This window comes from Indicator indicator, chromosome Z (genome assembly GCF_027791375.1).
Source record: "Indicator indicator isolate 239-I01 chromosome Z, UM_Iind_1.1, whole genome shotgun sequence".
NCBI classification, from domain to species: domain Eukaryota; kingdom Metazoa; phylum Chordata; class Aves; order Piciformes; family Indicatoridae; genus Indicator; species Indicator indicator.
This window is the reverse complement of record NC_072053.1, coordinates 66,860,771-67,004,949: the sequence shown is the minus strand read 5'-3', so window position 1 is coordinate 67,004,949 and position 144,179 is coordinate 66,860,771.

Below are 144,179 nucleotides of genomic sequence, written 5' to 3'. Positions count from 1 at the left end.
GGATGGATCTAGATTTGTCATAAGATTCATACAAACCATCCCAGCAAAATCTTCACACCCATGGCCATGGATTGGCAAATGCTAGTCTGACTAGCGTAGTGTAGCACATCCAACTACAAACACCAGCACATGATGGTCTGGTGTCCTCGGGGAAACAAACTTACGAACTATTAAGTCATACATTTCCCAGTAAGTCAGCCACAAAAGGCTGTGAACACTACAGACCTTTTGGCAGAGGCTAAATCTTGCAACTGCTGTCCTGTGTTTAACCCTCACCAAGAATTTCAAGTATTCTGCCTTTATTTTTTTCACTTGCTGCTCAGCCACAAAGTCTTAATCATCACCAACCCCGCAAGGCTGCCACTGCGTTCAACCATTTCCGTCAAGCTCTATGTTATTTGACAGGTATTTTGGTCAATAATTTATATGGTTAGTCATCCTGTAAGTTCTGGGCCAGAATGGTAATTTTGAATAAGAAGTGAGGGCCACTACAGCCTCAATTAACTACAGTCTAGATTCTCCAAATACACATGAATTCCATGTTCGTTTTCAGTGAGATTTTGCTATTACATAAATGTGAAAGGAAGAAGTTATTGGTCAGAAGAAACTAAAAAAGTAAAACTTCCTTTTAATGAAAAGCTCACTTTCACTCAATAACATATACTGTAAAATAGTTTTAGAACAGATGAACTTCAGGGATTATATACAGCTCAAAGTCAAGGTAAGTAAGTTTTCTTTCTGTCACACAAAAGTTGATGGTATAGAAAATCTAGCTTTCATACGCTAATTTTAAGTCCCCTCACTGTTACAGAAAACCTTCCATTGTACTGTCATTCCTTTAACAGGGAGAGAACAAAACACAAAGGGAGCAAGTCATTTACTTGGAATGGCATAGAAAATCAGAACCGGTTAAGGTGACTCCTTTCCACTCTCTTTTCCCCATACTCATAGCTATTCAGTTCATAGCACCTTCAAAATACTGCTAAATCTAGGAAAGTGGAACGTTCCCGTGACCATGAAGGAATAGCTTTCACCCATAAGGACTGAGACAATTGGATTGAGATCAAAATTTGCATAATTTGGTTGAAGCTAACAACCGTCCATTCCTTTATGCTCCCACCTGTGTCCATCACCTGTTTTGACCACTGGAGAAGACAATTATTTCTCCTGGAGAAGATTCCAGGCCAAATCACTGGGCTAAAGGCAGGGTATTCTGCAGCCTGGCACCTGTTGCCTACTTCTGATTTCAGGACAATGAGTCTCTCCCACCCCTGTACCAAGAAGCAAGTAAGGAAATCTCTGCGGAACTGGTTCATTTCTCCCTCAAGCTATCACATTATCTGAACATCAGAATAAAGAGTGCCATGGCAAAAGATTTGGTCTCAGCTCCAGAATTAGGTGGGACACTACATAGAAACTAGTGAAAGCCTCTACCTGTCAAGAGCACATCAGTCCATTTACATCTTACATTCTAATGACATGACACATTTAATCATGCTGGAGCACTCTCTATGTGATTTTCATGCAATCACAGAATCATTTTCGTTGGAAAATATCTCTAAGATCAAGTCCAATTGTCAACTTAACATTACCATTGCCCTTAAACCATGGCCATAAACCATGTCCCGAAGTGTCATGTCTACATATTTTTTGAACACCTCCAGGGATGATAACTCTTCCACCTCCCTTGACAGCCTATTCCGGTGCCTGAGAACTCTTTCACTAATGAAAATTTTCCTAATATCCAATCTAAACCTCTGCTGGTGATATTTATGAAAGAGCATAAGCTAAAAGGACATACTTAACATGTTTTTAAATGCCCCAGAACAGGGGATTTAGGGTTTTTTTCCTGTTTACTTGTAACACCACCAATAATGAGCACACAGTAATGATGTAACTTCATTAGAGGTCTCCACAAGTTTTTTTCCTCAAGTATAGAAGCCTTTGAACACTGTCACTTTGTGAACAGAGATAATCTGGTATTCTTTAACATGTGACTTCTGTTATTTTTCCTTGTCTTTTAGACTGTAAAGACTGTAGTACCCAAGAACACAGTTTAGGCTCAAAGCAGGGGAGGTGTTCTATTTATAGGGTCTTTCAGTATCTAAATCTGAGTTTTGTTTCTATTGTTTCACAATATTTCAATTAATGTACCGGACACAGCTGAATCTTTGTTAGTTTGCAATCCCTTTTCAGCTCCACTTTAACAGTAGCAGGACATTTCCTCTGGAAGAGCTGAGCTGCTTATACATGGTTGGTTATCTGACTAAGGCCAGTTTTAAGATTTTATTTTAAAATATTTTACTTTGCTTTTTTATTTGGCTAAGGTGGTTTTGAGGGATTGAATTCACATCTGTGCTTACTCAAACCTATCCTGTAATTTTGTAGTAGTCTGATGAATCTTCTGAAACACTCCCTTGTCCTTTCTACCAGCATTTTGTGAAATCCAGGCAAGAGAAATAGGCCAGCTAGTCAATTTCTATTTGGGAACTGAGGACAGCTCCAGACACTCAGGAAGTCCTCATGAGTCATATGGACAACCTGATTGCTCAGGACCTCATCTCACACCTCATCTTTGGGGACAAGCTGCCCCAGGGGATGTAAAATTTGCTCATTACAGTGCCTCAGTTATTTTGTTGGCAACTATTTCCTCTTGAGTAATGTATAGATATAAGAAGAGTATGCCTTGACATTCTAATGCATTTCTAAAAGTTGTTCAGATTACCTACAATGAGAGGACACACATCACAGTCTTTGGAGTGTTGCTCAGCCTTTCTGCAAAACTTACTGTACAAGTGGAGGTTTTCAGAGGAATGGGGAAAGACCACACTATTTAACAAGTCTGTAAACCACTAAATGAACCCAGAGTACACCCTTTGAAATACTTGCCTGCCACAAAAGTCCTGGCTGATGGGATCACACAGTGCCAGAGCTCTCATCTGAAAGTCAGTGAATTGGGATAGAGAAACCTCGGTGCCAGTGGGTAGCAGTCAACTTAATCAAAAACTTTCTATCAAAACATTATCCTCTGGTAGAAAATTATGAACTAAGCATAAATTTTCAAGGGATATTTTCTCTAACTTGGTATTTTTTTCAGCTGCAAATAAAAAGTTTCAATTGTTCGTGTTGTGTTTTGTGGATTTTTTTTTTGTTTGTTTGTTTTGGTTGTTATTTTTTTTTTAATTAACATGGAGAGTTAAAAAATGTAATTTTTTCAAAATATCAGTATTTTGCGACATAAAATTTCCTAGGAAAATACCTCCTTTTCTGGATTGCTCTGCTTGCATATGCTCTTACCTCCTCCACCATTCCCTCTGCTTCAGAATTTTTAGTTTCTTAATTCTTGTCAAAACTCCAAGAATTCATTCCACAATCACAAGCCTGAGCATGCTGAGCTCTTTTGAAGACAAGGTTCTTAATTTGAATGGTTGTCGGTGGAAACAGAGCTCTCCTGAAATCTGATCCCTCTCTGATTTCCAATCCGCTGCCAGTGTGATCCATGGAACCCACATCTCCATCATCTTTCCTGCTGTGAAGCCTTCTCCACATGCTCTAGGTCTACTTGACACACTATCACCTCAGAAGGATGAAATCACGGATAAACAGACTTGTTTACTAGAGCAGGACATTTTTTTTTTCAAAAGATACAAACATTGAAAATATCTCCAGTATCTCGTATTTTCAATGTCAGAGTGATTTTTCTTCTGAGATAAAGTTGATTCACATGCAACATCCTGAACAAAATCCCCTTAGCATGATTGTGTGTGAAGATGGTGCCAATGTTCCACAGTCATAGAAGCTTGCCAATCCACATCTGTTAGCTAGAAAAGAGAGAAAAAAATAAATCTAGGGATAAAAAAACCCACCAGCACTCTAAACACAATGCAAAAACTAAAACAAGGATTGTATTTAATTATCCATTACCAATAGGCAATCTCTTTTAAAATTGTTGAATAATCCTCTCTCTCAGGATTCTTCAGTAGCTCTGGATTTTTCACACATAAATTTATTCAATCAGCCTGCTTAATTGATTATATGCCCTGCAAGGCAGTAAAACAAAAGTGAGCAGGAGAGTGATTCTCAACATCCAGTTACAGGTCACAGGTGGTTTCCATTTAGGATAATGATCCTTCCCCAGTGAATGAATACTCCCTGAAGCCTTAATAGTGAGTGGAAAATTGAGATGAAGTGTCAAGGAGGAACGCAAATAAGGAGGGCTCAAGTCTGCCCAGTGGCAATACCCTTAATAAAGTATTCAAATCACTTTTGTTCCATAGTAGCCATTCACTGACCACTAATTTAGGATTTTGTTTTCCCTTTAGGTTCATCTATGGATCAATAGCAAGGGAATAGGTTTCTGCCACAGTGTACGTAATTGCTCCTAGCCAGAACAAGTTCCACCTATTTTCCTGTCCAAAAGCATCTAGGAAAATTTGGACTAACAAAACTCCACTTGAATTTCACTTCCAGCAAAATGTCAGATGCAGCTTTGCTATGGTAAAGAAGAAGCTTTCCAGTGCCTTATGACATCACTGCCTTTATTGTTCCCTGCAGTCTGGCGCTGTTAGGACTCCATCAGCATTCGAGATTGCTGCCGCTCCAGGCATCTTGGCACATTCACAATGGAGAAGATCAGCTGGTCATCCCAGTGCTGTCACTGGTGCAGACACACCTGAGAGATCTGAGTGTCACACTGGGGAGCTCAGTTCTATATTACCCTATGTTAGATGCTCCCAAACTGCTTGGTCAGCTTACCTGTGGAAGATCTTAAACGTGCTGAGGGCTGGTGATAAAGACATTTCATTTGTTCATATATCACCTGTGACTTTTTATGCCCATAGAAGCACTGAAAATCCCTTCTAGTACATGGAGGTTATTGTAAAATGGAAATGCACACATATTGTTTTGTTAAATATGGGCCACAGCTGGTGTGAAATACAGATGTAAAATGCTTAGGACTTTTGTTTGTGAGCACCTTACATTTGTTTGTTTAGGTTTAATACCTTTTCCCAGCCCTAAAGCACACAGGACTGTGCAAACAAACATCTCCCTTTCTCTCTGCTGAATTGAACTACTCCTGCCATTTGGGGCCAGGGTAAGCAAATACACCTGGAACAGCAAAGGGATCTGTGGAATAATCTCTTTATTGTGCATGTTGATACACTTGGGCTTTTGTTTTGTTTTGGTTTGTTTTTTTCCTACATATGTGTTTGTGTTGTTTGTCTGTTTGTTTGTTTATGGCTGATGAAACAGATTTTTCCCAGATAGAACATGGATCACGTTTGAAATCTGTCTCTATGAAACACCAGGAGGCTTTACAACAATTTCTAAACATGGCAATCAAGGGAACAAAGGGATCACTGCTAGTGTTGAATGACAAGAGTAATTGTTACTTGCAAATAATTATTTTCATGAAAGGTCTCTTCTTCAGACTGAAGACACTTATCTAGAAATTACCTAGAATTATGTCTGTGAACTGAAGAAGGAAAGCAAAAGGGCTATTTTTAGTTAGACTTAATGATATTTTTGGTGATGATATTTTCCTAGTAGCTTCATCACTAGAAATTAATCTTCACCAAAGACACTGGGAGGGGCAAAGCCACACCTTTAAGTATGGATTATATGAACAAAGGTAATGATTAAAAAGAATTATAATTAAGAAGATTTTTTAATCTTAAACTCAGGACAGATGAACTTCTTGTTTTCTTCCATGAAGTGGAAAGTTTGATTGCAAGAAGAGAAATTGAACTCTACCAGTTTCACTTGGCTTGTGTTTATAGACGATTGTGAGTTTCATCTCTAGGTATTTCTTTTAAAATCTATTGTCTTGGATAATAACAAAGCTTAAATATAGACATTGCTATTTAAGAAGTGTTGATTGTGCCATTTTCAATTGAATAAATGTATTAAAATCAGAGGGATTGTGTAGATGCTATGTGGATTAAATTGCATTTGACATTTATGTAGTGTTATTTTACATAGTGGAAATATTTCAAATGATTAATGAGTAAGCATCTTTATCTATTTTAATGAGTTATAGTAGAAAAGGGAACAGAAGTTTCTGTAACTTTAATCTTTGTTTAAGCCTTATTCGGTACATCTGCTGGTTCTTGTCTAAAAGACATCCCTGCTCGTTTCCAGTGCAAAGAGGCAGGAGATAAGTGATACTTTCAAAAGGAGAGGAGTTTATAAGGAATTGCATGTACTCTTCCAGTGACGTCTGAGTTCAAGAGGATGTCGGGTGAACTCCTTTGTGATGCTAGGGGCACAAGTCTGCTCCCGCTTTTTTCTCAATGGCATTGGTAGGTGCTGAGAGAACATGGTGGAGAGCTGTTTTACAAACAGCTGGCAAGCATCTCAGATGTCAGCTCTTCAACACCATGCATGACTGCAGCTTGCTTTTGTCTCAAGTTGCTCCAGTCAAGGCCCAAACATTTTTTTTCAAGGGGCAAATGTCATTGAGATAAAAATAATTAATACAGAGGAAGCAAAAGCAGAAATAAAATAAAGCCACAACAGTTCACCAGTATCGGACCAAATCTTGTTTCAGTTGCTGCAGTACCACAACTGTCTTGCTTTTTTGCAAATTTAAGTGTCTTCTATAAAAAAATAAAATCATAAGCTTAGTGCTTATAGCAGATGATAAAACATCACCGAAGTATTTACAGCTGCACTGAGAGAACAGAAGGTTCCTGAAATAAGTACACTGTTTATTTTTGTAGCTGTTGAATGTTCTTAAGCTCTTTCAAAAAAACGCTCAGCTTGCTTAGCCAGCACGCTATACCAGATGCTCAAGTGACTACAAAGGAGAGAGAAGAGGAAGCTGCCTTTTCTTTCAAGGTGAAGAGGACTGACATCTCTGAACACTTGGATTTAAACATGATAATACTGAAGCATTTATCAACATTTTTTGTCTGAATTTCAGAAAGGTCCAGACCAAGAGGAAGGCCACCATACAAATCATGGCAATGTTCATTACATGGAACTCAAATAGGCATTCTTATTACCCGTATTGCAATTGTCATAACTGCACATGATATATTTCTCATTCATAATGAAAAATATTTTCACCTCTCTTTATAAAGAGTTGAAGGCAAGAAATTATGTTGAATTTCACAACAGACTGCATGTTTGGAAATGGCCATTGACCCAGACAGCTCGGTAGAAACTTTAGATGGATTGTAGCTTTACTATGTCTTGTATGACACGTGACAGTGGACAACTGTGGTTTGATCACACACTGATCATTTAGTAGTCTGCAAACCTCACAGGCATATTTTAGAGGATTTTAGAAGAATTTATACAGCGTCTTAAAAGCTGTCTGACATTTTCTTAAGCATCTGTCAGTAAGGATAGTGAGTGGTGTTACTGTTTGGACCAACACCGAATTCCTGTAACAGGAAGGAGCCTCCACACCCCAAATATTCCAAACAATGTGTGGACTTTATACTTGATAATGTGGTTTTAACTTAACCAAGCAGCAGAATGTGCCATACTGATAGCCTTTTTGCATCTATCGGTCAGCAATAGGGCAGGTGCATCTTTAGACTAGGCTCTTGTCTCCATCTCATTGTAATGGAAAAAAGCAATAACCCTTTGCATTTTGTACCAAGTGTGAGCTATTTCCGTGATAAATTCCCTGTAAGAAGAACACTTAAAAGACAACTCTAAATTGAAAACAAAAATATTGAATTTTTGTTATTCAAACCATGGAGGGTGAGAGAAGCTTCCCTCCACTTTTACAAAATGCTTATTTGGAAATGCTAGAGGCCTGCCAGCATGTTCTTAACAAAGGAACTGTGGCTTCCTGTGAGATGACTCAGACAGTAGTTAGGAAGACCTACATTTTGCACAGCAGTGGGAGGATGTATACTCTTGAATTCTTGAGGCTTCTGGAAGTATAAAAGCCATCCAACTGCAAGGATGTGGAAGAAAGGAGTTCTTGCAAATGCTTTTGATATTCAGAGCAAAAGGGGCATTGTACAGGACCTCTGTCATCCACAGGACAGAACAACTCATCTCATGGCAGTCACTGCTCAGGGGCAGTCTTTTTGTTTCCCTAGCTTGGTTGCCTGTCTAGCCTAACTTAAATTGATCCCTAAATTGTGGGATGTTCAGAGCCAAATGTAAGCCCACCTGTTTCGTATTTGCTTTTAGATTTTCAAGAGCAATTAGAAGGCTTACTTGCAAAGAGTTCATAGTGTTTTCTAGTCAGTGCAGCTTCCTGGCTTTCTGAGCAGAAGTTATTGTGAAATGCTAACTGGCCAGTTTTGTTGGTGTTCATTTATAGACACCTGCCCTTATGATTTATTTTCTATCACTGATAACAGTGCTAGCTGTCAACTCGGCTACCTGGCCATTACGTCTGTGCATAAGGTGAGGACTCTGAGTTTGGAATGAAATTCCATGGCTCAGATGGTTTTCCACTTGAGTGTTAACGTTCACTTGTGCAGTTCAAAAGGAGTAGGTTGCAGAGGACTGTATTTCTTGTTCTCAGATGTAATTTACAGTCCACCATCACTGAGAATTTCTGATAGTCACATAAACTTCAGAAGAACGGTAACATAAGCTTCTTCCTTCCCACAAAGCTACTAGCAAGAAACAGGCACGTGCTTCTTTCCCTAGGGTTCAGGAGCATTGCTCTGCTGACTCTAAGACACACGGACATAGCATTTTGTGTCAGGAGCTTTTCATATTTTATTTCATAGAATGGCTTGGGTTGGAACAGACTTTAGAGATGATCTAATCCAACCTCCCTGCCATGGGCAAGGACACCTCTCAGCTAGACTTGGCTGCTCAAGGCCTCATCCAGCCTGGCTGTGAGTGTACACCCCCATGTAGGCAGCATCCACAGCTTCCTTGGGTAAGCTGTTCCAGACTCTCACCACCTTTGTACAGAAGACTTTTTTCCTAAGATCCAGTATAAACCTACTCTCCCTCAGCTTAAAACCATTCCCCCTTGTCCTTTCCTGGCACAATTTTTTAAAATACCCATATTTTAAGATGTTCTGTAACTGGTACCTTAGGAGCTCAAGTTGTGTTCTCCTCTATCCTTCTAACATCAGCGATGGATGAGGGAATATATAGGAAGAGCCAACAGGTCAGTTCCAGGGCTGATGCAATCAACAGGGGTTTGGATTCTACAATCACAGCTCAGTTTACAAGGCACCAGGGCTGCAAACAACTAATGGGATACACTTGCCCCAGTGCATCCTGGAGCAGAAATTGGCAGGAATTATTGATAGGGCTTTAAACTAGATTTGAAGGGGAAAGGGGTTAATAGTCTCCTCCTGGCCAGTGACAGACAGAGGGGCAGCTCACCAGAGGCAAACAGAGAGATAGAGAGCTAGTGAGGGCTCTCAACTTGCTGCCCTGAGGCAAGCCACAAATGATGCACCAGGGCACTCTGAAGAAATCAAGGGGAACTGGCACAAGAGGAGGACAGACCTAGCCCAGCTGAAGTGCCTCTATGCAAATGCATGCAGCTTGGGCAACAAACAGGATGAATTAAGGGCCACTGTGCTGCTGGGATGCCATGACAGAGTGGCTATTACTGAAACTTGGTGGGATGATATCCATGACTGGAATGTAGGGATAGATGGATACAAGCTCCTTAGGAGGCAGGGAAGGAGAGGAGGAGGTGTTGCTCTCTATATCAGTGACCAGCCGGAATCTGTGGTGCTCCACCTGGGGAAGGATGATGAGCTGGTTGAGAGTGTATGGGTTAAAATTAAAGACAGGGGAGGGTGATGTTACTGTAGGGGTCTGCTACAGGCCACCTGTCCAGCAGAACCAAGCAGAGGAGGCCCTCGACAGGCAAATAGAAGCAGCTTCTGTGTCACAAGCCCTGGTCCTCATGGGGGATTTCAACCACCCTGACATCTGCTGGAGGGACAACACAGCAAAGCACCAGCAATCCAGGATGTTCCTTGATTGCATAGATGACAACTTCCTCCTCCAAATGGTAGACAAAAGGTGCTATGCTAGACCTTGTTCTCACCAACAGGGAAAGGCTGGTGACCAATGAGAGGCTCAGAGAGAGCCTTGGCTGCAGTGGCCATGAAGCAGTTGAATTTAAGATCCTCAGGGCAACCAGGAGGACGTATTCTAAGCTTACGACCCTGGACTTCAGGTGTCCAGACTTTGATTGCTTCACGGATCTGCTGGCCAAAGTGTCATGGGACAAAACCCTAGAGGGAAGAGAAGCCCAGGACAGCTGGTCAGTATTCAAGGACCACCTCCTCTGTGTCCAGGAGCAATGTATAGCAACAAAGAGAAAAGCAGGGAAGAATGCTAGGAGGCCTGTCTGGATGAGCAAGGAAATGCTGGACACATTATCACGCAAAAGGAAACTCTACAAGGAGTGGAGGAAAGGACAGCTGGAATGGGGGTATATAAGGAAGCTGCCTGAGCAGCAAGAGACCTGGTTAGGAAAGCCAAAGCGCAGTTTGAATTGAATCTAGCCAGGGAGGTCAAAGGGAACACTAAGAATTTCTACAGGTATATTAATGGTAAAAAGAAGACTAGGGAAGGTGTGGGCCCCCTCAGAAAGGAAACAGGTGAAATGGTCACAAGTGACCTGGAAAAGGCTGAGGTTCTCAATGACTTCTTCACCTCAGTCTTCACTGCAAGGGCCTCCAGCCACACTCCTGGAGTCGTGGAAGCTAATGGCAGGGACCGGGAGGAAGAACTGCCCATCATAAGTGAAGATCAGGTTCGTGATCACCTGAAGAACCTGAAAGTGTTCAAGTCCATTGGACCCGACAGGATACACCCACAGGTACTGAGAGAACTGGCAGATATTATATTCCAAAAGTCCTGGCAGTCTGGGGAAGTCCCCACTGACTGGAAAAGGGGAAACATTACTCCCATTTTCAAAAAGGGTGAGGAGGAAGAACCAGGGAACTACAGGCCAGTCAGTCTTACCTCTGTGCCTGGTAAGATCATGGAGCAGATTCTCCTGGAGGCACTACTAAGACAGAAGAATAGTGAAGAGGTGATTGGGTACAGTCAGCATGGCTTCACCAAGGGCAAATCCTGCCTGACAAACCTGGTGGCCTTCTATGAACAGGTGACAACATTAATAGATGAGGGGAGAGCAACTGATGTCATTTACCTGGACCTGAGCAAAGCCTTCGACACTGTCCCACAACACATCCTGGTCTCCAAACTGGTGACACATTGATTTGATGGGTGGACCACGAGATGGATAAAGAATTGGCTTGATGGCTGCACCCAAAGAGTGGCTGTCAGTGGCTCCATGTCCAAGTGGAGGCCAGACACAACTGAAGTCCCTCAGGGCTCAGTCCTGGGACCAGTCTTGTTCAACACCTTTACTGGTGACATGGACAGTGGCATTGAGTGCACCCTCAGCAAGTTTGCTGATGACATCAAGCTGTGTGGTGCAGCAGACACACTGGAGGGAAGGGATGGCATCCAGAGGGACCATGACAGGCTGGAGAGGTGGGCACAAGCCAACCTCATGACGTTCAACAAGGCCAAATGCAAGGTCCTGCATCTGGGTCGAGGCAATCCTAAGCACAATCCAGGCTGGGCAGTGACTGGCTGGAAAGCAGCCCTGAGGAGAGGGACTTGGGGGTGCTGGTGGATGAGAAGCTCAACATGAGCTGTCAGTGTGCACTTGCATCCCAGAAAGCCAACCAGATCCTGGGCTGCATCAAGAGAAGTGTGGCCAGCAGGTCGAGGGAGGTGATTCTCCTCCTCTACTCAGCTCTGGTGAGACCCCACCTGGAGTACTGTGTCCAGTTTTGGAGCCCCTATTACAAGAGGGATATGGACATGCTGGAAGGTGTCCAGAGAAGGGCCACGAGGATGATCAGTGGTCTGGAGCACCTCTGCTATGAGGACAGACTGAAAGAGTTGGGGCTGTTCAGTCTGGAGAAGAGAAGGCTCTGAGGTGACCTTATTGTGGCCTTCTAGTATCTCAAGGGGGCCTACAGAAAAGCTGGGGAGGGACTTTTTAGGCTATCAGGTAGTGACAGGACTAGGGGGAATGGAATAAAGCTGGAAGTGGGGAGATTCAGACTGGACATAAGGAAGAAGTTCCTCCCCATGAGAGTGGTGAGAGCCTGGAATGGGTTGTGCAGGGAGGTGGTTGAGGCCCCATCCCTGGAGGTGTTTAAGGCCAGGCAGGATGAGGCTCTGGCCAGCCTGATGTAGTGTGAGGTGTCCCTGCCCATGGCAGGGGGGTTGGAACTAGATGATCCTTGAGGTCTCTTCCAACCCTGACTGATTCTATGGTTCTATGATACCTTGGAATCTATCAACCTCTCTCATGTAGCAAAGCTAAAAGTTGCTATATTCTTCATTCATATCATGGGTTTTCTGCCAAGAAAGGGCCCTGTTATGTGATTTGGGTAACCTGTGTTGTGAATTACATGTTCTTTGCTGGCCTGAAAGACAACTTTCTATTTTCGTTTGCTCCTCCTCTGGACAGTATATGCTGCTGTTGTGAAAGACATTCAGCTTTTAATTCCTAGATGTAGTTACTCCTAGATCACATGTAATCAGGGAGTTTCAGCTGTAGTTTCTTGACAGTTTCATGCTTACTATAGTAGGCTGGAAAAAAAAATCACATGCATTGCTGAAGTGCAAATCTACAAAAATACTATCCCCTCCCTCTGCCCTTTAATAGGAAAAGCAATGAAAAAGTGTTTAGCAGTCTCTTTGGTGCACAACAAAAAGAAGAACATCTTTACCCCTTCTGCCTATTAAAATAGGAGATGGAAAAACTGTGCAGATGGAAAACTTTCCACATCTTCCCTTTCTCACTGGTACAGGAAGTGAGTCTCCAAATGCCAGCCCACAAAGAAATGTCTTCTTCACAAAGAAGAAGAAAACAGTGTTGTCTCTGAGGCAACAGGCAAGGCACAATTTTGCTTAGTGTTAGAAAAAACCTCCTTACCCCCTTTTTTAATGGTGAAACAATGCATACACATGTATGTAAATGAAAAATGTGGCAAGGGAACAAAACCTAAAATCTCTCAGCCTTTCCTTTAACGCTTCTAGCAAGCAATATCACAATCATAGATCTTTTGTCAAAAAGATGTAATTTTTGACAATGTTTGATTCCTTGTGTATGCAGGAAATAACACAGTCAACTTTACTCAGCCTGAGAACTTGAACAGAGAATACAGAACTCCACTGAACAGAGAATACAGAACTCCACCCACCAGCAGAGAGGAATCTTTCTAAATATGTGCTTCTTTGAAGACAAAAAAAGGGAAAAATCCCAGGCCCAGAAAAAGCAAGACATGTTTTCGGTTGCTGTTTAAAGGAGATGAGAGTTAACAGTAAAATCTGAGATTTGTCTGAAATTTCAAGTCTGAATGAAAATGCATTATGTTAATATATTAGATCATCTTAAGGCAGAGAAAAGTGGTGAATGCACACACCAAAAATGGCTTGGCTTCATCATATGCAGATAACTACCAGAAGATAACTTAATGTTTTCCTTCTTTTCTCCCTAAACATTCACTTCCACTTTGTTAGGACAGAAAAAATATGGAGGAAGAAAATAACAAAACAGAAACTGAGATTGCCTATAAAAGTTAAGACATCTGGGAAGCTTGCTAGAAAATGTATGTGCTTGTCACATCTCAAGTTACATGCATTTTTTTGCTTGGGAACAGGCTTCAATGTTCCCTTTCATGTTTTATTTTCATCTGTATCCACTGTTTATAGGGTATTTACTGCTGTGACATCAGAATCCCATCACTGAACAGATGTCATTGTGTCTGTCTCCTGAGTAAACACTCTTTTACAATCCTGACTTCTCCTAAATAGATCAAAATTTGATTTGTAGTCAGAAGGATTAGGATGTAGAAACATCTTTTGAAAAATGTTTGTAAGTTCCCAGGGTGAAAACATATCTAAGAACACTGAGAACCTGCAAGTCTTCTTTGAAAATGACTTCACAAAGCAAAGCCCAGGTAAAAAATAAAAAGAGGCATTTTTATTTGCATTGTAAAAGTGAAAACAGCTCTTTGTATAAGATTGCTTGCCTGAAACACCTTCTCTGACCACTGCTAGACTCAAGAGAACGTGAAACTTGCAGCAATGGTACTTTATGTGTCCTGCTGTAAAAACATTTAAAAATGGAGGTTATCAGCTATAAAAACATATTTTTAAAAAGTTGCTGAACAGGTAATGAATACAAAAGCCTTTGATGCTTGTTTATTTATTTTAAATAAATGTCATCTCTCTTGTTTTTTTTTTCCCCTACTCACAGTCTTGCATTCCTGTTGTCAAAACTCTGAATGGTGGCATCTAAGATGCTTTCTCATGCTTGACAATACAATGCAGAGGATTGTGGAGAATCAGGCCCTGCACAGGTGGCATCAAGTCCATTGCTCAATTGCAGAGCTTTTTCAGCAAGCACAATACAAAACCAGCAAACGCGATTCAAACATCTGGCTCACAAGTATGTCCTTCAACACCATATTTCCTGCATATATTTTTAGTCTGTCCCCAATGAAATGTCATGGCCAGCAGATGCCTGATAGCTGAGCTCAGCTTGGTGTAAAATTTTACAGTGCCAGTTCATCAGCTTTGCAGCAAAAAATACATGACTGTACTAGCTGGTCCAATTAGTTTCAATGGTGGTGGGACTACCATTCATCATTTAGGCAGACAATCTCTTTTTCTTAATAGCCAAGGCTAGATCTGGAAGAGTAGGAAGAAAGCCTGGGCAGCAGCATGGGTACCTTTCCCTGGCAATTTTCCAACAACCTGTTGCATGAGCGGGTGTTGGGCATTGTCTCTCCCCAGGTGCAGCTCTTTGTGCTTCCCCTTGTTAAACTTCTTGGGGCTCCTGCCTTGGCAGAATATAGCCTGAGGGTGATGCAGAGAGCTGCACCAAGTCATGACTCTGTGCATAAGAAGGGGATTTTGTTGATTTTGAGAAACATACCATAAAAAATGATAGTGTTTCATAGTACCAGCAATTCGACTGAAAATCATTCATTGAAAGCTAAATTCTTCTCAGTTAATTTTACCGTGTATGACTTACTGGGCACTTTCATTGCCAACAGCACTGAAAAATTTATGGACTCTAAGCTAGACTTTTACTTTGGCATCTGCTGGCATGTTTGACTAAGTACCAAATAGTGTTTGTGAGATAGATTTCTGTCTTTCAGACATAGGAAGCTGCCCAAAAGATACTGAGACCCTAAAGAGGAAGATCCCAGGCAAGCTGAAAGTGCCAGGTCCTTCTGTTTGTATAATAAGCAGTTAAGAGATATTGAGTGCTGGATGCAGTTTGTAGGACTGCAAAGATAATAACTACTTTCTTGCAAGGATCTGTAATACCAAGAGTGAGAAAACGTTATTGCTGATCTGGAGCAGGTGATGGAATGCACTTTCAAGTTTGCACAGGACACAAAAGAGGAAGGAATCAGTTGTACAGGCACAGGTGGTACTGCTATCCAGAGGGACAGGGACAATGGAGTTGGACCTTATGCAATCTAGGCAGGATGAACAGGTAGTCCTTTCCTGGGCTGGCAGACCCCAATGGAGCTGCTGACAGGATGGGGGACTAAGTCTTGACAGGAAGGCACTGTATATGAGGTCCCATGGTGGTATGAGCAGGGCATGGCGCTGAGTGGCAGAGGATGGGAAAATGATCTCCTCTGCCCAGCATCTGTTAGGCCTTACCTGGGACATTTCATCCCATTTGTGGCTCCATAGAGGAAACACGTCAGCAGACTGGGGGGAAGAGAGGGGGGGGGAGGCAAGGAAGGCCAGTGGGTTAGTGGGACAAAAGCAATGTATTGGGAAAAGGTGCTTGCTGCTTTATGGGGTGTAAATGTCTTTGTCTTTGTGCTGCTTTTCATAGAATCATAGAGCTGTTTAGTTTGGAAGACAACTCTGACATCTAGTCCAACCGCTTACCTAGCGATTGCAGTCCCACCACCACTGCTAAACTTCTATCACAAAATCAGGTCTCTCAGTACCACATCATGCATTTTTTAAATATCTCCAGGGGCAGCCTGTTCCAATGCCTGCCAACCCTTTCTGTGAAGAAATTTTTCCTAATATCCATCCTGAACCTCCTTTGGCACAACTTGATCCCATTTCCTCTTGTCCTGTTGTCATGTGAGAAGAGACTGACACCCACATCTCTTTAAACTCCTTTGAGGCACTCATAGAGGGTGATGAGGTCTCCCCTCAGCCTTCTCTTCTGAAGACTAAACAGCTCCAGTTCTGTTAGCCATTCCACATAAGACTTATGTTCAAAGCCCTTCACAAATTTGGTTGTTCTCCTTTGGTCATAATCTACCACTTCAACATATTTCTTGTAGCGAGGGGCCCAAAACTGAACGCAGTATTCAAGGTGTGACCTCACCAGTGCTGAGTACAGGGGCACGATCACTTCCCTACTCCTGTTGGCTATGCTATTCTTGATACACACCAGGGTGCTCTTGGCTTTCTTGACCACCTGAGCACACTGCTGGCTCATAATCAGCAAGCCATCAATCAAAACCCCTTCTCACTTGAGCGTCTCTCCAGCCACTCTTCCCCTAGGCTGCATACTGCCTGCACACTGCACAGGGTTGTTGTGGCCCGAGTGCAGCATTCAACACTTGACCTTATTGAATCTCATATCATTGGCTTCAGACCTATCTATCCAGTCTCTCTGCAGAGCATTCTTGCCCTCCAGCAGATAGACACACCCATCCAGCTTGTGTTGTCTGCAAACTTACTGTGGGTACACTTGATCCCCTCATCCAAAACATTGATAAAGGTGTTAAACAGAACTGGCTGCCGTGCTGTAACTAACCACCAACTGGATGTCACTCAATTCACTACCACTCTCTGGGCCTGGCCATTCAGCCAGTTTTTTACCCAACACAACATGTGCCTGTCTAAACCATGAGCAGTCAGTTTCTCCAGAATGCTGCTGTGGCAGACAGTGTCAAAGGCTTTACTAAAGACAAGGTATGTAAGACCAACAGCCCTTCCCTTCTCCACCAGGTGGATCACCTTGTCATAGAAGGAGATCATCTTAGTCAAACAAAACTTGCCCTACATAAACCTGTGTTGACTGAGCCAAATCATCTTATTGTCCCATGTGTGACTCATCATGTTGATTATCTGCTCCATGATATTCCCTGATTCCAAGGTCTGACAAACAGGCCTGTAGTTTCCCAGATTCTCCTTAGGGCCCTTTTTGTAGATAGGTGTCACATTCACTAACTTTGTTCTACCAGGAGCTCACTGTTAGCCAGGACTACTGGAAAATGAGGAGTGGCCTGGACAGATCTTCTGCCAGCTCCTTTTGCACCTTTTGGTGAATCTCATTCAGTCCCATAGACTTGTGTGCATCTAAATGGTGGAGCAGCTCACAAACCATTTCTCCTTGCAGCATTGAGACCGCATTCCCTTCCCCTTCTCTGTCTTGCAGCTGAGGGGGGTGGGTACTGCAAGAACCACTCTTGCTACTAGAAACTGAGGCAAAGAAGGTATTGAGTGCCTCAGCTTCTTTTTCATCCTTTGTCACTGTTTCTTCCCATATCCATTAAAATAGGGAGACTCTCCTTAGTCCTAATTCTACTGTTGACGTATTTATAGAAACATTTTTTATTATCCTTCTCAGCAGTAACCAGATTAAGGTCAAGCTGGGCTTTGGCCCTTCTAATTTGCTCCCTACAGTGTCTCAGCACATCTTTATAGTCCACCTGAGTGGCCTGCTACCTCTTCTGAAGGCCATGAACTCTTCTCTGGGTTTATTTCTGATCTCCAGCTAAAGCTATTCAACCATGCCAGAGAATTTGAACGCCCTCATAGCATATGAGTAAACACTCTTGCTGCTGTTGGAAAATGTCTCATCCCTTTCTCACTGAACTGCATCTTGTGAGACAGGATGAGATTGTACCATAATCAGAATCCACACTGCCAGACTGACCACAACAGCTACAGCCTTTGTGCTGGTACTACTGCTGCACACCCTGCTTGCTTGGTCAAAAAGGCAAAATCTTATCAGAACATCATCAAACAAGAGCTGAGTGTGATACCTCAGATATGATCTAATTTTGGTTCCAAGTTCCAGTTAGGCTGCCTTCTACTTGAAATGGGTTATTGCTCCTGGGGGCTTTAGCAGAACTTGTTATTTATTTCTTAAGGAAAATCTGAAGAGGAGAAAAGGCAGAAGGGAAGACAGTAATAACCATAGATTAGTGTCAATGAGGCTGAAGGCCTTTTCAGTCTGTTTGGATAAGGTCTGATCTGAGATGTTGTAATGGTTTAAAGAAACTCCATCACTTCCATTCCTACCAGACATTGCTAAAATATACAATATGCAAACCATGCGTTAGTGACAGAGTGCTTTCCTCAATTACTGCATTTTCTTTACATGAGAGTACTAAATGCAGAGAAACTTTCTCTACATTAGTATCAACAAACAGACAACTGCTCTAGTTTGGTATCATTGCCTTCATGTGGAGTCAGCTACTGCCACAAGGTAAGTTATGATTCTCATACCAAAACCTAGTCTGACAGAGCTATTGTACCAAAGAGTGAAGGGAAAACATAAACCAGACATTTCTGAAGGCTAAGCAATGGCATTTTTCGTGGCTTATTGTTAATCCTTTTGAAATTTTACAAGAACATATTCTAGAGAATTTATGATTTCATCCGCACAGTCTCCATAGCAACAAAAATTTAATGTAACAGTACTGTTAAAATTTGATGTATTTTATTTCCTCTCTGCCTTGGTGAAAGCTGTTAACTAGCAAGAGTCACTTTGGAATGGTAACTTCATTGCAAATCATTTCTTAACCAATGCTTTTGAATCTCTGTATTCACTCTTTTTTCAATCAATTTTATAAGGAATTTCACGTTGCAAAAAGGTGATAATGAAATGCGTGGTATATCTGTAAAAAATAACAAAAGAGGATTAGAAAATAAAAAATGCTTACAAAAGAATAAATTTTACAGCTGATATTTGACTTTAGAAAAAATAAATAAATTAAATAAAATAGTATGGCTGTGTTATAGTCAAGAGGCTCTGGGTTAGGATTTCCACGGTAGAATTTTTACTATGCCACTGAAATCAATCAGCTCTGATGAATTCCACTTGCCAACCATCTGTTGTTTTTCCTGTAAAGCTGCCTCTCTGAAATTTTACCATCTCTTCTCTTACATGTGAATATCAGAAAAGCCAGTTACTTTCTCTGTGTTTGCACAGCACTGTGCACAGAAAGGTGCAGATGTGGCTGACCACTAATTAAAAGGAATGTAAAGACATTAAATGTTTGTAATGGCAGTTCTAAAACCTTTGGAAAATGATAGAATTATAGAAATATTTCTGTTATACACAAATGCATTATGTGCTATCCACATATAAACTTGGTTACTTAAAACTGTCAGTCACAGCTGTCAGGAACCTGCAGACTGCCAAGCATAACTCCAGCTTTCAGGCTTCACTGCTTGCAGCTCACTCCTTTCCCTGCCTGCCTGTCACAAAGGCATGCAGCCTTGTTCTTCCTCTCTGATCAACTGGCTGCCACATTCACAGCTTGCTTTCATGAAACTGCAAAAATATGCTGTTGATTGGGACCTTGACCAAATACACAGCTGAAGAAGTGGCACAGCAGTTTGTTTTCCTTGCAGACCAAATTCTGATTGATATGAACCTGGATGAAGGAGAAACACAAGAAGACATAGAAGACCAGGGTAAGTTATCTCTATTTATGAGTTATGGTGAACAATGACAGAGAGAGTCAAGAGAACAGGGAGGATTTTCCTCTGCGCTTTTCAGATAATTTTAAGTGCTGTCCAAGTCAAAATTTTTATTCTGATAGTTTGTTGTTTGTATTGATACTTGACGTATCTTTCTTTCAGTTACTATTAGCACACACTCTGCAATGATTTATTCAACCTCATTTTTTCTAATGTATGCTGTCAATATGTATCTGTTACCTTTTGTGTTAATATAAGCATGTGTAATATGCAGATGTGTTTTGCAAACAATAAAGGTCAACACATGTAAGAAACCAAATCTTAAGGGTAACGCAACTGTGTAAATATATCCCTAATGCCAAAAAGCATTAGGGACATCTACCTTTAGTTATCACAGCTGATCTCTATATTTATTCTTCCCTTCTGCATAACTACCTCAGGCACACATAAAGTCCTAAAAAGACATACAGGGGACAAAAATATATATTTATATTTTTATATATATATATATATATAAAATTATATATAATAATAAATATATAATATATATTATATATAATATATATAATATACGTTATTTTTTTAATATATATATAAAATTATAAAGACAACGCAGAAATAGTACTTCATGGATTTGAATCCTTGGTTATCTAGAAGAAATGTTCTCTTTAATCCTTATCCTCAAAGGAAGATTTTTTGCCATCACTTTAAAGCACAGAGGTCTGCACTGCCTTTCTTACTGTTCCCTATACTATATTTTGTACCAGCTTAACAAGACAAAATGCATTGTAAAAAGGTGTACTCTTGAGAGCATTCTTTATGCATTGTTAGGGCATCGTATTTGGAGATGTGTTAAAGTCAAGGCAAATCAGAAGGCAACACTAAAACACATTCCCTAAGTATTTTTAAGACCATAGTTCTCCAAGCGTACATGAAAGTTACGGCTGCAGTCAGTGTGTCTGAAGGTGCACCTAGATTTTACAATGCTACCCGGAATTCATTGACATGGATTGCTGAATTTAATCTCACTTGTCATCTTTGCAGGATTGTGCTAATGTTCTCCCTCACAGTGTATGTGTTGACTTTTCAGAGTGATAGTCTCTGAATCCACTGACACTGAGATGTCTCTCCATGATCTCAGGTTAGAGTATTAAATCAGATGGGAAACACAGTTTCTGTTTATTCCCATGCTTGAACCAATTTCAACTTTCCCTTCCCAGAATACTCTTCTGACTCACAGAACTCAGCTTTCTGAGGGTTAGGCAGTGGAGATAAAAGGTGGTCTGAGAAACATTGGAGGAAACTTTGGAGGTTTTAGATTTTAGAAGATCAAACTTTAACATTCTTTAGGCTCAGTTGGAAGGGATTCTGTAGAAAGCTTCCTTGGAGGACAAAGGAATTAGTAAGTGCTGGAAGTTTTCAAGAACACTGTCCTAGACACACTAAACCAGTTTCTCCCCTCTAAAGGCAAGGGAAGTGAGCAGAACAAGAGACCCCCTTGGCTTAACTCTGAGCTTCTGGAATTTAGAACCAAAATGGAAATGTACCAGAGATAGAAAATTGGAACATTAACTATTGAATTTTAGAAGGGCATTATCAGGGAATGCAGAGATGCAGTTAGAAAAGCAAGAGCACAGCTTGAACTGGAATTGTTTAAAGATGTTGAAAACTTCAAAGGATTCTTCAGATATATCAACAACAAGGAGAAACAGAAAGAGACTATAGGCCAACTGTTAAACAGGAGAGGTGAACTATCACGACCAATGCTGAAGAGGCAGAGGTCCTCAACACCTTCTGAACCTCTGTCTTTACCAGTGCTACTGGGTCCCAGGCCACGGGAACAAAAATGTAGATTGATGCAGACCCACCTTCAGTGAGGGAGGGAGGAGCTGGTGTGTCAACTATTACAGGAGCTTGGTCTGTTGATGGGTCAAGTTGCCATCTGATGCCATCCACCCAAGGGTGCTAAGAGAGCTGGCTGATGTTGCGAAGCTGCTCTCTATAACCTATGAGAAGTCATGGAGATCAAGATACATTCCTGGACTGGAAGAAGGCTAATGTCACCTCCTTCTATAGGAACAGTTCCAAGGAGCATCCAGGTAATTATAGACCCATTAGCCGCAATTGAATCCCTGGGAAAGTTGTAGAACAAATCCTCCTGGGGACTGTCACAAATCAGCTGAAGCAAGTAACTGGGAAAAGGCAGCATGCATTCACAAGGGGCAAATTGCCTTCTACGCCAAAGTAACTCTCCTGGTTGATGCAGGGTGAGCAGCTGGCATTGTCTACCTGGAATTCTCCAAGGCTTTTGAAACCATCCCATACAACCTCCTCCCAGGGAATCTGACGCATAATGGCCTAGACAAGTCTGTGCAGTGAGTGGGGAACTGGCTGACAGGCCATACCCAGATGGTAGTAGAAAATAAATCTTTCTCATCCTGGCAGCCAGTCACAAGTGGGGTCCCCCAGGAACTGATATGGGGCCCAGCATTGTTTAGTATCTTCACAAGTGATCTGGATGTTGGGTTCAAGAGCACCCTGATGAAGTTTGCAGATGACACCAAACTGAGTGGGAAATTGGCACTCCAGAAGGGGAAGCCACCCCCTAGGAAGACCTGGACATGCTGAATGAGTGGCTAGCAAAAGCCTTATGAAGTTCACCATGGACAAATATAAGGTCTTGTACCTTGGAATGCATAACTCAGGAGTGCAGCTCAGACTGGGATCCACCTGGCTGGAGAGCATCCCTGTGGAATGGGACCTGGGGATCTTGGTGGATAACAAGCACAGCATGAGTGAACAGTGTGCTGCAGTGGCAAAGAAGGCCAACAGGATGATGGGCTGCATCAGCAAGGACACTACCAGCAGAGATAAAGAAGTCATTGTTCCACTTTACTAAGCATTTGTTAAACCACACCTGGAGAACTATCCTGAATAATACTTGCTGCCTAGTTGCTGTGAACAGATTAATTGTTTTCCTGCCAAAAACTTGCAAGGTGAATTATTATGTGTGGGAAATACAATCTACAATGATATTTTTAAATCAAGCTGGTTTAGATGAACACGGCAAAACTAACTGCAAAGGACTGATGTAGCTGAAGACTATGTCTATCATGAAATAATGTATTTTATGCCAGCTCCTAAGAAACAAACAAACAAAAAAACAACCCCAAACCAAAAAAACCCAACACTGCATGATCTTTAATTTCCAGCCAACCTGGCCAAATAATTTTCTTATTTATAATATAGATTTACTAGCTGACATTGATTTTTCAGGTTATTTCATTCAATAAATACACTTTAAAAGAGGTATAAAATATATTTCAATATCCATGACATCAGTCTTAACTGTTCAAAAATTGTCTACCCCTCTTATCTTTATAAAATCCACCATAAGAAATGCCAAAATTCAGCTAAAAATATTTGTATATTTTCTCTGCCTCATGTTTCTTTATACTGCACTTATGTAAGTATATGATAAAGAGAAGAACCTGCCCTGGGCATTGAACGTTGAGTCAGAGAACACAGGGTAGTTCCCTTTTGTTCTCCTTCACATTCTTACTAGCTTAGTCATTCAGGAATACTTGAAATTTCTGACATACATCCATCTAGACTGAAACAATCACAGCTGCCAAAAGACATAGTTTCTTACAGTCAGTTTCACATACTGCAATTCATTTGACCACAGGGATGTAACAGAATTATTCTCATCTTACTGTTGAGTATGAGACACTGAAATGTAGTTTTTAAATAAAATTTCCATTTCAACTGCACTGTCTTCAATGTAACTGTGTAAATCCACCAATTAGTAGATTAAATTGAAATCTTGAAAGACATCTCAGCAGATTTCAAAGCCAAGAAATCTCATCTCAGCTCAGAAGATATGTTTTTTTAACGTGTGCTATCTGTTGAGCTGCATGTAGAAAGCTATTTCTCTCACAAATCTGTTTGTCTAAATGCAGGTCTTTGAGAAACTCATTACCAGCAAAGAACTGTGTGATGCATAAGAATGTCTGGGGAGCTACTGTCAGCTCTGTACTAAAGCATAACTCTTTCATCAGGAGAAGACTGTGCCAACTACAGTCAGAAAGAGGAAGCAGTAGGCTGTTTTTCTACCTTTTTGCCCAAGTGGCTGGCAGCAGAGTTCATTGTTGTGCCTTCAGTTGCACTAACGGGGAATCATAGCAAAGGAGTGCAAAAGGCATCTTCAGGGCCTGCCATGTCTATGTCTCATTAAAGGCAGATGAATGCCACTGACTTACCATAGAATCACAGAATGATAGAGTGGTCTGGGCTGGAAGGAACCTCCAAAGGTCATCTGGTCCAACTGCTTCTGCAGTAAGCAGGGACATCCTCAGCTAGATCAGGTTGTTCAGAGCCCTGTCAAGCCTCACCTTGAATATCTCCAGGGATGAGGCCTCAACTACCAACCTGGGAAACTTGTTCCAGTGTTCCACTATGCTCACCTGTTCCTAACATCCAATCTAAATCTACTCTTCTCTAGTTTGAAACCATTGCCCCTCATCCTATCAGGACAGGTCTTAGTAAACAGTCTCTCTCCATCCTTCTTGTAGGCCCCCTTCAATGTACTGGAAGGTTGCTAATAGGTCTCCCTGGAGCCTTCTCTTCTCCAGGCTGAACAATCCCAGCTCCCTCAGCCTGTCCTTCTAGCAGAAGTGTTCTGGCACCCCCTGATAATTTTCGTGGCCCTCCTCTGGACCTGCTCCATCAGGTCCATGCCTTTCCTGTATTGAGGGCTCCAGACCTGGACACAATATTCCAGGTGAGGTCTCACTAGAGCAGAGCAAAGTGGAAAAATTTCCTCACTCAACCTGCTGGCCATGCTTCTTTTGATGCAGCCCAGGATGTGATTTGCCTTCTGGGCTACAAGCTCACACTGCCTGCTCACATCCAGCTTCTCATCCATCAGCACCCCCAAGTCCTTTTCAACAGGGCTCCTTTCTATCATCTCATTTCACAGTCTGTATTGAATATGCTAATTAAAAGTAGGCTTTATTTTCAATAGATCACACTAGAAAAGAAGACTTTGCATTTCAGAAGGCAACAATAACAGCAGGTGAAATGCAATAGCAATCACTTGTCATAAAGGAAAATGGATCATGTGGCAGTATAGCAGTACCTCTGCACCTTGAAGAAGTAGCATGCAAAGTGATCAGGTGCTTATTGCTACTTTATTCACTGCCCCATATTTCATGTTGTCTGACTCAGATGCCTGAGTGGTAGGTATTGATTCCAAAATGCACCCTTTTCTAGAATGTATGTGCATGACTTGGATGGATGTACCAATAGAAATAGATATTAAGAATAATAAATGCTGAAGCCTGAGTAAGTGTTTTGTGAGAAGGGGAAACCAAACTAAGTTTCACATTTTTTTATTATCATCTTATTTCTAAAATTTTATTAGAGTGCTCATGAGCATTAGTGATAATGTTCATGACTAAGAATTGGTATTCAAAAGAGAACAGTATTTGAAACAGGTCACAATCTTAAAACTTCCTTCATGTTTCCCTAAAATATAATTCCTTGATAAATGTAGAAGCAGTTGATTTGTGTTGCATTGCTAGTAAGGCTCTTTACATCTGATACATGAGCTAACGTAACAGGTAAGAAAGAAATACTGTTTCAGTGACATCTATGAGTGTACCAGGGAGAAGACTTTTAGTTAACTAAAATCAGTAATGATGTTCTTTACTGAATTATATCTTAGGCTGAGACACTGAAGTATATATACTGAAATATATATATATGCAGAAATACAGAAAACGCTGAAATACTGAAGTATTGGGGAATATTTGTTGTCTTGAATTAGATTTTACTGTCCAACAAAGGCAGTGATGAAAAGGGGGGATAGCTAAAAGCCTGTTGCTGAAGGAAGTAAGTAATAACACAAGTTTTAAATGGTAACAGTAATGTAAGAGTGAAATTATTGAAAAGTTTTTAATAGTAGTACATGTAATAAGATTATGAAGGAAAAAGAGTAAGATTAAGAAAAACAACATCAAACCAAATCCCAGATCTTGTTTGAGGTCATCTGATTATTTGTATCAAAACTTAGAGTTTTATTCTTGGAAAATTAGGCAAATGTATTTTGCAGTAAAGGGGAATACAAGTCCCAACAGCAGCTGTATCTGGATTCATGAGTCTGACGGATACCTTAGAGTGTTTTACTTTACAGTGTTGGAGCATGCCAGGGCTTTGTTGCAAAGCTAGGAAACAAACATAACCATAGCAGAGGTGCTAGGCATCCTTCTGTGAAAACCAGGTAGTCCTCAGGAGCCCCATTATTCAGGATTCTCAAGGCCAAAGCTTTTATTTTATCAAAAAAAATTCAGAAAGCCCAGAAGATCTTGTTTAGAGTCTCCCAGAACCACAGGCATCACATGCATACCTGGTCCATGAAATATATGCTCTTCTCTGTCTGCTCCAAAATTTGTGTGTAATTCTGTATCCTGAAGCAATGCTGACTGCTGGGACTTTTGCCCATTTGGGATCAGAAGAAATCTTAAAAAATGAACAATACCAAATGATACATTTTAGCAAGCTTTGGTTACAATTTACCAAACAACATCTGCTCCACCGAATGTTAAATCCTAAATCACATTCAAGCTGCGAGGTTTGGCCAAAACAAACACTACCAAGGAAAATCTGTGCTGCGTTCTTCACCTAAGTAGTACAAAAACCTACTAATGCTAGAGTGGCAAAAAAATGTTCTTCTGTTTAAATATGGGGTTTTGTAGAATCCCAAATATTTATTTAAATATATTAAACCATTTTATCAGTCAGCACAAAAACCTGCTAAAATCCACAAAGAGGCCTGGAAAACTTCCTCTGTGATACAGAACAGAACAAATTAAATTTAACACTTGAAAATTATCACAAAAGTTAAACCTTCATCTTCCACTCATCTCTATCCGTACCAGCATGGAGAAGAGAAAAATCTGACTCGTTTGTCTGTTGACTTATTTCATAGAATCATAGAATCAGCCAGGTTGGAAGAGACCTCCAAGATCATCAAGTCCAACTGATCACCCAACCCTAACTAATCAACTAGACCTCAGAGTTAAGTTCCTCATCCAGTCCTTTCTTAAATACCTCCAAGGATGTTGACCCCACCACCACCCTGGGCAGCTCATTCTAATGGGCAATCACTCCTTCTGTGAAGAACTTTCTAAGATCAAGCCTAAACTTCCCTCTACACAGCTTAAGACTGTGTCCTCTGATTCTGTCACTGGTTGCCTGGGAGAAGAGACCAACCCCCACCTGGCAATAAGGTCTCTTCTGAGCCTCCTCTTCTCCAGGCTAAACTTCCCCAGCTCCCTCACCCTCTCCTCACAGGGTTTGTGCTCCAGAGCCCTCACCAGCTTTGTTGCCCTTCTCTGAACACCTTCAAGCAGCTCAACATCTTGAACTGAGGAGCCCAGAACTGGACACAGTACTCAAGGTGTGGCCTAACCAGAGTTGAGTACTGGGGCACAATGACGTCCCTGCTCCTGCTGGCCACACTATTCCTGATACAGGCCAGGATGCCTTTGACCTTCTTGGCCACCTGGGCACACTGCTGCCTCATGTTCACGCTCCTGTCAACCAGTACCCCCACATCCCTCTCTGCCTGGCAGCTCCTCAGCCACTCTGTCCCCAGCCTGTAGTGCTGCTTGGGGTTGTTGTGGCCAATGTGTAGAACCAGGCACTCAGATATGTTAGATCTCATGCTGTTGGACTATGCCCACCTATCCAGCCTGCCAAGGTCCCTCTGCAGAGCCCTCCAACAAATCAACACCTGCCGCCAACTTGGTCTCATCTGCAAACTTACTGATGATGGACTCAATCCCCTTGTCCAGATCATCAGTAAAGATATTGAACACTGATCCCTGGGGGAAACCACTAGTGACTGCCTGCCAGCTGGCAGGGGCAGCATTCACCACCACTCTATGGGCCCAGCCCTCCAGCCACAGGCTGACAGCTTGGCCAGGAGTTTTCCATGGGGGACAGTGTCAAAGGCCTTGCTGAAGTCCAGGCAGACTACATCCACAGCCTTCCCCACATCCACCAGGCAGGTCTCCTGATCATAGGAGGAGATCAGGTTGGTCAGGCAGGACCTGCTCCTCCTAAATTCATGTTGGCTGGGCCTGATCCCTTGGCCATGCTGTAGGTGCTGTGTGATTGCACTCAAGATGACCTGTTCCATAACCTTGCCTGGCACTGAGGTCAGGCTGACAGGTCTGTGATTCCCTGGCTCCTCCTTCTGGGCCTTCTTGCGGATGTGCATCCCATCTGGTCCCATAGACTCGTGAGGATCCAAGTGGCTCAGCAGATGTCTAACTGCTTCCTCCTGGATCACAAGGGTACCATACTGCTCCCTGTTTCCATTTGCCAGCTCAGGAGGCCAGTTGTCTGGAATACAACCTCCCCTACTCTTGAAATTGAGGCAGAGAAGGTGTTAAGTACTCTACCTTTTTCTCTTCTTTTGTTACTATATTCCCCTCCATGTCCAATAAAGAATGGAGGTTGTCCTTGCCCCTCCTTTTTCCATTAATATATTTATAAAACCATTTTTATTGTCCTTCACAGTAGTGGCCAGTCTAACTTCTAAACAGGCTTTTGCCCTTCTAATTTTTTTCCTACATGAGCTAGCATCATCCTTAAACATTTCCTGGGTTACTTCCTTTTTTTTCCAAAGGTGATACACCCTCTTGTTTTCCCTTAATTCATTAAGGTCATTGCCCATCCAGGCCTGCCATTTATCTCATTGTCTCGTCTTCTGGCACGCTGTTATTAAGCTTTCAAGATTTCTTTCTTGAAGTAGGTCCATCCCTCCTGGACCCCTGTGTTTTTAAGGGCTGTTTCCCAAGGTACTTTCCAGGTTAGTTCCTTAAATAAGCCAAAGTCCACCCTCCAGAAGTCCAGAGTGGTTTTGTTGGTGCCCCTCTTAGTTTGACTGTATAACGAAAATTATTTCATGGCCATTGCACCCCAGGCAACCTCCCACCACCACATCTCCCACCAGCCCTTAATCGGTGAGCAGCGACAAAGAAATATTCAATTATAGCATGTAAAATTGCTATTAATCTTCTTGAATTAATAAAATAATTATAATATAACATAGATATTAAAAAAAAAAACTTATTCTAAATACTTACCAAGCATAGTTTACCTTTTGCTTCATTTATAATCTCAAAAAATTCCTATATGCTGCTGACAATTTTGAATCAGACTTCCTTTTAAAATCTCAGCCATATTAATACCTGGATGCTTTAAAAATCAGCATGAGATGCACACATCAGTATTGTTTCATTTTAGAGGAAAAAGATTTGATGTAACATAAAAGTGATGGCCAACTTAAACCCAGAAGGTTTCATTATAGGAGGAGAAAATCTTGTGTTGCACAAGGTCAGAGCTCTGCCTAACTGATCTCTTTCACAAAGAAACTTTTGGAGATTTCCCCTGAAAGTCAGTGTGGATGAACCAGTCCAGTTGTATAATCAGCAGATTATGCTTGTGTGCTGTCCCTTACATCAAGAATGCAGGAACAGCACACAAGAAGCTTAGATTTAAGGCCAATTGACCTTTCCTCTTAAGGAAGAATGGCCAAAAGAAGACTGACTTGTCATATTTCATCAGAGGGATTATTATCTTTTATAAATACATACTTTTTCAGTGGTGCTTCTAAAAGTATAAAACACTAAATTGTAGAGGCATGATTCTTCATATTTCATACAAAAATGTTTGCAGTATCTCTAAGCAAAATTCAGATTCCCTATCTGGATTTTCTGTACAGAATTTCCATACAGATCACATGAATATCTCTGTAATGTCTCAGGTTTAATACACTATTTAGTCACAAATTAGTTGAGGATGAAAAAAAAAATCTTCATTTCACTTACTGAGTTTGGCAGGAAAAAAAAAAGAAATCAAGATGTTTCCAAATTTGAAACTTCACAAGAATTAAAAATATCCACCTAATTCACATTTATTTCTACTGAACTGGAAGTTGCAGGAAACTGGCATTTTGCACTGAGATGCCATTGAGAGGTGGCATATCTTATGCTGTCTTTGCACAACTGGTCTTCTATGTGATGTACAGAGAAAGCAGCTGGGTAGAAGACCTCCCATGCATTTGTTTTAGCAACAATATAGGCATTTGTTTACCACAAAATATATGACTGGATACCTGTCTTTCATGGTGCTGGTGTAGGGTTCAAACTATTAGGGGCAATTAAAAAAGTGACTTTAAATGCAGCATTTTTCTTTCCTCCAAAGCCCACAGTGAAAATAAAATGTATTTCATGACTGAGAAATGATGAGTATCTGCAAAGTGATTGAATTATTAGTTAAATTAGAGGTATTGATATGGTTAAATATTCCTGACTTTTATTTTTGTCTGGCACAGAATATCAGGAAATGTATAAAAAGTCCTAACTTCCTTTCTCTGCCTGTGCCTGTTCACCTGAATCTTCAAGTGGGTTTATACAGCAAACTTTTTTCTGTAACCGCATCACAGAATTGTCAGGATTGGAAGGGATGAGAAAGATCATTCAGTTCCAAGCCTCCTGCCATAGGCAGGAACACCTCACACTAGATCAGGTTGCTCAGAGCCACATCCAACCTGGCCTTAAAAACTTCCAGGGTTATAGTTTCCACCACCTTCATGGGCAACCTATTCCAGTGTCTCACCACCCTCACGGGGAAGAACTTTTTCCATGCATCCAATCTGAATCTACTCATTTCTCGTTTTGCTCCATTTCCCCTAGTCCTATCACTACCCAACATCCTAAAAAGTCGCTCACCAGCTTTCTTGTAGGCCCCCTTCAGATACTGGAAGACCATAACAGGGTCTTCTCAGAGCCTTCTCCTTTCCAGACCAAACAAGCCCACTCTCTCAGCCTGTCCTCACAAGAGAGGTGTTCCAGCCCTCTGATCATCCTTGTGGCCCTTCTCTGGACATGTTCCAGCACATCCATATCATTTTTGTAATAAGGGCTCCAGAACTGGACACAGTGTGTGGAGTCTCACAAGAGTGATGTAGAGGAGGGAGATTCACCTCTCTTGACCTGCTGGCCACACTTCCCTTGATGCAGCCCAGGACATGCTGACGCCATCCCAATAAAACATAATTACTTTTTATGTATGTGGGGATCACAGGGGATCTCCAATCTACAGGGCTTCAGAAGACATGTGAAAGGAGGAGCAAAGACAGATTGAAATAATCAGCTAGATTATTGGACCAATCTAAAAGGCAGATAAACCTACTTCATGGGCTGGCAATTCATATCTAATTCTGTATCTGATTTCTTATGAACAGTAGAGTAACAACAAAAAACAATTTCTCATCCTTACTCATATTGAATGGATGCTCCTTGAAAATAGTATCTATGAGAAAAAATGCTGAGACTACAAGAAAATATATTTTTATTTTGGCAAATCTAGCAGGGTAAAGTCAAAACTGATTTTGTTTTTAAAATTTCCCCTTAAAACAAATTTTAACAGAAATATACTTTCACATAGACTTTTGATCAGTTCTAGCTTTCAGTAGAATGTTATATATCCGTTGCCCTACTGGAAATTATGTAAGGACTAATGAAAGCTTAGCAAGATATAACATTTTATACTGTATTAAAATGTGCAATTGTATTGAAAGTACACTGTGGAAAAAACAGTCTTTATAAAATTTCAGTTTGAGTCATAGCTGCAATTTTACAAAATGAGTTCACCTCTTGCTAGCTTCTAGGCTTTTTCTTTTTGGAAAAAAAAAAGAAATTACTTTTTAAAAGCATAGGTTTTCATTCTATCCATTGGATTATGGATGCATTTGAAATTTTAAAACAGTCTCAATAATGATAGAATGAAGTATTCTTTTTCATCATTTTCTAAAACATTTCTGTTTCCCTCTTCCAAACCCCTGTGTTCTTTAATTCTTCTCCTGGAGCTTATTCTTGGATATTGAGTTATTAGGAAAAAGTTCTTCAGAGAAAGGGTTATCAAGCATTGGAACAGGCTGCCAGGGAAGAGGTGGAGCACCATCCCCGGAGATCTTTAAAAGATGCATAGATCTGGTGCTTAAGGACACAGTGTAATGGTAGTGGCTTAACAATAGTGGTGGGATTGCAACTTATTGAAGAGCAGTTTGGCTTGATGATTTCAAAGGCCTCTTCCAACCTTAACAGTTCTATGATTCTGTTATTGGAAATATTAATGCAGCTTTTAAATTCTGCTTACAAATAACAAATATAAGAAGACTAAGACCAGGTGTCTGTGAAGCCCAAAACCTGACCTTTGTAAAAGCTTTCAGTTTTCACTTGAAAAGTTTTGGTTTAAACAGTTTCTGTTCTAGAAGTATGATGTGTTTATGTTTCCAGATTGAAAATGTTGTGATGACTTTCCAAACGTTTGTATTCAAAGATGCCTATGAAGAATTTTTTAATGTGACAAAAATTATTTAATTGGAAAGAAGGGGAGGGTTTGGCAGTAGAATAGGCTCAGAACAATAGGCAACAGTCTAAGCAAAGAAAAGGTTTAAATACTTAATATCAAGAACAGTCAGTTTAAATGTCAAGTTGCAAAACAATCTTCCTTTATCTCCTGCCTCCCCCCACTTTCTACCACAGCCATTTTGAACTCTGCATGGGTAGACTCATGCAAAGCAGCAGACCAACTTATTGTCCCTGTTTACTAGTGCTCTTAAGAAGGGTGGTCACAGATTACTTCCTTCTCTTGAATTGCCATTCTAACACTCCTTTACTGATTTTATCTTCCTTGTCCATCCCCCAAGGAGAATACATAGCTTTATTCTGACAGTAAGTGGAGAGAAAGGCGAAATGTCAGCTATGTTCTGTTTAGCACTGGAAACACTGCTCATAAAGTCACCCTTCAGTCCCTGGAAATGGAACAAAACAAGCTTTGGCAAGGTTATGCTGTCAGTGGAAACTACTTGCATTGAAGCATTCTTGTAAAAAAATACAGGCCTTCTGAACTCTACAAATTAACATTAAAAATTTTAGTAAGTAGTGTAGAACCATAATTTGATGGAACAAAGATTTTTACACTGTCTTGTTTGTCCTCATTAATTGATTTATTTTAATTAAATTTCTTTTTGACAATCATTTCAGCCAAGTACAATAAAAGAAACTAACTTTTTCAGGATAAATCCCAAAATGCAACGTCTAAAAAAGGAACATTGTTTCACAAAGTCAGAGAAAAACTGTACTGATTGTCATCTAGTCTGTTCAATAACTCTATTTTCTACCACCTGTTTAGTGATGATATTTAAGGTAAACGGTTTTCAACAGCAACAACAAAAGGAATATAAAGTGCCAAATGAAGTGGATTTTAGCTAAAATGAATGATCACATACTAAAGCATAGAAAATTTTGAAAAATGTCTTTTCAACACAGTAAACAAAGCTGCTACTACTTTGGGAATCTATTTCTCTAAGTCTTAGCTAGCTTTTAACTCACTTCTACTCCACTCTGGTGAGACCCCACCTGGAGTACTGTGTCCAGTTCTGAGCCCTTATTACACGAAAGACACGGATGTGCTGGAACACATCCAGAGAAGGACCACAAGGATGATCAGAGGGCTGGAGCACCTCTCTTGTGAGGACAGGCTGAGAGAGTGGGGTTGTTTGGTCTGGAAAGGAGAAGGCTCTGAGAAGACCTTGTTATGGTATATCTGAAGGGGGCCTACAAGAAAGCTGGTGAGGGGACTTTTTTAGGATGTTGGGTAGTGATAGGACTAGGGGAAATGGAGCAAAACAAAAAATGAGTAGATTCAGAATGGATGTATGGAAAAAGTTCTTCCCCGTGAGGGTGGTGAGACACTGGAACAGGTTGCCCATGGAGGTGGTGGAAACTGTATCCCTGGAAATTTTTAAGGCCAGGCTGGATGTGGCTCCGAGCAACCTGATCTAGTGTGAGGTGTTAGGCAGGAGGCTTGGAACTGGATGATCTTTCACATCCCTTCCGACCCTGACAATTCTGTGATTCCTTTCCATCTTCAAGAAAATATCAACTTCATGCCGTGCTGGAAATACATAGAGCGAACAAAAGGATGTGTTTTGAGACCCAGCTTGAAACATCAAACTCAAAAACGCAAAACTGAAGTTAAAAGAAAGGCAAATAAACAAATAAATAATCCCTTCTTTATAGAACTTTAAACTTAGTTATGACCTTTCAACACAGAAATTCTGGAAGTTGAGAGCATATACTAGATTTGATTCCCACTGAGGTAAAACAAAAGGCTGATATTAACTTCAGTAAGCTTTAGTATCTCTCAGAACATGTAACATCATAACAATATCAGTGGAAAAAATGAGAGTGGTATTTGGAAATAATGGCAAGTAGCTGAGTTGAACACTGATGATTTGACCACTGTTTCTAAAAGCAGCTCCAGATATTCCTGTCTGTGAAATTAAAGGGGAACATTGGTCTCAGTGCAGTAAAATGAAGAATCTATAAACCCTGTTTTTCTATGGCTGTTTTATGCAGTCAAATCCTTCTAATAAATTCAAATTCACTGAAATTTTTGTGCGTTTCTTTTATAAACTTCAACATTTTTCTAAATCTTGAAGTTAACCAAAGTTAAAATACACAAAGTTCTATCCTATTGTTATTGCTTTAACACTTTGTAACATTCTCAGTAACGCTATGGTCATATACCTTAGAGTTTTTCTTCTGAGAAATAGGAAAAGCTTTCTTAAATATAAACAGTCTTCTTAACTTTCTTTTTAATGTAATATTTTTAGAGAAGATACATAGGGTGTAATTAGAACAATAATTGTCAAAATGGCTAAAATTTACATACCTTTAAAACACCCTTAAAATTTGAAATAAATTCTAGAGTCTATTTTCCCTTTTACTTTAGTGTGAATATTTTCTTGTAAAGACACATAAGGTGAAATTTGTATCTGCAGAAGCTGATCAGTTGATATTTTTACTTCCCAGCTCTCTTCATCACCAACAATAACACAGAATTGAGAAAGCATGGTCAATTCTATGTTTAAATTCATCAAGTTGTATCTTCACTCAACTATTGTACTTTATACCTATTATCTGCTCAGGGCACTGTGGATCTTGAGTCAGGTTACTGTAACACTGTGTAGATGTTTATCCAGTTTTGGTTATGAATAGAAATGTTCCCAAGAAAAAGTGGTCATTTTCTCAAAGTAATTCTTTTACCGTATCTCTTATTGTCAATTAAAATAAGACATAGTTTAAAAAAATGTACTAGAAACACGTTTCCAAATAATTCTCCAAATCTTTTTATTCTGTGTTTTTCTGAATATCTAACATTTGAGGAAACCCATCTTTTTCTTTAATCTTTTGCTCATCTTCCACATATTTTCAGTGTGTTCTATTCCCTTCTTTGCAGTTCCTCACTGCTACCATGACACATTTGATTTTTGTAAAGATTTTACTCTGCAAGCTCTGTTTCAGGCTTGAGCCGTCTCCTGGAAATTTTGAAGACAACATCCCACTCTGGCAGTGCCTGGATGCAGCTCTACCTTCTTGGCCTTTTGCAGCAGGTTAAAGGAGCAATCACCGAGAGCAGACTTGACACTTCTGCCCAAACAGGATGAATTCTGTTGGCAGACACAAGGACTCAGGATGGAAATGTAGACTGTGTATGCATAATGTTTAGGAGGGCTTAGAGGAGAGATGACAAAGAACCACTCCATGAATAAATTCTCACACATGACAGAGACATCAGATGATGGATTTCTTGAAGAAAAAGTAACCAAAAAACCATTTTCCTAATATGATTATCAGTAGGGTTGTTGTAAATACCTAAGTCTCACAGACAGCCAAATAAAAGCACAGTTAGGCATTTGACATCAGGCATAAGTGGCTGATGATGAGATTAGATGAATGCAAAATCTTTTAATTCATTGTCTTTGAATATATTTTTTTCACCAAAGGGATTTTCTAATTAAAGAGTAGTACTAAGTTTGTTACTTAAAACAGCTTTAATAGGAAAAAAAGATTATTAAATCTGAAAGGAGTTTTGAAGGAATTAAATTTTGGAGGGTTTGGTCAAGAAGTGTGGGTCAGCCTTGAAGGAATGAAAAGCCATGTTCCAACTCATCTGGTATCAGTGTGAGGTAGTTTTATGACTTCCTAGTATCTACCAAATTAGAGAAGATCTAATTTGCATATGTTTGCACATCTGGCAGTCCTGTGTCTGACCACAAGAAAATTCCTGCCTAAAGCTTCTGATGTGGGGCCAGACTGCATCACCTCCCATCAGACAGGTGAAAACCTTGTCGTCAAAGGCACTGCACTCTTCTGAAGAAGCAAGGAGTTGTTAAAATGAGCAGGTTGGTTGGAGTAAGAGTTTACAATGATCAGTGTGACATTTACTCCCTTTTAACTAATGTAAAAGCCCTTGCTGACCTTCACAACCTTTGGTTTGGCCTTTGCCTCCTGCCAGAGAGAAAAAACTATGATCAAGGATATAGGAAGGAGGAAAGGTGGGACATGTCAGCTGAAATATGCCTTCAGTACTAAGGACTAGATCACTACCTGAAAACAAAGTCTGTGTATTCTCTTCTGAGGCCCTAATACTGTCTCACACTGTTTTTCAGTCCCTTAAAAAGGTACACCTTCTCCACATGGGTGTTTATTGATTAACATGTAATAGGAATTTGGGAACTTGTGCATTTTCCAGCAGCAGCCAACTCACAGGCCACCCTTGCAGAAATGGAGTGACAAATACGAATGAGGCCAAGAGGTCTATCAAAGAAACAGGACTTCAAAAGGAAGATTGTCACGGGCAAATGAAGTAGCCACTGAATCTACTCTTTTATTGGTGATACCATTAGGCAGCATTTAACCTCTAACTTTCCTCTTCCCCCCTTTTTTTTCCCCTCAGTTGCTTTTTGAGCCTGTACTGACAGAGAGGAGTGCCATTTACACTGACTAAAGTTACCCCAGTACTAAATTTATCTAAGGAAATTAATAACTTACTAATCATTCTGTTATTATTATTATTATGTTAGATTTTTTAATCTTCTGTTAGGATTCATATTCATGACAAATAATGCTAAAGGAGTCAAATGAATACATTGCATTGCTTCTGCCCCAGCTGTTTAGTACAGAAATCCTTAGCCAGAAACAGAAGTGTTGACTTGATAGCCAGGTCTGTTAGCAGTACTTTTCAGCCTCTGAGCACTTTGCCATAGGCATTTGGAAAGCCTGCTGCCAGAGGAATTTAGCAAGCATCCTAAAATCATCTTCCAAATCCAACATTCCCCATTAAAGTGCAGTGTAAGCAAAACCAGGAAAAAAATCTTTGCTCCCTTAGCAGGAGTGTCAGCTAATAGAGTGATTGAGAAGTTTTCATTCATCTGGTTTAGATTATAGTGAGCAGTTTGTGCTTTTTGGCTAATCTAGTAACAGGTGGACCCCATTTTTCACTCTCTAAGGGGAGATCCTGTTTGGAATTAACTGTAAATTACACTAATGCTCTTGGTTTCTTTGGCTTTAATGATTTTTACTTGGAAAGCAGCTCTTTAACATCCTTCAGGATAAAGAGCATAAGGAAAGTCTCTGTCATTCTCAGTTACTATGAGTGTCAGAACTGTAACTCATAAGAATACTTGTCTGCAAAATGACAGAGTGGAATTTTTCTGAAAAATGCTAACCCAGTAAGTCTTCGGTAAGTCTTGTAACTTCTTGTAGCTATATTTTTGATCTTTTAATTTGTGCTTTGCTTTTCCTTGTTAATGGGAACCTGTGGTCAGACAATAATTTGCTTTAGAAATGTATGTTCTTTGTAACAGAAGAAAGGGCAAGGGCTAATCTGTTAGCTATTTTCACAATAAAGCAAGGGATAGTCTCATCTTCATTGCTTTCTCAGCTCTGTCACTCTTATTTGAGTTTTAGCAAGGAACATGGAAGAGGAATTTTGGTAGAAGCAGTTGATGCGGCACTGCATAAAGGGAAATCATAGTAAACCCCAGATCTCAGTTCTCAAAACCTAGGCCTCTCCCCTGCTGCACTGGGCTAGAAAGAACCTTGAGCCTACAGTACAGCTCTCAACAGCTTGCTAGAGATGCATCTGGGTTGATCAAGAAATTACATTTTATTATGTTTGTCCACGGCAGTATTTCTAATTGTGTCAGGTTAGGAAAAGAAAAGCTTCTCAAAGAAGAAATTCTCTGCTGGTATTCAGAGGATAAGTGTTGTGATTTAGGAACAACAAATGGAAGGGATACTGTAAGGTGTTTCAGACTTCTTCATACTTGGCATCATAATGTAAGAGCACCAGATTATGACAGTGGCTTTTTGTATTTGTGTGTCCATACATTAACGTGCCTACTGAATGCACACACTGCAACAGTGCTTACCCCAAAGCCCCTCTGTGCCAGGTCGTGCATGTGCTAAACAAAACTCCCAGTCTTGAAGAGTGTACAGTCAACCAGGGTCAGCTCTATGGAGCATATGGGAGATCCAGAGCTCACATTTAAAACTGCTTATTTTTTTAATCTCCAATACAGTTCTTTGGTGGAAACACTTTTGTAATTCTGAGGGCCGGTGTCACAGCCTACACATGGTTCTTTCATGATCATTTTTTCCCAGTGGATCTGCAACACAACTTATGAATCAAAGTTAATTTATCTTGTTTCAGTGTTCTAGTATAACCAAGCATATCAGAAGATGCAATAGGCACAAACTTTTTCTTCCCCTGCTGATCATAGACAGTATGAGTAGTAAAGCCATGCTTTTACTATCTCAAAAACTAGTTGTGAGTTACAAAGTGTTTTGTAAATAACTTCTACCAGGAGTTTGGCTGAGCTTTCTTTTGATCAATGATAGTACTATAAGGAATGGGAAATCAAACTTTTTTTTGTGTGGTGTTCAGGACATGTGGATCCATTTCTGAACAGGAACTTCTGAAGATAGCCTACATTTTGATGAATGCAAAAAAGAAAATTGCAGTTTATCTGCTGAATCATGTAATAATATTAAGTGATATATTGGCAATTTTATATTATCTATGTATTATTATACTACATTATTTTATTATTACATTATTTTATATTATTTGAATCAAATGCTTCAGAACAGTTCTGACAACATGCAAAATAGGGAGGAAAGTAGAAGGCAATAAATAAGAGTAGACTGATGTGATGTTTGGAAGGCTCCACTTCTCTGAAGACTTATTTAAACTGTGAGCATGTGTCTCAAGCTTTCTCTACTACTGTCATCGAACAAAAGTAATTTAGATGCTTACTAGCAAACATGTCTTTGTACCACCAAGCCAAAGTGAGAATGGGGTTAAGGATGCAACTGGTGCCATGCAAGTGTCTTCATCAAGCACCTACCAGCCTTAGCAGAATTGATTTATGCCAGCTCTGAAACAAACTGTAAAAGCACACGATGACAGCAACCAGTGATGTTGTCTAATAAACTAAATAAAATCTAAATAAAACACATGTAAAAAAAAAACTTTCCCAACAAAGAAGTTGTATTTTTGTCACAGACAGAAAGTCATAAACAATTTTCTGAACCTTTACCAAAACTGAGGGCTAGCTGGTCCCTGTGCAAGCTACATAGCTTGCCTTGGTCAGAGGCCTGCAGGGGAAAAAATTATCAAAAGTAAAATGAAACTAATTAATATGAAGTAACATCTCCTATGCAGGTCTGATGAAATCTTACTTCCTGCAGATTTACAAGTCTCAGCGGATTTTCTGATGTCTAAATAACAGGCAGGCTCCAGTTAAAGTTTTCTCTGCAAGTGGGTTGTGTACGGAAACTGACTTCCATTCTTTTTTTTTTTCCTGATGCCTAAGAAGTGCAACTACTTACAGAAGATTTGTAGGCAGCATTTATCATACTTGATTGCTCTCTAGATGTCCATCTCCATAGAATTTTTAATGTACTATATGTCTGCAAGACTTCATACCTTCTCTGTCAAGTAGGCTTGAAATTGGGCAATGAATCCTGAAAATCATAAGAGCACACACTGACACAAAAAGATAGGTAGACACACACAGTACGCAGCAATTTTTCTGCTCACTTTAGGGAGAAATTCTGGTGTGAGGCAGCAATTAGAACTACAAATACAATACTTTTTGATCTTAACTAAGACCCCCACAGGAAAAAGTACTGAGTTGCTCCATTGATAATGGCTGGAGCTGCATACTGGGTAGCTGCATACACCTCCCTGGCATATGGAGCCAGGCAGTGTTGAAAACACAGCTGAAACAAATGCAGAATCAGATACAATAATCTGCAGCTGGTACAAGGCATTCTTACAGGATGAGAGAAATAAGGAGAAAAGTAAAGCATTACAAACTGTTTCTTTATTCACAGATAGGGCAACTACACCTACATCTTTGTGTAGGTGTACAACTGCACTCTGGTTTATGGGGGTTTTTTTGTTTGGTTGGTTTTTGTGGTTTTTTTTTTTTTTTCCTGTTTAAACTCTAATTATTAACATGCTTCAGCTTCTGAAAAACAGTCCTTTTCAGCTGGACAGGTGAGGATTTTAGGCTCTGAAATTAGTGTTAATCCACTCCAGAATATGCCTCAACAAGTCCTTTGATAGCTACTGAAGTTCCAGAATTCAGGAAAAGTCAATATACAAGATACTATAATTTAGCTTTCTTTTTCTTTTTTCTTTTTTTTTTTTTAGGAACCATTGCAATATATATATGATAGAGAATGGTTCACTACTCTAAAGTGGGGTTTGTGATTAGCTGTACTTCAAAGCAACCAGATTGTTTCCTTTATCTAAGAAAACTACCATCATTCTTTTGGCATTAGTATGACTTGTTGATTACATGTTTCCACACATAAAAGTTGCTCCAAACCCAGCAGATGGGGCAAGAACCACTTCTGATCCTTTTGACACCAGTAAGCTATGACAAAGGCAAACGGAATGATATTAAAAGTAGTGGAATGATGGAAGAATCATTTAGGATCCTGTAGCCCATATTTGCTTTTTGTGAAGGACCCCAGATTTATTCCAGAATCCCAAGTTCTAGTGTCTTATAAGAATTTCCAAAAGTCTCTGTTGAAAGCTAAAAGATCTATGTGTCCAGATAATACTTCTGGGTAGTACAGGGTTTCCAACAAGGAAAAAAAAGGTATGCTATATTTTACAAGGGAGCTGAATGCATTCCAGAAACAAATAGTCTGTACTTATCAGATGTATAACTCCTCAAACAGACAGGTTGATACAACTCAAAAAGAAGAGTAACATGGACCACTTAGGCTTTAAAATGTCAGTCTGTATTCTCTCTCTTTGAACAAAGGGGAATATCTCACTCCAATGTATTTCAGTCCTGTCCCAACGTGTTTCAGGCAGCCAAGCCTTCCCTGTATGTCCTGGGTTTGTCAGCTATGGGTCTTAGTAATAATACTGTCTTAATGTTCACTGAGATTGTTCATTACTGCTAGGATGGAGATTAGAAACTAAAAAGCCTAATGTACAATCTAAAAGCCTGTTACTTTCTGACCAATATAATCTCTGAATTCCAGCTGTGGTGTACATAAAAAATGCTAGAGCAGCTCTGACAGAGGTAGTTCAGTGAAAATAAGATTGAGAGATTATTTGAATGCTAGTTATGTGAAAGAGGACATGTCTTCTAATACAAGCCAGCTCTTTAATCTAGCTGATAAGGGCCTAGCAAGATTCAACAGGTGAAGCTAGACAGATTCAGACAAGAAGTATTAATTACATTACTAGAGGAATGTGGTTAAACATTGCAGCAATATATGCTGTGCCTGTGCTAGGTAAATCCTTATTTGACGATTCAGGGTAAAATTCTTTTTCCAGTTAGAGTCCTCAAGAAATTTGGGAGGCATAGTTGATACATGCTTCAAGAGTATTCTCCAGCCCCAAAGAAAGGTTGTTGGAGAAATCATGGGCATGGATGTGACTCATTTTGCAAGATGTGAGATTGGGCCACCACAATGGTCATGTGTTGTCTTAAACCTCTGGAAGAACCAAGTCTTTGCTGGCTCTTGTTGCTAGCTGTCCAAACAGTGACCGTGTGGGGGAAGTGCTGGGAAGACAGAAAGACAAAACAGTGTGTCCATGACCAAAAAGTGGCATCATCATGACTAGAACTTTTTCCTCTCTGCTCTTAAAATGTATGTTCTCAAGTAAACCATATGGTCTCCATCTGTGATTGGTTACACATGTCTATTTGTGGAATATCTGACTTGTATTAAAAATTCTGGTCCTTTCAGTAATTACACTTGCATAGGATTTTCTTCAGAAACTGAGCAGGATTTGTTAGCTGACTTCTGAGCTGTTAACCCTATCTGAGTTGGGTCTGTATTTTGTTGCTGAGATAACACACATTCAAACACATTTCTACATTCTTGCAGTCTCCTGAAGCTTCAGCACCTTGGTGTTTTAGGCACTTTTATGAACATTAATTTGTATCAGAAAGCTCACTGGAGCACTTCATGAACCCTGATATCCTAAGGTAGTATACCGGCATTAAAAAGAACCTAGGTTTAGACCTCTGGACCATGCTGGCTTACAGTGGTCATGTGATTGATCTCCCTTTCTTCTAACACTCCTTGCATTGTCTTGCTAAGATATGCTTATGGATGTTACAAATGTGCTACTCTTTGTAACTGTGACAGTTTAAAATAACACTCAAAAAAAATCCACAAAGCCAACAAGGAGAGATGGTATCTCTGACTAGCCAGCTCCCATCACTGGAAGAAAACAAATGAATTTTCAGCTATATGAGTCTTCAACCTCCCATCTGTAAGTGTTATAGAGGATACCATTTGTCAACATTGAAAGTGATCTAGATGTGATGCCTTACATAAAATCTCTTCTGGAATGGTTTTGAGGAAGACCATGAAACCACTAAGAAAGTAGTTCTGTGTGCAAGTAGTAGGCTTGATAGAAAGGACCAGACCCTCACTGGGAACCTTACCTTCTACTCTGATACCAGTAATAGGCTCCAATATATTTATTCAGAGCTATTTCATCAGGCTTTTCTGAACTGCTGGATGCATGTGAATGTGTTTACCTAACACCATTACAATGTCTCAAAGTGACAAGTGTAGACTTGTCCTAACAGAGCCTTTTTCTAAAAACTTCAGGAAAGGTTTCCTAGAGAGGCACAATGCAGCACATCAGCCAGACAGATGTGTACTGCTACTAGAGATCATAGAATCACGGAATGGTGGGGATTGGAAGAGACCTCTGGAGATCTAGCTCAACCCCCTTTGCTAATGCAGGCATGCCAAGAGCAGGTAGTGCAGGTGGAATTCGAAAGTCTCCAGAGAAGGAGACTGCACAACCTCTCTGGGCAGCCTGTTTCAGTGTTCCCTCACCTGTAAAGTGAAGAAGTTTCTAGTTTGCACCTGCTGCCCCTTGTTCTATCACTGTTCAGCACTGAGAATACAGTGCTTACCCCTTACATACTTATATGCATTGATAAGATCCTCTCTCAGTCTTCTCTTTTTGAGGTTAAAGAACCCTAGGTCTTTCAGCCTCCCCTCATAAAGAAAGATACTTAATCATCTTTGTGGCCTTCTGTTGGACACTCTCCAATAATTTCCTGCCCTTGCATTTGGGAGCCCAGAACTGCACACAATACTGCAGATGTGGTCTTACCAGGGCAGAGTAGAGGAGGAGGAGAACCACCCTTTACCTGCTGGATACACTCTTCTTAATGCACCCCAGTATTCTTTCACCTCTCTGGTAGTCATTCATATATGAACTAAGACTAGGTCCTGAGCCCTGTGAAGTAAAGCATTTAGATATCTTAGTGGAAGCCTGAACCTTTGTTGTTGTTACTGGCTTTTATTGTTGTTGTTGTTCTGTTTGGTGTGGTTTTTGTTGTTGTTTTTTTCCTCAGAAGGGTAGAATAGATAGAATCTAACTTACTCACAGATTATTTTTTAGCTTTTTTAAGTACAGTGTGGACTCTTTGTGTCATACTGGTAGACCAATGGACTGAAATACATGTTTTGAAGGACTGCTCTGGGGCCTGCTTGTGAAACATGAATTTGTAGGTGCTCTTATCCACTTTTCTTATTCCCATGCATTAAGTACAAAGAAACAGGTTCGCGACCTGAGCCAACACTCACAGTGCCTTACCGCAGCTGCACTGGCTCCAGCCTGCTTTTCCTCTTGTTTACTCTTATGAGTAGAAGTATGAGAAAAAAAGGGCAATACAGGTGCCAGTAGTAAGCGTGACCAGAATGCACTGATCTTGTACCACCAATTCATTCCTAAAGCTGGCAGGGTGTATGGGGTTAGTCAGCTCTAAGACACAGCAAGGGCTGCTCTGGGTTTTAAAAGGAAAAAAAAAAAAAATTCTGGAGCTACATTCCTCATTTCTCTACTCTTTCTCAAATCACAATGGTGAACTTACTGAGAAGGAGTAGCTCTTCTGCTGGCTTACTTAAAGCTTACATGAGAGACCAGTCAGAATAGTCATACACCAGGGCTACCCCCAGCACAATAAGCTTAATTCATTTATGAAGTTCATAGTGTTCAGGGTCTAACACTGCATATTCATGGAACCAGATCAATAGGTTGGGACTGTGTTGCATAGGAAAGTATGGGACAACAAAATATCAGCTCTGCTTGGAAGGAAAGACACAGCTCTGCTAATGAAAAGAGACATAAGGATTTGTTTCATAATAGTATACAAATAGACAGGTATGGGATCAGTAGTGTGAAGAGCTGTCAAGTCACAGAATTATGAAATTATAGAATTTGGATTGGAAGGGACCTTCATAGACCACCTAGTCCAATTATCCTGGAATGAGCAGGAATATCTCTAACTAGATCAAGTTGCTCGGACCTCCATCCAACCTGACCTGGAATGTTTCCAGGGATGGGGCACCCACCATCCCTCTGGAAAACCTGTTGCAGTGTTTCATACCCTTCAGTGTAAAAAATTTCTTCTTACATCTAGCCTACATCTCCCTTCTTTCAGTTTAAACTCACTGCACTGTGACAACAGGTCCTACTAAAATGTTTGTCTCTATCTTTCTTATTGGTCCCATTTAAATACCGAAAGGCTGCAATATTGTCTTCCCAGAGCCTTCGCTTCTCTAGGCTGCATAACCCCACCGCTCTGAGCCTCGCTGCATAGGAGAGGTGTTCCATTCCTCCGGTTGTTTTTATGATCCTCCTCTATACCTACTGCAATAAGTCCCTGTATTTCTTGTGCTGAAGACTCGAGAGCTGGATGTAGTTCTTCAGATGGGATCTCACCAGACTGCAGTAGAGGGGCTGCCTCAACCTTCTGGCCACACTTCTTTTGATGCAACCCAGGCTACAGTTGGCCTCCTGGGATGGAAGCACATATTGTCAGCTCATATTCAGCTTTTCATGCACCAGCAACCCCATGTCCTTCTCTGCAAGGCTGCTCTCAATCTACACTTGGTCAAACTTCATGAAGTTCACATTGATCGGCCTCTCATGATTGTTAGGGGCCCTTTTGGATGGCATTCCTACCACCCAGTGTAGTGACTGCAACTGCGATGGTTTTAAGACTGTCTTTTTAATTTTTCTTCACAAAGTTTGAGCAGAGAAGGTGAAGGAATATAAATAAATCACTAGTGGGTGTAAGAAAGCAAAATAATGATTATTCTAAACACTTCCATTGGAGAGATAGAAATGCTTAAGAATCTCTACTCAAAACAAGGTTGGGGAGTTGGGCAGTCTCAGCTTGCTCGGCTTCTGTCTGCTTCTTCTTTTCTGGCTGAAGATAACACACTGACCTTGGCAAGCTAAGTCTAACAGCCTCTCTGCTTCTTGACTCTCTGCCTTCTGACAGGGGGGCATGGGGGGGATTGCTTCTGGCTAGGAGGGAGGCCCCTTGCGAAAGGCCCCTTGGGGGAAGCAAAGGGGGTTTGGTTGTGTTTTTCTGTTGATTGTAGATATTTGTAAATGTTGTGAATAGTCTATAGTTGTACATATTCATTGCATTTCACGATAGATTGTAGATTTGCTTGTAAATACAGCTTTCATTTGCTTCCAGACTGAGCTAGCCTGGTCATTGTCGGTGTGGGGGCGATTTCAGCTCTCACAGCAACACACATCTTGGTGTCATTGGCAAACTTGCTGAGACTACACTGGATCCCTCTGTCCGTATCACTAACAAAGATGTGAAACAGCAATGGTCCCAGTACTAATCTTTGAGAAACACCAGTAGTCACTTGTCACCACTTATATATCTTAAGCCATTGACTGCCACTCTTTGAGGGAGATCATCAAGCCAATTCCTTATCCAGTAAGTGGTCCACCCATCAAACCTATAGTTCTCAAATTTAGAGAGAAGGATGCTGTGGGCATGTATTAAAAGGCTTTACAGGGGTTGAATGATGACATTGATAGTTCCTTTCTACTTCTGCCTCAGCATAGCTTCTAGGAGGACATGTTCCATGATCTTGCTGGACACAGACATAAGTCTGACAGGTCAGTAGTTCCCAAGGTCCTCCTTTGTACCTTTTTTTAAAAATGTGTGCAATGTTTCCCTTTTTGCACTTGCCAGGGACTTGGCCTGACTGCCGTGACTTTGCAAATATCATAGAAAGTAGCTTGACAACTACATCAGAAAATTCCCTCAAGCATCTGGAATTCTTCTCATCAGGTCCCATACACTTGTCCATGTTCAGGTTTCTCAGGTGGTCATGAACACTGTCTTCACTTACAGTGGGATGGACTTTGTCCCCCTAGTCTGTATCTTGTGGTCCTTCAACTCAGGAGGTATGTCAGCAGAGGCTGCCAATGAAGGCTAAGGCAAAAAGTTGTTGAGATCCTCAGTTTTATCCTTGTCTGTTGTTACCAGCCTGCCAATCATGCTCATCAGAGGGAGTATGCCTCCTCCACACTGAACCAGATTCTTCATCAAAAACAGGGCTTTAATCGGTTTTCAAAGGTATTTAAGAGCCTGGACTCATTTCTACTTCCTCAAATTCCAAAAAAATAAATGAATGACAGAGGCACTAAATCCTAACTCCAGTAAAAAGAAAGAGCAGTGGAAGCATATCTTCTTCTTTCATCTGTTATTCAAAGAGGGCTGACTATATCTCAACTATTGCTCTGAAAAAGTTCTGAAAAAGTCAGTCTTGCACACAACAAGAAACAGAGCTTCAAGTGCTATTTCATCCGACGGCAAAATCCGACCGCTATGCCTTTTGGGGTTTGTTTATTTTTATATTGTTCCACCGTTTCAGAAATAGTCATAAACCAAAGCCATGCCTGTGGCTGATTCAAACCACAGAACATAAAAGCCTACTTCTCCAAGTGCTAGTAGAGGAATAATGCAGACTGGGTTCCTCAGGACTGATGAATATTTTCATGTATTCTTGTTCTGGTTAATGATGGCTAGAGCAAAAAAAATTACCAATCATAACTCAGAAGGGATCAAGTCTAGAAAAGCTAAATCTCTCACTTTTTGAAGCAAACTATTTATGTGCTTCCATGATGTTGTCTTGTGTTGATTACAACAGACGTCCAGAATGTCCCCAAATATTTTAAACAAATTATACTTGATAGTGACAAAATATCTGTAAAATAAATAAATAAATAAAGAGATAGATAGATTGACAGATAGATAAATAACTAAATAAATAAAATCCTAGGATTTATCCCCTTGGAATACAGTACTAATTATTCTTGGTCATGTAGATATTGTAAAAATATTTTAATATTACCAATATACTTTGGATAAAGGACATGCTTATTGCGAAAAGGCAGATCCAAAATAAAGGAAAGAGGCCACAGGTGTGCATAGGCTAGCATAAGAGCACTATTAATCATAGGAGTTACAGCTTGCACTTTTGGCCAAGATATTTGTGCCAGCTATTCTGTTGCTTATAATCAACAAAGTAAAAACTAGAATGAGGGTTTGGCTCAGGGCTGTTATCTTTCATATGTTAACAATTTCAGAGGTTCTCCTTCCCCCCACCCCCCCCACCCCCCCTTCTTTTCTTTAAGGGATGGAGAGGGAAGTAGTGCTACAGCACATAGCAGAAGCCAATTTTCTGACTGTGGTAGTTTAGGGCTATGCCTTTACAATTTTTCACAGATCTTGAGCAGAAAGTAGTAAAAATGTAAATAAATCACTATTGGGTATAAAACACAAAATAATGATTATTCTAAATAATTCCATTGGAGGGATATCTCCCATAAGATTTGGTTCCCAAAACAATCTTCAGTTCAGTTCAGTTCAGTTTAGTTCCGTTCTGTTCTGTTCTGTTCTGTTCTGATCTTCTCTTCTTGCTTCTTCACTTGGAAGTGAAGGCTTTTGCTGACCTTGACTGCATTGTTTTGACTGGTATTAACCTATCCTGCTTCTTTTCTGTCTTCCCTTTGTACAGGGTGCGTCTGGGGGAGGCAGAGAGGGGGAGGCAAGGAGCCAGCTTTCCCTGGTCTTTTGACCAGGGGGTCCTTTTGTTGTTTTGTTAATTGTAAATACTTGTAAATACTGTACATTTGTACATATTCATTGCATTCCATTGTAGATTGTAGTTTGGCTTGTAAATACAGCTCCATTTGCTTCCAAGCTGAGCTAGTCCAGTAAAGTTAATGTATTTTTGTTTGGTGAGTATGAAAGTACATATCAGTCCCTTAGGAACATTAAAGTGTTTAAATGCTTCTCTTTAAGCACAAATTTCTTGACTGATTTTAAAATGACCACTTGATGACAATGATTTCCTGTGAAGGATCCTATAGTTTCTGAAAATAAATTTCAGGTCTCTAAGCAAGGCAAAATTTTCATTAAGTTTTGTTAGGAAAGTTGATTTATGAAATACAAAATCCTGCACCAAGTATCATGAAAAATACTATGTTGTCTCAAATGTAAGATCCAAAGAAAAAAAAAAAGAACCCAACCAACAGAATATATGAAAAATAAGCTGCAATCCAGGTTGCTATGGTCCTAACAAATAGACAGAATCACAGAATCAACCAGGTAGGAAGAGACCTCCAAGATCATCAAGTCCAACCGATCACCCAACCCTAACTAATCAACTAGACTTCGGCATTAAGTTCCTCATCCAGTCCTTTCTTAAATACCTCCAAGGAGGTTGACCCCACAACCACCCTGGGCAGCCCATTCTAATGGGCAATCACTCCTTCTGTGAAGAACTTCTCTCTAAGATCAAGCCTAAACTTCCCCCTACACAGCTTAAGACTGTGTCTCTCCTTTTGTCACTGGTTGCCTGGGAGAAGAGACCAACCCCCACTTGGCTACAGTTACCCTTAGGCAGTTGTAGACAGTAATAAGGTCTCCCCAAAGCCTCCTCTTCTGCAGGCTGAACAACCCCAGCTCCCTCGGCCTCTCCTCACAGGGCTTGTGCTCCAGAGCCCTCACCAGCTTTGTTGCCCTTCTCTGAACACCTTCAAGCAGCTCAACATCTTTCTTGAACTGAGGGGCCCAGAACTGGACACAGTACTCAAGGTGTGGTCTTAACCAGAGCTGAGTACTGGGGCACAATGACTTCCCTGCTCCTGCTGGCCACACCCTTGCTAATACAACCCAGGATATCATTGGCCTTCTTTTCCACAAGAACACACTGCTGGCTCATGTTGAGCCTACTGTCAACCAGTACTCCCAAGTCCCTTTCTGCCTGGCCACTCTCCAGCCCCTGCAGACCACTGAAGTCATCCCAACAAAGAACAGAGAAATATTAGAATAAAATTGCGGACAACTAGCACACATATACACTCTTTTATGGATACATTGAGTCATATTTTTTCCTCTCCTGTAAATTATCTATTCTGGAAACAATGAGATTATTAAAGGCATTTTTTCTCCTTTTATCTTTGTGCAATAGTCTCCAAACTAAAATTTTGTGCACCCCCCCACCTTCAGCTACCTTCCAGATTCATGAGTTCATTGCCACAAAATTGCCTATATACCAAAATAAAGAATTTAATATTTTCCGTTGCAAGGGGGAAACCTTAATGAGTGTTTTGTAGACAATAATATTTGCAACTCACATGTGAATAGCACCTGCTTCCTTCAGCTGTCTAACTAGCATGATAGAAATGGTAAGGAATAATATTCCACATAAAATTAATAGACAATCCTTTGTGGAACACTGCATCTCCTTTGAAAACACCATGCAGTTATTAATGGGGCTAAAAGCCTCACAAAGCAGTGAAGAAAAGCAGTAGGTGAAATTTAAATTTTAAATAAGCTAGTTACAGGTTTCACTGCCTTGATATCCAACATAGAAAATTATCTATTATTTTAACTTTCTACTAAGTTCTGGCTTCTTTAGGTCTCAATAATAAGAGCGAACAAAACTTTTACTACTGCTTTTTCAGCTTTTATTAACCTGATTTAGTCAGTTGTTGGTAGTTTGCTTTTTTTTGTTTGTGGAGAGTGGGTTATGGTTAGTGAGTTTTCACAAATTGGCAGCAACTTTACTAAATCTAATAAGGAAATGTCATAGAGATGAGGAAATAAACATTTTATTTACATGCCTGGCTTGAAAATAACTGTTTTTTCTTGCTAGAGGACGGAAACATTTGTCTCGTCCTCAAAATGCTGTCTCTCTGCAAAGTGCTGAAAGCGGATGTGCTTTAGCAGTCTTTTTTTGACTGCTGGTGCTGCCTCCCATCTTTGTTTCTAGCAGCAAGATTTGCAGTTCCTTGCTTTTTAAATCAATCTGGATCCAATTACAAGCTGTTACATACTTCACAGTTACTTTTCCTTTTCCTGCTTAAGTGGGAGTGAATAAGTGGGAGTAAAGTTCAAACCAGCATATCAGGAGCAGTCAGTGGGTTTTCTAATTCTCTTTTCACTGGCAGAGGACACCATCCTTACAGAGATATCTAGATGTTGCAGACTGTCAAATAAAGAATTATTTTCAGGAAATCTAAGTAATTAAGATATATATTCATTCAGGTGAAATCAAATACATTTCAGTGAACAGGGTACACTGTAGCCTGCTGGACCATGTCAGGAGGAAAACAAAGGTAAAATAAAGAGAACAGAAGAACAGGCTGCCCAGAGAGGTTGTGGAGTCTCCTTCTCTGGAGACTTTCAAGACCCATCTGGATGTGTTCCTGTGCAACCTGTGGTAGATTCTATGGTCCTGCTCTGGCAGGGGGGTTGAACTTGATGGTCTTCGGAGGGCCCTTCCAACCTCTAACATCCTGTGATCCTGTTATCCTGTGAATTAGCAGTATTGGGTGACATACACCCTGAACTAAGATACTTCCCAAACAATGTGTCTGACCTACAGATCAAGAGAGTAAATTTGTATGCTTTTGCCTGGAAGTCACACATTTTAAATTAAGATCATTTTGTTCAGGTGCAGCTATGCCATGATGCAGAAGCAAGAGCAAAAAAGGGTTTTATTAATCCATCTAATTCATGGCAGCCTATCAGTGAAGTAATATTTGACCTGTTTCAGATTTGCCTTTTGAGCACATCCAGACTTTGCTATCTTGTATTTTCAAATTTGAAATTTAATGCAAAAATGCCTGAAACAGATTTGAAAATGCTTAAAGATATATGTACTGCTACCTCAACTTTAGTGCCTTTTTACACAGTAAAAAAATAAAACAAAGCACACACTTGCAAACAACAATTAGTTTTTTTTTTCTCCTGTGACCAGTGAATGCATTTACTTATCTCATCCTTTCTGACCTTCTATTTGCTGATAAAATGCACTACCATGCTTATAGTTGGCAGTGATCTTATTATGTTTGGATGGCTGCAGAGAGAGAAGTGCTGTATAATGTTATGCACTATGCTAATAAGGTAAATACTTTGAGACATGTCATAGCTTTGACATTGTTTTAGCAATATTAACATGTTTGTCCATTGTCTATGCACACTTGGAGAAATGTGATTAAATCCTTTGTTGGAAACAAAAGCAAGTTAGCCACAGTATTCTGATCTGAAAGAGTCACAGAATCATACAGAATCACAGAATGTTAGGGGATGGAAGGGACCTCAAGAGATCATATAGTGCAACCCCCCCTGCCAGTGCAGAATCACCTATGTCAGATCACACAGGAACTCATCCAGGCAGGTCTTGAATATCTCCAGAGAGGAAGACTCCACAACTCCCCTGGGCAGCCTGTTCCAGTGTTCTGTCATCTTCACAGTGAAATAATTCTTCCCCCTGTTTCCATGGAACTTCCTATGCCTTGACTTCCACCCGTTACCCCTTGTCCTGTCATTGGGCATCACTGAGAAGAGCCTGGCTCCATCTTCCTGGCACTCACCCTTTGCATATCTATAAACATTAATGAGGTCACTCCTCAGTTTCCTCTTCTTCAAGCTGAAAAGCCCCAGCTCCCTCAGTCTCTCCTCATAAAGAAGATGTTCCACTCCCCTTAATCATTTTTGTGGCTCTGAACTGGACTCTTTTAAGCAGTTCCCTGTCCTTCTTGAGGAGCCCAGAACTGGACACAATATTCCAGATGTGGCTTCACCAGGGCAGAGTAGAGAGGGAGAAGAACCTCTCTCAACCTACTGACCACACCCTTTCTAATACAACCCAGGATACCGTTGGCCTTCTTTTCCACAAGAACACATTGCTGGCTCATGGTCAACCTTCCATTCACTAGGACCCCCAGGTCCTTTTCCCCTTTACTGCTCTCCAACAGGTCAGTCCAACCTATACTGATCCACAGGGTTGTTCTTTCCCAGGTGCAAGACTCTACACCTGCCCTTGTTGAACTTCATTAAATTTCTCCCTGCCCAGCTCTCCCACCTAAGTCTCACTGAATGGCAGCACCACCCTCTGGTGTGTCAGCCACTCCAACTAGTTTTGTGTGATCAACAAACTTACTGACAGTGGACTCAGTGCTCTCATCCAGGTCATTGATGAATACATTGAACAGCACTGGTCCCAGTGCTGAACCCTGAGGGAATCCACTAGATACAGGCCTCCAATGAGACTCTGTCCATTGACCACAACTCTCTGACTTCTTCCCTTCAATCAGTTCTCAGTCCCCCTCACTACCTGATCATCCAGACCACACTGCCTTAGCTTAGCTGCAAGGATGCTATGGGAGATGGTGCCATACTGAAATCAAGATAAACCTCATCCACTGCTCTGTCATCATCTATCCTCTATCCACCTTGTTATGTCCTCATAAAAGGCTATCAGGTTGGTCAGACCTGACTTCCTCTTGGTAAAGCCATGTTGACCACCCCTAATGACCCTCTTGTCCTTGATGAGCCTAATGCCAGTGTTGAGTCACATGTCTGTTATTCAGTGGTCCTCTGTTGTAATACTTATCAGTGTATACATTTTCTGAATTAAAGAGCATGGACACCAACAGAACCACAAATCCTACATGAATTATTCTAAGCTTCCACAAAAACTTTTAATTTAATATTAGAGTTAAGGGAAATTTATAAACCGTACTGGTTTAAGACAGCCTCACTCTCATAAGCAGGTCCCATTCTCCATAAGGATTGGAAGCAAAAGTAACACAAAAAGTCCAGGGTTGAGATAAGGAGTTTAATGGAAATAATACAATGTGCCTGTTTCACAGAAAAACACAGCAAAAGCAGAAGTAGCAGAAGCAGCCAGCTATAAGATGACCCAATCCATGCCCCAATCCTCAGCAAGCCCAGTGGAAAAGACCATCACCCCAAAACTGGAAGCCAGAAGCCCAGAACACCCCAAACCAGGAAAGCCTCTCATGTCACAACCTGAACTACAAGTCCCATGGAACTTTGCTCCAGCTATCGCTTTCATCTTAAAGCTGGCATAACATCATGATGGTACTGAATATTTATCCACAGATTTGGCTAAATGCTTGACATAAACTTACACTGATTCATTACCACAAATAAGTCCACTAAAACCATCCACTGGAAAACTCTTGTTAAACAGTGTAGACGAAATTTTTCTAGCTTTGGCATAGGCTTGTTCTGTTATATATATGTGTGTGTGTGTGTATATATAAATATGCACTTTTGTTTCCTATTCTAGTTACTACTGGTAAGATGTTAAAAATAGTCTGAGTTGTTTTCTGCCTCCTGTACAGAATTGTCTGTGGTGTTGAATACATAGGATTTACAGTCTTGTTTAAACATGGTTGCTGTTATTTCTCTCCCCTCTATTAATGGTTTTTTGCACACACACAAAATTTATTTCAAGTGTTTCAGTTATTCTCTGTAAATATTTTTACCAACTAAGCAGTTTCTGTAAATCAGATATATTAAAAAATAAAACCAAAACCAAAACCAAGAAACAAACAACAAAACAAACCAAAACAAAAAAGAGCTTCCAAGTAAATTAAAGAAGTAAGAAAAAAGTGAAAAGTGATCAAACTTTACATTTCTTTTTAAAAAACACAATTTAGAGTCCTGCTTTTGCTGTATGTTAATATTATAACAGATGCACTCTGATTTGCTTCACAAACTTTTCTTTCAGCTATGACACAGTGGGGAATCTAAGATAAAAGAAATCAGGTTTATTTGAAAACATTGACCTCAATAGGAAGGATGAAAGCTATATGTTTTCATATATCTTTTTTGCTGCTTCTCAGGCACATTACGGCTCTGTGATCCTAGTTTTGTTGTATAGATTTTGGACAGATTGCAGTTATGGCAATTGTCCTGATTCATGGTAATGACCTTAGCTGGAAGTAATTTCATTTGTATCAGAGATTGTTTCAATAATCCCTGAAGATAACATCATTCCATCTGGATCTCTGAAGAGAAAATTGTTGGTCTCAGAAATTTTATGAGAACAAATACAGTAATTCACATGTTCCTCACACTGATAAGAGCCTGACTTTTGGATTTTAAAGGATTTTGTCTTATTTTATTAGCTTGCAGACTGAAAGAGTTGGGGCTGTTCAGTCTGGAGAAGAGAAGGCTCTGAGGTGACCTTCTTGTGGCCTTCCAGTATCTGAAGGGGGCCTACAAGAAAGCTGGGGAGGGACTTTTTAGGATATCAGGTAGTGATAGGACCAGGGGGAATGGAATAAAGCTGGAAGTGGGGAGATTCAGGCTGGACGTGAGGAAGAAGTTCTTCCCCATGAGAGTGGTGAGAGCCTGGAATGGGTTGTCCAGGGAGGTGGTTGAGGTCCCATCCCTGGAGGTGTTTAAGGCCAGGCTGGATGAGGCTGTGGCCAGCCTGATGTAGTGTGAGGTGTCCCTGCCCATGGCAGGGGGGTTGGAACTAGATGATCCTTGTGGTCCCTTCCAACCCTGACTGATTCTAAGATTCTATGAAAATATACTCATTATATTTTTATATTAATAACATTGATGAAATTCCCTGTATTTAAACTTGTTTTAGGTTTTTTTTTTTTAGTATTAGAAAACTGAGGGCAAATCCTGGGTGACCATGAAAATAAAAAAAAATTCTCTGAGCTAAAGGAGTTGATCCATCTTCTTAACTATGGAGCCAGGAATGATCCCTCCATAATTCAAATTTTGTGAGGGACAAACATATCAGCCTTATTAAAAATGACCTGTGCCAGTATGGCAGATAAACAAATATCCTGAAAACAGATCCACCCAGGAAGTTCAGAATAATCCAGTAATATTAAATATTTAAGGGATATGATTTAGCAGTGGAGTTAGTAGTTACATAATGGTTGGACTTGATGGTCTTAAAGGTCTTTTCCAGCTGAAAGAATTCTGTGGTTCTGTTTCCTTCCAAGGCTGTGTCACCAATCCATCTGATCCTCAGAGGTAAGAGCAGGATTTATTTTAATTATTATTTCCCTTTTTGTGGCATCAGAGGAGGTGGAAGCTCTACACTTCATATAAAACAAAAGACAGAAAATTTGGGGAATATGATAGTAGTTTAAATTAGATCTGTGCCCAACTAAGTGCACAGTTAGCTCTGGCATCTTCTCACTTACAAGAAATAACCCACTGAGTTTTTAATTCCGAGGTCCGTTGTCCAGTCCTTAGCATAGACTGGGAAAGACATCTATTTCACTTTTAAGTTCTAACTATTTCATCTCTGCACAACTTTTTCTCCTTTCATCTCTTCATTCCTGTGGATATCTCAGATTTCTCACTTTGGAATGAATAAACCACTTTATTACACAGTTTCTAAGATCTCTGAGAAAATCAATTTTCTTTTTAAAAGGAATCAGAAAGTCATTCCCTGTTGCTCTCTTGGACTTATTTCACCAAAAAAAAAAATTCTCTAGGCCAGCCAGGAGAGTCTAAAAGCTTTGTGGTACCTGGAAAATGGGACTTTTCTAAGTGAGTCTTTTATATATTTAACTAGTAACACTGTTAGGTCTATAAAATAATATCACTTCCTCTTTGCAAGCAGTCTGTGCTTACATAAAAGCCATCTTTGTTTGTTTGTTTGATTTTTTAGCTGGTGGTATTTTTGTTTTGCATTGGGTTTTGTGGGTTTTATTTTGTTTGAGGTTTTTTTTCTTTTGCTTTTTTTTGTGTGTGTGTGTTTGTTTTGGTTTTGGCTTTTTTTTTTTTTTGGCTTTTCTTTTTTTTTCCCCTTCTGATTGGTCCTGAAATAAAGCATGTTTACAACATCTAGGTGTTTTACACTAAGAACTCTTTGTACTGATTGAACAATACATCAGAGATTTTGTGATGAATATGAACACGAAGTACTTACCACAAGCTGTATCAGGTTCATGATAAATAATCTGTTATTGTGAGACTTTAATGACACAAAATTGCTTCTCTTTTGAGATAACAGTAAAATTTTGAAAAAAAACCAAACCCAAAACCCAACAACCAAACTACAGTATTAGGAAAGAAGGGAGTGGTGTGACCTTATGCTACGTATATGACAATTTTAATGGGATTTATTTATTGTCCTCCTCCCCTCCTCCCTTCAAAGGTAAAATAAACAACTGTGAATGAGAATTACCTCATCATTTGACATTTGAATTTGGACACTGTTTCACAAGAATAGCAGACAACTCCAGTGCCAGACTGTGAGCTCAGTCCCTGCTGCATGAAACAAGACCTCAGGGACTGGATTGATCACTCAATCAGGAAAGTGGTTCTGGATTGATTGGCATAGCCACAGGATGGGGCTCCAAGTGCAGCAGTGCCATATACTTCCTTTCTGAAGCTCTGGGAACCTGTACTCTGAAAACTTGTATTTGTCTTGAACACCCCAATGATTCAACCACACTTCCTCTGCTTTTTTTCCCACCTGCCTCACCCTCTCTGAAAATACCCATTACGTTACTCAGCTACCAGTCCCTTTATACCCTGGTTTTACTGAAGCCTACACCACACGCTCTTCGAATTAATGGAGGTCAGAATCAACCTTTCCTCCCTCATCCCCCAAATGTCTGACTAGAGCAAAAGTGTTTGGAGTTTGGGTGTACTCTTGTTTTGGTTTTCCTCAGGGCTTAGTTTACCGGCTTGGATCAGTGAGAGACAATGTTGCAGCTACTATGGGGAAAGAAAGAAACATAGGTCACTCTGTGCTTTGCCGGCTTGGATGGTGGAAGGGAGGGGAACGAAAGCAAGTACATCGCTACCATGTTCACAGAAAAGAAATAAATGGCATGTGGAATTCCTCCATTCGGTGCAGGCAGGGAGAGGCCAGAATCAACATTTATGTTAGGTAACCCAACCAGATGCTTCTCATGAGGTTATGTTAGATGAGGATTGGTAATGTCAAAAGGTGTATGAACTCATGAACGTTCCAGTATGCTGGAACATGATTTGATGTGACACATTCCTGAATACCTTAAAGTAATATCTATGTGTTTCCAACAGCAAGAAAGGAGCTGAGCTACATTTCCCTGCTCCTTTCCTGTAGTATTTGGAATCTGCCCTTCATTCTGATTTATTTTGCCGTAAAAGCTGCCTAGAAAGCCTAGGTAGCTTCTGTTATTTGATGGTAATAACACTATAAGGAAAGCAAATAATGCCATCAGACTACAGCAGGTGTCAGGAAGGACGTGAGAACCAGATATGTCACAGAGCTTTGAACACCTCAGTGCTACTGTACTCTGTACACTGTAACATTGCTGTCACCAGCCTGGAACCGCAGCCTATCTACATGTACTACTGCTCCCAACCACTCTTTACATGTGCAAAGCCAGCTGAACTATACTTCATGCAACAGAGACCTGGGTTGACAGACACTTAATAGAGAGTAGGATATGGCTTCATAAGGCATTTATGAAGTAAAAAAAGTAGCCAATTTGTGTAGAAGAGGATGATGACATCATGTGGTAGTAATTCTTACTCATAACAGTTTAGATCTGAGTAAGCATGCAAACTTTGTTTGAATTTACTCTCCTTAAAGAGAGTTTTCTTTCACACAATGAAAGCCTTAGCTGGGTGTTGCAACTCTTCCAGTTCCTTTCCAGTAGGATTAAGTGTTCTCTTTATACAAAACTCAAACTGGTGCAAATAAAAACCTCTTCTATGAGCTGCTCATGAGGCAGCATTGCAGCATTCCTACACTCTTTCTGTGCTTGCCAAAATCTTTTCTTTCAGTTATAGCAGGTTCTTCAATGGTGATTTTTCTCCAGTAGACAGATGCAACACTGGCTTCATCTACTAGCCTTTTTAAAGATGGAGAAAGCACCTCTGAAGATGAAATTCCTAACTGAGCTTGAGTTAAGTTAATGAGCACAGATTAGACTACAGATTGGAAAAGTATTTTAAATAGTCTTTGCCAACAATTTGTCTAGAATTTTCCATATTCTTATGCTAAGATCCCTTTCCAACAGTTTGATCTAACGCCCAGTAAAACCCAAAGAAATCTTCCTTCAGCAGACAGCAGATCACACTCCAAGTGCAAAGACATTTCTATCCAGGACAGTGTGATTTCTAGGACCATTTGTTCACATAGGATTTATGGAGTGGCTTAATCTGAGGTGAAACAAGAGGGCAGTTGCCCAACAGCACTATCCCATGTAGTATAGTTTAGGAAGAAGTAGCAATAATGCTGTGACACTCATCCACACATCACAGTGCCAACATGCTAAACTAGCACCTTGTCCTTGTTTAGCTGTGTATGTTGCAATTGTGTCTCTCTCCTGTCCTTTCAAGTAATAGGCAATAGGTAACTTCAGGTCTAACACCCTTTCCCAAACTGCTGCAGTGAGTGACAAAGCTCATTAAAACCAGCAAGAATATCCTCCTGACTCCCCCCAGATCCCCCATTTATATGTATAAAAATATGCACTGGTGTGCCTCCATGCAGCATAGTTTTCTGTTAATGAATCCTTTTGGTTTTCTTTTACTATCAAGTGGAATAATATTTTATCATCACTCTGATTTAATTCAATGGATGATTAATATACTAACATAAAGGCAGAACAATTCTTACTGACAATAGAAACACCTTTTGCTTTCCTTCTCCTTATTAAAATGGAGTAATGGTTTCAGATAACTCTCAACAGATGTCATGTTTTGGAAAGAGAAACTTTTTCATTAGAACATCTCATTTTTAAAAAATAAAAATATTTTAAGAGAAAAGATGGTAAGTTCAACAAAAACCTCATTTAATGTGTTTCTTTCGTTAATATAGCTTTTCTTCAACAACACAAAACACCTCTTTTTTTCTGTTATTTTTATTTAGCTTTACAGGTAACATTTATCTTAGTTTCTTACAGTGTGATATTTTGAACAAAATACAAAAATTAAATAGAAGAATCCATGAACAAATTTAAAAATTTTGATAATATTTAAGAAACAAATTAAAAAACCCAACAGAACAAAACAAACATATAAAAACCCCAAACAAAACAAACAAAGGGGAAAAAAAGTGCTGTGGAACAAATGGACTTTCTACAGAATTTTTATTTCAAAAAATCATATGACTTTCCTGAAAAGGCCTGGACTGCTTTCTCTAAAGGAGTACTGTTCTAGAAAAGACTAAAAAAGCAAGAAAAGAACCCCCAAAATTAAAATAAATCAACATCAACTCCACTCTGCACTGTCCCATAGTTCCCCATATGACCATGAAAACAGATGGATGCAAGGAAAGTTAACTTTTTCAGCCTTCTGTTTCCCTAATCCACAGCTGTTGGTGCTGGCAATCCAGTGGGTGAAGATTAGGGATTTTTACTGTTTTAGCACTTGGGCTTTGTTGGATTATCTACTCAGGCCAGGTTCAAGGGCCAGAGCTAATACTTTTGCCTTAGCACAAAACCTCAGTGAGAGAATTAGTTCTTTTCGACAGCCTGTATTCATGCTCTCTCTGGTGCTAAGCTCTGCATGCTTTGCTAAACACTGCATGCTTGGTCACTATCACATCTTCACACAGCTTTTGGAAGTCTCTCTGCAGGGAGCTACAGCAAAGGTAGGGTTCTCATTTTAATCCCTCTTCACAACATTGAAACCTCACCATCTTGCTTTGTTCGGTGAGTGGAACAGCACAGATACTCTACCCTGGAAAGTACCTTGGAAGTTGCAAACATAGAGCACACAGCTGAGTCTGCCTGTAATGTGCACACACCAAAGAGCATTGGGTGCTTTCTTTGGCTCCATAGGTGAAGAATGAAGCCCACTGGTCTCAGTGAACTACAGAAATGCCTAGATCTAGCATAAAGATCCCTCAGTAAATAATGTTCTTTCATGCTTTGTTCACATTCCATTCTGTTTGTGCTACATAAAGTGAACATCTTGGGGCTTAAGAGTCAGAGTAGTCATCCAAACTGAAATGCAAAACTAAAATGAGAGTCAGCAAAAGAAATATTTTTTTTTTTTTTAAATAAAATAAAACCTCAATCCAGATACAGTTGCACTGATTCTTCATGGGAAGAAATATGCTGTGTTTTAAAAACATACAGCCAGCTCAGAACCACATCCTGGGTAGCTTCCAAAGATAATAAATGCTATTTTTGAAAGGGCTTATTCCCTCTACACCTGAATGTTGTGCCAGAGGACACTTAGACACTGATACGAGTCCTGTGAATGTCTGATGAGAAATTACAAGACTCGTAAGAAAACCCCACCCCTAGAGAGGAGCTGTTTCTTAACTGTCCATTATTCTTGTACTCAGATGAGACACTGAGCAGTTTTAAGACTCAGCGTTTTACGACTCAGCACTTTACCTCATTGCAATGCAGCAAAGAAATCATTATTGTAGGGTGTTGCAAAAGAGATTTAGTTTATTCCTGCTTGAACTCTGAACAATTCTACCAGTTGAGGGAGTCATAGTTTCTGCATGTGCTAGTATTGTTTAGAGAGATTATGGTAGAAATGTCCCAAAAGTTCACACAAATATATGTGTCAAGCTTCAAAGCTCTGGGAAAGTAGATTTTATTATCTATGCCACCAAATATTTAAGCACTGAGGCAATATAAACACATATCTTATTTTCTCAAATTTACATTGCAGCATTGGTCCTCTCTCTACAGAAGTGTAAACAGAAACCCTGTTAGCTACCATGCCTTATTTCAATATCATGATTCACAGGAGAAACCATTTAGAACAATTGGTGAAAGTACATTAGGTAATCACTTACAGCCTACATACACAGAGCCTGATTTTCTCCCTCCAGCAGAAGTATTCACTTGCTGACTGCTGCTTTGATGAAAATCCAAGGAAAATCACAAAATTTCCTTTAGTCCTCTCTGCCCTGCAGATGGAGTAATTTCAGTGGGAAAAAAGAAATTATTTCCTGTGTCTCAAGACTGTAGGAATATAAAAACTGCTCTACAGATGCTCCATTCTTATCAGACACTAAATCCTGCAAGGAAGCCTCAGTAGCTCTTTTCAAGAGGAATGATGTAACTTGGCTACTGAAAAAGCAGTTGAGCCTGTCCCTCCGCTGAATATGCTACTCACTTACATGGCACTATCCCATATATATTTTAGTCACTTCCTCACTAAAAGCATACCCAAAAGTGAAACACTTTTATGAAGTTCAAGGGATGAAAGAGAAACTGTTTTGTTTTTTTTTTTTTCTCCAAAGGGGTTAAGTGTTCAGTACTTCTCTATGAAATTAAAGAAACACCCTTCAGTGAGCTTTGCATGTGACCTTAACTGTTTCATGTGAAAATCTATTTTTGTGTGTCAGGATTCCCTGAATGCAGCAAACCACCTACCCCCTTCCATGACAAATTGAAAACAAGCCTGTCACTCAGAGAGCTGCCTCATAGCACACAGGCTGCTTGTGCATAGATAGCTTCAGTCTTGAAGTTTACGATTTATTTATCACTGTTGCAGAGGACTTTTTATGTGCTTAGTGTAGCAGCATGGCCAGTTGGACAACACTGACTTTTATACTTGTGAGTCATCTGGCACTTGGGGCATAATACTTTCATTTAAAAAAATATTTAGGTATTAGGGGGCTTTGTTTTTTTTGGGGTTTTGTTTGTTAGGTGTGGTTTGCAGTTCATTTTTTGTTTGTTTTGGTTTTGGTGTTTTTTATTGTTTGTTTTGTTTTGTGTTTTTTTTTTTTTTTTCCTAACATCAGTTTAAACATTAAACTATTACAACCTGGTAAAGAGAAAAAACAATAAAAGAAACATACTGTAACTTTAAACCATTCCTGATTGTAAGCCAGAATGAACCCAGTTGAAATGCACCGTTCTATCTCTTCAGAGAAAACATTTAGGAGGAAAACTAGAGCTACTCACCAGGGACTGGTGTCAGTAACAGGCTGATGATCATCTGTGACAACTCTAAATCCCAGCAGGTGTATAGACACAGGTACAGCACCTTTCAGTCGACAGCTGGCACCTCTGTTAAATATTTTGTGCAATACATGAATGCAGAGATGACCACAAGAATGCACAAGACATGCTGTGCTGAGATCTGGTTTAACTGTCTGAAGCCAAGAGAAGCTCCATAAATACTGCCAAGGACACAGGCTGCATAAAGCCGCTTTTGACTACTCCATGACTCAGAGGAAAACCCAGGATGCTTATTATAAACTGTGGTAAGGTCACTTCTAAAAATGGATTTCCCCATTCCCTCTTCCACTTTTTTTTTTTTTTTTCTTTCTTGGTCAGCTCAGTGCAACCTTTTCTTTTAATCTCAGTGAAGCTGCCCTGTGAGCCCAGGCCTCACATGATGCCATTGGTTTTGTGCTTTCTCAGCCCCATTGGCTGCCCTCAGTAGATCAGAGCTCTGAGAGGAAGGTGCTGCACTAACAGCAACTGTCCAGTGATGTGAAATTTCTGGAACTCGTTAGAAGCTTAGTGGTTTCAACATTATGGCCATCTCCAGAGCTAGGCTGGTGTAGGGCAGAAGCTCCTTGGTAATCTGAAATGTGGCCGCAAGGGAAAGCACTACATGTTTGTAAATCAGGATCTAGAGCAATGCCTGTGCCTTTTCCAACTGACCTGGAAAACACACTGAGTTATACATTTTAGGACTGGGGTTCTTGCCCTGTAAAAGTTTGGCTATACAACTCAAACCAGTAAGAAGCTGACTACACTTCTGCCCAATTCTACACTACCTTATTCTGGGGTGTGCAAGTAAAGGGAAGAAGAAACAAGAATTACCCTGACCTTATCACTCTCATTCTCCAGTTTTCCCTTCTTTTCACTATTGTAGGTTACAGTATGTGCTGCAAGAGGCTCTGCACAGTGTTCAGGGATGCCATCTAGCATAGTCAGGCTCAAGCCAGTCAGGGTAATTCGTGTTATAGGAACTATGTACCAAGGAATTTCATCTGGGAGGAAGTGAGACAGTGAACAGCCAACAAGGCACTCCTCAAGGAAGGGATCATAACCTGGATCCAAAATTAGCTTTCAGCAGAGCTGTCCTACCATTAGAAATAGTCTTGAAGAAATCAACCTACTATTTAAGGTTGGGGATTTTTGTTTGCACCAAGGGGAATGTGCATTTATTTTTTGGTGGAGAAGCAAAATTTCTGCAGAGTAAGTATTTGAAACTTGAAGTATGGATTCTGTTCTAACTACCACCTTAATGGACACACAATCACCATACATGGATAGGTTTTTATCTACATGTCAGGTAGGTTGTCAGACCATAGCAAAAATACATACTAGTTATCTGTTTTGCTGATCATGCAGCATGCCTAAGACTTAATTTTAACTCAAAGAAAGGGAAGGAACTGCTATATACAAGTGATATATAGACTGTTTTTCCCCCTTAGCAGAATAATCTTTAGACCTCAATCACTTTACAAGTTTAGCATACCATTTTAAACAGACATTCCAACACCATATAAAATATAAAATAGTGGAAGGACAGATTGTGAATTCCCTGTGATCTCACCAGCTGTAGATGTCACCGAAATTAAATATGTTGTGCAGTCTATCTAAGACAGGTTACAGCTTGACATAACCTTGCCAAGACACTGAAGGTTGAATCTAAATGTTTTGACTATGATGATTAGACCACTAACATATCCTCACTTCCTAAGTTTCTTAAATTTCATTTTATTAAATATATACCACAGGGAATAATTCTTCATTGACAATGGAAGTGACATGAAGAAATATTATTTTAAGATCATCCTTATCTCACATCTCCACGATTCCAAATAAATATCATTTTAATATATTGGAATGTGCATACTATAGCTGACAATGGAAAATTACATGTTATTTTTTGCCCTGGTCAAAAATTAATCAATAAAAGCTCTTTCCAGCTTGATTTTGCAACTTATTTATAAGTCTTTTGGGAAAAATAAAGAATAAAAAAAAAAAGAAAGAAAAATATTTATGAAATAAACACTAAATGCCTCTGTCTGGATGCAATGATTCTGCAAAAGGACACTGTTTTACCAAAATAATCAAACTCATTAAACACAGCAGAAATGTTTGTTGTGTGTGATGGAGGGAAAGTAGCAATTTCTTAGGTCATCAAAGAAGATTTTCCCTTCCAAATTTCTAAATGTGTACTAATGTACTCATCAAAAAGAGACAGGAACTATGCATTCAGTACCTGTTTTACCTGGTCAATACAGATTTGATCTGTTAGCAGTTACAATCCTTCCAGCAGTGCTAAACATGTATGCACTGCTTTAAAAGCAGGACTTTACAATTTCATGACTTAGTTCAACTTCACAGCTTAGTTCAGCTATTGCAAATTAGATATCCATATTGACTAGGAGAACATGGGACCTTTTATGTTAAGCCTCACTTGAGTCATTTCAGTGTTTAACAACAAATAGACCTTTTTCACAATCAATGGACCTTTTTCACCATCAATGGACATTCCTCCACAGCTAACATATGTCTCAAGTTGTGGGTTTATTTTCTATGAGCAACCCATTCCAAGCCAGAAATGCATTTATAGCTAAAGAATTCAAACCCCTCCTTCTTTTATGTTCATTGATCAAGAGGAGGAAGCATTTGGTCAAAGCTTGCAACTACTGGATAATTAATTTTTCAGTTTTTATTTCTTCAGTCTTTTCATCACATAGAAAGTCTTCTCAGCTACTCAGCTTCAATCTTTAAAAGGTTGTGACCTATTTCAAATGCACCCTGATAAGTAACTGATTATTTCTGCTGACCTTTGGTTTTTACCACTGATTAGGTAACAGTACTAGGGAAACTGACTGTTTATTTGGGTATTTTAATAAGGATTTAGAACCCAAACTTTGCACCTGTTTAGCCAAAAATCTCACCATCAGTAACTAGCACAACATTTTTGCCTCTCCTTAGGAGACACAGAGGAAAAAAAAAAAAAAAGATAAAGTAGCTCTTTGGTGAATTTTTGGAAGCATGGAGTTTTTGTGGGGGTTTTGTTTGCTTGTTTTTAGTTTTTGTTTCATTTGGGTTTAGTTTTGATTTATTTTTAAAATGTACAAACAAGTGTGACAGTAGTGAGAGATAAGGATCATTCCTGTTGGTGCAGTGCCAAACCATTCAAGAGGTCTGCATTGAGAGCACTTTGTACACCATACAACTGCTCCTTCAGAGGAAACAAGCACATGCATTTTCCTCCAAGTTATTTTGGTCAAAGGCAGTGTCTCTAGAGAAAAACTGGGCACTCCCTGTGGCCTTCATGCAATGTACAGCAGCTTATTGGATCCATACGAGATAAGATCAACTCCCTTTCTGGCACTGGGCTCTCTGCAGAGCTCTCTGATGGAGACCTGATACACTAGCAGATCAGTGTTCCCAATCTCTCCCTTTTCAAAGTGACTGCACAGGATTACAGACTTCCTTCAATGATGACTGTGTTAATTCCAAAACTAAGTTCCTATCTTACAGCAGAGATAATTGTTAATAATATCAATTTATGGTTATAGATGGAGTTGATTTGGGGATAGGGTGTTCTTCCCCCTCGCCCCCTTTTCCTACATCAATTTTCTGTATTTCTGTCCTAAAAATTCAGATATGACTTTATGTAGAAAACCAAGACAAGAGCAATTTTACATCAAACTAAAGAAACTGGAAAAAAATATTTACTTTTTCTTGCTATTTTACCACATGCCAAAAAGAAATAGAATTACACAAAAATACATAAGAATATTCTATCTTCAGAAGCTCTGAAATCCTTTTTGCTAATTTCCACAGCAAGAATGGGAGAGATCTGCCTGTCTGTAAGCATCCTGTGCTGTACTCACAGGGAATTTAATGATTTTAGGAATGCAGAGGAAAGAGATTAAGAAGCTGTCATGATCCAGGAAAAATCCAGTTGTGGGGAGTTCGAATATCTCAGTCCCAGAACTAAGACATGAATGGTGTCAAATGGATGTGTCAGCTTTTATTGCACTTACACAACTTACACAAGAGGGTAAGGGGGAGAGAGAGAAACAGTAAGAAGGAATAAGAGAAAAGGGGGGGGGGGGGGGGAAGGAAGTACCATCCGTGGAGAATCGGCGTCCCAAGAGTCTATTGTACAGATGGGATAGGTGGACATCCCAAACATGAAGTTGCATGGGATTCCTTTTATAGTCCTCAGAAGAAAACAAATGAGGTGCTTTCCACCTGCGGTGGGCAGAAAACAAGCAAGTACTTTCCAGCTGTGGTTTTCTGCATCTGTCATGTCTGTCTCCATGGTGATGGTGGTCATGGTAGATGTGAAGTCCTCTTGGTCCCTGTAAGCCATCCTGTCACTTAAGGCCTAGGCATGTTGCTTCTCCAAGCCCCGCAAGACAGCATCCACATGGTCATCCTGCATCCCCAGGACTGGCCCTCACTGTCCAGTCGGTGCCATGCGTGTTTGGTACTGTTATGGGGTCCAAGCTCTTGCATGAGGTCTGGCCTCATTTCAGGGAAGATACATAAACAGGGGTCTACAAAAACAAGATGCTTGTCTTGTAGTTCTTGGAACTCAGTTCAAAACATGGATTTTGTGGTAAAGCAGGTTTTTACAGTACAGCCACGGTAGGTAGGCGGTGTTTTTCAGCCTCTGACAGAAGCAGAGAGCACTGACCACTTGACCAGATAACTGAGGCTAACCATAATACAGTTCGTGATACAAGCCAGCATCCAGTTTAGCAACTGGTCAGAGTGAACTCTTGCCTTTATTTCTGGGAGTCAGCACCTACCTAGCAGAGGCATGTTGGCAGGGTCTGCAGGCACATCCTGTGCCCAGCAGTGCTACTACCCACCAGAAGCTGCACAATGTCTTTGCTCTCCTTTGTGTGCTTACTGGAGTCTGCAACCACTATTTTTGCCAAGGAAGGAAAGCTTCCAGGTTCTGCTCATCTATAAGCTGCCTCATGCTTGATGATTTTTGATAACTTCAGGGCTCTTGGTATAGGCAGTGGGAAGGAGAGATCAGTTTTTCATGTTGGCTTATCTTGAAGGCTCACCTGAAAGGACTGGAGCTCTGATTATTTTTGTTTGTATTTGCCTTCTTTGCATACAGCTGATTTACTACCATTTACAATGACAGTTTGGATGAAATCATGAGCACCTACTAGCACCTATCTAGATTTACATGAAAAAGATTATGTACATTTATAGAAAAACAACCAGTTCACTGTAACACTGTGTCAATGAACATGTTCTTTAAAAATCAGATTAATTTCAATGAAAAATATATTTTAATTTTTTTCAGATTAACTGCTTCTGTATAAATTTGTATTTGGTATAAATCCTGACTTAAAATAAGGTCTCATGTATATAAAAGTGTTTCTAACAAAAAAGTTTTAAAATATCATAGAAGTGTGTAAAAAGATTTCTGATTTTCAACCAAGGCCTTTATTTTCTAAAAAAAAAATTAATTAAAAAAAATCTAAAATAATGGCAACATTTTGTATTTTGTAATCACACAGTAACAAGTAGTAAAAAACATATAAAAGTATCAACAATCCCTCAAATATTAAAAAGCTAAAAGTGTTGTTTATTTATTTGGGATTTATTCCATAAATTTCTCCCTAGGGTTTGTCACGAAAAAAGAAGAGAAGATTTTAAAGGCAAGATCATATTGTGTAATCTTAAATGGTATCACCATCAGTATCTAAAGAACCTGACATATTCAGATAAAAGTCTATCATCTTGCAGCAATAAATCTTCCATAAAATTCACAAATTTAGTGCTTAAATATTTCAAAACTCCACACAGTACAATGCCTTTGGTTTCTGTGCTAGATTAAGCCTAGCCCAGGAGGGATGTGCTGCAAAGAACCTAGCCCTAGGTGAATGAAGAAACCTAGCCCCCTCGCAGGAGCAGGGGTCTCCAGGTCAAAGTTTATTCCACTCCTATTTCCTGTCCACAACTGTATTTAACAGGGGGTGATTTCCTGTCTCACACTTTTCTCTCCTGGCTTAGCTCTCCAATGCTCTGCTGCTGTTGCTGGGAACTGTTAACCACGTGGTCAGGCTTGTTCCGCTCTGTTGCAGACACCTAGGGGAACTGCATCTAAAGAGAATCCATCCTACAGCCAGAGAAATCCTTTGCCAGCTGTGTCTGGTTTTATATATATTTTTATTTATCCCTTTTCCTTATACCTTTGTAACCTTCCTTTTACTTAAATGCCTTTTATTTTTTGTAAAACTTACCTTTTTACTTCCAAATCAATGCAAGACTGTTCTTTCATTGTTTTATCTCTCTCTTCTTCTTCTGCCTAATTTTCTTTCCCTCATCTTCAAGAGCAGCTCCTTGTGCTTGTAATTTGGTACTCAAGAAGTGAGTGCTTTTTACTCTATAAACTGATATGAACAGTGCAAAAGGTTACATCTTTGCACTGAACACAGTCACCGAATTGAAAGGACATCTAAGAAGCAGCTTTATTAATAGAATGAAATGCAGGACTATCCTTTCAGTTATTTATGTTTTTAGTCCTCCCTCCCCAATTGGTTATTTACAGTTGATTCTTTTGTTTATAGACTTTCACAAAAACAATTCCAGATTGAAAGTAGCTAGATTTGCTTAAAAAAAAAAAATAAAAAAAGAAGTCCGAACATAAATATTAGGTAAAAAAGCCTTTAAGTGTTAATAAATAAACTTTCGGTGTTTAAAAAAAACCTACAAATTTCACCAAAAGAGGTATTACTCATATCACATCTTATTATGATCATATTTCTTCCATTGCATAAGTGTTTTTGGATGATATGGGTACAAAGGCAAAATTTCACCAGCTCTGCTAGGAGTTTCTTTTGCTGTCATTGGCAGAGGCAGGAAATAGTGTTGGAAATGTTTGTACACTCACCTCTCAACAAGGTATCAAGGACTGTGTCCTCTACTACAAATAATCCATGATTGCTATATATATATGTACACCACTAATAGAGATGACTCAGATCTGATTCAGTTTAAAGAAGCATTAAAAAAGATGAGTTGCATAGCTGAATTATGCTTTTAAGTCGCGAATACCATACAAGCTTGCCCACCTTTTTCATGAAACATGCAGTGTGTAAATAGCCTTTGTCTCCCAATGAAGGAAGGAAATTCAGTTTGTTTCTTTACTACCTGACTGCTTTGCCCATATGTAAAATGAGTTCTTGTTATATATTTCCATGACAAAAGCACAAACATTACCAAACTGAACTGGAAAAACTTACTTTAGGAGAAGGAATAAACAAAGAACAGAAGAAAAATTCCTCTTGGAGAGCGTGAAGGATACAGACTTGTGTGCACAGTGATCATCTGGTCTCTAACCAAAGAGGTGGCTGCAGCCTGAGCTGCTGTGGACAAAATTCCAGAATCACAGTAAAAACATAGCTCTAGACACTGTGGCTGCAAGTCCCACAGGACAGACACATTTGCATGCTTTTGAACAAGATGGGGCAGAAATTGAAGCAAAGTAGCACTCTCTAGTAGAGACATGCTTTTTCTATAATGAGCAAACAGATCAAGAATAATTAGAAAAGGTAAGAGGCCTTAGCATGCTAATTGTCTCACTAGTCTAGAGTGCAATTAGTGTCTAAGTGCATTGGTCTCCAGGTAGCTGCTGTTGTAAACTCAGTTCCTGCTCTGTACATCTGCAAGGTACCCAGCAATCTGCAGTGCCCTCAGCTTTTTTCTGCTGGCTTTCCATCCGACTATCATTTGCACCATGGAACAAGCTCCATCTGCATTGTCAGGCAATGTAAACTGACACAAAAAAAGGAAATAGTTCAAAACTCTTTAATTTTGCCTCCAAAACCTACCAAGTTGAGCATTTTTTAAAGTGCACCAAATTCTGAACAGTGAACATGTACACTTCCCAAGCCATTCCTGAGTGACAAGGAAAAGCAAAGTACTTACAGAGTTTTGTAATCATACTTTACAATGGACAGAGCTTGTTCATTTTTCAGGCCATGGGCAAAGACCCAGAGTTGTAAAGTACAAAGAAATGTTGCCTTTAAACAAGTCAGTTTGAGAGTTTCCCTGGTGCAGGGTGAAAGTAATTAAGGCTCATAAAACCAGAAGACGACAAGAAAATTTGGGGTATCTCTGGAGTTATGGGGAATATACCTGCAGCATTACTTACTTGAACAAATGGAAGAAAATTTTCCAGATCTCTCACTTCTCTATCTAGTCCTTTCCAGTAAGAAGCTTGCTCTAAGACTTTATCTTTTGCCTGTTTGGCTCTTTTCCTTCCCCTCCCTCCTTCTCCACTTGTTTCTTCTGCTCCTAGAACTCCACTCCCTTTATACACTCATTCCAAAGAATACATTGTCCTTTATCTGCTGTATTTCTATTAATTTATAGCTCTAGAGAAATAACGACTGATACTCCCTACTTCAGCCAAATTCCCCCTCCTTTCTTCAGCTTCCATCCATAATTTGTATCATATTTTTGACCCACATCCTGTTCAGTGCCTCTCCGTTTTGTCTGTGATTATGAGCTAGTAAGGGATTTCATGCCATTCATGTGAGGTGTCCTTGCCCACGGCAGGGGGGTTGGAACTAGATGATCCTTGTGGTCCCTTCCAACCCTGACTGATTCTATGATTCTATGAGTCAGACCTCCTATTCACAATGATATGGTAAAAATGGTTATAAGGAGGCAGTCACATCTCAGCTTTCCACAGATCTATTATTCTACCAGAAAAAAATGCATCTTGGTTATATGCTGAAGACACTCTTTGCATACACATCAACTTTCAGTTTAAACTGACAAAAGGAAACTTGTTTTATGGTGGGTGGTCTCCAGCACATCAGATGCCTCAAAGGATGTGTGAGACACCTGATTCAGTCTCTCACTGCTTTTTTTTTAAAATTCAGAGAAGTCCTAGGTTTATTGCATCATCACACACTACCTTTCCAATGGTGCAGATAATGATGTGGGCATCAAACTGTTCTTTTCTTTCATTTTTGCACAGGGAATAGAGTTAGGCCTCTAGCTTGCTGTACATATGTGCTTGGGGTACAGCAGACTCTCTGAGGAAAGTCTTTCTTTTTGTGACTGTCAGATATGTGCTTACATAGGAGCTACTGGGTGTGAAGCTTGTGAGAGACCCTAATGCCCACAAGACAGCATTTGAAAATAGTGCTGAAGGGCAGCTGCATCTCTAGGAGTCACCTTCTTGTTCTCAGCCTGCCTCTGGCACTGTAGAGCTCAAGCACCTCAGGCCCAGGATCTGTATCTGCAGAATAACAAAGAGGGAGGAAGGGACCAACCCACAAATCTGCAGCCAGCTGTGTGGCTGAACACCAATACTGTGTGACAATGATTAATAAGGCTCCTGATTGCCAAATCATTATTTACTTCCACAGTATATCAATGTGTCACCTGTCTTACTGTGTGTATCTGAGCCCTCCATTTAGTTTGTCATTTTTTGTAGGCAGGATTATAGCATGCCTTTGGATAATATCCCTCCAAATAAGCACAGAAAAGATGCCAGGTCAGTTCCCACAGAGATATAAGCTTGATTTGGAACATATCATTTGCTTCACTTTCTCCTGTATTTTCCATTTACTGAACAACATATTTCCTTAACATCACTTGAAAATCTTTCAACCTGCTTACCTGTAAAGTCCACTAGGGAAAATGAAGGTGAAATCCAGCAGTTGCATTTTCCAGTGCGACTGGAAGAAAGGAAGCAAACTTGTACAGAAAAACAGCAAGTTGTAGCCCTTTTTAAAAATTTACAACACATCCATATGTTTAAGTAATTGAATGCCTTTACTAGTAGGCAGAGGTATGTGTTGGAGATTTTAATGCCTGGCCAGTAAAAAGGGTGAAGACTGTTTTTTACCTCACTAAAGTCCTTTACAGATCATGAACTCTAAAGTATGTCATCAGCAAACACCACATATTTGCATTTCCTGGAGGAAGAATGAATACACAGCATTTTCTCAAAGCTGTTAACCTGTACCAGAATCAACAGAACTCACTCTCTATCCTTGAGAAACCTTTTGTTCTTTAGAAGATGCATTTTCTTAGGATTTTTGTACTTATTTAAACTGCTTTTCTTTATCCCTGAAGAACTTTTATTCTCCATCAGAAGAGTCAAAATACATACTTCCTGTAGGTACTGAAATATACCTGCAAGTTCCCAACTTTTATTCTCCATCAGAAGAGTCAAAATACATACTTCCCATAGGTACTGAAATACACCTGCAAGTTACCAAGGATGATTCAAGATTTTGGACTGAGATAAAATACTGGGAAAAAGTAAAGAAATGGATGCTGAGTATTGAACATGTTGGTTTGCAGACAGGAAGATAATCTTGATTCATATTTTCATGTAACAAAATTATGAGAGTTTTCCATCCTGTAATTATTTCTGGCCAATTTCCCTCTAAAAATGTCCACAGGAAAAAATAAAATAGCTGAACTAAAGAAAAAAGCAGAGATGTGAAGATTTTTTTGTGGCAACATTGTAAACTAAAAATACTGAAGTTTTAACCTTTCAAAAAATGGGAATGGGAAAAAAATAGCTGTCAGCACATGTGAAACATGTACTTGAAACTTTTTTATTATCTTTTAACTTGTTGTTTTACTAGTGGTTATGCAGGTGTGGCCCAGAACTAAGTGAAACACTGAGAGTTGTTGGCCTGTATAAAGAGCCATTTTGTGTTAATAATGACAAGACTCACAGCAAGAGAATCACAGCTTGTCAGATTTTTGTTTCACGTAAACAAAGTGATGTGTGGGTGGTATAAAACGAAATCTTGCTACAGGCAAACTTGAGAAATTCAACTCTAGAGATCGGTTACCTACATATATTTTGTCATATCTGTATTATTGTGATTGACTAAACAAGAACCCAAGGCAGATAATTTGTGAATAAAGACGCTACTATTGGCTTTAATCAACAATTAGTAAATCCAAAGTTATTATGAATTGCTTCATGCTGACTGTCTAAAAGTTCATCAGCTCTTCTACAGCTGAACTTTTTGTGGGTTTGTCCGGACATTGGGAAGGTTGTGAGATCACTTTCGTTCATGACATCATTGTGCTTGTTTACCCAATCAGAAGGAATGCTATCATTAGATTATAATTTGTTTTAATTAATTGCTGTAGCTCACAAAGGGATTGCTAAAGATGTTTACTAATGTTACATTCCTTTAACAGGCATAGTGAAAGCCTTCTAATGGTCTCCTAAACTGTTAATAGACTTACACCCATGGGATTGGTGTAAGTAATCATTAGCATAAATAAATGCCAGTTCCTGAGAGCACATTCAAGTTTCTACATTTCAGCAATTCATTGGACATCAATAGCAGTGCTACTGTTTCTGAATGTTGGCAAGATTTACTCCTGAGACACTTCAATAAACCAAATGATTGTATAAAGAGACAAGCAACTCACATTTATGATGCCTTTCAGCAAGATGAAGTTAAAGAGATTGACGCTGTCCCTAAAATTTCTTGCTCCTCCAATAATAAAGTATTGTGTTCTCAAAGCCCTAAACTAATGCTGTTGTGGCAAACACTCTATCCACAACTAGCACCCAAGAATTCCTCTCTGGTCTCATCACTCTCCACCCAATATCTGAACAGTTAATTAAATGAGGAGGCATCTACCAGTACATGCGCAATAGCAGATTGAGGTAAATTTATGAGCACAGATGGACATCACAGCTAAGCCAATCCAGAAGCTAGCTGCCTCTACAGTGGCCAGACCTGCTTCTTGTGCCTGCTTTGCCCATTAGACTGATAGGGGCATGTTGTCCACCAAGCTGAAAGGTGTCTTGAAGCACAAGGCCGGTCAAAATGGAGTCATACAAACAACAGAGTCACCTGCTTCTGACACAACAGTAACTGGTAAGACATGGTAAAGGCACAAAGACAGGGAGTGGCGGGGCACTGAAACACTCCTTTGGGCAATATCAGGCCTTCAGGTAGCTTCTGCTACATCTTTACATGACACAAGTATTTACAGGAATATTTTAACTCTACCTGATAAAATGTGCAAATCAACCTGTGCTGTTTGCTAACTATCAGGTAGAAACTGACCTTTCCTTCCCCTTTTCTTTGGGCTCTCTTTTTGGCTTCTGTCACTGTTTCCTAACATACAGAACATGTGCCAGGAATAAGAGTGCTCATGCAGGTCCAGTTTCTAGGGAGCAGAATGTACTTAAGTTAGAGCCATTTAATGCCATTCACAACCCTGCATACAACAGACCTGAATTGTCTTACGTGTAGCATTTCCAGATAGGATTTATTCAGGTTGTTCCATGTTCAATACAGCAAAATGCTGATCAACATATGTAACTAATTAGTGTCTATGCATAGGACCTGAAGCTTTAATTAACATTCCTTTCTGATTAAATTATCATGGTTGATTCCAAGTCTCAGGTGAAACTGAGTGTCGGAAGTTTTTAGTGCTTTATCTTCCACCCCCCTATCTCCCAGGACTTCAAAGTGAACATGAGGTCCGTTTCTCAAATCCAGTGGAGCTTTGCCATACCCCTTTTCTTCCCTGACTGTATATCCTGTGGCAAAAATCTGACACCTAGGAGTTTTGTCTGTTTTCACAGTCCCTTAATGTCACCCAGCTTCTGTGGGTAAGTTTTTTAAAAGGCTTAAGACTCTGCCCCCTTCTCCCCCCTCCCATAATGTTACAAAGTCATAGGGTTTATTTCTGTGGCATTCCACAAGGAAAGACAGACTCTATAGCAACATGTATAACTCTGATCACTTGAGTGAAAAATGTTCATTGTAACTTTTTGCTATTCTGTTCCTAAAAGTAAACTCCCCTTCCTTAAAATTAAGTTCATTGTGTTGTTATCATTGTTTGAATCTCCCTGTTGTATTTATGACATTTACCTCTCAAGCAGTTCAACCTCAGAAAAAGTAACTAGCTGTAAATTTAGCTAAATCTGTATTTTTAACTATCAGGCTGCTTCCTCAAAGTCTGCATGTTTCTATGCAGCCAAGAAATTGAACAGCATTTAAGTTATAGAAATTCATGTTGTTATATTACACTTCTCTCAAATCTAGACTTTTCAAAACTGAGGGTAGACATAATCCTGCTGAGCCACCTCATGTGATGAACCAGTGTGTCCAAGTATGAGATGAAGTGCTTGGAAAACTACCAGCCTGAGATTGTTAGTATTATTCGCTCCTAGGTTCTCAGCCAAACTTCTTGCTGCCTGGAAGAACATGATGGCTTGATAGCTGACCTCAAGCTCTAAAGTTTGTGTGATTAATTTATTTTACTAACTATGTTATCTCCTCCTTCAAGGGAAGGAGCTTAAAGTAAAACTCCTAATAATGTGTCCTGAACATCAGATTTTCAGAGTTGCTGAACTAATGGGAACATCCAGAGGTTTCTCGCTTTTTAAAGTTCACACACAATACAAAAAATATCTCATTTCAGCTACATAAGCTGAAGAGGTTTCCAATACTAAGTTTTCTTATCTATAAAATAAAGACAGTAGCACAGCTTTATCTCTTAGATGAAATGCATGTTGAGAAATGTGCTCTGGTACTCACAGAGAATTTGTTAGATATGCAAAGATTTTTGGACAAAAATCTATGTTGATTTAGGTAATGATTTAACTAAAGTGTTCATTGTAAAAAGACACCTGATTTGATCTAGATAATAACCTGCTGATTTGCAACTTGCAAATATTTTTAAGATTTTGATTCTAGCCGTTGAAACTGTGAAAAATAAATGTTTCAAAATCTTGTAAATTTGCATAAGGTGGGGCAACAATTTTCCTTCTCATCTTCTCTTTCTTATCTCTCCATGTGAAATGCCATTCACCTTTAACTCATATTTATTGTCTATGTATTTCTTTTTCATATTTTTATAGTTTTTATAATTTTATCATAACTTGCTGTTGTAGCTCTGCATTAAAGGGAAAACAAGTGTGTAGATTTAGTAATTAGTAGCCTGCATCAGAGTGAGGGCAAGTAGCAGCTCCCTACTGGCTGAAAATCAAGACAGCTGGTTGAAAGATCACACTTTCTACTTGATACGGTATCACTGTAGCTTACAATTGGAAAAAAAAACTTACTGAAGGACATTTTTTCTCAGAAAGCGTTTTTATGACACAATAAGGAAAACCCCAATAACTGATAGTATTTGCAACCTTTGAAAAGACATGAGTCTCCAGGAATGGCAGGAGAATAAATATATGTTACCCACTGCCTTAGATTCTTCCTGAGGTATGAAAAGAACCTTCCAGCAAGCATTTCCCTACATGTCTGGGTGGACCACTTGGGGCACTTTTTGTTGCTTACCTCCTGATTAGAACAAGAAATAGTGTCCTTCAAACAGATGTGGCAGAGGGGAAGAGACGTACAGTCAGTTCCCAAGGTAGGATGGGAAATGTGTGAAGCAGACAGACAGTTCCCCATAACCAGCAGATACTGATGCTGCTTTCTGGTCTGAATTTGGGAAGAATTGTACTGTGAGGATCAGATGAAGGTGTATCCTCTCTTTTTCATCTGTGGCCTACCACAAAACCTTGTCATTGTAGCAAAGACAAGTCTGCATGCTGCTTCCTCCATAATGCAGATGGATGCTGTTTGACACCTGATATGAAAAAAATGCTGTCAAAAGGGAGTCAAATGGGCTTTCCCCAGGTGGTTAGGGCTGATTGATACTCTTAAGTTGTTATTTACAAGAGCTCTGTAGCTTTGCTTGCCTGGTTTGGATAATACTTATCTTTGAAGTACTTATGCCTGATTTTTGGTAGTGCAGTGAGTGCTATTTATGATGATTACTGCAGAGATCTCCAGAGAAGAATGTAGTGAATCACCTTTTGCAGCAAATATTTCTTTAAGAGGCTTGAGATGTAAAGCAAGACCTGCTTGACATGTCGTGGCTAAGCCTTCTTGTTGCTGAAGTTGACTGATGAGTGCTCAAAGAAGGACACAGATCCCTGCCCCTCCTTTACAAACACTTCCTACATGATTGATACCTGAGTCAGTGTTCTGATAAAGAGTCACTGCAGCTACAACCTTAGCTCAGAGCACTCATCAGTCACTGGCCAGGAACATTTTGCTATCTATAAGAATGTGAAATATATATGCCCCACACAAGATCTCTAGTCAATTCTGAGTATAGCCAAAAGAAAGACAGTAACTCTTCTAGTCAAAGACTGATTTCTGCATGCTTAACATGTTCCTAAAGACAGAATATCTGAAAAGCAGTGTCAAGAAGACACATTCAGGAGTAGTGGTTAAAATGGGTGGCTGAAGCCACCAATAGTTTTATCTAGTCACTGGCGGCTGAGAAACAAAAGCAAAACATAATTGCTTGAAGATGGTAAGGATAAGCCTATATATATATATATATATTTCATCCTTCTGTCTTGTTTTGAGGGATGATCCCTCAGCTCACAGCTACCATACAGAAGTTAGTCTTATGTCAAAGTCAACATGGGCAGGCCAGGTGGTCCCTCAAGGACAAAGTGAAAAAAGCAAAGTCTGATACTACATTCCATAGCTGCCCTGCTGAGATCAAGATTTAAAGGCAATACTTCTCTGTGAAATGAACACTGAGATATGGGCCTTTTTTGCAGGGCACATAAATAGCAGTCTGAATCATCTGGCTGTCTTGTTACTGCTCATTGGCAAATGTTTTGGTTTGACAGCAGCAGGACCTGATGAGATATTGATAGACATCTATAAAAGCCTTCTTTGTTGAGTAAATATTTTTGTTGGGCTTTGCTATGCAGCAATATGACAGGTCCCATCTGTGATACCAGCCTTGTTTGAACATGGGTAAGTATGAGTTTAATCCAAGTAATCCGAACTTTTGACACAGACTCAATCATTTCAAACTCACACAATGAGTGAAAACAAGAAAGTCTATGTGTCAGACTAACTTATCCAGAACTTTCTGGAACTCCCCAGGTTTTGGCCCTGGAAAGTTAATTTCCTTTTGCCCCTTAAATCTCTCTTCCATGTTGGGACATGACCCATACGCATATTCCCTGTTTCACCCTTCTATTTCTCTGTTCCTTTGCCACATAGTTCAGATATTCCCTAATTTATTACTAGGAAACCAACAGGTGCTTGACAGATGGCAATTTGCCTACTATTAATTGCTGGGAAACTGCTCACTCAGAGATCTTCTCCCTTAATTTTCTACTTCGTATCCTAATTAGCATTCCTGATTGGTGATAAGGAAGAAGAACAATTAGATACAAACGGAGCATTTTGACTGATGCAATCTACACAGCAAATACTGGTGCAGCAACAATAGTGACTGCACAGGAGCTGGCAGGAAGCTTTGCACAGAGGTTGGTGCATGATACTCAGAGAGGCAGAGGACTGATGCATTACTATATGTCTTTCAAGAGCTACCTGAATACCCTTGAAAGCCAGAAGGTATCAATTTAGAAGGTAATAATCAGCATTGTCAAAGTCCATTCTCCAGTGCCTTTGGGAGAGGGAAGTCTCCAAAGTCCTTTAAGCAAAGTAAGCAGGCCCATTATTGGAGGCAAGTAACAAGCCGTTAGCTGCATCCAAGTGCTTCCCAGCAGAGCTGCATTCATGCACGACTCTCGACATCTTTCTCCAAGAGGGGTAATCTCTGACATGTCTGTGGATGCCTTATTGAACTAACTTTGTGCAGGCTCTGCTGGTGCCAGCCCCCAAAAGCCATATAATCTGGGATGTGCCTGTCAAGCTTGAGCTGTACAGGGATGGTGGCACTGTGATTTGCAGCAACGAATTTCACAAGTTCTGGTACACATCTGTTCTGCTAACACAAGTCAGGGGAGACCGCGACCAGGCAGGACCACAGAAAGAAACAACAGATAGGGCTATCCAGGAAAAGGAATATTTCTCAACAAAAGCCTTCAGAAATATTTATTTTATGAGCAAAGTTAATATCCTTTAATTTGATCCAGTTAAAAAAATAAAATAGATGTATATATCGAGTAACAGTTTCAGACTTGTCTGCTGGACAAATGAATAAAGGTCTGGAATTAGGCTAAGTCAGAGAATAAAAGTTTCCTGAATGCTGACCACTGGGATTTTAACAAAGATGGAAGCAGCATGCATTTTTTATGGGGTCTGCATATTTTCAAACATAGTGTTTGCGAATAAACCACCGACAACAAAAGGAAAGAGGTGTTTGAATGAAATACATGACCATTTGGAAGCAAATGAAAGGATAGTGATTTTCTAGTTAGTATCCAAAGAAATATGATACAAGATCCCATAACTTTATTTCTTCAGAACTTTCTAATGTTTTGTCTTTCTCCTCTGCTTTGCAGCCTTGTATCTGATGTCAGAACCTTGTCCCACTGCAGCTTCTCAATAGACAAGAGAAAAGCTGTGCATTCTCTGTAGTCAGAAGCAAATAGTATGTTCACAAGCTGATATAATCAGCTACAACAAGCAACTAATTTTTTCTCACAGCAAGTGGACCTAACAGAGGATGAGGATTTGGCATCCTTCATTCCTCTTTATTTTCTTTTAGTATTCTTTTCAAGATCAAACTGGATTCCACATGCTGAAAAAAAAAATTAGTCCTTCTTTCAGCAAAAGTGACCTGGATTTAAGGATGAAAATTTAATTATAAAAATTCCTCTACTTATTTAGACCATGTGTTACAGAAATTTATTTTTGAATCTGTGACCTGTGTATAAACCATTATGTGATGAGACCTTTTCTACTTGACAAATCCTAACTTGGGGCTGTATTTCATAGGGTAGCCTCTGGAGGCCTTATTCCCTCTCAAAGCTGATGACAGAGGTCACTTGGCTGCTAGCACAAAACCAAACCAAACCAAACAAAAATTACCAACCAATGTAATATTAATCATCTCTTACTGGGTGTTTCATTGCTGGCATGCCTGGGTTGTCAGATTCAGGTTTGTCTCAGTTCTGTTCAATTGTATCAGTTGGGACCAGCTTGCATTGCAGATGTCCTGGCAGTGGCAGGCTTTTCAGGGAAGTCCTCTTTTGTCTGTGACTCAAGGATTACAAAATGGAAATAACTTTGACAGACAAACAGTCAGTCCTTCCCCCCTTGCAAAGCCTTCTTCCAGTGTCAAGTCCAATGTAGTGTGATCGTGCTGCAGAGGACATGCCACACAGGGCTGGGACACAACATGGCCAGCAGTGCAAAGGACTTAATTTTTATTCCTTCCTCATAGATTCTGCAGGGGAGTGCTCAGCTATGTTTAAGGAAAAGGAAGCCTGTGCCTGCATGACCATGACCTTTCAGATTCAATTCTTTATAGTGACAATGTGGTTAAAGTGCAGTGTAATTTACATGTGTTGACTCTTCCAGTCATCTTAGTTGCTCCACTTGAATGTCTGAAAGACTTTGGAAGAGAAACCAAGAGCAACTCCAACTGCTAAAATATGACCACCAAGACATAATAATTCTCTACCCAATCCCATCTTTTGATTTTTCAATCATAAGATCACACAAAATAGGCAGAATTTACCAAAACTGCTTTTGATTTCCCTGATCATCTGCTGGAAGGTAGGAAGACACTCCAGAGAGACCTGGACAGGCTGGGTGGGTGGGCTGAGGCCAACGGTTTGAGGTTTAACAAGACTGAGTGCAGGTTCCTACACTTTGGCCATAATAACCCCATGCAGCGCTACAGACTCAGGGATGAGTGTCTGGAGAGCAGCCTGGCAGAGAGGGACTTGGGAGTGCTGGTTGTCAACCAGCTGAACATGAGCCAGCAGTGTGCCCGGGTGGCGTGGAAGGCCAATGGCATCTTGGCTTGTATCAGGAATAGTGTGGCCAGCAGGACTAGGGATGCAATTCTGCCCCTGTACTCGGCAGTCCTGGTGAGGCCTCACCTCCAGGACTGTGTGCAGTTCTGGGCCCCTCACTTCAGCAAGGATTGTGAAGTGCTGGAGTAGGCTCAGAGAAGAGCAACGAGCCTGGTGAAGGGACTGGAGGGAAAGTTGCATGAGGAGAGGCTGAGGGAGCTGGGGTTGTTTAGCCTGGAGAGAAGGAAACTCAGGGGGGACCTTATCATATTTTACAGCTACCCAAAGGGAAGCTGTAGTAAGGCGGGGGTCAGGCTCTTATCCCAGGCAACTTGTGACAAGATGAGAGGGCATGGCCTGAAGCTGCACCAGGGGAGGTTTAGGTTGGATATTAGGAAGCACTTCCTCACAGACAGGGTAGTTAGACACTGGAATGGACTGCCCAGGGAGGTGGTGGTGTTCCTGGAGGTGTTTTTCTAAGGTCATGCTTAAGTCTGTGTGAAATTTCATAATACTTAAAAAGATCTCCTCAGGGAATACTGGATTCCACTTCAACTAACCTCATTTTCATGGACAAAGTTTGTTTCTAGAAGTACCTCACTATCAGTCTTAGAAATTCATATCCAGAAGGCATTTAATTATTTTGTAATTATATTTCTAGAGGACTCGTTGTGACTGTTTTGAAACTTGGAACTGTTTTGAAAATTACAGTTTTTCTAAAAACAAAACTTAGAAAGTAATTTTTTTTTTTTAGTGTGTTCAATATCTTATTATTTTTTTCTCACAACTGTAGATATTCTGTGGAATAGAAATCGCTGCTTCTCAACAATCCCTGCCAACTACTATAATTACTTGCTAAAATATTCCTGACATAAAAATCCAAAGCACATTCAGACCGCATGAGAATAATATAAGAAGAGATTAGACAGGATTTGCCTTGTATAGTGATCTTTGTGAAGCAACAATTTCTATTTCATAGATCTGCAAAAATTGCTGGACACTGGAAAATTCTGCTCCTCAGTATGTGGGATGTGCTTTCCCTGAACAAGTCGGTTATGTTTGCAACGTACAGAAACAGACAATGCTGTTGTGATTGATTGATCACAATGGAGGCAAAAAGCTCACATTTTATCTTGTAAATGGATCCTGCCAGAAAAAAGAAAAAGTATTTGAAATGTTTTCTGAGTCTTTATGACAACTAATATATAAGCAGAAGGAGTATGTTCTCTCTGGGATTTTGCAAACATGAAAGACAAGGTCAAATTTCACTGTTATGGGCTTGCTCACTTCTGCTGCTGATGCTTTATGGACCTCAAACATTTGAAGCTGCAAATGGAAGCAGGGGTTTGATTCAGCAGAAGCTGGCCCTGCCAGATGGCTGTCAGGATCCAGCACTGGCAGAACAGATGCATGAGGGTTCTCTTGGGGAGAGTTTATTTTCCCTGTTTTAATGAGGCTTGAGGTGCAATTTCAAAGATCCTTGTGAAGGAAGACACAAAATTACTTTAGGATGAATCACTTCCTTTAGCTTCAGAACTATATCTGCAACCTAACATGTACCAAGAGAAACACATCTGGGCAGGCAATTAATGCAAAAGCTTTTTTTCGTTTTCATGAATGGAGCAAAATTGCATCCATGGCTTCAAATCACTAAAAATAGTAGTAGCTTTATATTTTTCTTTTTGGCAGATAACATTGTCCTCTGATTTACTCAATGAAGAACCTATATCTGGGTAAGGGCAATCCCAAGCACTGATATCGGCTGGGCAAGGACTGGCTTGAGGGCAGCCATGAAGAAAGGACTTGGGGGTGCTTGGATGAGAAGCTCAACATGAGCCAGCAGTGAGCACTTGCAGCCCAGAAAGCCAATCGCATCCTGGGCTGCATCAAGAGAAGCATAGCCAGAAGGTCAAGAGAGGTGATTCTCCCCCTCTATTCTGGTGAGACCCCACCTGGAGTACTGAGTACGGTTCTGGACCCCCTATTACAGGAAGGATCTGGATGTGCTGGAGTGTATCCAGAGAAGGGCCACAAGGATGATGAGAAGGCTGGAGCACCTCTGCTATAAGGACAGACTGAACAAGTTGGGGTTATTCAGTCTGAAGAAGAGAAGGCTCTGAGGTGACCTTATTGTGGCCTTCCAGTATTTTAAGGGGGGCTACAACCAAGCTGCTGAGGGACTTTTCAGACTGTCAGGTAATGATAGAACTAAGGGGAATGGAGCAAAACTAGAAATCAGTAGATTCAAATGGGATGTTAGGAAGAAATTCTTCCCCATGAGGGTGGTGAGACAATGGAACAGGTTGCCCAGGGAGGTGGTAGAAGCCTCATCCCTGGAAGCTTTTAAGGCCAGGCTGTATGTGGTTCTGAGCAGCCAGATCTAGTGTCAGGTGTCCATGCCCATGGCAGGAAGGTTGGAACTGATGATCCTTGAGGTCTCTTCCAACCATAACAATTCTATGGTGCTATGATTCTATATTCAATGCAAGTGTGTAGAACACAAAGAAGAGTAGATCAGTTCCACTCTGAGTGAAGTTTACTCTATTTATATACACATACAAATACATATGTTTCACATGCATACTTTATAAATATGCCCTTCCTCTGTTCTGGCAAAGCTTTTCATATCTTTGTCTCCAAGTTTGTTAAGCTTTGTCCAGATAACATTAAGTGCGATATTAAGCAGATCTTACACCACAAAATAACCTTGGAAGGAAAACACATGAGATCACTCTTCATGGAAAAAAAAGAAAAAAAGATTAAGTTCAACCCTTGTTCAAATCACTGATCCATTGTAAGATAAACTCATTTTAGTTGATCTAGCAGCTCTTGATACTAGGTCTATTCTTCATGTCTTTCAATAAAAAAACAAAATATATTTTCTTTTGTATATCTACTGAGAAAGAAAATAGTTTCACAAGTTACAATACTGCATGGACAGCTCCTTTTTCAGATTGAATTTTATTGAAAAGAAATTCAGTAATGGGCCCTTGAATATCTGTCTAACAAAATGTTATCTTTTGTTGCAGTAGTTACAAAACCTGACAGAAAAATATAAGTAGCTGGCTTATTGATAGGCACAAAAGACACCAAATTGAAGCCAAATAACAAAAAGCATTAACGAAAAAGCATTTCCTACCTTCATTTCCCGTATTATCTGCCAAATTGCTACCCAGAAATCAGATGATATTCTCTTTAACACTGTCCCAGAGTCAGTGCAGCATTTGTATGAATACTTTCTACCTAAGACTATATTTTGAGACTTACACTTGATTTATTTGATACTTGACCATGGTGATGTAACTGATCACATGGAGATGATTCAAGTGGCCATTTTCTTGGTGATTTGGGTGACTAACCATTTTCCTTCCATTTGCAAAGTTAAGTGGAAGTCAGGAAAGGTAGTAACATAGGAAGAACCTTTTAAAGGTTGTGAAAAACAGCTGCACCCTTGCTCTTGCATCAAGAAATAGAGGACAGGACAAGGCTGCATGTGGCAGCAAACTGAGTGCTGCCACTTTTTATGGAAGTATGCAAGTGTTTTGAGGTATCTTTTTTTAGTTTAATCATCACTAGACAGTGCTTCTTTAATCATGAAAATCTCAGCTAATTTCAGAGTTGAAGAAGAACTAGAAAGATCGACTGAGAATTAAACTCATGTCCTCTCCTTTAAACTGAGTAGAACAAGAGTCCTCCTCACTCAAGAGACACTATTGACTCAGAATGCTGCTTTGATACCCAAATACAGGAAACAAAGGTGGAAGGAAGAGTTTTGCTCTTGTTCCCTAAGGATCTGGCCAGGATCTGGAATTAGGAGATAGGTATAACGACAATTGATTAGCAGTTCTGCAATACCTGAAATGCATCAGTCCTGGCCAGCCCATGGAATCATCTGATGATGTAAATACTGTGTGTTGAAATATATAGAGAAGATGCTTATAGTTTGAGGCTAAACAATATAAAATTATCAAGAAAAAAGAAATTATGAAAAAAGAAAGCAGATTTGTTGGCAAGGATTCAGTGGCCATGACATAGGAAAGGAATGAAGCATTGTAGCTGTCCAGTTTTGTACTGTTTATGATAATGAAGGTCTCTGGACAGACACTTAATATTATTGAAAGCTCTGGCATGACTTATCAAGTGACCACAACCTGAAAAATGTTTTCTCTTGAAAATTTGTAGCTAATATCTATGATTTGCTATTGTGTGAGTAGACCTGGCAAATTGTAAGGCTTCTGCTATCTTCGATTAATTTTTCTCGTCATGACAATCTAAATCCTCCCAAACATAAACAGTTTTGCACATAATTCATTTCAAGTCCTTAAATTTACAGATATGCTCTTATTCATAAAGTAAAACACAAATGTAAATGTGGGGCTGGATCTGGGCCACCAATTCCTTGCCTAGAAAATCTCTGACTTGCTGCTGAGGAGTGCAGAGCACAAATATTTTGGCTGGGAGTGTGGCTGTGACATCTCCTGAGAGTGATTCCCAGCCTCCTCCCACTCCCTTCTCCCCTCTGTGCTGAGGAGAGGATCTCCGTCATACAATTTGCTGGTGAGGCAAGGCGGGGGCAGTAGTAGTGGTGTCACTCCATGTTCTTGGCAACACAGCACATCTGGAAGGCACAGCCTGGCTCGGGAGCCCAGCCCTGTGGAAAAGTGGCAGACACGTGGGAAAGCAGGTACCAGTAAGGCATGGCAGCAGGATCAACAGCAAAAGCAGTTATTTTTTAATAACTTAATTTATTTATTTAATCAAACTCTTCCTTTTGGCCAAAAGTCTCCAAAACAAACACACACACAAAAAAAAAAATAACAAAACCCAACCAACCCTGGAAACAAAATTTCATTGTCTGGAAACCAAAATCATTTCAGAAGACTGTTTCAGCACAATTTCTTTTCTAGGCCTGGTATTTACTGCTCTTTGCACCCCACTTTTTAACCTTATGTCACAAATCAGAAAACCACAATATTAGGTAAGAACAAGAAACAAATCTAAGGCCCCACCTAATCCAGACAGGTGATGTCACTGGATGTGGTAATCTCAGCCTGTCATCTACTACCCATCTCATAATGCAATTACCATGCCTATTACTTTGTCAGCTATGCTTATGCAACCTGCATCAAAATCTACTTGGAAAACAGAATCTGTATCTGATTCACAGCTAGGGTTAGAAAATGGAGGGATGAGGGAGAGAGCTGTGGATAGGGAGCAGTGTAGAGGGAAGAAGGAGGCAGAGTATGTACAGAAGTAGAGAAGAGTATGGCAGTCACTGTGTATTTGGGTGCCAGGAAAGCTTTAGAGGTTTCTCTGTGTCAGGTAAGCCAGCAAAGTTTCATAGAACCATAGAATCACACATGTTGGAAGGAACCTCTAGAGGTCATCTAGTCCAACCCCCTGCAGTGAGCAGGAACATCCTCAACTAGTGATCAGGTCACCCAGAGCCCCTTTAAGCATCACCTTGAATACCTCCAGCGAGGGTCCTTGACCACTTCTCTGGGCAACCTCTTCCAGTGCTCATCCACCTTCATCGTAAAGAACTTTTTCCTAAAGTCCAATCTAAATCTGCTCTTCTGTAATTTCAAACCATTCCCATTGAGGGAATTTATTTGGACCTAATCTTGTATTTTCTGGCTCACCTTTGGTAAGCTTTTGCTATTCTAAACAGGTGATATTCACGCGATAACATAGATAATACCCAGGTATTTAGTATCAGAAAATAGGATATTGTTATTTGATTTTTTCCCTATCCTAACAAATGTCATGTGCATTTTTGTAGTATTTATATATAACCTGCCTTTAGAAAAAAGTGAGGGGAAAACTACAGAATACTACTGTTCATCAGTGTGCTGCTAAAATAATAGTCGTGTACTCCATAGATATGATTACTGTGATTGCACACTTCCAGAAAAGAGGAGGAATGCAAACGAAATACTTGGGGAACAGTGTGCAATTCTGGCACTGAAAGAATCTGGAATAATCTGAAATCTAAAGACAAGTAGTTAAAAAACCAGAAAGAAACATTAGAGCTCAGTTTCAGAGATACTGACTTTGCAACCAAGAACCTCAGAACTAGATTTAAAACTGAACTAGGAACAGCACAATTTCTATTATTCTCAGAAAGCAGTGCAGGACATTCATAGCTTCTTAATATGTGGTCCTGGGATCCTGCATATTCCAGAGAACCAGAGCATGGATGAGACTGGAAGGGACCTCTAGACATTGTTCAGTCCAACCTCCCTGTACAGGTAAGAACAGTACAGCAAGCTGCTTAGGGTCATGTTCAATGAGGCTTTGAATGTCTCTACAAACGAAGACTCCCTAATCTCACTGGAACACCTGTTTCAGTGTCTGATTAGGTGGTCAAATTGTTTTATATTTAAGTTTAATTCTCTGTATTTTGGTTTGTGCCCATTGTCTCTTGTCCTTCAGCAGGTACCACTAAGAAGCATCTGTCTGCTTGTAACTAAGTACTTGTACAAATTATCACATGTATTAGTTCACACGTATCTCCCACCAAGACACAAAAATCCCTCATTGCTTTTCCTTTGATAAACCTCCATAAACCAAGGAATATTTGAAGTTTCGGTAACTACGTGCAGTGAACTAACACTTGCAAAAACAGATGGTTTTTATCATCCTATTTCTGGCAAAGCCTTTTCACACTGGGGATTTTATCTCATGCACTATGAAGAGTGTCATGCATATGTTACAATACCCCTGTGGGTTGGTTTATGTGGGTATAGCCAGCTGCCAATGAAGAGTGTAACAGTAATGGAGATGTCTTTTCTTAGGAATGAGGACGAACATCCTGTGGCAGTCCTGACTTCACCAAGATGTTTTCACTTTCAAAGTTAACTGGAAATTAAAAAGCCATGTAATTATATGAGGAAAACAAAGATAGTCCAGGTGCTTTAAAGCACAGTTCTGGTCTAGGATTTGTTTTTAATAGAAAGATTTGTTTTTGTCCAATCCTCTTCTTGTTGTTTGCTTTTTGTTGTTGTTTTTTTTTTCTTTTATCATGTAAATTTGCCTTGTAATTTTTCCTCTCCACAAAAAGAATAAAATTACTATGAAAAGGTTTTCCCTTCCTTTCTGTGTCTGTTTTTTTTTTTTTTTTTTTATTGGTTGATTGGTTTGTTTTGGTTTGGTTTTGGTATTTTTTTTTTTTTGTTTGTATTGTTTGGTTTTGCCCGGTTTGTTTTTTGTTGGTTTGTTTTTTTGTTTGCTTGGGTTTTTTTTGGGGGGGGAGGCAGTGGGTTGTCTTTTGTTGTTGTTGTTCTTATTTTTCCTAGGAGTTCTTCTACAGAGTCTGATACAAACCTAGCTAAACGTGGGTGTACCAGAAACAACAGTAAACAATCCAGCTATAACATCATAGGTGACTTCTTTGTTTTCCTGCCCAGAGGCAGGATTAGCTATAGATAAGCAGACAGTTGTTTTCTTATCTTCAGTGGGCTCCAATGGAGAAACTATAGTTTTTTTTCTCTGTTTAAGTAAAAAGTTCATTGGTAGCAATGAAGCCGGTAACTGTGCACATAATCACACATAGTCTTGCTTTCCAAGGCATTGTGCAGTGAGCCACCATGATAAAAGACTTTGGGCTATGTTGATAGATACCTTTTAAAATAATTGATTCTATCAGCCTCAGCTATGCCTGGAAGAGTCTGTATATATATCCTGCAGCTTTTCTCTGCTCCTTCTTTGGTCTAGAATTTTGAGCAGCACATGTGTGCTGTCCCTAAACATTCTGATACTTCTATTAATTTTTACTGTTTTGGTCTTAGAGTACAAGTTTGTAAAATTACAAATGCAAGATTTCTGGCCTGAGGCTGAAGATAATGATTTATACAAAACAATGAACACAGACCACCTCCCAAGACAAAATTTCTCCTTTCCTCTAAAATGTGCTGTCTCATATATTGTTTTTGCCTTCATCACCTTCACATCATCATATTACTTTTGCTTGTTGGAGGCCAAACTTAACAACAATAACAACTGTTATCCTTTCCAGACTGGATGCCAAAACTCCCCTTAGTCTTTGGCATAGCAAAGATGTGTTGACTCCATTATGAATAAATAGTCAAAAGATATGGATTTAAACCAGCACTCCTCCGACTTTAGACACCACAAACCACTGTCACCCAGCAGGGCACTCACTGAACAGCTCGCATACTTCCAGTAAAATATTAATTAAAAGCACTTACAAGCTTTATGGTCATACTGACTATGTCCATGGATACCAACTGCAGTATGCAGACCACAAGTATGTAAACTAAAAATTAGAAGATTCTCATGGCTAATTGCTACTTCTGTGTTTCATCTGATTTTTTTTATATCCACATTACACAAAACACATCCAACACATGGCATTTGCAACTCCCAGTCAAACTGGGCTCAGTTTTAAAACAAGCACATGTTTGCTCAGATCTGGCCTGATTTTAACACATTGGTACTATAGGCTGGGCTCTCTTTCCTTTTATTTGATGGGTGTTATTGAGAACATATTTCTGTAGCTTAAAATAGATAGAAAAAATAAGCACAAGAGACAATTTTCTTATCCCAGCTTTTGCAGAATGAATTGTGATAAAAACCATGCATATCACAAACAAATTTGGAAAAACAAACATACAAAATCCCAGTATTCACAGGATTTGTATTGTTTTCAGTAAGGCATCTGTAGTTTTACAGATCCAATTACCATATACTACACGAATAAATATTGCTAAACAGGTAAGACATTCTTTTGTAAAATCAAGTAAATGCCCTGATATGCTTATTTTATGCTAATGGGTTTATTATTTAAAAAAAAATTAAAAAATCAATTATTATACTGTAGACAGTGGCATACATAGTTCCTAGTTCAGGCTTGAGAGTATACGTGTTCCAAGAAGAATGAACACAGCTGCCGCTTTAAGATTTCCTTTTTTGTTTGTTCATTCTCCACTGATGTAGAATTTACATCTTACTAAAGAAGGTAGTGTATGAGATTTTTCAGAAACATTGACTACTATTAAAGCAGTTAATATATTCCAGAAAAGTATCAACTGTAGTAGAATTAAGTGACATCAGATTGCTTTTGAAAATCAATCCCAGAAGGAAACACTGCCTCTTCAGTTTCCCTGGTACATCATAAAATGGATAATTCCCAATATTTTCCATATTTTTTGAATGGCCCATTAGTAAGAAACGTTGCAGTTTCTCAGGCATTGCTCATATGACTATCTCAAAGCAACACAATTCCACTGGGTAGTTTATCTCCACTGAAGACACTGCACCTGCTTTGATCTATGGGAACTTTTCAGGTGCAAGATCTTGGGCCAAAGTAATCTGAGTTGAGTGGCAAAGAAGGTGAAGAATCTCAGGTCTAGGTGCATAAATTTAAGCAGCACAAAGGGGCATGTTTTACAGTGGGCAAGATCTTACCGCACATAAGAAAACCAGCATCCTTTGAGGCATGGTGAGCTATCAACTGTGCATGAACACATGCTCGGGTGTAGTCATCCCGATTGGTTTTTGTGTAACAGAATCACAGAATTGTCAGGGTTGGAAGGGACCTCAAAGATCATCCAGTTCCAACCCCTCTGACATAGGGTCACAGGGTCTCCCTTTCACAATACCTCTATGTGTTGGTCCATAGAGATTACTCAGTCTCGTAATCATGATTACAATTGCAAGAACTGAAACTGGCGCTGAAGTCAGAGCAGCCAGAAAGCACGAAAGAAGAAATCCAACACCTGCACTCCTTTGAATTCGTCATGTGCTATGATTTTCCACAGGTCTTACAAATTAGTCTGAATGACTCTGACCATCTGTCTTTCCCTACTATCTATCACTGTGTAGTTCCTCCCCCTGCCAAATGTACCTTTACTTTACGTGTTAAGAAAATGCACTTTGGTTCTGAGAAAATAAAATTATCCTATGCTTCTCAGCATGGAAGGACATGACAGCAACAGCATCTAAAGTCCCTATGGTGCTGTGGACTGATTAGGCAACACATAACCTTAACGAAATTACACAGAAGAGCAAATCACTGTTTTTTTCCCTGCTATGTATATATATATATATATATATATATATATATATATATGCTATATATTACAGGATGTTTCACAAAGTGAAGATATTTTAGTCCAGATATCTGCCTATGTCTTGACACAGGACAGAAAAATTGGATTTAAGACTGAATAAAACACTCACTGACTTTTTCCCTTCAAATTCAACCCCCTTCAAGCCTTATTCTTAGATTGTATCACTGTTTTCATAGAAAAGTTGAAGTGTGTAATAAAAGTAACTTCTCTGAAATGTTTCATATTTGTTACACTATTTAAAATCTGGTTGATGAGGCACTGCTGAAACTTGCCCTGTCCCTTGGCTTGGACTTCAGATGCATAAAATTACATTTTTAGTTCTGTGTCTACCACTGAAGTTTTTTCACAACTAGGCGTACTGTGGGTTTAACATCTACATAAACAGGATGCATTTCAAATTAGTGTCATTTTTTTTTTCACTATGCATGAGAAACGGAGAGGGTAAGACTTTCATTTAAACTTGATGCAATATTTTGAATAAATACAAACCAAAACCAACAACAACAATGAAAATAAATAAAACAGAAAACCCCAACCCAATCAAAACCAACAAAAAAAGACCCCAAATCATATTCAGCTGTGAGTTAAGGCAAGCAACAACCTCCTAACTGTTTTATTCTGGCTGTTACAGTGAAAAAAATAATTAATCACTCATAGCTATGCTGCTATACAAAACAGGAGGAGTGATCATTTGTTTTTGCAATTCTTTGAGTACAAAGAGACAGTGCCCATTTTTCCTCCACATCATTTTTGCTTTGTCATTTTTTGTTTGTTTTATTTTGTGGTTGTTGTTTTTTCCCTTGTTTGTTTTGTTTTGATCTGAATTTTTTGCTTTGTTTGTTCATTTTATGAGAACATTGGTACTGAAGCCTGCTGAGAGAGGTGTAGAGTTGTGAAAACTTTGATCTTCAGGTCCGGCATCAGAACACAAAAAAAAAAAGACTAGGCAACTAATTTTTTTTTACTTGCAGAAGACTGAAATTCTTGAGGCCTTAGCTTTGTATGCCACTACTACATGGTGTCCAAGTCCAGACAAACTCTTTCAGTAGAGTCCCTGGGAGACAGTAATGCTGCATCTGCTGTTTCTCCATTGTTTGTCTGGTGGAGGCAGGCTGACATGCACTTGTCACAAGTCTGGTTCAGCTGCTGTAAGGAAGTCAAGATAATCTTTTTTGATGTATATTTTACCATATAATCCTTCAAATGTAGTTCCCCTGTCTAAACACATGGCACAGTGCACACATGTCAGATAAACATAGAAATATAAGGTCCTACTGTCATCATCAGTCTCTAGATCCCAGAAGGGGCTTAGGAAGAGGAGCTTTTTACCATCATAAACTACTTCTATTTCACTAAATAGAAAGCTTCACTTGATGCTCTTTTCAACCTGTCCTCTTTTCCAGACCAATTATTTTTTGAGCAAAACTAAGCCAAACCAAACCCAAAAGAGAGCTCAGGGAGAAAAAAAAATAAAAGGGAAAAAAAAGGAGGAAATAGTATCTCACTTGATTTTGAACAAGCCTCTCCAGCATCCTCAAGGAGAAGCAGAGCAAAAAACAGGAGAAGCAGAGCAAACAACAGGAGATGCAGAGCAAACAACGCTATGTGCAGAATGTTCCTGTTCCTGAACTGAGTTAAAACAAATACACTGGAGCAAGGCAAAACACATTCTAAACAAGTCAAAAACCAAACTTACTTCCTTAAAACCAGAACACTGACTGGAGATGCAATGCCAACAAAACCAGGGAAAGCTACCCTTTTAAAACTAGTCTGTACCTCTCAACACTAATAACAGAAATGGATGTCTACAAGTGCTGCTCTGCTTTTTTTTTTTTTATTTTTGGGCAGGTACTAGTTAACTTCAAACAGTGGCTCCTTATATTAATTTGGTTGAAGAGCATGCCAACAATGGGACGAGCATGTGTTAGCTGGTGTTGTAATTGAGTGCTGGGCATTCAACTGAGAGTAAAGGGAGCATGTAGATCCTTTGCAGCTAGTTATGTGGGACAAGGATGAAGGATACACATAGAATTATAGCACCATAGAATTGTTAAGGTTGGAAGGGATCTCAAGGATCATCTAATTCCAAGCCCCCTGCCATGGGCAGGGACACTTCACATTAGGCCACATTGCTCAGAGCCATGTCCAGCCTGGCCTCAAAAACCTCCAGGGATGAGGCTTCTACCACCTCCCTGGGCAGCCTGTTCGAGTGTCTCACCACCCTCATGGGGAACAATTTCTTCTTAACAGTCTGAACATACCCACCTCTAGTTTTGCTCCATTCCCCTTAGTCCTATCACTACCTGACACCCTAAAATGTCCTTCATCAGCTTTCTTGTAGGCCCCTATAAGATACTGGAAGGCCACAAGAAGGTCTCCTCAGAGCCTTGTCTTCTCCAGACTGAACAGGCCCAACTCTCAGTCTGTCTCCATAGGAGATGTGCTCCAGCCCTCTCATCATCCTTGTGGCCCTTCTCTGGACATGTTCCAGGGCATCTTGTGAGTTGGAGACCAGGGAGAAATTTCTTCTTCACCACTGAAATAATGCAGTGAGTTGTGAGCAGAGCAATTCCTATGTCAGTTCTGGGAATACTTCAGAAAATATTTTTCTTTACGCAGGGAAAGATGACCAAGCACAAGGACTGTGTATTTCCGTACTTCACATAGTGGACTTGCAGTTGGCTTGTTGAGTTCTCATCTGAGTTTTGAATGGATCACTAGGTGTGAAATGGCAGTGATGGCTTCCCTAGAACTGAAAGAGCTATTTATGTTTTACACTAGCTAAGGATATATTCTGGCTAACGAAAAAAGTGAAGGAAGAAGATGTGGAATTTGGTGGTCACAGTTTAGTCTCCACAGTCATAGCAGTTGCAAGAAACCTTTAAGTAGCTTCCTCTCTATTAGTTAATCTGCTTTCATTTAATTTTATCAGATGCCAGTAAGTGGTAACACATTATGAGGGCTGCTTTGCTTTCTTCAGAATCATGGCATGCAAGCAAATGCAGAAAACGGCCTGCAACGGCCCTCCTGACCCACCTTCTGAATAAGACATTTTTTGTTATGGAAAAACAATTAACAAGAAGCAATGAAATTTGATTTCTTTAATCTGTGCAGTGATGAAAGCTCCTGTGATCTGTTCTTGTCTTTCTGGAAGCACTGAGTGCTGCCACTAATCCCTTGCATTCTTTAGCAAATGCTCATTGATTTAACTACCATCAAATGTAATTACTTTGTCCACAGGTATGTTTGTCATGCACTACATCTGACATACCATTGAGCCCTTTGAGTAATTTCTCCAGAACATGGAAGAAGGGGTCATTTAAAGCTATGTTTCTGCAGCTTTCCAGGTACCTTACCTTCTGCTGCCGTTGCTGAGGTATTGCATCCCCATGAAAGCAGGCTGAAACAAACCATTCTTCAGGGACCCTGCAGCCTCTACATCTAAAATTAAAAAAAACCCCAACACCTCAATTGCACTAAAAGGCTGACACTTTGAAATTTTAATCTGTTTTAACTGTTGAATTTTATAACTGATTCCAAAGAGATTTGTGGAGACAACTCTATCTTGCAAGGCTGAGCCTCTGCAAAACCAGCGGAACTTGTGGAGCTTGTCACCAGGTGATAGCTTTACTAGACAAAAAGAACTTGAAGAAGGGGAGCTGAGAGACAGACCCCTGATAAAGAAAGCAGCTGACTCACATCCGAAGGACAGATGTTGGAAGAAAATATAGTCACCAGAGAAGATACAATCACCGGTCATCTGGAGGTGTTAAAGGACCATGAACAACAGATAACGTCAAGTGACCATGAAGTTACAATAGCTATGAGTAATGTATAAGCACCAGGTACAGACAGGGATAGGATAATGATTTCTGGAAAAAATGATGAGTATGTGTGTTTATATGCTATAAAAACTCATGGATTCATGGATTCAGCAGCACACACTTTGGGAAAGATCCCGGTGTACCCCAGTGCTGCAGTAAAAGAATACCCACACTTGATAAACCACGTTGGCTATCAAGTGTAATTTCTAATGTCTTTGTTTCAATCTTCCACTTTCATCTCTAGCAGCTCTTGTGTAATACAGCTTGGTAAGGAAAACCTTTCCCACATCATGTGCACACACAAACACATAAACTGACATATGCATAGAAAGAAGTATTTATACTTCTAGCTTTATGCAACCAAATAAAGACTACATCTTGAGAGACACCTTAATGCAAGAGTGAGAAAAAATGTATAGTTTGTCCTTATTTCTCTCTAAATGAAGTTGAAAAGATACCTAGGTCTTCAGAGGTACCTAGGAGACAATTGTAATTCTAACAATATCCATTTGGGAAGGAGGTTCAGAAATATGTGAAACCTGCACCTAGCATACTGAAAAAACATTTATATTTTTTTTTAGGCAGTTAGCTTTGCTGTCATGGAGACAGAGCTCACGACAGCCTCCCCACATGGGATGGTGCAATTACTTCACCATCAGTAAACCAGGAACAGCTTGGATTGAATTTCAGTACTTGAACAAGAGATGAGATTGGTCACGCTGACATGAGGGGAGCACCTGTTTTATGCTGGTGTGATGAAGTTTATGTCTCATATAAGGCAAGATTTTACTACTGTTACTCATGTTACCCAACAAACAGAGCTATGTGATTTCTTTGGGGCTATTTTGCAGCTCTAAAGGATATATCTACCTGTCTGGAGGGTTTGCAATAATCCTTCTCAGACATTACGTACAGTGATCACTTGTAATGTTGGAAACAACCACAGATTCAGGATGCTCTTCACTGAATATTAAAGGAAGATTCTGCTAGCTGCAGAGTATTGTTTTCTGTGTTTCTCAGGCTAAGTCTGCCACTGTGTAGAGGCACTGACACATCAAGCAGGAAAATCCTACTGCACCAGTGACTGTGTGAAGAGGAGGTTTCCTGCCCAGTGTCTTGGACTAAGGTTGGCTACCTGTGACAAAATGTTTTGATGAATCTGATTGCAAATACTTCAGTGTCACAGAATCACCGAATCACCGAAAACATCCAGTTGGAAGAGGCCTAAAAGATCATGCAGTTGAACTCTCAACCCACAACTGAGGGGTCAACACTAAATCACGTTCCTAAGCACCATGTCCCTACGTTGTTTAATCACCTCCAGGGAGGGTGACACTACTGCCCTGAGCAGACCATTTCAATGTTTGATAACTCTGTGAAGAAATATTTCCTAACATCCAGCCTGAACGTCCTCTGAAAGCTTGTAAGCATTTCCTCTAGTCCTTTTTCTTGACATCAAGGAGAAGAGGCTGGCCACCTCTTCATTCCAACCTCCCTTTAGACAGCGGTAGAGAGCTGTCCCTGTTCGGCCTCTTCTCCAGACTGAACAACCCCATCTCCCTCAGACACTCGTCATAGGTCATGTGCTCTAGGCCTTTCAGGAGCCTTGTGGCCCCTCTCTGAACACTCTCCAGCACCTCCATGTCCCTCTTGTGGTAAGGGGTCAAGAACTGAACACAATACTCAAGATGCAGCCTGACCAGTGCAGTGCTTCTAACACAACCAGGATGCCATTGAACTACTTGGCCACCTGGCACACTGCTGACTCACATTTAGTTGAATATTTAGCCGACTATTTAGTCAACCAATTCCCCCAGGTCCCTCTCTGAGTTGCAACTTTCCAACAACGCCTACTCAAGTCTGCAGCTTACCATGAGGTTGTTGTGACCTGGGAGCAGTACCTGGCACTTGGCCTTGTTGAATTTCATACAATTAGCCTTGGCATATTGGTGTAGCTTGCCCAGATCCTTTAAAGTTTCCTTACCCTCTAGCAAACCAACACAGCCACCCATTTTGGTACCATCTGCAATCTTACTGAGGGTACACTCAATCCCCTCATCCAGATCATTGACAAAGATATTAAAGAGGACAGGCCACAGTACTGAACCCTGGGGAACACGACTAGGGACTGGGCACCAGCCAGATTTAACTCCATTCACCACCACTCTTCGGACTCAGCCATCCAGCCAGCTTTTTATCCAGTGCAGAGTGCACTCATCTAAGCCTTGTGCCATGAGTTTCAGAAGAATGCTGTGTAAGATAGTGTGAAAGGCTTTACTAAAGTCTATAGAGATGATGTCCATGTCCCTTCTGTCATCCACTAGGTGGGTCACCTTGCTGTAGAAGGAGATCAAATTAATCAGACAGGACCTGCCTTTCATAAACCATGCTGACTGGGCCAGATCACCTGGCTGTCTTGTAAGTGCTGTGTGATGGCACCCAGCATGACCTGCTCCACAGCCTTTCCTGGCACTGAGGTCACGCTGACAGGTCTGTACCTCCTTGAACATCCTTCTGGCCCTTCTTGTATAAGGACATCATATTTGCTAGCCTCCAGTCAATTGGGACCTCCCCAGGTAGCCAGGACAGTTGACAAATAATAGCGAGTGGCCTGGTGTGCACATCTGCCAGCTCCCTAAGTGCCCTTGAGTGGATTCCATCTTGTCTGGGTCTCCACATCTAAGAGCACAATAGGCCATTGATCATTTCCTCTTGGATTGTGAGGGCTGCTTCCTGCTTCTCATCCCTGTCTTCCAGTTCCAGGGGCTGAACTCTCAAGGAGCAACTGGTGTCACTGACAAATACTAAAGGAAGGAGTTCAGCAGCTCAGTATTTTCCTTGTCTTTGGTCACCAGGTTCCTTCCTTCATCCACTAGTGCGTGGAGATTCTCCCTAGCTCTTCTTTTACTAGTAACATATTTATAAAACCTCTTTTTATTATCTTTAATAACATTGGCCAGATTCAGTTCTAGATTAACTTTGGCCTTCCTAATTTTCTTCCTACATATCCTTGCAAAACTCTTCCTGAGTTGCTTGCCCCTTCTTCCATAGCCAGTAGACTTTACTTTTACTGAGTTCTACCCAAACACACAACAGGGTCCACACAAGCATTGTAGCACTGAACTTGTGCTGCTATATTCTTTCCTAAAGACAGGGATCTGCCTGTAAGAAGAGGAAGGGTCCTTCCACCTCCCAGAGGGCCCTCCCTAAGGAAACCTGTCTTCAAGGTTTGAAACAAACCAGTTCAAGTCTGATTCTTCATGACTCTTCTGAATGCTCCCTGGGAGGACAGGATGGTGTGAATTTTCAAGACAATTTAAGCATATTTACTTGTTTGTGGCAAAATATACCCATGGCACAGGCAAATAAATTATTTTAATAACTGAACTACCTAATTTCCTGAAGACTAGAGGAGGGAGAAAATTTATTCCTGTAATAAAATATGTAGCCATATAAAGATAGCTATGACTCTATTTTGATTTGGATATGAAAGTCTGCTCTTCAACATAGTCTGCACTGTTAATTCTCAAAAATGCTTCCTTCCCACAAAAAAAAAAAAAATATTTGAGATTCACAGTAGGGTCATGAGAAAGCAAGATGGTCTGTTAAACATGAGTATCCTGAACCCTTGAAGTCTCGAAAATTGTATTCCCTATTACCACTATAGGAACTAATGAAAAGATATTAGAAATTATTTTTATTGGTCTTTCCAGCAGCAACTTCTTATTTTGAAACTATCACCTTGTCAGCAGTACCATTGTTGTAAATTAATTTTTCCAAATTGCTGTTTAGATTTGACATCAGTATCCCCCCCAGTCTACTTATTTGCAAAATGCTTTAAAATAGAGTAATATTTTTCAAAATGGGAACTGTGTTTCTGCATGTGACCATTAAAAACTGCAGGGATGGTGTGTGTGATCAATGAAAAAGCAAGGAAGGAAGAGTAATGTCTGTGCATGAAAACAAAGAAATTACGATGCAGACAAGTGGTAAGGACTACACTGCCATTATTGTCCTACCTTTCCTGAGAAAAACCGGAAGGATGTAGACACAATTAAAGCAGCAGCAAAGCATGCATCTTGGGAAGTGCCTCTGAAATTCCTAGTTTTCTGGTACCTTCATAATTATATTGCAGAACAGATTATTCTTACTGGGACACATGCAAGTCACAACAACTTTGAACAAATCAGAATTTGCAGCATTATAATAGTAATGCAACTAAAAAATGAAAAATGAAAAATAAAAAAGCTTTTTAGACCCACTGGTAAGAGCTGATTTCGTACTGAAGTCACACATTTCTGTTAACACTTAGACCAGGAAGAAACATTTGGGTAACCTTAGGTGGGTCAGGAGAACTGTTGGAGTCCACTTTCTGCATTTGCATGCATGCTATGATTCCGAGGAAAGCAAAGCAGCTCTTAGCATGAATTATCACTTATTGACATTTGATAAAACCACACAAAGCAGATTAACTAAGGGAATGAAAACTACTTAAAGGTTTCTTGCAACTGCTATGACTGTGGAGACTAAGCTATGACCACTGAATCCTACACCTTCTTTCTTCATGTTTTCTTTTTTTTTTTTTTTTTTTTTTTTTTTTTGTTTGTTAGCCAGGAGTTTGTTAGCCAGGGAGTGTAAATCAAAAAATAACTTTCAGCTTTAAGGAAGCCTCCATTATGACCTAGTGGTCTCTTCAAAGCTCAGACGATGTCTTAAGATGTTGCAACATTTCCATGCAAAAGAAGTAAGAAAATAAATTGTTGCTGCAGTGCAACTTTATTTCTAACTTACAGCCAGAAAAGAAACACTACAATTGTTTGTTCATTACTGTCAAGCTTAGATTTCTGTTAAAATCAATCAACTGCATCCACAAAACTGAAAAAGCTACAGTAGGGAGCCAGCTGTTGGGTACACCTGCAGTTGTGAACTGACCTAGCTTCACTGACTGTTTCTGAAAGCTGTCAGTTTACACCTGGTAAATATCTAAGCCTTGCATAGAAGGAAAGAAAACCTAGATGAATAGTGCCTGTTTTCAGAAATGTAGATCAATCAGGTAGCCTGTTCCTACTGCAGTTCCTCTGAAGTACACAATTAATCCTTCTGACTTGGAAGACTTCAGCCAAAATTTTACAGAATTGTATTTTTGTAAAAATGAAAACAAAAATTAAGTTAATGCAGAATAAAAACCATATAGAATTAACATTTTCCATGCTGCCTGAGGATGCGAAGAGACTCATGAACCTTTAGCAGCAGCAGCAGCAATTTCTTGTGCTAGAAAGTACAGTAAATCTCAGTAAACTGAGATTGCATGATGCTAGGATAAGAATAAAATTTTCCTGAATGTCAAATGATCAATGGCCTCTTTTATCAAGAAAGAGCTTGCTATTGCACTGTACACCAGGGAAAACCCAGGCTCAGATCAATAACAGACACGAGCATCCTTTTGGGGCAACCCAGTGGTGCTGAGTGGATTTATACTTGCCTGAATTACCAATTGTTGCCATGCTGGTGAGTACAGAGCTCATTGCCTCAGCAGCAGAAGAGAGTCCAAAGCAAGCAGAGCCATGGCAAGATGTGTTGCACACTGAGAAGCCAGTACTGTATGAGCTATCCTGCAGGAGCCCTTCCAACTGGCACAAGATGAAGCAGCCTTGTAGCTATTCTAATTTTCATTGAAGGCTGGCTCTGATCCAGATGCTGGATTGGAAAAGGCCTGAACTCCAGAAGTTGAGTATTAAGCCTATATTGAGATGAAGAGTAGCATTCAGACAAAGAATATTCAAAACAAAGAAAAAGTGGTTATCCAAGTTTAACTCTCACTACTAGGCCATAAAATGAGCTCTGTATAGCACTTAGTTTAAACAGAACACTAGTGGGATTATAAATCTTTTGCCTTTAAGTGCAACATGTTGGCATGGATAACAAATGCTATCATGGAAGAGTTATTTCATTGCATGACAATTGAAATACATGTTGTAGAAATACTTACATGTGTTTCTTTAGATGTTGCTATTCCCTTTGCTTTGATAAGATGTAGGCAAAATAGCTTTCATAACTTTTAAAATCCCTTTTCATCCATATTTTGTGGAAGGCCTTTAAAACTGAAAGTACAATATGTTTCCTTAGCACAATTGATCTCTCTTATACATGGTCAGTGCCAGAAATATACAGAAACACCTGGTTTGCTTATTCTGGAATCTCACATTCAGGCTAAGACCTTGTGCCTATTTTTTATCAGCTAAACATTTTAGTTAAAACACATGCATGCATACATACACACTCCATATATAAAATTCCTTAAAATCTATTACTGGTTTGGAATAAAAGTAAAATTCAAAATATGTGAGGTTTTTCACTTATATGAGTGATAACTGCAAGAAACAAACTTGCATCATGAAAGATTCTTGGGAATATAAACTATCACCAGAATGAATTACATGCTTTTGTTGCAGGCTTTCGGAAACTACATCATATACCACTTCATCTACTGACTAAACAGTAAATTTTGTGAACGAAGAATGTTCCTTGTGAATAAACTGAGACCCTCTCACTTTCTGGTTGATTTGAAATATATCTTACATCTTTCAATCTTGCTATAAATAGAACTAGACAAACTTCTCAATAGTTTTTTCTGTCGGGAGATTTTGTTTTTTCTTGTGGTTTGGATTCTTTTACAGAAAAGATTTTCATAAATACATTTTAATTTCTAAAAGTTGAGATAGAGAGTGATCTGGCAGGAAAAAAAAAAAGTTGGAAGAAAATATGAAAGCATGGTTGCTTTAATCTCTGTTCTTCGTGTTGAAGAGATGATTCTCTCCCACCAAATTCTAATCACAGTGCGGAACACAGCTAGAGGGTGTGGGCTTCAGTTCATTCCCAAAGCTAGAGTGAACCCTCCAAATATTGAATAAACTAAGAGGGCTTTTCCACCTCCTCCTTCTCTCTCAGTCCACACAAGTTGGAACAAAAATGTACTGCAATTTCTGGTTTTGCACACAAAGGAAACTTATGCTGGGAAAATTATTGTCTAAGAGAAGAATAATCATCACCGCCAAACTCAGATGTTCAGCGTTGCTGGTGTATGGCTTCTCAGGGAACTGGCTGTAAGCCTCTTCTCTGCTTTTCAGAGGTACAGTATCCATCCTCCAGCAAACCATTTTTTAGCTTTTGGATTCTCAGAAAAGCCACTAAAAATTACAGAACTGTTTTTTCAGTCTGATTTTCCTAACAAGGAAAGATGGCGTAGTCAACATTCTTCTTTAATATGAAATTATTTTATGCTCTTTAGAAATTTGTGTTCCCTCTAACACCAAGCTCAAGATGGCAACTTCATATAGCACCAGCATTGAATCATCTAGACAATTATAGCAAAATGAAACAAAAAAATATATTTTGAGCATAAAAAAGATATCTGCAAATTTAAAGATCAAAGAATCTGACTTGTGCCTGAGTTTTTAAAACAGATTATTCACAAAAAAAAAAAATCAAACTTGTTCTAGAATTCTTCTGCAATTAAACATAAATAAGTAAATAAAGGCTAATTCTGAGACTGCTAAAACACAAAAATTGTCAGCAAGTTATAGATCATCATTGCTCTTTTCTTGCCCTCAACTTTTTGCTGAAAAAACAGATGTTAAAAACATCATGATACCTCAAGTACTGTTTATTTGAGAGGAGCAAAATGTGCTCACTGTGTTTGACTTCTTTTTGGACACCACAACGTGCTGTTAAAGTGAGTGTTCTTAGCTGTACTTCCAAAACCCATGAATGTCAAATCCCATGAAAAAAAAAAGTGTAAATATATATTTTTTTTCCTTTAAACTTTGTTGCTTGGTGGCACTTGGAAATAAAATACCAAATCTAGTTTCTGAAGTAATCTAACATCTGAACACAATGAAGTCACTGTGGAAGGTAGGTAGTTCCCTGCAGCCAGTACTTTATCTGGTAATTAAGCCTTTTTTTCTCTTCTGTGAAAAGAACACACAAGACAATGTCAGTTATAACGAATATATTGGTCATTATGAACTATTAGAAATAAGACATTCATTTGGTGCCCTGTCTGCAAGCTATCCAATTCACCTCTGTTTTCCACTGTTATTCTGTCATTCCTGACGTTAATTGGTCACATGCTATTTCTGTTTCCATATTTGACAGAGAAAGCAAAGTTTTCATAAAAAAGTGTATGAAAAGCAAAACCTTTCCTAGAAGAAGAGGAGCCCATGTAGAATGTGAAAGGGGTTGCTCAATCATTCCCATGAAAACAGCAAGGAACATGAACAACCACTCTGAAAACAGCAGGAGGTTTCCACAAAAAGTGCTTTTGATAGAAAGATAAATCTTTACAAAGCTCTTTCTCGTTTATTTGTTGAAAAACTCCAACACAATGCCACGGTCTTGTGAATCTGCTACAGATCAGTCTTACTTTCCATAACCTACACTGTGCAGATAGATTTCATCCCCTTTGAGGCATTCCCTTTTTAAGAGGGAAGATCATGGTGCATAATGGGATATACAGAGAAGAAACTAGAAGGGGGAAGCAACCCAGCCATAAGTCCCATGAGGTATCCTGATAAAATTCCTAGAATCAATTTACCTATCTGTCAAAATTATTCGTCCCCAGACTGAAGTATCTTGAAAATAATTGTTTATTTTAAAACCTGAAATGTTCATTAACCACCAAGCTCTTTTGTATAGCTTTTTATTTTCTTACAAATATTCATGTTTTCTTTTCTCAAAGAATATTAAAACATAGTGCTCCATGAAGAGATCTTTTTTTTCCAGTTCAGTGTCCAAAGAAAAAGGAGCATAAAACGAAAGATCAGTGTGGTCCAAATTAAAAACCAAACTAAACCAAACCAAAACCAAACCAAACCAAACCAAACCCAACCCAAACCAACCCAAACCAAACCAAACCAAACTAAACCAAAATAACCCCACCCACAAACAAACAAAAAAAAAACAAACCCAAAAAAAGAAAAAACCACCAACAACAAACCAAACCCCAAAACCCAAATATGCTATTTCCTTGAAATGAAAACTTGCCAAAACTATTCTTTACTTAATAAATATTTTGTTAAATTCCAGGAAATATAGCCTTTCATATGGCAAGTCCAGTCTCACTCTCCTCAAAGTTAAAAAAAAAAAAAGTTTCAAAAGCTTCCTGTAAACCTGAAGTCTTGTGATGAAATTATCAAAGAAATTGTTTTAATCTTCCCAATTAGACTTCCTCCCACACCAACCCCTCATTTCCAAATCCTCTTAATGTCATGCATTGTTTCTAGGAAACTGTAGTTTTGGAGAATAAGAATGGTAAGGAAGTGTGGCAATTGGTAAGACAAAGATTTACATATCTCTATAGTATCTTTTGAACCCAGACCTGCACTGTCCAAATATGAAAATTTTAGATGTTTCTCCACATCTCTTGAAGTCAATCTAAAGACTCTAAATGACACCACTAAACATTGGATTAGGCTTTTTGACATCTGCTGTTGGAAAGATTCCTGGCTCTTTTTGCCAGTTTTGACAAAATCTGTTTGACTCAAATGTTGTACATCCCTACAGACAGAAAATAGCTGTTGGAAAAAAAAGAAAAGAGTATGTTTTCATTTAAATGGTACTGCTTGGGTTGTCTCTACAGATTTATATCATACTTCATTTTGCTAAGTTGGCATTTGCATTAGTTCAAATAGTGAATGTGTCCAGTTGAAAGTCCTGAAGGAATTAGAAACAGATTAGTAAAAAAATAAGCAAATGTAGAAATTTGCAAATTCAAAGAAGTCACTAGCTACACAATCTCTATATACTTTTTCTCTCTTTATTTCCTGTAATAGTCATGAGGATAAACGTGATTCTGTCACGGTCTCTGCTAAAGATCAGAAGAAATTTATGGGGCTGAGCCACAGCAGAGAAAACAGTTAAATATTGCTTCATGTGCACCATATTATTAGCATTTTTGTTAATACTAAAAGAATGAAAGTGACTACTTTAGCTTACATAAGTTAGAGCCTGTGAAAATTTTGTAACAGGCATTCACTTTCGTTTTGAGGACAATAGTTTTTGCACTCAAAAAAGACCTCAAAATGATAGTGAGCTTGGAAGTGAATAGGAAATCAAAACTTGCATTTCACCAGAGTCCATAGGTATGTTGAACTAGAAGACTCTTCTCACACTAAGGATGTACACATTGCCAGTCAAAGCCAGAAAAGTTTGAGGAGTGTCACTGCACAATTTCAACTCTTCTGGGCTTTTGTCCTGCCATGTCACAGAGCTACGCTGGACTACCAAGTAGCACACGGAAGTTTTAAGTAAAGATTCATAAATTAAAATAAACAAGACACCGAACCAAGCAAAATGTTTCACAGGCTGGAATTGGTTGGTCTACCTACACAGCTTTGCTTAGAAACTTATATCAGCTTCGGGGTTTGGCAATGGTTTGGCCTTGTCGGGACTTTAAACCCTGTATGATCATAAATTCTCAATGTGCAATATTTGTCATGAAACAGTACAGTGTGCTTCAAGGATACGAGTCAAACTTGGGATCTTGATCTTTCTGGAATTCGATGACAAACTCATCCTGTCTCTTTCACCTTAGATGTTCTTACCTTAAATGTTCTCATCTTCAGTTCTACTAATTTGGGCAAATGTGCTTGGAAAACTGTTGAAGATCTAGGCTACATCTACGAGTAAGTGCTGTCACTGGTGAAGAACAATGGGCAGAATAAACACTTAACCTCTGCTGTTGCACACACTTCTCAGATAAAACAAAAATAAAAAAGAGAAGTGTTCAAAATATTTAGCAGTCGTGAGTTGATTTCCTTCACTGCATTAATTTTAAAAGGAAAACAGAAGGAAAAGTTTGTAAGCTGCTCTGAGCCTGAGTAATAAAGCCCACCTCCAAAAGGCTGCAGATCTGTTTTCTCAACAGCCTGAACCCTTTACCAATGGATTTTCTGACTGTCAGCAGCAAGCCCCCAGTTTTCCTCAGTGCAGTTCTTGTAGACTCAGTGAAAGTGACTCTCACAGGCTAAGCAAACATTGCTTCAAGTCAATCGAGCAAGCCTGCTGCGGTGGAAAGTCTTTGCAGATGGAGAACAAGAGCAGAGGCGCTAGGTGACCCACACCACAAAAATGAGGTCAGTTCTTCCCGTGGCAGACACCTGCTGAGCAGTTTGCTCCAGCTGGCTAGTCTTCATGTTCTCTCAAAACCCACCTCCTCTAGTCTGCAGATGCTAGTGCCTTTTCCCTGGGGGAAAGAGAGCTGTCCTCAAAGTGCCATTTGTTTTGCCTTCATACCTTGAAGTATTAAGAGGACGTGCTTTGAGTGTCTAGCAGTCTTCTGTAGGAACACTGTTAATTCAGTTTCCTCCTTAACGCCTTCTTCCTGCCTCCTAGTGGGCTGCTGCAAAGGCCAAGCAGTGGCACCTGAACCATAAATAGCTCGGTCTGATGGAGTGCTTCGAGTAAGCATTGTATTGTATTCGCACCAGAAGGTGGAGCAGTACTAGCATCCAAAAGAAGAAATCACAGTCGAGTCTTGTCCTCCAGCAGGAAAGTAAGTGAAAAAGTAATTGCTTCCTAGCTTCCAGCTTTCCATGGCTGAATCAGGAGAAAAGGGATTCAGACTCATAGTATCCACAGTTTGAACACTGGCTCCAAAGCGATGCTGTAGTCGTCCCATGCAAGAGAGAGCCTTGCACCTTTGCCACAGGCGCATTGTTTTTCCCTCACTGCTACACACTTCTCCAGTTTCCTAGGTGGGAATCCCTGCATCTGTGGTGGCACCTGCTAGCGCAGGAGCATACTCCTAGTAACAAGATTTAGAAGCTGACACCATTACACCCAAAGAAACAGAAGGGAAAATTACATCAGAATAACAGCAGAGTTGGGTAGCAAAACGGAGCAAGTTTAGCAGCAGGGCTTGTGAATCACTATGCTGTTTCCATGCCAGAGCATGTTTAAACATTAGATAAATTTTGCTTGTAGTGCACCCACCAGTTGCTTTTCAGTGCAGTGGAGCAGGGATGCAGCAGCTTTACAGCACCATTAAAAATAAAGTCACCAGAAACAGATCCTGTCTCCCTTCATTTTACAGAGCAGCATCTCATCAAGCGGAAAGTCTCATTGCATGCACCAAGGATACTTGTTGCTCCACTGGCACCATGAAGCTGAGTTGAAGAAATGTAGCAGAGGAAGGAACTCTTCTCACTCAGAACTGCTTATCAGGCTGGGTTCATAAATCACTTGCTGGCTCATTTTTTCAGCTTTGTAGGCTGTGGTGGAGGGAAAGAAGAGTGGAGCAGGGAGGAGAGCAAAGAAGACCCCAGCAACCAGGAAGCACCAGGGCCTGATACTTATTAAAAAAAAATAGCATGAATCTAATTATTGCAGAGGCTGCTGTGAAACAGCACAAGACAGCATGCTTTTCATCAAGCTCAGCAGGGTCAACAGTAAAAACTCAATAGGGGAGTACAGTTATATGCTGACCTGCTCTTACCCTGTTTTTAAGTCCTTCTTTAAGTTATGAGCACCACCACCTCTTCAGCAAATGAAAGACCTGTCAGCTTTATAAATAGAACTTGTGTTTCAAAGATCTTGATGTTTTGTTACTTCTTTGCCTGGTATGAGAAGATTTCTCTTCCCATCTATACAGCTTTTCATAAACAAGAATTCAAAGCGAGGTGCTTCTCCACAGTTACTCTTCTCTCTGCACTTTTTACAGCTGTGGATTTCAAAACAGCTCAGATACTGTTCAGTGAAAGTATCATTCTCTGAAGAGGTATACCATAACAGAACGAGGTTTGGGAGGGAACACTTTGAATATAGAAACCAGATATTACCGCTGTTGCGCAAATACACCTTAGCCACTTCTGCTTAATTCTATCCTATACCCGTGGTGATAAGAGCTAATGATATGTCCTTTTGCTCCTTTTTAATATTAGTTCACAGGTAACTTGAAGAAGGAACTCCTGAGGTCCACCTTATATTAACTAAGCCTAGGTTAACTAGATTAACTTACCTTTGGCAATTGTTTTCAAACCAAAATAACTCAGGATGCTCAAAATAAGCATAGCAGTTTCTAAGAATGTGACCCAAGATCTAATGTTTTGAAAACGCTCCAAAGTTTGCATTAGTACCCTTTAAAGAGAAAAAAACAATCACCAGCTTCTTAGAAATTAGTATTGTACAGCAGGATATATGCTCACTGCATGCAAGCATTAATATTTTTAGCAAGGTCAGAAGAGATCTCCAAGATCATCTTGCTTTGCCAAGAGCCTCACCCAGCCATTTCTGCATCAGGCTAGAATTTTGTATGAGCTATAATGTATCTTATTCTAAAAGATACTAATCTTGATTTAAACATTAGAGAATTTCCCATTCCCCTAAGGCAACTTATTCTAATAGTTAATTATCCTAGCTGTGAAAAAGCCTCAAAAATAGTAAAATTAAATGAAACAAAATGAAATAAAATAAAATAAAAAAAATAATAAAACCTTGAACCACAAATATCCTGATTTTTCCTAGGCTAGATCTGGCTATCTTCAGCTTCCAAACATTGGCTTGCACTCTGCCATTTACTGGTTAAAGATCATTTTGTACTAGGAATCTCTTCCCTGTGTAGGTACCTGCATGTTATAATTATATCACCTTTTAATGTTTCTTAAGGAAGGAAGAAGGTTTAGATTCTTAAAATTTCTCACTGTAAGGCAGATTTTCACAGCCTCAAATAACTCCTGAAATTCTTCCTTGCACTCACTCGGACTTTCAAAAATCCATTATGGATGTAGACTGCAGGATTAAACACAATAGTCTAGGGCTAGTCTTGGTTTATAGTCTTAATTCCACCTCACCATGCCTAATGGATAGTCAATAAAGACCATACCTGCTGACTACATCATTGCTCTGGGAAAGTTTGTTCATAGGAATTACCCACCATACCTCAGCCATTTTTGAAGTCACTTAGTTCCAGTTTTCAGCAGTCCATGTCAAAATCTCACACAACACTCCTTAAATTTATTTGGCTTTGCATTCAATGGTATGGGAACATGCACTGAATGTGAGCCAGCCCAAAGAAGTCGAGTGGATTTTTTAAGCCAAATTCTCTTAACCAGAATTCCTTGTCACCTGAAGGTTTTTGAAGGAGTTACTTTGCTTTCGATTTTTGTTGTTGTTGTTATCAGAAACACCTGTTTACTTTTAATTACATATTTCCTTGCCATACTTATTACTGCACTTGTAAACAAGAAACAGAGCAGAAAACGAATTTAAGGAAAAATTACATATTTAATTGTGGCAGTTTAGACTGGGTGCCTCCTGGGCTACCACATAAGTTACACCTCCGGTGTCCCAAGTGTCCACCCAGTAGGTGAACACAGGAAACTGCATATCATAGAATCAGTCAGGGTTGGAAGGGACCACAAGGATCACCTAGTTCCAACCTCCCTGCTATGGGCAGGAACACCTCACACTACCCATAAATCCTGCACCCTATAAATTCATCTGCAAAGTCACTCTCTCACTCTCTCTCTCTTCCCTCTCTGCTCCCCTGGGAGATGCTTCCCTATCAACAGATGGTGGGGGGGAATACCAGGATAAGAAGGTGGGGGAGGTGGTCTCAGTCCTGGCCAACCTGAGACTAGCCTAGCAGTGAGGTGGGGAGAAAGATCCCTGGGGGTTTTGGGTATATCCTCAGGTGGGGAGAAGGATGGGAATCCAGTGCACCTTCAGCAAGCTTGCTGATGATACCAATCCGTGTGGTGCTATTGACATACTGGAGGGTACGGATGCCAACCAGAGGGACCTTGACAGGCTGGAGAGGTGAGCCCATGCCAGCCTCATAAAGTTAACAATGCAAAGGTCCTGCACCTGGGTTGGAGCAATCCCAAGCAAAAATGCAGGCTGGGTGACGAATGGATTGAAAGCAACCTTACAGAGAAGGATTTGGAGGTGCTAGCCGATGAGACCCTTGACATGAGCTAGCAATGTGGAAGTGTTTAAGAACAGACTAGATGAGGCTTTGAGCAACTTGATTTAGTGTGAGGTGTCTGTGATGGTTTGAAACTGTCTTTTTAATTTTTCCTTGCAAAGTTCAGAACAGAGAAAGTGAAAGAATGTAAATAAGTCACTCTTGGGTGTAAGAAAGCAAAATAACGATTGTTCTAAACACTTCCATTGGATAGATAGAAATGTTTAAGAACTACTACCCAAAACAAAGTGGGCACTCTGCACATTCTGCGTTCGGCAGTGGGGGCAGTTGCTGGGCTGTCTGGCTGCTGTTTCTTCTTCTCTTCTGGCTGAAGATAACACGTACTGACCTTGGCAGCTAAGTTAACAACTTTCTGCTTAACTAACTCTGCTTCTCTGTCCAGGAGAGTCTGGGGGGAAGCTCCTGGGAGAGAGAGAGGCCCTTTTGGGAGGGTCCCCTTGGGGGGAAGCAAAGGGAGATTGGTTGTGCTTTTCTGTTGATTGTATATATTTGTGAATGTTGTGAATTTTGTATATTTGTACATATTCATTGCATTTCATTGTAGATTTTAGACTCTGCTTGTAAATACAGCTTTTCATTTGCTTCCAGACTGAGCTAGCCTGGTTATTGTCGGTGGGGGGGAATTTCAGCTCACACCGACACAGGTGTCCCTGCTTACAGCAGGAGGATTGGAATTAGGTGATCATTAATGTCTCATCCAACTTGTTTGATTCTATGATTCTAAGACTGTGAGAGATGGTGATGACAGCTATCACATGCCTGCTCATAAACAGCTTTGCTACTTTATAGTGCCCAGCAGTTACCATCCCAGAGTTCCTGTGCAGCTGATCTGCACAGGATCAGGAGGAGATCTGCACAGGAAAAGGAGGAGAGAGAAACACTAGTTATGTTGATCTTAAATTGTAGAATCTGCTCTTGGTAGCCTCCTAAAACAATCTTTCCTGGACTGAGCTTCCAGGTGAACGTCTGAGCAGAAATCACTACCAAAATCTGGATAAACAGTACTAAATGACTTGCAAAATCAGTGTGGCAAGAAGAAGAAAAGCAATTTATAACAAAGCAGTCCCTCACCATAGCCAAAATTTAATGTGTGCTGTGGTTACAATTTAATACATGTTTATTAGGTCTCTGTAATGTTTTTGCCCATTTTCATTGCTGAAACAATCCTTCAGAAGCTAGGGAAGACTTATTGGGTTGTTGGATTGGGAGAGAATAACAAATACTGTGTAGCTTTATTCGCAAGCTGACCATATGGAACTTTCATGGAGGCACTTTTTAGAGTGGTCATATATATCAAAGCAGGAGACTTTAACACAGACCTTGAGTACAAATGTCTAAGAAATAAGTTGTATGGCCTCCTTGGAAATAAGGTATGTTTTCCACATGGGATTTGGCAAGAAAACAGAGAGATGGCCTTCTTCATGCTTGGGAGATCACTGCAGCTGCATGCTTCAGACAATCTGAGCTTGTAGGATGTTGACTGCCACCTGAACTACCATAGGGAAAGACCTGTTAGTCTGCAGGTATTTTCATATCTTTGTTCTTCTCTGCAGTTACTCTGCCTTTTACAACAAGTCAAACAGAGAATACAAACCTGCAACACAGGGCGCCATCCTCCATTGACCTAATTTTTCTGTTGTGCACCAAGATATTTGAAGTGGATTACAATAGGTTACAGAATGTGGTCTGTGTAGGAACTGTGAAGCCAGATGCTGGAACTCTTCAGTTCATGGTATGCTTCTTCTCATGTGTAGATATTGTTTGCCACAGGTGAGTAATAAATAAGGGTATAATTTTCATATAAAATACAAATGTTTGAAAGCCTATTATGATGGTGTGACCAGCTGGGTAGATGAGGGAAAGGCAGTAGATGTTTTCTACCTCATCTTTGAAGAGGCTTTTGACACTGCCAAAGAATCACAGGATCACAGAGTATAAGGTTTGAAAGGGACCTCTGGAGATCATCTAGTCCAACTCCACTGCCAGAGCACGTTCATCTAGAGCAGGTTGCACAGGACAATGGATTTTGAATTATTCCAGAGATGAAGACTCCATCACCTCTCTGGGAAGCCTGTTCCAGTGCTCTACCACCCTCAAAGTAAAGAAGTTCCTTCTCATGTTTAGATGGAACTTCCACTGTTCAAGATTTTGCCCATTCCCTCTTGTCCTGTCAGTGGGCATCACTGAAAAAAGAATGGCCTCCCCCTCCTGTCACCTACCCTTTAAGTATTTATAAGCATTGGAAAGATCCCTCCTCAGTCTTCTCTGGCCTAAAGAGCCCTAAACCGCTCAGCCTTTTTTTTGTTAGACAGATGTTCTAGCCCCCTAATCATCTTTGCATCCCCTTGCTATATCCTCTTGTAGTAAAATGTATATTTTTATATATGTATTTTATCTTCAACATGTCCTGGTGGGCCTATCTTCAAACACCACCATAACTTATTTACAAAGTATATTTACAGGTCCTGTTATTCGGTTGTGTGTGATACATTTCACATATGAAGACAGTTACATGATTCAAGCACAGAACAAAGAATTTCCAATACAATTCAAATTGCAAATAAAGGTGCTGTGAACTGTGGCTTCCCACAAAGGGGATTCTGTAGCAGATTAGCCAGGTGCTCACAACTTGCTCCTCTGTCTGGTGTCTTCCCAGACGCTGTGATTATAACTGGAGCTTGCCCTTGACTCGGAAAGGGCTAGGGGGGCCTCTCTCTTGTGCGCTCCATCGATGGGCAGTAGACCTTCCGTGGCTCTTCTGACATTCAGTTCTCTTGGAGCTTTTCCCCTTTCTGCCTTGGTCCAGGTGCAGGGTCCAGGTGTAGTTGGCCTGCTATGACAAGCTCTTCAGCTGCTACTCTGATACCATTTGGCTCTTCTTACTTGTTTGGTGAGAACAAAGCCAGTTGCCTACCTTCTCGTCTGGTTTAAATACTGTCCCAAGACAATTAATGCCCTTTGGTAACAAAGAAACCTGATGACTGAACCTATAGGATGGGGCATATCCAAACATGGCCAAGGGCACACACAGTTCACAGGTGTGTTATAAAGTTGATTACATGTGCTACATGTTTATCTGGACCCTAGGAAGTGTGCAGGTTTGCACATTCACAGGTGCTTAATCCATAGTCTGTGTTAGGGCATGTTTTGTGGTTTGACTCTTCAGGATACCTCTCAAGTAGTTCCCTCTCCTTCCTGAACTGGGAAGCCCAGAACAGTACTCCAGATGAAGCCTCACCAGGGCAGAGCAGAGGGGCAGGAGAACCTCCCTTGACCTGCTGGCCACACTCCTCTTGATGTACCCCAGGATTCTCAGTACCCTGTTGTAGCAGAGAAAATTGAGACATTTTTGTAAAGTGTGTCCTTCTGGGGAAGATCTTTCTGAATACAAACAGTGATTTTTGTGGTGTGACCTCCCCAAGAAACCCAGTACCCTATTCAAAAAATGAAAAAAACGTACCCACCTGAGATGCTTTTTCAAAAAAAGAACTTGGCAAAACTCTGGTCACCCTCTGCACCATATGCTTACCAGTGCTGTGTGTTTTGGGGTTGTGATTCTTATTTAAACTCTAATGCTGAAGATTCCAGTCACCAAGATCAAGGTGCCTTGATGGATCGTCAAAAAGGGACTTGTCTTGTTAAAATATAAAAGACTTCACAAATTTTGCAGATGGCCTTTCATTGGAAAAAGTTTCCTTACTGCATCATCAAATCCATGAAATCACAGAAAGTGCCTTTCAAGGAATGTCCTCCCCTTATATTCTCAGCCTCAGGAGAAATCATATCCATCAGATCCACAAGGAAGTTTGATCTAGGTTTCAATGAACTCACTTCAGTTCCAACCAAAAGACTGAGGGGACAGATCTGGGGGAGGTGGGATGTGGACTTGCTCTCCTGGCTTCCAGGAGGACCATGGGTGAAACAAGTTTTGTTCTATTTGTTATGTGGTTTAGTATTATGTACTCTTTTTGCCTTATATAAATCCCTGTTTTATACAACTGATTGAACATTCAATGGCCAGTATGCAATTTGTATCTGCTGGTGGTGTAAAACAGATTCGTGCCATTAGCCAGTCAGAACCTATATCTACTGTAAAAATTGTGTAAAAGTCCTTTATTTTTCTTGAAATCGTTTCCTTTCTTTCCTCCCTTTCTTTCTCTTGTCTTTGTTGAAGCCATGGGGTCATGAGAGAGGCCTCCCTTGAACCAGGGGAGGTGATGATTCCATTAAGAATGGAGAAATGTCTCAACAAAGATAAGATCATCATGAACGACCCACCTGATGTGTCAGGTCTGCCCACCGAGATAGCACACCTGGCAGTCACATCTGCATTGTACTGTGGCTAGGGTGTGGTCCAGGTGGAGCTGCAATGAATGAACCAGGAACAGCACAAAAGTCCTGAGCTATACCAGCTTACTGGGGGAACACTGCTGGGGACATCTTCGGCTGGAAGCAGCAGCCTGAGATGTCTCTCCCCACCACCACCACCACCACCACCACCACCACCACCACCACCACCACCACCACCACCACCACCACCACCAAAGAAGGACCGTGAGGTGGTAACAATTTCTCCTGCTCTCTGTCTTTCTCCATTCTTTCTCTCCCTCTCTCTCCCTTTTCTTTTTTTCTCTGTTTTGGTTTTTCCATCCTCTCTCTCTTTAATAAACAGACTTGTCTTGAAATATGACCTCATTTGTGTCTTAATTTCACTCACGGGAGTGTTCCAAAAAAGAACTGCATCTCCTTTTGGACTGAAACAGCTCTAGAGATGCACTCTAGAAGTTAGAGAGGGACTCTGAAGAGATGACCTCTAAACTGCCTCCACCTTAGTGGTGCGTCCTAAGATTTTTATGCAAAATGAGGAGGTGAAGAAAAGGGAGGGGAAGGCAAGGGAATTGGTCATAGAGTTTAGCTGTCTTAGTCCTGTTCAAGTTCTTGCTGCAGTGTTAAATAAAGGGTTAAACAGGTCAGCTGAGAGAAAGAGAGTAGGATTACTGTATGGCTTGGCACTAGCAGAAAGATTGTTAATGATTACACATCCTTGCCATAAAAATGCCTGTCTGATACACTGAATCACATCTAGGTGAATTACCAGAGTCCCAGATGAGAGTCACTAAGAGCCCAGAACTCCTTGTCATTATCAGTTCTAGACTTCCTCACATTTTGTCAAAGCAGCTCATCATGGTTATTCATTAAGGGAGCAACTCACAAAGATGCCTCCGGATCTGAGGTACAGTGGGCACCTCCCCACCAAGTGCAGCTTACAGAATGAGCAACTCAACTAGTTGCTGAAGGGAGAGAAATGGAGTCGACATGAAAAGATGCAAAAAATTTTTGAGACATGTACACTCATCCTCAGGGACTGACTGTGTGAAAGGTTGTATCCATTGACAAGTCAAGCAAATACAAATAAAATCATAAGTACGAAGTGCAGTGACAGACTGGTGAGAAATGCACAAGCAATCAAAACTAGTGCTGTTTTTGTCATAGGTCCCATGACAAGGATAGGACTAAGCAGTCATCATTTTTATGCGTTATGTGCAGCCAGTAAACGTTAGGAATATCTATTATTTCACATTACAACATCTCTATGTTGTCTTACACCAAGCAGGTCATCATTCTGCTTTTACTAGAGCTTTGCCTCAAAGTCCACTAACAGTTGATGCTCATAAACCTGAAAACACATAGGTTTAGTTTCAGCTAAAGGAAATACCAAGAAAGGAAGTCATAAAGGTCAGATGGCAACACTTCCATAGTCCACTTGACTGTTCAAACACCCACACACTGAGCAAGAAAGGGCAGTTCCTCCCTAACCATTAGAAGGATTCAGCTTCAAGGGATTCCCTTCAGCTGAGGCATTGCATTTAAAAAAAAAAATAAACAGGAGAAAAATAAACATGTAAAAGAAATAAGTTATAAATACAGACCTCACACCATTCAAATTCTCAAACCTCAGCTCAAATCTAAATGCGTAAATCAATACCTTGGATATAAATGGGACTTTTCTGAGCTTAAATTTAAATAGGCAGAACTGCTTGGTGGGCTCCAATTATAAATCATATGCGCATTAGTATAAAACTATTTGTTTCTCTCTGGATTTAAATACAGGGATGTCAACTTACGTTTCATATCATCATTTATGTGTTCTCACATAACTGCTGACTACCTGCACAAGCATCAAACAACTAGATTTGGACTCTTCATTTAAGGAATCCGGTTTTGCCAGAGGTTTTCATGAAATCCATATCCTTGGTACATATATGAGGGATCCTTATTAGAATGTGTGTAGGAATTTGCTCCATATCTTGCTCCAACTGAGAAAGACAGTTCTCTTCACTGAGAAATGTTTTTTCAAACACAGAAATGAACTGTTAAATGTAGAAAGCTATTGGTGGTCCAACGGCATTTTCTATGTCCTTTACCTAGAAAAGTCTTCATTCATTGTACCAGTGCCTACAGTAAATTGGGTGAGTTTTATCTTCCTGTGCTTGGCCATTAAGTTAACTACATCTCTTTGTTCTTTCTCTAGCAATGGACCAGAAAAGTCTCTTATCACATCAATACAGATGGAACATGATGGAATGACAATCAGAAATATGGTGTTAGTTTTTAAGGATATGTTATTGAGGCAAGAAATGTTGAAAAGGCCTGAACAAACTATATAAAATTTGGAACAAAAATGTGAAGGAAAAAGGCAAGGGTGAGAATGCAAAGTACAAATATTGTGGCATGGAACTAGATCACAAAGTAAATGGAATGTCAGAGCGCTTGGAATCTGAGTTGCATCAATTCAATTTTCTGCAGGAAAAAACAAAAGCAAACCACACCAGTAATACGTTTAGGCTGTATGCGTCTGAAAGTGAAGCTTTCAGCTAGCTTCCCATAGCTTTCAGAACATACTGTGTGCTAAAAGAATATCCTATTTAGCCATCTACAAGTAACCTATTTCTGTATCTAGTACACGCAGACATCTCCTGACAAACTGGCAATGCAGTCCAACCAAGTCTTTAAAAGTTGGTGGTATTGTTGGTTTGCTTTTGATGCATAGAAGGCACCTGTTGAGAATCATTTCTAGTTTTGTTTCTACCCAGGGAGAGACTGAAGTTTTTAATGAATACTTTTATTGCATAATGTTTCATGAAAGACCAAATAATGTCTAACACCATATCAGCACGAAGAGTTAAGATCGTTGATATGGAAAGGTCTCAAAAAGACTGGGCTATAAATATCACAGAAGCACAGAATGGTAGATGTTAGAAGAACCTCTGGATAACATTTAGTTCAACCTGCCCTGCTAAGGATGATTCACCTAAAGCAGGCTGCACTGGATTGTGTCCAAGCAGGTTTTGAATCTCTTCAGAGAAAGAGACTCCACAACTTCTCCAGGTAGCCTGTTCCAGTACTCCAGCACCCTCAAAATAAAGACATTTTTCTTCATGTTCAGATGAAGCCTTCTGTCTTGCAGTCTGTGCCCATAGCCCCTTGTCCTGTCTTGACACCCACCATTTATATGTTTGTAAGTATTGATAAGATTCCCCCTCAGTTTTCTTTTCTCCATGATAAACAGCCCCAGGTATCTCAGCCTTTCTGTTCCAGTCAGGTCCCCCTCCACAGAATTTCTTTTCAGCATGTTAACCCCTAATCTCTACTGGTACACGAGGTAATTTTTCTATAGGCACAGGAACCTACACTTGCCCTTGTTAAACTTCATAAGGTTACTATATGTCCAACTCTCCATCCTGTCCAGATCTTGCAGAATACACCAGCTCAGCCTTCTGGTGTATCATCAGCAAACTTGCAGAGAGTACATTCTTGTCCTTCATTTAGGTTATTGATGAATATGTTGAACAAGACTGGATCCTGTACTACCCCCAGGGGAACAGCACTAGCCACAGGCCATCAACTAGACTCTACCGCTAATCACAACCCTCTGAGCAATACTGTTCTTACAGTTCTCCAACCCACCTCACTGTGCTCTCTTCTAACCCACGTTTCCTAAGCTTATCTGTGAGGATATATGGGAAAGAGTGTCAAAAATCTTGATGAAATTAAGATAGACAATATTCCCTGCTTTCTTCTCATCTACCCAGCTAGTCATGCCATCGCAGAAGGCTAATCAGACTGGTCAAGCACAGGACTCCATATTGACCACTACTGATAATCTTCTTTTCCTCCACATGTTTAAAGATGACACCAGAATGAGCTGTTTCAACACTTTTCCAGGGACAGAAGTGAGGGTGACTGGTCTGTAGTTTTCTGGGTCGTTCATTCTTTCCTTTTTTGATGACTGGAGCAAAACTGACTTTCCTTCAGTCCTCAGGCACCTCTCTTTTCTCCACGACCTTTCAAAGATGATGGAGTGTGGCTTAGCAATAACATCAGCTAGCTCCCTCAACACTCCTGTGCACATCCTCTCAGGACACATGGATTTGTGGATGTCCAATTTACTTACATGATCTCTAGATTGATCTTACTCAACCAAGGAAAACTCCTTCTTTCTCCAGACTTTTGCTTTTTGCCTCCAGAGGGTGGGATTCTTGGGGGCCAGCTTTAAGAGCAAAACTGATTCAAAGAAGGTATTTATTAATTTCAACTTCTTTGTATCCTCTGTCAACTGGGCACCCATCTCATTCATTAGCAGGCCCACATTTTCCCCCTCTTTCTTTTCCTGCTGATGTACTTCTTGCTGGTTTTGACATCTCTTCATACATTTCTTTCCTGGAAGGCCTTAGCCTTCCTTGTAACATCCCTGCATACTCTGGCACTGTTCCTATATTCCTTCCAAGTGGCCAGTCCTGTTTTCAACACTTTATAAACTTCCATTAGATTTTTTTCAGAAGCTCTTTGTTCATCCACACAGTTGTCCTAACTTCTTTGCTTGATTTCTTGTTCATAGAAATGATCTGATCTAGAGCTTGGATGGAGTGGTGCTTGAATATTGACAACGTCTTAGGCTTCCCTACCTTCTAAAACCTTAAACCATTGGATTCCTCCAAGTAGGTATCTAAAGAGGCCAAAGTGAGCTTTCCTGAAGTCCAGTGTTACAATCCTTCTTTCTCTCAGAGTCCTGAGTTCCATTTCATGATCACCTCAGACAAAGCTGCCCTCAACTTTCACATCCCCAGCTGGACCTCTTCTTTTCTGTTCTGCTACCTCCTGTGTCAGAAAGTTATCTCCAATGCACTGCAGGAAGCTCCTGAATTGTGTGTATGTAGCTGTGTTACCTTTCCAGCAAACATCAGGGTGACTGAAGTGGTCCTTAATTTTTATCCATAAGTTCTTGATTCATTCTCAATTCTCTTCTCTCAGGCTTTGCTTGACACATTCCAGTTGCTGTCTCACATAAAGAGCAACTTTAGCACTTTGCCTTAATTTCCTAAAAGTATGTAACCATCCATGACAACATTGCAGTCATGTAAGATGTCCCACTATGTCTCTATAATTGTAATGAGATTATAGCCTTGCTACCACAGACAGTCTGTAGTTCTTCCTTTTTATTCCCCATGCTGCACCTGTTGGTAGAGAGGCATTTCAGAAAGGTAACTGAGCAAGAAGGTTTCCCTGGAAGGGTGCAAGAGAACCCACCTTAAACACACACCCTTGAAAAGGTTGGCCTTTTGGAGAAGGCAATTAAGGAAATTTTGTTGCTGTTCTAGATAGCCTGTCTTATTCCCCACTTGAAAGGGATGGCATGATCATTACCATTTTGGACCTCATCCCTGAGCCCTTCATTTTAAAGCCTGCCTCACCAAGTTGGCTGGCCTGATGCCAAAGATTCCCTTTCTTCTTCAAGATAGGTAGATTCCACCCCTCCCTAACAAATTATGGTCATCAAAGAATGCCCCATTGTCATAAAACCCAAACCTTTCACTGTGGGACTAGCCACATATCAAGAAGTTGATATGCATGACTTCTCTGTTGCTGGCTGCCTTCTTTCCTCTAACAGGTAAAACAGATAAAAAGTTAAATTTGTCACCAATACTATTGACTTGCACCCACGTGGCTTTATAGTCTTCCTTGATCCTGCTCAGGATCAGGTTTGCAGTGTCATTCATGCCCACATTCCAAGACAGAAATCTACTTCCATTCAGGAAAACTAGAAAGTGAAAGAACTTATTTTCTGGATTATTTTATGTCATTTGAACAGAAATATGCTTTTAAAGTCTCATAGAAGCATAGAATGATTTGGATTGGAAAGGACTTCAAAGATCATCTAGTCCCATCCCCTTTGTTATGGGTCAGGGACACCTGACCATTAAACAACTGATGTCCCTCAGAGGTCTGTACTGGGATTTATGCTGTTTAATATTTTAATCAATGACATAGATTGTGAGATTGAATTCACCATCAGCAAGTTGCAGATGGCACCAAGCTGTGTGGTGTTGTCAATACACTCGAGGGACAGGATGTCATCCAGAGGGACTTGGACAAGCTGGAGAGGTGGGCCAAGCTGAACCTCATGAGGTTCAACAAGAACAAGTGCAGGGTTCTGCACCTGAGTGGAAACACTCCTCACTATCAACACAGCCTGGGGGATGAGGTGTTAGAAAGCAGCCCTGAGGAAAAGGACCTGGGGGATGTTAATGGGTGAGAAGCTGGACATGAGCAGGCAGTGTGTGCTTGCAGCCCAGAAGGCAAATCACATCCTGGACTGCATCATAAGATGTGTTGCCAGCAGATCCAGAGAGGTGATTCTGCCACTTGGCTCTGCTCTGGTGAGACCTCACCCGGACTACTGTGTACAGGTCTGGAGCCCTCAATATAGGAAGGACATGGACCTGATGGAGAGGGTCCAGAGGAGGGCCACGAAAATGATTAGGGGGTTGGAGCACCTCTGCCATGAGGGACCCTGGTGAGGGAGCTGGGCTTGTTCAGCCTGGAGAAGAGGAGGCTCCATGGAGACCTAATAGCAACATTCCAGTACCTGAAGGGGGCCTACAAGAAGGATGGGGAAAGACTCTTTACAGGGGCCTGTGGTGACAGGATGAGGAGCAATGGCTTCAAACTAGAGAAGGGCAGATTTAGATTGGGTGTTAGGAACAAGTTCTTTACTATGAGGGTGGTAGAACACCGGAACAAGTTGGCCAGGGAGGTGGTTGAGACCTTTCCCTGGAGATATTCAAGGCAGGACTTGATGAGGCCCTGGGAAGCCTGGTCTAGTTGGGGATGTCCCTGCTGACGGTGGGGAGATCTGACTAGATGACCATTGGAGGTCCCTTCCAGGCTGGTCCATTCTATTATTCTATGATGCCACTAGACCAGGTTGCTGAAAGCCTCATCCAGCCTGTCCTTGAACACTGCCAGGGATGGGGCATTCACAACCTCTCTGGGCAGTGTGTTTCAGCTGAGGGTGGGAGGCACTTACATCTAACTTAAATTTACCCTCTTTGAGTTTAAAGCCATCACCTTCTGCTCTATTATTAGAAGTTCTCTTACAAAATAACTCTCCAGCTTTCCTATCGGCCCCTTTACATACTGGAAAGCTGCTATAAGGTCTTCCCAGAGCCTTCTCCAGGCTGAACAATTCCCTTTGCACAGCCTGTCTCCACAGGAGAGGTTTTCCAGCCCTCTGATTATCTTAGTAGGCCTTGTCTGGATTTGCTCCAACAGGTCAATGCCTTTCTCATGGTTAGGGCCCCAGAGCTGAACACAGTACTCCAGGTGCAGCCTCAGAAGACTAGAGGGAGTGAATGACATCTGTCAGCCTTGGTTGGTCCTGTCTTTTTTGAGGCAGCCCAGGATACAGCTGGCTTTCTGGCCTACAGGCACATGCAGATCATTTTGAGCTTTTTGTTAATCAGCACCATGAAGTCCTTCTCCACCACTGCCACTGCTCTCAATCCTCTCAACATCCAGCCTGCATTTGTGCTTAGGGCACAGAACAGGGCTGCCTATTGGCTTGGGCTAACTCTGGAAATACTTTGGGATCAAGTCCAGACTAAAACTATGAAGAGGACTGCTCAAACAGTTAAATTATACAGAAAAAATTGTTCCATTGCCTAGTTGGTGCACCTAAAGGTACAATCTCTGATACCTTTCTGAGTGGTAGCATAAATACTTGGTTAAAGCAATCTCAAGCTCTTAAACTCTATATATCTGAAGTGCTTGGTTCATATTGCCTTACAAATTCTTCTGATCACTTTATTCAGGGTCCAAAAATATCCTAGTCTTCATTTTTTAATTTCTTCTCCATCAAAACAAGGGCAAAAGGACTTGAAAGTGACAAAGCATGTAGGAACTGAAAAAAGGCTCAAAAAAAGTACACAAAAGGTTCTGAAAATTAACTAAAGCTTAATGAAGAGAAGTGTAGGCAAGGACAATCAGAGGTGCAAGATGAGAAGTTACAGGCATAACAGCAGTTCTTCAGTTAGACACCAGGGTTGTGTGGCTTCAAAGGCTGAACACTAATCAGTAGTGTCACAGCTCCAGGGTAAAAAAGCAAAGAGGTTTGAACTCAACTCCGTCTCACAAGATACGGAAAGTAATCTGCCCTCTTCATTCAACACATATCTAATTGGTATTGGCATATATACTAGTATACAAAATAGTAATTGTAACTAGTAATTATAATTAATAATTAATGTAGTATAGATATTAATGATCTGTATTAGTATACTGGTTATTTAAAATGAAAAAGAAGGCAATAGGAATGAAAAACAATCAGAAAGCTAAACCTACAGGGAAAGATTCAAAAGTTGGCATTATTTAGCCTGAAGAGAGAAATCAAGAGAAGAAGTTATGAGAAAACATACATCAGTATCTTCTTTCAGGAAACAAGTAAAATGCATCTCCAAGGTAATGCATACAAGTCTTCATCCCTTGAGATTTTAAACATCAGATTAAACAAACATCTTTCTGAAATGGCACAGTTATATATACAATTTTACTTTCGTGTAGGAGTTGAACTACTTTACATCTAAATAACCTTTCCAGCCCTGTTTTTCGATGACTATGTAAAATATTTGAGCACTATCCAGGAGAAATAGTGGATTGTTCACAAAATCATCATTTTTCTGTAAAAGTTGATGAAACTAGAGTTGGAAGAACTTCCAAAAACTAATGGACTCATAACATTTTTCGTGTGTGAAAGGTAAAATATGTGCCTCAAATCAAAGTATATATGCCTTGTAATGCTTCAATGTTGAGCTTTTTGTTAAATAGCTTTCTGTAAGGATGCAAGCTGTCCTGGAAAAAACTGTATGTAAAATCTACTGATGCTAAATCTAATTCAAGTTTGTCTTCATTGTCTACACTATTCCACATACTTTTAGTCCATTCATCTAACATAATTTAAAACTGTGAAGTTTATACTAGTTCCCTAAAGCTATTAGTCAGTTCCCAACTGTACTTAACAACTGTGCAACACAAAAATACAGTAATGTACCTACAATAACTGGGAGAACAATAACCCTTCCTTTCCCTTTTCTCCAAAACTTTAGGTCTCTTTTGAAAAGTTCACGTGTCATTCTGAGTTATATGAAATGCTAACGAATACCTTTTATGCAGCTCTGAGAAAACTGAACACAGTGTTGAAAGCTCTACACAGCAAAAAGCATACCTGTAATGAAATAAATGAAAAAGAAAATAATGACCCTCAGTGCAAAGGTTTCTCCCCTACAGTTTTAACAGCTGAATGTACTTAAGTTGAAAAGCGAAAGCAACCTGAAAAAACTGCAGAAATAGTCAACATCACACAGATGTCAGCTCCTTCACTATCAGGAATAAGAGAAGTTGCTAAATTGTACACCTTTTGGTTTCTTCCGAAGCAGAATTCTCTGTGTATGTACAACACATTGCAGAAGTTTTATTTTTCAAATCTTTGCTGTCTCTAGAATTGAATCCTGTAAGAAAGCAACTTGCCAAGCACCAAAGTATAAATTGTGAAATTAATGAAGAATGATAACTTACCATAAATGTTATAAACAACAACCATAATTGGCATTTTAAACATGAAATTTCCTCCAAAAAGCTGTGTGCTATCTCAGCTGAATCCTACTTGCAATTTTTATTTTTTGACACAGTTTCTTGAACAAGTTCCATAAAATGAAGCATAATATCTTACAATATTGCTTTTGCCAGTCACATTTCTGGCTGGTTAGCCTATACCTAATTCTTCATTATATATTTACAGATAGAGACAAAATAATAACTCCTTTGGACAAGTCGACTATAATGATGGCATGAAAAGTATCATCTGAATAACTGGACAGTTTACAGGAAATTAGATTTCAGATTCCAGTAGATTTTAGAAGGGTACAAGAGGGTATAAAAATGTTCACACACTCTGCCATACTTTATCTTTTACTGCATTCTTTTTGTGTGAAATAGTAGATAGATGGGCAGATAGACACATTTCTCTTGGTTGTGAAAAGAATGGCCATTCCCACCATGTCACATCACCATTTTCTCACATTATAACATGAGGGCTTGCACAACAGTTTGCCTGGTGGACATCATTTATGATTGGAAAAATGCTGCCACATCAGGAACACAAAATAACACAACACATTACTGTGACCACGTCACAGGAAGGCACACCTCGCTGTTTTCTTTTAGCTACTGTTACTAAACATGACAGGGACAGTCTGTTGACAGATCTCCCTGTAAGCTTCTCTTCAGGATTGGCTGTTGGTTACTGTCAAAACTTACACTGGCGGTTATTTCACCCATGCCAGCTTGATTAAAATCAACATAAATAGTTTTAGTCAGACTTCACTCACATCTGCATTTTGTTGTGAAAATCATTTCAGGGATCAACACCATTTGATACAGTCAGGGTACTCAAAGTGTTTATTAGTAGAAACTCCATGTTTTGCATTTAGACTTTGGAATTTGCTGAAGGCTTCATAGGAGCGGAGTGGTTGGACAGCTGCTGTCTGTCGGTTACACGTCTGAGGAAGCTAATAAGCATAAATTAATCTATCCAGGATTGTTTGCAGTTTATGAGTCCTGTTTCAAAATTAAACACATGCCTGATTTATGGATTCTCTCATTTTCTTTGTCCTTTTCCCCAATAATATCTATTCTTCTAACTGAAAAATGCAACCTCCCTTGTGGGAAACTTGCCATTGCTAGGTGGCAGCAGTCAGATACAATGATGTCCGTTGTGATCCAGTGGTGCATGTAGAGAAGTTAATCAGAGTTCAAACTTCACTTCTTCATTTGCAAAGCATTCCTCCAAAACACTTAAAATAATTTCAGAGGCTTCCTCTCCAAAGTCACAGAAGGCAAGACTGGTGCATGCATAAGCACACTTGAGGCAATTTTTTAGCAGACTAGTTCAGATAAGTAAAATCAGAATACCATGAAGGAACAGACTTCAGAACTTGTAATTGTATAGTCTCTGCTCCAAAGTTTTGCTTCTTTTTTATTTGAAATAGTTTTATGTCTTGGGCTTAGCCCCATCTTCTTGAAGATGCAGTGTGTTCATATCCTTACCCATTTATTCCACAGAAAGGACTTGTGACTAGAAAATTATTCAGTGCTTTGGAATCACATTTTCTATATCCTATATTCTCATCAAACAATACCCAGACAAGTAATTCTTAAACTTTTGTTCACAGAGTGCTATAAAAATGCATATATGACTGCTGTCACCATCAGAAATTCTTAAAGAGTGACTGAATATCATTCATCTGCTGCAAAATTTTGGTGTTTATTGTCAAAACTCTCAATTCTTTTGTATCAGTACATAATTAAATACACACAAATGAACATGTCTGTGCATGAATCTGCACAGGATCGAGTAAGTGAGAATGTGGTATTTGTGGCAACCTTGGAAACAGGACTGGTCTGAACTGGCTTTTGTAGCTTTATTTGGAGCTATACATCACACTAGATATGGATTTATTCCCCAATTCACATACACAGAACAGGAGAATGTCATAAAGAGTGTGAGAGTTGACTTTATATTTACACAGCACCTTCAGCTCTAAAGTAGGTTGCTTAATCTTGATTATGCCTCCCTACCCCTAGCAGAGTAGTCATGCCAAATAATGCAAGAGCTGTCCTTTTCAGGATTTCTGCTATAAGCATGGTTCATGTCAAGCCATACTCAGGACAATTGAGCAGCAGGCAGTTCTAGCTTGTAATTTCTCCCACCACATTTCTTAATTTCCCCTGCGCCCCTGACTCTTCAGGAGTGCCAGGAGCTGCTCCTCTACCACAGCCGGTGTCCATGCACTGCAGCTGCATGGTGCTTACCAGAATGCAGCATCCTCTCCGCTCACTGCATCTGTCTCAGTGAAGGGGAAACACCATCCTGTGCACACTCAGAGTATTATTCTGTCTTTCTGGATACTTTCCAAAGTGGAGAAAGTCACTGCTTTACCCCCAGGTAAAAGCTCAGTAAATCAACAAGTGGCTCAAAAGTTTTTTTTAAAACAAACAAGAGCCTGTTTTCCAGTCTCCTCTATGTTCCCACAGATCGGGCCAAATTATCCTACTTTCTTCATTCAATTACCTAATTCCCAAGGTGAAAACTGCAGCCCCTCAACTCCAGCAGTACCTTGGACTTGTGCTAGCACAAGGAGGAGTAGCATATATATCTCTTCTGCCTTCCTCCACCCAGACCCACCCTTCATTTGAAGTGGAAAATTAGACTTTCATTCAAATCTTCATCTACTTGTTCCTACTGACTACAGAGAAGGGAGTGCACTATCAGATCTTCCAAGCAGCTGTAAACCTTAATGGGGGTCAGCAAGCAATAATTTACATAGCTTGCTTGTTTAAGCTGCAAAAAAACATCTAGTCACTCTGTCCAATAACAAGGGAGGCAAGGGAGAGGGAATGTCTACCAAACAAATCACAATATGGTGTGAGGAGTTTTTTTTCAGACCTTTTTGGAAAGACTGCTAATAGCCACACATTCAAAAATGTGTTGACATCACTCACAGTGATGGGCAATGGCCCAAGGATTACCCCAGGGACAGCAGCTTGTTCCAATCAAGAGCAGAAGAGCAGTGCAGAAAACAATGAAAAACATTCCCTCTATAGGATACAGATCCAAGTTGGCTTATGAGCCATAACCACTGTGCAGGAATATTCACTGTGAGATGAATTGTCATGCAGTGACCTGCAGGTATACTGTTCAAAGAGCAAAACAGAACAAAATGCCCTGGTGAATAGGTATAACAGGCTTTATCTCACTCACAGCTGTTTTCCAAGCAGTGCTTCAAGCCTGCTGCACATGCCATATAAGTAATCTGTAAAACATTTTTGCATAGGAACAGTCTTTTATTTCCGCAGTATTTTACAATAAGTGTTACAATGAAGACATACTGACTTGGAAACTCTGCTGTGTAAAATGAGTCCTACAGAATAAGAACCCACATAACTCTTGGTAAATTGGGAAGGAGCTGGTGGGTATACCTCAACTTCATCTGCTGGGTAAATTTTTTCTGATTTTCAGTATACCATGAAAATTAATCCCGTTTTAGATGGATTAATCTCAGCAGATCCGTGTAAACGTTGACTAGATGATCACTAGGTCACTAAAGTACACTCTAATGTTAGAAGCCAAAGGCCATGAAAAAAAATACAAAAAGGTTTATATTTCTCACTGTTTTTTTCTCAGCTTTAAGAAACCTGCAATTAAAAATGTAAGTATTAAAAATAAGGAGGTAAAAATAAAGACAAAGGCAAGAAGCTCAGGGGATGCATGAGGAGGAAAGAAGTCACTGAAACCCTTCTTGCAGCCCAGATGAGTGAGCAAGCAGAGCATAGGTCCTGTCTGGGAAGCACAGACTGCTTCATGAGTCCCTGCTGACATGACCTGTCAGGCCAGCTTTGGTGAGGCACTTGCTGTACATTTCAGTCCAGCCTCCAGATGCCTTCCTCAGCAAATGCAATGAGCAAGTGGAGTTTGTGATCAGTGATGTTGACCACAGCTTTGACCAGGTGATGCTTGGCTTGGCCTGCATGAACTGCTTCCAGATGCTGCATCTCACTGAGCCTCACTGCTATAACCCTGAACCTGCCTCTGTCTCTGACCATTTCTTCATTGACTTCATAGGTCACTGGGCTCCTTCCCTTTTCTGTTTACCTTGTCTTCCACTGCCTCCCTCCTGATTAAAACAAACAGAGAAGGAAATTTGGACAGGCAAATAGATTACCATGGAATTCAGGAATTCAAGAAGGAATTAAGAAAGAATTTTATGGTGATACAGAGTGACAGGACAAGGAACAATGGGTTCAAACTAGAACATAGAAGATTTCATCTCAAAAAAACTTCTTTACAGTGAAGATGACAGAGCCCTGCAACAGGCTCCCCAGGGGAGTTGTGGAGTCTCCTTCTCTAGAGACTCTAGACACCTGGATGTGTTCCTGTGTGGACTATCCTAGGTGATCCTGCTTTGGCAGGGGGTTGGACCTGATGATCTCTTGAGGTGCCTTCCAACCTCTGATACACTGTGATACTGTGATACAGAAATGCTTAAGGCAGAATCCCTCCTGAGCAGAAAGGGAATAAATGAAAGCCACTAGGGTGAGAATTTCCAGAAGGAGGCGATTCCTCACTAATACCTTATCGAGGTGCCAGCTGCCTCATAACAGCTCAGTGAGCGAGCATATCTCTAGGGAGAGTAACCAGTTCAGGGCTTGTAACACACAGGTTTGATCTCTCAGTTGAAAAATTCCAAGGCACAAATTGTTAGGAGTTGGCAAGCAGCCAGGCAGAGACATAACTCTGTGTTTGCCGGCTTCTCTGCCATCCTCCCAGACAGTTTCTGTTGGCATATAAATGTACGTGCTTCCTTGCTGTTTTGATTAAACTCATGAGAAAGAAAAAAAAGCCAAAACGTTCCTCCTGCATCAGAGACAAGCAGACACGTCCTTGACTGTGAGCCAGGATCTAAGTGTGACAGCATGATTGCATATCTGCCAGCATCACAGAATCACAGAATCACAGAATGTTAGGGCTTGGAAGGGACCTCCAGAGATTGAGTCCAACCCCCCTGCCAAACAGGATCACCTACGGCAGGCTGCAGAGGAACATATTAAGGCAGGTTTTAACAGTCTCCAGAGAAGACTCCACAACCTCTCTGGGTAGTCTTTTCCAGTGCTTCAGCGTCATAATCAGGAATTTTCCACATTCAACACCACCTGCACTAACAAAGGCCTGGCTAGAGCAAAGGGGTCTAGGTCAGGGCTGCAGAGTCACTGCATGAAGGAAGAGGGCAGGCCAGTGGAGAGGAACTTGCCCTTGTTTCCTAAGCTGTACAGTGCAAGCCACAGGATTGTGTCTGGTTGGTAAAAGTGGTAGTGATGCTGAGCGTGTACCAACACCACAGTTTCACATACATTGAAAGAGATTTCTTTGCCTTCTAGAAAAAGCCATAGCCTTTTCTTTATTGCAAAACAGTAAAATTCAGGCAGCTCATTTAGTGTGTACTAAGACCACAGACTGAATCAGTCAGGTACTGGTGAGGAAACTCTGAAATGCAATGTCAAAACAAAGCAAGCATTTCATAAAAAAAAACCCCAACCCCCATCCCCACCAAACCCAAACCAAACAAAACTAACAAACCCAACAAACAAAAAACACCAAAGAAAAGGTCTGTGACATTTTCCTGCCACAAGTAAAACCTGTTTTTTTTTTTTCCATTTGCATGACTTGAAATACACAAATCAGGTCATTAATGAATTTAATGAAATTGTTCTTTCACCACTTTTGTCTTTACTACAGTTAATGCAAAAACACTTCTCTTCATTCCAAAGAGTTTCTTTTTTTTTTTTACCTGAGAAACTGGAAGTCCCAAGCACTATAGCTGCAACATCGCATATATAAATCACCATAGATTAACGTGACATTTGTTGTGTGCGTGTATTTCTCATGTAGCCATATAGGGAGCAACAAACATTTCAGTCAGAGCAGTTTCTGGCTTGTACATGTCTAGAATCTTAACAAAATTAAACTGCAGCATGGTAGGAATATCTAGTACACCAGCACTTCTGTTTCTGATTGTAAGCTTGTTTATTCTAATTGTTTCATTGTAGCCTGTGTAACAAGGTACATATCCAAATAGAAAGAAAAGGAGATGAAGTAAGATTAATAAAACAGGTGGTTGTGAAATTAAATTAGGACTCATTAAATTGACTGCAACTATGCTGTCTTGGGTTTCCGTAACAATGTTTCGAAACATGAAATATTGCCTGTACATACAACTGCTATCCTTCAGGGATGATTATGTGAAGATAGTTATTTGAATTAACTAACCTTTTTAAGTGTAGGAGGGAAATGGGGCTTTGCTTGTGCTTTCTAATATAAGGTGATGCATAATTTGCTGGGAATATTTGATAGCTGACAATCAAATTCAATGACGGACACAAAATTTAAATAGTATTGCACCTTGTTCGTTGATCAGACAAGGTTCACACAGAATTTGCTGAGCCACAGGATGAAGAACAAAAGAGTGAGTGAGAAAAAAAACAAACCAGTTATTAGTAAGAGGTAAGAACTTAGAAATTTTGAAAAATGTTAATCAAATTCCTTTCTGGATCATATAGACCTTTGCCTGAACCATTCCTTCTTAAAGAATGAGTCTGATGGAAGTAATATGCACTGGCTGTGGAGCTTACATTTAATCTTCAGTTATCAAAATCTCAAATTAACTGAAACACATGTGAGAACCGGGTTGAGAAAAGTGTGGTCAGATCTCCCCTGACTCATCTAATTGTCCCTTCACTAGGTGTCATGGAAGCCTGTTCTGCTGTGATAAACAGCATCCTTGTCCTATGCAAACTGTACCATGCCTGACATGACAATGCAGGAACACAGAGCGCCCAATGCCAATGAAAACGGGCAATGCAGGGGACTGCTGAAAATGAACATTGCTCTTCATCTGGAGGAGCAAAATTAACTACAAATCAGGGCAAATACTGAAAAAAAAAATTTGCATGATTTGTGCTGAATAAATCTTACAAGCCTATCTGCATTTCTGCAGTTTAATCTCTGATGGTGTTTGCATTTCAAAGAGAAAGATGGGCTGGAAGAAGGAAGGAACTGATTCAGCACAGCACTCTAAGCAGCTGCTATTATACTGATTATAAAGATTAAGTTGAGCTTGTACTAAGTACTTTGCTGTTAGAAATAGAAGACTCTCAAACATCTTTTTATTGTGAAGAGAGGTTTCCACTTGCATCTCCTGGATCAGATGACTACAGAAAATTGTATGCTGATGTGGTTTCATAGACAGATGTTCAGCTGGCATAAAGTGCCAAATGGCAATTGTACCAATGATCTGAATGGAAAGCATTTTATAACCGCTTCAAATTACCCATAAGTTCAACAGAATAGTTTACTATCACCAGAATAGTTTACTATCAAAAATTCTGAGAGAATCATTCAAAAGCATTATGCGGTCTATTCGGCGGGGGTGGGGGGGGCTGGGGGAAGTGAAAGATGACAGGTAGGAAAGGATTCCAGCAGTTGATATCCATGTGGAAAAGATCCCAGATCTTTCGTTCCAGTTGCATCCGAGTGATGTGTGAAATGATTCCTGTATTCAAATACTTTTCAGACATTGTAGTGAAAAGCAAGACACAAAAGCCAGTGATTTTACTAGACAATAAGAATTTGAGAACTGTTTCTGAAGGACAGAGCTTAAAAAAGACACCTGGATCTTTGGAACTCTGTGATCTTAACTTCTATCACTCTTAAGAGAGGGAAGTACCTTGCTTCCTTTCCTTGAATGGAATTTTTGACATTAAATATTTTCCTACTGACTGATGCAGTACACAACACTTTGAGCCCTTTATCGGCAAGGTAGATAAAAATCTCATTTTGTGATGTCTCAGGTCCTTGCACACAATTTCTGGTCCTTAATATTTTAATGATTTCTTTTGTCTTGTAACTGACTTTCTTAGACAAATAAGCATGACAGCTTCACCCTCAGCTGGGGAAACTCTTCTGAGATCCCACCTTGCATATCTTGGGATGGAGCTGGGAACAGCAACCATTTTAATTACAACTAAAATCCCAAATCCTGGAGTCACTGTGTATAACATCCACAAAGTGCAACCCTGTCAGCATCCTTGCAGTCTGCGGTGCTAAGACAACACAGGAGGTGGAGGCAAGACCACGAAGGAGAGACAAAGTAACCTTCATTATAGAATTTTAATAAAGATTTGACTAAGCTTTACAGCTGATTCTGACCTCACTAAGGTTGATGGTAGATCTCTGGAATGACTTCCATCTTTTCAAAACAACATAAAGCTTGTATGTAAATGCTACGGATGTACAGTCACTTCCAGAAAAGTGAAATAAAATTGGAGTTGAGACAATTATTAAATAAATTGCTTATGAAATGTGAAAAAATAATTAAATTATAGATTTTATATATAAATAAACAGTTGAAGATTAAAAAATAATAATTTAATTGAAATATTTGAAACAGATAAAAGAGTCCTACACCTTTTTTTTTTTTTTTTGAGAAAACTGTATGTAAGATCAAGATTTTGGGTAATATAGTCATCATCTGTGGCACAAGGATGAACTGCTGCTGCTGAAGAATTATCCCAGCATCCATGACCATGTTAGGGCTCCTGGCTTTGCATTAAATAACTTGCACAGCCCCACAGAGATTTTGAGCTCTAATACTCCTTTGGCTTCAGTTAGATTGACCCACCAGACTTTAAAGCTTCTCCTCTGGTGGTACTTGCTGAAGTATATGGCTTTCCACAAATTTCTGTGCAAGCACACTGGAAGAATAACATATTTTAGTACAAAAATATATAGTACATTAAAGATCTGAGTCTTAATTATTTCAGAGACAAGAGTAAGCCTCAGCATGCAGGAGTGTGTGTCATTTTATTACCTTCATTTATGCAACCTTTCACAACCTTTCAACAGTACTGAAAACCAACTGCTGGGTTCATTATTCTGATTTTATAAAAGCAACACTCTAATTGCACAAATGTAACAAATGGAGACTGGCTACTGAGGACCTTCAATTAGCTAGGTTCAGGAAAAAAACAAACAGTATCTGAATTAATTTGTGAAAGTTCAAGGTTTCATAATTGGTACATCTGACCCCAGAAGCATTCAGTTAATCATAATCATGCATATGTGATTGACCAGATGGTTTTCTTGCTTATATAGGTTGAGAATTTGGGACCAAAACCCTAGTTGTCCTAATTCAAAGGAAATCAAACCTTTTTCAGACTTCTGGCCACCCAGGAAATGCTAACATACTGCAGTGAGAACTAGAATCTACATTGTGACACTCAGGCACTGCCATATAATTGCTTATGCTGTGACACATACACACAGCCAATTGGAGCCACTGGTCTCCTACCCCTGTGACATTTGATATTATATCATTAGTTTCATAGATGTGAAACCATGTAGCTTAAGTTTATTTATTTCAGAGCTAATTTCTTTTTACGCAGCACCTAGCATTCCATTATGCAATAGCTTAACCTCCAGCTGGCACTGCACAGCAGGAGCAGGAGTACACATGCACACCAGTTCTTTGGTGAACAGGGCTTGAGCCAGAAGCAGGAACTTTTCCATTGTTTCTCTTGCCAGCACCAGGGCAATCCTGCTTCACTTTGTAACAATTTATTTGGCTGTTTTCATTCCCCTAGTGCCTCTAGTAATGACAGAGATAAGAAATAACTGATCAGAAAGCAACTCGGAGAAGAGTCCTTCTTTGTCTTGTAAGAGATGTAAGACTCTACAGGAACATCACTTCTGCCTGACATTTGGCCCACATGTCTTCAGGATCTATCATTCCCTTTATACATATTACTAGTATGAAACAGTGAGTTTCATTGTCCTCAGTGCTGTAAGATTACTTACACAGGAAGAAAAAAGTCCAAGCTACAAGAGGAAAGTGAAAAGGAAAAATCATCTGTGGAAGGAATACAGGATAACAAGTTAATGATGCTGCTGCTACTAGGACTAATAAAGCACCCTAGCACTACCAACTACCATGGGTGGGCTTTGTCTTGAGGTCCTTCACAGTATTTCTTGTCCAGACATAAAATTTAAAGTTTATAAGTCAAGTTCAGAAAAGAGCTGTGCCTTTCATACTGTATAGCCCTTTGTCAGCGAAGGAGAAAGACAGAGTTATTGTTCTAATGTGTCTGTCCTATGGATATCAATATTCTAGCATGACAGACTCATTAGCAGTGAAGCAAGATGGCATCACTTGACAGCAAGGGAAACATAGTTCAATGGTGGATCTAGTCTAACATGGGTATCAGCACATGGTCCTTAGGGCTCTCACACCAGCTGGTCTTCTGTCAAAACTACACAACATGTGTCTCTAAGGACAAGCACCAAAGTAAAGGAAGTTCAAAACAGTCAAGCAAAGGATTAAAAAGAACCCAAGAGAGACAAATAAAGCAGTCCACATATTTCTGTTTCCTATCTGTGTAACAATATTTACAGTGACACCATATAGGAAAAGAAGTTTTGCATCTTGTTAAGAACTGGTGACTTTATCCCAGTAAGACAGGTTATGTACAGTCTGAGGTTTATCTTTGCAATGAATACAGTAAATCCCAGATAACATTAAATATGAAGTTGTAAAAGTGAAATGTGTGTGTCAGGGACATGTTGAGCACTGTCAGGCTCTGCAGCCTGCATCTATGTCCCTGACACCTGTTTGAGAGAACGTTAGAGTTCTTCTGGAAGATACATTCATTTAAAAAGTACTTCCAGGCATGTGAAAATCAGTAGAAAGTCTCTTACCTTGTTTGACATTGTTATGCAATTAACTGTACTTAATCATCAAACTTCTAAACATCTCCATTTAGAAACAAATTCTGCTTCCAACACACATGCACTAATCTCCTTTGTTTTATTTTGTTTTGTATTTTGGTCCTAGCTCTGCTTCTCTTGGGAAGCCTCCTTACTTTCATACATTGTAATTCTCCATGAAGACCTGAGTCTCAGATCTTCTATTAACCAAAGAAGCCAAGCAGATGAAGTTCAACGAGTTACACCTAAGTCACAGCAACAAAGCAAAGCAAAGCAAAACAAAGCAAAGCAAAGCAAAGCAAAGCAAAGCAAAGCAAAGCAAAGCAAACAAATCAAAACAAAACAAAACAAAACAAACAAAAGAACTGGTATCTGTTACTCCTGGATCCCTCTCCAGCCTCTCAGAACAGGGACCACAGGGTCATTCCACAGCCAACTTTGCTGCTCTTCCTCTGTTCCTCCCCTTCTGGCCCCTGGCCCCCTCTTTTTCAGCCAGCACTCGAGTTTCTGTTTTGCTTCACCAGTTTTTTAGCAACCTTTGTGTTTCCTTTTAAGAAAAAAAAGGTATATCTGTCCTTTGTGAAACCACTAGGAAATATCCCTGGGACTCACTAAGTTTTGCTTTCTAAAGAGACTTGTAACACTACTGCTACCTCTGGCAAGCTAGAAGCAGACACTTATCTCTATTCTCTGGGTAAAAAAAGCTTCCTATCCTAAGATGGGAAGGGATTAGGCTTGCTTAAATTCTTCATCTAGCAGCAATCAATCCCATGTATTCTGTCACCAGCTGTTTTTTCATCAGTGATGTCTACAAGGCCAAGTTACCTCTGTCATTCTTTTCACCACCAAAAGTGGCTTCAAACAATACAAAGGTGGTATCTTATTACAGCAAAATGGCCTACAAGCACATGGAGGCACCTTCACTGTAGCATGAGAGCTGTCAGGGGAAACAAAAATTGCTACATGAAGTGATTACCCAAGGAGCATGGTAAGCATGAATATAATAGGTCTGCACCTGGAGTGTGGTGAGAATACCTTGTCTCAAAGGACGCAAAACGAGCCCTGGAATTTCTCTCTCACTCTTGGTGCAGTTTTCTGGGGTTTATTGTGTTTTGTTTGGGGTTTTGTTCAGTTGGTGGTTCTTTTTGGTTTTGTTTGTTTGTGTCTTTAAAATTATTTTTATTTTTTAAATATTTTTTTAAACCTTCATTTAAATCTTCATTTAAATATGATTAGATTACAGTGTAGTGCACCCTACGTCACTGCACCTGCTGACTGTTGTGAAACTAAAGCTGTGCAAATGTTGTGTGATGGCAGCAAGTGGAGCAACACCAGCCCTGGAGGCAGTTTCAGAGCAGAAACTCATTGTGGCAAATGTAAAAACATGCCAAATTACTGTCTGGTTTTACTTTCTTGTTTGTTGCTTTCTCAAAATGATTCTCTGAGGACAAATCTGACATGTTGAACACCAGCTCCCAACAGTGCTGGAGACTTCACTTCAAGGCTGTGGGAAATGCAGTTCAAATGCAAATCCACAGTTTGCTTCAAACCTGGCCTGTGATAGATGGAAAAGTAATTCTGGGGCAATGGAATACTCTATTTCTTTCTGAACTTGGTAGAAGCTCTTTGCCAGAGGCTGAAAATTCATGTCTCCTGAATACTTAGGAAAGAATCTGCAGAGTTAAACCTTCAGGCTAGTGTATGTAAAACTTGGTAACTAGCTGTTTATTACGTCTGCTCATCACTGAAACAGAAGATATCCAAAACTTTTGTACCAAAACAATGGATGCATACAAAGAAAAATAATAACTATGATAAAGACAATAAATATTCAGAACACTACTGGCAATTCCAAAACACAGTAGTAAATTACTGTGCTTGCTGAAGTGCTTCATGCAGACTGTTCCTAACAGTTGCTCTGAAGTTCAGATAAGCCTGATAATAAACATCTTCATAGTCTGCCAGACATGAACAACTGTCTCTGGTTTCTGGTCAGCACCCACAACAGTCTTAGACTGTTGTTATTTTCTTTTTCCACCCTATTTTTCATGAAGGGGAGCAATGGATGGAAGAAAGGACAGGCATTTGTACGAATAGCTTCATGCTCTGCTGCAGTTTACATATCTCTCTTCTCTCCATCCCAGTCTGAAGGTGAAGACTTGGTAGGTTGCCTTCCTTTAACAGTGCTGTCACCTTCCACCTGTTAGGAACCACTTCCCCAGAGCTTATAATTTCTTCCTTCCCAGAGGTCCTTAGGAACATTAAGCTTAATGCCTTGACCCAAGCCATTACAGGTTTCTTCCCCAGTCTGCTTTCACGGCAGAGTGTTCATGGCTATTTGGAAACATTCCTGAAAGAAGAAGCAGCTGTTCAGGTTTACTAAACACATAGGAACCAAACTGAGTCATGATGGTTCTGAACTGCAAATAGGTAGTGGATGAAGTGCATACTGGATGTTACCATGTGTATTCTTCTCTGCGCCATCACTGGTCATTGTCAGGTGCAGGATACAAGGAAGGAGGAAGGATGCTTTGATTCAATCCTAGTACAGTCAACCTATCCATCAATGACTAGGAAAGCTAGTCAAACTTCAGCCTTGTGGCCTATTTCCACCTCCTCCTGCTTGGTTCTTCCACTGGATCAGCAATTTGGTAGGAAGCAGAAATACATTGTTTTGGAAAGCCATGTTAGAAAGCACACCATCCATTCACACCCAGGAGCACCCATTGGGTATACCTGAGAATAGACAAGTCACCTTGCTGGATTTTTCCCATGCATTCCCAGTGATGTTGTCCCATCTTCATAAAAAAGCAATAAAAACCCCCTAAAGTACTTCTGCTTACCTCTTCTAGAGCCTACAAATAACACTTGCTGTTCAGAGAGTATACACCCAGGAAAAACATTATGGTTATGTCTATATTCATTGAGGTGAAAAAACACCAGGGTTGATGGGATGAGGAGCTAGTAAAGGCCCTCAGTCCATTGCCCTGAAGCATGCTGGGGACACAGCAGTATGCCCAAAATCTCGGAGATGAGCCAGGGGTTCCTGAGGTAGTAGCAGCCAACAGGGAAACATTAGGGAAACACACTGAGAAATTAAGGGATGTTTCTCTCAAAACGGGACACAGCTGACAACCCAGCTGAAGTACCTCTGCACTTCTTCCTCCACCACACCTCCTTACTCCCTTAAATCTCTGCAGTGTTCACATACCAGTGTGAGAAGTGTGGGAAATAAACAGGATGAACTCAAAATCCAGGTGCAAATGAAGGACTATGATCTCATTGCAATTAGAGAGACATGGTGAGATAGTACCCATGACTGGAATGTAGTTGTGGATGACTATGCAGATTTTTAGGAAGGACAGAATGGTAGGACGGGGTGGTCAAGTCACTCTCTGTGAGAGTGGGCAGCTAGAACGTATTGTGCTTAACCCGGGTGGAGTGAAGAAAGTGTTGAAAGCTTATGGGTAAGAGTTGAAGGATAAGCAAATATGAGTGACCCTGTTGTGGGTGTTTACTACAGACAGCCAAAATGAGTGGAAGTTGTCAACGAGGCCTTTTATAGACAGCTGGATGTAGCCTCCAGATCATGTACCCTGGTGCCCATGGGTGACTTCAATTACCCTGATATTAGTTGGAAAGATCACACAGCCAGGTATAATCAGTCCAGAAAGTTCCTACAGTGCATTAATGACAACTCTCTGATGCAGGTGTTCGAAGAATCAACAAGGAGAGATGTGATGCTGGCCATGTATTAACAAAAAAAGTCTGGTTGTCTTGGGTTTAGAGAGTGAGACAGATGTGCTTTACTCCTCCCCAAAGGAGTAAAAGAAAAATGCTCCACACAGAAGTGAAAAGAAATAGAAATTTAAATGGAAGTACTATTCACAACTATGTACCACGTGCTAAAACATGCAAAATATACCAGTTCCATGGTCAGCCTTGGCCCAGTTCTCCAGTCTGGGCTTATCACAGAAATTCATTAAGCCAAAGCTTTCCACGACCTCTCCCAAACTAGGCCAAAACCCCAGGCCTCAAATGTCACCCTCCCACTTCCCCCACCCGACCTCCATACCAGTCCCAAATGACGCAGCAAAAATTAGCTTTGCCGGCACCAGCCCACACTGTGCCGCATCACAAGAGATAGCAGTCTGCATCAGGAAAGGAGCAGGGGGAGGAGAAAGGAGCCACAGCTCACTATGTATAGAAAAAGCTCACTTTATATAGAAGATGAAGATGCAATATTATGGGATGGAATAACATAATTTCCCGTGTACACACACCGGGGCTGGACTGTTCAGCCTCTTGTTCCCTCTGGTACTCTGGAGGAACCATCTCTATGGTTAAGACATAGTCCTCAACCTATAACACTGGTCAAGCATGTTAAGGTAGGAGACAGCCTTCGCTGTAGTGACCATGAAATGATTGAGTTTAGTATCATCAGGGAAACAAGCAGGGCGAATAGCTAAACTTTTACCCTGGACTTTGTGCTATTCAAAGAATTACTTAAAATTGTCCCATGGGCTAGGGCTCTAGATGGTAAGGGGATCCAAGAGAGCTGGCTAATATTCAAACATCATCACCTCCAAGCTCAAGAAAAATGCATACCCTTGAAAAAAATATCTAGTAGAGAAGGCAGAAGACATACATGGATAAGCAAGAAGCTGCTAGAAAAATTCAAATTGAAGAGGGAAGGCTACAATAACCAGAAAAAAGGGTCTGGTCAGCCGAGAGGATTATAGAAATACTGTCAGAGCATGTTGAGATGCAACAAGGAAGGCCAACACATGCTTGGAACTTAACCTGGCTAAGGAAGTCAAAGAAAACAAGAAGGTCTTCTTTAAATACATCAATAGTGAGAGGAAGAATAAGGAAAAAGTGGGTCCCTGTTAAATAAGGTGGGAGACATGGTGACAGGTGATGCAGAGATGGTGGAATTGCTGAATGCCTTCTTTGGCCCAGTCTTTCATGAAAAGACCAGCCCTCAGGAATCTCAGACACTGGAGTTAAGAGAGCAAAACTGGTGGGAGGAAGACCCACCACTGGTCAGCGTGGATTGGGTTAGAGATCACTTGGATGGAATAAAAGCTCACAAATTCATGGGCATTGATGGGGCGAATCCACGCGTCCTGAGGGAGCTGGCTGACGTTGTTGCTGTACCACTCTCCATCATTTTTGAAAGATCATGGAGAACAGGGAAGGTGCCTGAGGACTGGAAGAGGGCCAGCGTCAGTCCAGTCTTCAAAAAGAGCATGAAGGAAGACCCGGGCAGCTACAGAGCAGTCAGCCTCACCTCCATTTTTGGTAATGTGATGCAGGAGCTCATTCTGGAGCCATCTCTAACCACACTGAAGAAAAGAGGGTTATCAAAAGTAGCCAGCATGGATTCACTAAGGGGAAATCTTGCTTGACTAATCTGATAGTCTTCTATGAAGGCATGACCAAATGGATAGATGAATGAAGAACAGTGGATATTGCCTATTTTGACTTCAGAAAGGCTTTTGATTTTGTCTCTGTGGTGGTTTGGCTCTGGCCTGGAGGCCAGATGCCCACCAAAGCCGCTCTATCACTCCTCCTCTTAAATGCACAGGGGGAGAGGGGAGGAAGAAGAAAAAAGAAATTGACCAAAGCTAATAATAAGATAAAAGCGAATTTAATAACAATAATAGGCAAAAGCAATAGACCGCGCGGAAGCAAGAGAGAGATGTTAGTCTCTACTTCCCATCAGCAGGACGATGGTCGGTCTCGGGAAGCAGGGCTCTCTAAGCTTGGTAGTTGCTTGGGAGGATAGATGCCATGGACCAATCCCCCCACTCCTTCTTTTACTTCATTCTTATATCTGAGCTGACGTCATATGGCAGGGAATACCTCTTTGGCCAGTCCAGGTATGCCAGCTCAGCCATGTCCCCTCCCAAGATCCTGCCCATCCCTCAATGTACTCTTGGGGCAGGGAAACATTGAAAAGACATAGCCTGGATACTTATTCAACAGCAGCCAAAACACTGCTATGTTATCAACTGCTGCTGCAAAACACAGCACTGGAGAATTAACTCCAGCTTGGTCAAACCCAATACAATCTCCACCCCTTATTCCATACCATTTGCGTCACGCTCAGGTTCTACACAATTCAGTACCTTTCATCATCTCATTTGATTCTCATGCTTAAATCCTTTCTTACTCACACTCACAATTCAATCTACATACTTAAACCATCTCAATATTCCATACAAAGAGACCCATATAAATATATAAAAAAAAAAGTTCTTCTGCTCCTCCAGATGTTACTTAGGAGTGTTCAGGATAGGAGAAGCAGGATATTCCACTCTTGGACACCAACACCAGCTTGGTCTCAGCCATTGGGTCGCTCTTGTTCTTTGCAGGCCTTCATCAGTTTGAATCCTTCTCACTTTGTGACTTTCTGCAACATACAACTCACATTACTCACGTCTCAAATTACCTTTCCCCCAAAGTCATATCTCCTTGAGGCACACACTGGGTTTCCCCATCCTTTCTCATTACCCACCAAGTACATCCAGGCCCCTGAGCAAAGACAATCCCACGAATGGGTTTGCCTTTCCCCATAGGAGGAGCAACCCACACTGCCTTTCCCAGCCACTTTCCCATGTGCACTACAGGGACTTTATCTCCCCCCACAGTGTGCAAGGGTTCTGTTTGGGCAGAGCCAGGACGGTTAACAGATCCTCGGGAATTAACCAGCCAAGTAGCTTCTGCTAAATTTGCCTCCCAGTGCCTCCATGCCCCATTACCCAATGCCTTCAACATAGTCTTTAACAGTCCGTTATATCTTTCAATCTTCCCAGAGGCTTGTGGGTGGTAGGGAATGTGATACACCCATTCAATGCCATGTTTTCTGGCCCAGGAACTGATGGCATTGTTCCTGAAATGAGTCCCATTGTCAGATTCGATTCGCTCAGGTGTACCATGTCGCCACAGGATTTGCCTTTCAAGGCCTAAGATGGTGTTCCGGGCAGTGGCATGGTTTACAGGATATGTTTCCAGCCAGCCTGTAGTTGCTTCTACCATGGTGAGGATGTAGCGCTTGCCCTGGCGTGTTCGTGGCAGTGGTCCGATATAGTCAATCTGCCAGGCCTCACCGTAGCGAAAGCCCAGCCACCGCCCTCTGTTCCAGGGAGACTTAGCTCTGGTGGCTCTCTTGATGGCAGCACAGGTTTCACAGTCATGTGTGACCTGCGTGATGGCTTCCATGGTCAAGTCCACCCCTCGGTCTCGAGCCCATCTGTACGTAGCATCTCTTCCTAGATGTCCCGATGTTTCATGGGCCCATCGAGCTACAAACAGTTCACCTTTACGTTCCCAGTCCAGATCCACTTGGGCTACATCGATTCTGGCAGCCTTGTCTACATGCTCATTGTTTTGATGTTCTTCATTAGCACGGCTCCTAGGTACATGAGCATCAACATGGCGTACCTTCAGAGTCATGTTCTCTATTCGAGTGGCAATATCCTGCCACAATGGAGCAGCCCAAATAGGCTTGCCCCTGCGTTGCCAGTTGGTCTTCTTCCACTGTTGTAACCATCCCCACAAGGCATTAGCCACCATCCAAGAATCTGTGTAAAGATAAAGTATTGGCCATTTCTCTCTCTCGGCAATCTCTAGAGCCAGTTGGATGGCTTTCACTTCTGCATACTGACTCGATTCACCTTCTCCTTCAGCAGCTTCAACAACTTGTCGTGTAGGACTCCATACAGCAGCCTTCCACTTTCGATGGTTTCCTACCACACGACAGGATCCATCAGTAAACAGAGCGTAAGGCCTTTCATCTTCGGGTAACTCGTTGTATGGTGGTGCCTCCTGGGCACGAGCCACCTCCTCAGGTGATGCTCCGAAGTCTCTGCCTTCTGGCCAGTCCATAATCTCTTCCAGAATTCCTGGGTGGTTGGGTTTCCCTAGTCGAGCTCGCTGCGTAATCAGTGCTACCCACTTACTCCATGTAGCACTAGTCGCATGATGCGTAGAAGGGACGTTCCCTCTGAACATCCAGTGCAGCACAGGTAACCTGGGTGCTAAGAGGAGAGGTGCTTCTGTACCCACTACTTCTGAAGCAGCTCGAACTCCTTCATAGGCTGCTAGAATCTCCTTCTCAGTTGGTGTATAGTGGGCTTCTGATCCTCGATATCCTCTACTCCAAAATCCCAATGGCCGACCTCGGGTTTCACCTGCTGTCTTCTGCCAGAGGCTCCAAGTAAGACCATGTTCCCCGGCCGCGGTGTAAAGGATATTTTGCACCGATGGTCCTGTGCGGATGGGCCCAAGTGCCACTGCACGAGCTATCTCTTGCTTGATCTGTTCAAAGGCTTGTTGTTGCTCACTGCCCCATTCAAATTGATTTTTCTTCCGAGTTACTCGATAGAGAGGGCTCACAAGCTGACTATATCCTGGGACATGCATTTTCCAGAACCCCACAAGGCCTAGGAAAGACTGTGTCTCTTTCTTGTTGGATGGTGGAGACATGGTTGCTATCTTGTTGACCACATCCATAGGTACATGACGGCGTCCATCCTGCCATTTTATTCCCAGGAACTGAATTTCTTGTGCAGGTCCTTTGACCTTGCTTTTCTTTATAGCAAATCCAGCCTTCAGAAGTATCTGAATGATTTTTTTCTCCCTTTTCAAACACTTCTTTTGCCTCGTCACCCCATACAATGATGTCATCAATATATTGTAGATGTTCAGGGGCATCACCTTTTTCCAGTTCACTGTGGATCAGTCCATGACAAATGGTGGAGCTATGTTTCCACCCCTGGGGCAATCGATTCCAGGTGTATTGTACACCCCTCCAGGTGAAGGCAAATTGGGGCCTGCACTCTGCTGCCAATGGAATTGAGAAGAAGGCATTGGCGATATCGATGGTAGCGTACCATTTGGCTGCCTTCGACTCCAGCTCATACTGGAGCTCTAGCATATCTGGTACAGCAGCACTCAGTGGTGGCGTCACTTCATTCAGGCCACGATAGTCAACCGTTAATCTCCACCCTCCATCAGACTTCCGCACTGGCCAAATGGGACTGTTGAAAGGTGAATCATGTGGCAGTTTAGGCTGGGTGCCCCCTGCCACTGCTGCATGAGATACACCTCTGGTGTCCTGGGTGCTCACCCAATAGGGGTGGACACAGGAAACGACGTATTTCTACCCATAAATCCTGCGCCCTATAAGGCCATCTGCAGAGTCATTCTCTTTCTCTTTCTTCCCTCTCTGCTTCCCTGGGAGATGTCCTCTCTTATCAGGTAATGCCGGGGGAGTATCTCAGGCCTCTTAGGCCTGTCTAGGCCTAATGCCAGGAGGAGAATGGGGGGGGGGGGGTGCAGTCTCAGACCTGGACAGCCTGAGACTTGCCTAGCAGCAGGGGGGGGAAGAAAGAGCCCTGGGGGGTTTGGGTTTACCCTCAGGTGGGAAGAAGGAAGGATTGGGAAGCCTCTGGGAATTCTGTGAGGGGTTCTGTACGCTTTGGGATACTCTTTGTCACTATGCTTTGTAGTTTGTAGTTCTCTGTAGCTTCATCAATTGCTTTTCCATTTA